The 126955-nt window shown below is 42.9% G+C and overlaps 4 protein-coding genes, 1 long non-coding RNA gene and 1 other non-coding gene across 9 annotated transcripts; 3 read left to right on the plus strand and 3 right to left on the minus strand.

Annotated features, from left to right (window-relative positions):
* Window positions 1-8845: 8845 nt before the first annotated feature.
* Window positions 8846-8917, plus strand: TRNAQ-UUG (transfer RNA glutamine (anticodon UUG)). The gene has a single exon. It is a non-coding gene; the product is annotated as a tRNA-Gln (tRNA).
* Window positions 8918-17800: 8883 nt separating this feature from the next.
* GNGT2 (G protein subunit gamma transducin 2) lies at window positions 17801-20656 on the minus strand. The gene is made up of 2 exons (XM_054995304.1): window positions 20573-20656; window positions 17801-17926 (listed from the first exon to the last, which is right to left on the minus strand). Exons 1-2 carry the CDS (start codon window positions 20654-20656, stop codon window positions 17801-17803), a joined length of 210 nt encoding a protein of 69 aa, XP_054851279.1.
* A 10011-nt stretch (window positions 20657-30667) lies between these two features.
* Window positions 30668-55026, plus strand: ABI3 (ABI family member 3). The gene is made up of 8 exons (XM_054993051.1): window positions 30668-31081; window positions 34069-34236; window positions 36384-36560; window positions 48816-48901; window positions 51132-51218; window positions 51752-51957; window positions 52330-52464; window positions 54144-55026. Exons 1-8 carry the CDS (start codon window positions 30965-30967, stop codon window positions 54305-54307), a joined length of 1140 nt encoding a protein of 379 aa, XP_054849026.1. The 5' UTR covers window positions 30668-30964; the 3' UTR covers window positions 54308-55026.
* An 831-nt stretch (window positions 55027-55857) lies between these two features.
* Window positions 55858-78610, minus strand: PHOSPHO1 (phosphoethanolamine/phosphocholine phosphatase 1). Of its 4 annotated transcripts, XM_054993052.1 has the most exons (4): window positions 71972-72320; window positions 61012-61118; window positions 60448-60563; window positions 55858-58661 (listed from the first exon to the last, which is right to left on the minus strand). In XM_054993052.1, exons 2-4 carry the CDS (start codon window positions 61061-61063, stop codon window positions 57900-57902), a joined length of 930 nt encoding a protein of 309 aa, XP_054849027.1. In that variant the 5' UTR covers window positions 61064-61118; window positions 71972-72320; the 3' UTR covers window positions 55858-57899. The 4 variants fall into 4 exon arrangements, with proteins under 4 accessions (XP_054849027.1, XP_054849028.1, XP_054849029.1 ...); XM_054993053.1 differs by lacking the exon at window positions 61012-61118; XM_054993054.1 differs by lacking the exons at window positions 60448-60563; window positions 61012-61118; window positions 71972-72320 and adding an exon at window positions 78281-78610.
* On the plus strand, window positions 72872-88816 carry LOC129338662 (uncharacterized). Its single transcript, XR_008597965.1, has 2 exons — window positions 72872-72962; window positions 87954-88816. It is a non-coding gene; the product is annotated as an uncharacterized LOC129338662 (long non-coding RNA).
* ZNF652 (zinc finger protein 652) lies at window positions 80456-115029 on the minus strand. The gene is made up of 6 exons (XM_054993050.1): window positions 114576-115029; window positions 92739-93861; window positions 87093-87240; window positions 85754-85869; window positions 84463-84607; window positions 80456-83214 (listed from the first exon to the last, which is right to left on the minus strand). The coding sequence occupies exons 2-6, from the start codon at window positions 93645-93647 to the stop codon at window positions 82700-82702; spliced, it is 1833 nt and encodes a 610-aa protein (XP_054849025.1). The 5' UTR covers window positions 93648-93861; window positions 114576-115029; the 3' UTR covers window positions 80456-82699.
* Between the last annotated feature and the right edge of the window lie 11926 nt (window positions 115030-126955).

Here is a 126955-nt window from a genome sequence, read left to right on the forward strand (position 1 = left end):
GATAGGCTTGTCCTGTGACACTGAGGGCTTGTTGGTGAATGTGAAATTCCTAGAGATTTAGGTCATGGAACCTGGAGAAGGCAGAGTTTGGGGAGGGGAAGTACCTTGGCAGGGTATAGTACAATAGAGATCACCCCCAAAGCAACTATTTTCTCCAGGGGAAGTGATCTCTGTTGCCTGTAGATCAGTTGTAATTCAGGGAGATCTCCAGCCACCACCAGGAGAATGGCAAGCCTACTCCCCTTCTGCACACGTAGAAGAAATTCTTCCTCTGCCACCTTTGAGTTTGAGCATCAGGGCATTTCTCTGAGCAATCTCTGTCCCCTTTTTTGCCTGCATAAAGCTGACACCTTTTGTTTAAATGTAAGTAAAATGCACCTTCAGTGGCTTGTTGCAAGCACAAAACTAGCTCTCCGTCTCTTCCTCATTCTCCCTCCTTTCCTTTCTTCTTCATAACAGGAAATCTCAGGATCTGCCTCACCAACGAACACCTCTGAATTTGGCTTGAGGAGGGTTGAACTGTAAGTTTAGCATTCTGAGAGAAGGAAGGCATGTGAAATTCTAAACAGACCCACTCTGCCTTGTGTCTCCTTCAGTGGCAATGGTGGATGGAGGGGGCTGGGGTGGGGGGAATAATCCCACGTGAGCAAGGCAAGGGGCCAAGGATAGCTTGGCTTCAAAACCCAGAAGTTGCATCATCCTTGGGCCCTTTGCTGTGGATCTTGGCTCCCTTCCCCTTTCCTTCTTGCTCCAATAAAGTTTGGATCCTATTCAGAGGCAGTATCTATTCTCTTCGACTTGCCCATATCCCCTCTTCCTTGACTCTGCTGCCAGGGAAGACATTTGTCCTGTATTTTATAATCTGGTCCTTTCACCCCTTTTTCAGTCCTGTTTGGCTTAGTACATTTTTCACATGAGTAGCTTTCCTCCCAGACTCCCCTCTGCTCCATAGTAAAGTGTCCAGTAGCACCTTTAAGACTAACCAACTTGATTGTAGCATAAGCTTTCGAGAGCCACAGCTCTCTTCATCAGATGCATCTGACAAAGAGAGCTGTGGCTCTCAAAAGCTTATACTACAATAAAGTTGGTTAGTCTTAAAGGTGCTACTGGACTCTACTATTTTGCTACTACAGATTAACACGGCTAACTCCTCTGGACCCTCTGCTCCAGCCTCCTTTGGCTCAATATCAATAAAATACCAGTATTTCAAGTTCTGGAAAACAGAGAAAGGAAGAAGAGAGAAGTTAAATTGAAAGACTCTGTAATGAAATGTGACTTGTTTTTACAGGTATAATGTATAAAACATTCTTTAAAAACATGCTTAAAATACAGTTTAAAAATTAATTCTCAGATATTTATAAGGTTGTGGTTATAAGCTTCTACAAACTGGTTTATGTGGTAGCCAAATGTTTGTATGTTTGTAGATTGCAATTTTTTTTCTAAAAAGGCGCTCTCAAAAATTTTATGCAAGTCAGCTCACAAAATAATTTTTTATGCAAGTTTCAGCTCACAAAATACATTTTTGGCTCACAGCACTTCACATCTTAGAGGGAACATTGGACATAGCATTAGCAAAGCATTTGATGAACAACAACTTTAATATTTAAGCTATTCTTTAAGTTAGGGTAGTATAATTTCATACTGGTTAGTTTTAGCAGGAGTAATTATATGTACATATTTTGTTTTGGATTTAATAGCAAATGTAATATCTCTTTGTACAGGTTTAAACTTCTTTTGTGTATATTGTTCACTTTTCAAGTTTCAATAAGAATTTGTAAAAAAGAAAAGAAAAAAAAGAAATGAAGCTGCCTTACGCTGAGTCAGACCATTGGTCTAAGAAAGTCATAGAATCATAGAGTTGGAAGGGGCCTTACAGATCATCTAGTCCATCTAGGTCAGTATTGCCTACAACAAGTGGCAATATAGCTCTCCAGGATCTCGGGTATGGGCCCTTCCTGTCACTTGCTATTTGATTTTTTTTTTTAAACTGGAGATGCCAGGGATTGAAGCTGGGATCTTCTGCATGCCAAGCAGGTGCTCTTCCACTGACACAACAACTTAACTCCCACTCAGAGCTGTTTACAAAGTATGCCATTATTATCCTCACAACAATCACCCTGTGAGGTGGGTGAGGCTGAGAGAGCTCCTAGAAGCTGTGACTGACCCGAGGTCACCCAGCTAGTTTCAAGTGGAGGAGTGAGGAATCAAACCTGGTTCTCCAGATTAGAGTCCTGTGCTCTTATCCACTACACCAAACTGGCTCTCGTGTCCTCCTGAACTATTGTGTTTTACAACATTCTTTTCCTTTTATCTTAACAACCTCGTGAGGTGGACTGGGCTGAGAGACAGAATCTGGCCCCAAGGCCACCCAATGAGCTTCACACAGCAGAGTGGGCATTCGAACCAGGGTCTCCCCAGACTAGATCTAGTCTCTAACCACTACGTCACACTGGCAGAGTAACCTCCTGTGAGTTCCCTTTGATGTTCCTTTGCTAAAGAATGGCTAATTTCATCCACAGAGTAGTCAGGTATGTTTGATTTTTAAATCGTAGATACTCATATTAATCATGCATGTTCTGAGGTAGTTCTCAGAACCACTGAGGAAGTTCACCAGATTCTTAGGCTGAAAGTCAACAGTTTTTTATGCTTGACAGTTCATTAGTGTAGCTGAAGAAGTAGTCTATTTATTGTCTTTTAATTGCAAGTAAGAGCCAAATTTAGCCTTTTAATCTTGCTTGAGAAATTAACGAGCAAAATCAAGATGTATTTTTGATGCATTTGTTTCCTTAGCTTATAACAACAACAACAACATTCGATTTATACACCGCCCTTCAGGACAACTTAATGCCCACTCAGAGTGGTTTACAAAGTATGTTATCATTATCCCCACAACAAACACCCTGTGAGGTGGGTGTGGCTGAGAGGTCTGAAAGAGCTGTGACTGACCGAAGGTCACCCAGCTGGCTTCAAGTGGAGGAGTGGAGAATCAAACCCTGCTCTCCAGATTAGAGTCCTGCATTCTTAATCATTACACCAAACTGGCTCTCAGTTGGGGGCGCCAATCACTTTGTCCAGAGGATGATTATATGTTAAAGTTCTAAAGATTTATCTCAATTTGTAACTGTCATTTTCACTATAAAAAGTGTCATGTAAAGGGCTAATTAGGCATATGTTGATAGGTCTGTCAGAGAAGATTTGGGTGAGATATTTCTCTGTGTGCATTGGGCTTCTATAAACTTCCATAGCATTTTGAGACAGTCAGCTAAATCTTGATTCACTTTAAGTTATGGTAGGAGATTTAACTTCATTACATGCATTATTTGAGCTGTTCTTGGATCAATTCACATTCATATTTACCTTTTAAGTTCTTGCCTAATTGAAGAGTTATGTATTATTTCAATAAAAATCATTAACTCACAAAAAGTTCTCTATTTGGTTTGCTGGGAAGAGGTCAAACACTCCAATCCCTAATTTTGTATTTATTTATAAATTATTATTTATTTACAAGATTTTTACCATGCCTTCTGCCCTCACAGGGCCAAAGACAGCTACCAAATGAAAGCATACAAATTAAAATCTCATCATAAAAGTGATTAAAAAAACACATAAATACAATTTAAAACCAGAACTTAAAATAAATACAAAAGTTTAAAACAACAGTTTAAACAACGGAGAGGGAAGAAGGTTCACTGAGTGACTGCCAATGCCATTGTACTATAAAGATAAAATCTCTCTCAGGGGGGTTTATCTGGCATTGATCCTCTGAGGTTTCTGTTGCTGCTTTGTTAAGAGAACAATTCTCACAGTCTTGGGTAGTACGGAGTCATAATTGGATATGAATTAGAAAATTTGTTACAGAGTGTCTGGGTTGAATAAAACGTGCTCCCTCTGGTTTCGCATGTTCCATTTTTATGTCAGATTTGTGATCCCAGTTTTTGTCTTCTCTTTGGGATATGAGAGAACGTGGCAAATATCACAATGGAGATGAGTAAGTGAATGACCGCCCCCCTCCCCGCCGCCCCAGAGGCTGATGTTATTTGGTCCTGGAATAGTGCTGCCTGATTGGTATGGGATAGAGCTGGAATCTGGGTTTCTTCTGGTATCTGGTTTTCTGCCTCTGTTGGCAGGGGTGGGGGAGGGGTCCCTTGTTGATAGTATGTAATTGTTTTAGGTAAGTAGGCTGCCTGCCAAGCAAGAAAAAGTTAACTATGCTTCACGCTTCTGACAAAATGAGCACTAGCCCATAAAAATGGTATGCCACCATAGATCTGTTACTCTGAGCTGCCACAAGACTCCTTTTTGATCTTGCTATGGTAGAGTGGTTAGTATAATTGTCTCTCCCCCCCCCCCCCCAGAAGTTGACCTGGGTTAGATTCCTAGAGAATGTGATGCGTGTTTGGCTGCAGTTGAGGGAATTCCTGGTTTAACTCCAGGTGTTTTTCCCTGGCTGCTACACCATTCATTAGTCCGCAGACCAACTTTGGAGCGGTGGGAGAGCAGAGCATAGAACTGTTGTGAATTTCATAGTCAGTCCTAATTGCTTCATGCCTGATGATGAAGTGAGTTTGCCTCACGAAACGGGTTAAATAGAAATATTGCTTGCTAAACCCCGTCGGCACCATAATGTGTTTATTTTGGGACTGTGAACCTTCATGAGAAGACACTCGGTTGGCTCTCCACCAAACAGCGCTTTTCCACCTCGCTGGAACTTTGCACTTTACTCCTATATTTCGGACTGTGAATTGTTGATTGCATTTATTGTATTTTGTATATAATGTAAGGACGCACCAAAAATTATAATTCTGGTGGGTTTTGTAGTTTTGACCTTTGGTCCACCGGATTTGCCCCCCTTTTGGTAGCACACCATTCATTATAGCAAAATGTAGAGATTTCTCCTTTGGGGAAAAAATGCCTCTCAGAAATTAATGGAGATTGAGTCCAGCAATTGCTATTGTGCTTGGTAGCTAAATAGAACCTCCATGTTCAGAGGCAATCTATTTCTGCATACCAACTGAGGGACTTACACACCTGGGGATAAGCCAGTATCTTCTTGCCTCGATTTTGAACTTTCAGAGAACATTGGATGACAGAGACTGCCTTAATCTAACAGATTAACTGCCTTAATCTTGCCTTGGGAAGAATAGCTACAATTAAAATGTCTTACCTAGAATGTTATTCCTATTTCAGACAATTTCTGTATTGACAACAGAGGCACCATTTAAGCAGTGGCAGAAGGATATATCGAGAGATTTATATGGCAAGGCAAAAAGCTAAGGGTTAAATGTAAGGTTCTACAGGATGCAAAAGAAAGAGGAGGTTTGGGCCTCGCAGATTTGAGATTATATTTTGCGGCTGTTTGGTTTGGATGAAGGAATGGATACTGTTAAAAAATAGACGATTACTGGACCTGGAAGGACATGATCTAAAATTTGGGTGGCATGGGTATCTATGGTATGACAAAGTTAAAGTCAACGCAGAGTTTAATAATCATTATGTAAGGCGTGCAATCCTGAATGGAATAAATACAAACGTAGGTTTTGTTCGAAAATACCTCTCTGGCTGTCATCACAAGAAGCTCATTTTAGAAGGGAAATGGTTAGTCCGCCTAAATGGTTAACTTATCAGGATTTATTGGAATTCTCTCAGTACCATGTTAAAATTAAATCAAGAGAGGATTTAGCAGCAGAAGGGCACACCTGTCAGTGGTTTTCATATATGCAAATTCTGGAGAGATTCAAATTAGACAAGAGTCATTATGACTTTGAGAAATCTAAAACTGAATTTGAAATAGCCCTTTGCACAAATGATGAACATGTTATTTCTAAAATGTATAAACTTTTGTTGAGGTTTGAGACAGAAGAAGAGCAAGTAAAAGAATGTATGATTAAATGGGCGAAAAATTGTGGACATGATATATTAATGGAGCAATGGGAAAATATGTGGACAAGAGGGCTGAAATTTACGTTAAGCTCCAGTATTAAAGAAATTTTTTACAAAATGATGTATCGTTGGTATATGACTCCTGAAAAATTGGCTAGAATGTGTAAGGGGGCGTCAAATGTATGTTGGAAATGTGCCAAACAAGAAGAGACATTTTTTCATATGTGGTGGACATGTAAAAAGTTTTTGATTGCAGATACAATCATTGATTCAGAAGATTTTGAAGATTAAACTTCAGCTGAAACCAGAGACTTTTCTGTTGGGAATAACAGACAGACAGTTGTAAAAGCTTTAGAACACTGTTTTTATACTTTCTTACAGCGGCAAGAGTACTTTATGCATGAAAGTGGAAAACTACAACATTGCCTAGAGTGGAGGAACGGTTGACAAAAGTTTTGGAGTTTGCGTCAATGGAAAAATTTACTGCATTTATTAAAGAAAGGACATTAGTTAACTTCTTGACTGAATGGAAACCGTTAATAGACTTTTTGCATGAAATGGATAACAAGAATTTGATAGCATCTGCATTTTGGTGTAGTGGTTAAGAGCACGGGACTCTAATCTGGAGAGCCGGGTTTGATTCCCCACTCCTCCACAAAGCCAGCTGGGTGACCTTGGGCGAGTCACAGTTCTCTTGAGCTCTCTTAGCCCCACCCACCTCACAGGATGATTGTTGTGGGGTAATAATAACACTTTGTAAACCGCTCTGAGTGGGCATTAAGTTGTCCTGAAGGGCGGTATTATAAATCGAATGTTATTATTATTATTATTTATGGATTAAGAAACATGAACAATAGAAAAAAGAGGGGGTTTGTGACTAACCTAGAATAAGTGTGACTCTAGAAATGATATATACTTGTTGCGGAGAAAATTGGAACTCAACCTGTAGTGTAATCTAGGTTTTGTTGGTTTGTTTGTTTGCTTTTCCCTTTTAATTATATAGATATACGTATTGTTAGCGTGTCATGTTTAGAATTGTGTTTTTTTTCTTATTCTCTGTGTTTATTGTTTATTATGTTATGGTGTATAGTTTATAGTTTAAATAAAGAATTTTTAAAAAAATCTAACAGATTAACTGCTTTAATCTTACACTTGCCTGGGAGCTGGTCCTGCTAATAGGCCCTGCCTTTCTAGTATGTGTGGAAGTGTGTGTAGTAAGAAAAATGTACTCTGCACACGCTCAAAGGCATCGGCTTCTTGATGTCACAAGGTCTAGGGCTCAGATCTGACAAAGATATTAGATTCTGGTTGCAAGTTCTGTGTTCCTCAAGGCCTATCTAGTACATTCTTATCCTGCCCTGCCTCCAAGGTTCCCAAAGCAGTCTTGGTGGTTCAATCTTCTTCCTTTGGCTTCTCCTCACAACAGCCCTGTGAGGTAGGTAAGCCTGAAAGAGGGTGTCAAAAGACACCCATCAAGTTTAATGGTAGAGTGGGAATTTGAACCGGAGGGGTTCTTGTAAATCCTAGTCTGACATGGCTGCTGCTACGTCTCATGGGCTGTGATCAGGCTACCATCCAACCACACTGGCTACGTAGGTGTGGCCATTCTGTGATGTGTTCGTCTGCGGTGCAGAGACCTGCCATATCTTCCATGGTTATTTGATAAAGAAATACCAGGGTTGAAATCCAACTGAAAGTCACAGCTAAGTAGTAGAACACATGGACCAAATCAACAGCTGCCTGTACATGTGCGTTCTTTGTGGCGGCCCCCACCTTATGGACTGGACTAGCTGAAGAGAGCAGGAAAGCTCCCACTCTCCCGGCTTTCCACAGATTATGCAAAATTGAGTTATTCAAGAGGTCTTTTTATTCAGATAGGAGGGCTGTATTGTAAGGAAGTAGTCTCAAAGAGGTTCATCAATAAAGATAGGAACTATAGACTTTACTATTATGTACTGTCTGTTGTTGTACATATGATCCAATCTGGTAGTTTTTATTTTATTTATTTCAAATTTCTATTCTGCCCTCCCCGTGATATATTGTTGTTTAATATATCAGTCTTAAAATTGCTTGTTTTCTGTATCAGCATTTCTTCAGCTCTGTATAGGATTTCTTCAGGCTTAAATCTTTGCAAATTTGCATGTACATACCCTATTACATTTTTTACTGAAATGGGTTTGAAATTTCAGTGGCTAACTCACACAGTGTAATCCCCCCTGAGCCTCAGTTAGAAAGGAGGACTATAAATAACATACATTAAAAATATTTTTTAAATGTGCATAATCTACCCGTAAATCCACCAGTGTATGCTTCGCTGAAATAACTGACGGTGGACAAAAGCAGCATGCGCAATGCCCAAGCATTCGGGCTTGGGCGCGAGAACTTCTGTGCCCCCAGGTGCGCGAAGGCTGCCTGTTCCCGCACGGTACTCCGCCTCCTGAGCAACTCTGGTTCATTCCAATCGGCAGGAGAGCTTGCTGGTGGAACGGGCTCTACCAATACGTAACTAGCAGGTCGAGGTGGCGCCTGCGGGGTTTCTGCGTCGGGCACCCAAATTACCGTGTGGCGCTTCTGTTGGTTAAAGCTGGGTGCTCAGAGCTGAAAGAGGTCGGAGGACTAGCTGCTAGGCATCGTTGTCGGCCACCAACCCCCCCCCCCCAAACTGGAGGCATCCGATACCCGCCCCCTGCATTTCGCTTAGCATAGCACCAAACACGGTGATTGTTGAAGCTCTCGTCTGTTTGTTGCATGCTGCTGGGGAAAGAAACCATTTCCCGGCTTGATTGTGCGAATGTCTACTCGGGTTTTTTTTTTTTAAAAAAAATATTAATTCCAAGCTTCTTCCGTGCAGCCCAACTGCGTTTGCCTCTAGTGCCTCTTACTACCTTGGCACAATGTTTAGAAAGTGCACACAAACGCAATTGCAGTGACTGAGGAAGGCTCCTGCTTAGTTAAGGCGCTAGCCGGTCCCATGGTGTAATGGTTAGCACTCTGGACTTTGAATCCAGCGATCCGAGTTCAAATCTCGGTGGGACCTCGTGGGAAATTTTTGGCTGAGAATGAGGACAAGAAATTTGAGGTGCTCGTCCGAAAGCCCTGGGGCAACAAAGAAACCCACAGGAGTAACTTTCTCCTGGGACAGGGGCATACAGCCGTCGCTTTTCCTTTCTCAAATACCACCGCTTTAGTCGCGCATGCGTGTCTTTGACAGGGGAGGATAGGCGGGAAGGAGTTTCACCCGAGAGCAGTTTGAGTAAGAGGAACGTTCTCTTGCCTCTCATTGGGTGGCGGCTATAGAACGTTTCCATGCTGCGGTTCCCTCATTGGTTAAGGTTGGCAAAAACGCAACAGGAAGCATTCACGATTGGTGTTTGAAGCGTTTCAGCCGCGCGTGTATACGGCAATTCTAAACTGGGACTGAGCTCCTGTGCAGCAAAGGGGAACTGAGGCGTGCAAACACTGCTTTCGTGTGAGATCTTGCGTGCTTCTGACTTTCTGTCCTTTCATTTGCATTTATTTTTACAAGGGCCAGTGTCGTCCCACCACGCTGGACTTTGGCTGAGCGATCTCAGTTCTTTTTACATTGCGGGGAAGACAATGCTAGCCTCTTGCAAATAAAGTTTCCCTTTTTCTCCTTTATGAGTAGCTGGTGCCCTCGGATTTAAGTGCAGTAGGGTCCTGGTCTTTCAAACATTGCTTGGTTCTTCTGGTTAGAGTTTTCAGAAAAGTGCAAATAAAAATTATTTTTGCAGTTTATGCGTGGCGTGTTGTGGTTAGAGAGGGCCGGACTAGGATCTGGAAGAGCTTGGAATGGATCCCCACTTTGCCGTGAAAGCTTGCTGGGTGACTTTGGGTCAGTCACACACGGTCAGACTAACTTGTCTCATGGGGTTGTGAAGACAAAATGGAGAATGATGTAAGCCGATTTGAGTGCCTACTGGGGAGAAAGATAGGGTAAACATGAAGTAAAATAAAAATGTGTGTGCGCGCGCGCGCGCAAGGCTGGCGAATACACAGTTGGTCTTTTGCATCCTGGAGACAAAACACAGATCCTTTTGCAGTGTTGGAACTGTATATGAAGTTGTTTTCCTCCAAGCATGGACAGAGTGCCTTTGTGTGTGGGGTGGGGTGGGGTGTGGGGTAGGGTTGATTTAGAGAGCCATCCTAAGCAGATCTACGCAGGTCTATTCATTAGTAGTTTCTCCCAGGAAAGTGTTCTTAAGACTGCACTGTTATCCTGTGGGATTGTGTGAATTTGCCAACACAGTCGGTGATCCTGTGGCATTATTACATGTGGTTAACAACAGGGTGGTACCTTTCTCAGTGTCTAGGCAGATGCTGAGTTTGTGTGTGTATTTACATTAAATCGGCATATGTTGATGAGGCCTGACATTCTGTTCCCAACCACCCCCAGAACCAATTGTAATGGCTCACTTGCCAAACACCTTGCAAATAAGTGAGAGATCAGACCTGGAAAGATCTCATGTATGTACACAGACAACACCGGCAACAAACAGATAATGAAACCTGGTGGATTAGCCCTTTGTTTTAAAGCAGTTCCAGTTTGCTGGCATAGTATTTAAGAGCCTTGATGGGTCAAAGTCCAGAGACAGTGCACTTCTAAGCCTATCTACCCAGAAGTAAACTCCATTGAATTCTCTAGGACGTGTGCTTAAGTTTGCAACCTTAGTCCAGACTCCAACATCTAGTTTCTCATAAGCAAGGTCACAAACACAGTGTGTACCTTCCTGTTGTGCCCTGTTGTTTGGTGTTGGAGGGTACACTGTTTCTGGACAAGGAAGTTCTATTAGTCATCGTGGCTAACTGCCACTGGTACAGCACGAAATCCTCAGTTCAATGCTTATCTCATTTGTGAACTAGTTGTGTCCTCAGGAAAGCCATTTCCCCTCAGCCTCAGCTCTCTCTCCCTTCCCCACAACCTGGTAATATTTACTTCTTTCATCTATTGTCCACCTTTCTTTCTGAGATTCAGGATAGATTATAGAGTTATAAAAACAATGTTTAAAAAATCAGTATAATATATACAAATTAATAATGCAATAAAACCAGATCACACAATTAAAGAACAAGGAAATAAAAATGATATAGTGCAGCCAATACACTGGCTTTCACAGTGAGAGAACAACTGTTAGAGATAGGGTAATACATCAAATGAACAATGCAGCATAAAGGGGAGGAAAAGAAAGCTACCTAAAATTTTCACAGGCAATCAAAATCACAACTCTTTTTCACCTTATAGAAAATGCGCTTCTGCCAAATTCAGTTTTACGCAATCCCAGATCCCTTTATAAAAATGCCCTCCAGAACAATTCTTTTTTTGCACATTCTGTGGAATGCCAAAAGGCCTTCCTCATCTTATCAGGAAGACTTTTTTTTCCAGATGGAGGCCACAGTGGGGAAGGGCAGCTGTTAACCTTACATAACACTGGTCTGCCTTGTGTGGCTGTAATGGTTTCTGTACAGGAAGCACTGAAAATAATACTATGCAAATACTAACTGGTTATTAGTGGCGTTACTATAATAAGGTAATTATATTTATTTTATTTATTTATTTATTCAATTTATATACCGCCCATCCCCAGGGGCTCTGGGCGGTGAACAGTTAAAATTGATAAAAACCAAAACTAAAATCCATATACAAATAATAAAACAAATTAACAAGGTGCAGTGGTGGGGAGAACCTTCCCCACCCCAAAGGTGGGAGGCCGACATGGCACCGCTCCCTTCAATCACCAAACGCCTGGTGGAACAGCTCTGTCTTACAGGCCCGGCAGAACGATAATATGTCCCGCTGGGCCCGGGTTTCCATTGACAGAGCGTTCCACCAGGCTGGGGCCAGGACTGAAAAGGCCCTGGCCCTGGTTGAAGCGAGGCGGGCTTCCTTAGGGCCGGGGACCACAAGTAAATATTTATTCGCTGATCGGAGCGATCTCCAGGGAATGTACAGGGAGAGGCGGTCCCGAAGATATGCCGGTCCCAACCCACTCAGGGCTTTAAAGGTAAGAACCAACACTTTGAACCTGATTCGGAATTCAACCGGAAGCCAGTGCAGCTGGCGTAGGACAGGTGTGATGTGTGACTGGTAAGGTATACCAGTCAGGACCTGTGCCGCCGCATTCTGGACCAGTTGTAGTTTCCAGATCAGGCCCAGGGGTAGCCCAGCGTAGAGTGAGTTACAGTAATCTAGCCTGGAGGTGACCGTTGCATGGATCACTGTAGCCAGGTCCTGGGGCGTCAGGTAGGGGGCAAGTTGCCTGATCTGACGAAGATGGAAAAATGCAGACTTGGCAACTGCCGTGACCTGGGCCTCCATCGATAGGGAGGCATCCAGGAACACACCCAGACTCTTTACCACTGGCAAAGTTGCCAGTGGTGTCCCATCCAGGGCAGGGAGCTGGATCCCAACATCTGGCAGCCCCCGTATATGATCTCCACGTGCTTGTACCATACTCATTTACAATTTAAGAGGCAGCTGGTCTGGGTATCATTGTAAAGGCTGTTTTGATTGGTCTATGTGATCCTTTGCCACTGCCCCTCTAGGAGATCCTAGATCCTTTTCAATGGGGTTGGGTGTTTGGCTAGTCAAAATGATTTTGGTTAATTAAAGGTCAAGTGTCTTGAAAGCATTCTCTTCAGAACAAAGAAGACTTTAATCATTAACAGGATTGATGTTCAAGCTAACAAAAAACAAATTAGTAGTTAACTGCTATTGTGAACCAATGACATTAAAGTTCAAAATGGCAATGTTTCAAAAGAATTTGGGAGGATCTCAAAGTTAGGCACACTTTCTATAAAGTTAGGTACAACGTTAGGTACAATTTCTATAAACGAGACAGCTTTGTATAGCAGTCAGTAGCAATATGTGTCTTTTGGGAAAATTGGAATTGGAATTTTGTCAACTTCAAATTAAAATCATTTCAATATTGAAATAATGTAACAAAAGTAGGCAAATACATCATGTATCAGCATTGAGTTTTGTCCATGCTCCCTATTTGCAGCAGAACAGCCTTGACAACTATAAATAAACAGAGGAAATTTTTCCATAGAAAAATATACCATTGGAAATCCACCTCACATCCCCAGTGGTTAGAGTGCCAGATGAGGATGGCTGGAGGTGTTTGGACACTGAACTCACTGGGTGACTTTGGGCCGGTTGTACTCTTTCAACCAAATAGCTTCGCAGGGTTGTTAAGATAAAAGAGAGGAGGAGCAAACTCTATTCTTGGCTGGGATGAAATGTAAAAGAGTTATCTTTGTAATGCATTGTACGAAGGTCTCCCTTCTAAGCTACCTTAAAGACTGCATTTGGTGCAGAATGCTGCGGCTCTGCTATTATCAGGAAGGAGGAGGAGAATGCATATTACATGAGATGCCTCACTGTGTGTTCTCAAGTGTAGGGAGATGCAATGTTAACTAGAAAGCGTAGTTTAAAAAGACAGCCAGCAGAGATCATTCTTCAGAGGGTTTGTTAATTTCATCTTTGCCTCCCCTAAGGCTCTGTCAATTTCACCTTTCCAGTCTGAAACTGTGTGGGATCACAACTAGAAGGCAGTGACGAATGGAAATGGGCTGGAACTACCTTCCAGAACTGGGCTTGGACCTGGAGAGGTTATAATGGGCTGAAGTTTTCCTTCTGGCATTTCACAGCCCCTTCACACAGCTCCAGTGCATAGCAAAGCCTTTGCCCTGCTGCTAGCTCTGTCTTTTTAAACTACCCTTCCCAGCTAACATTTCATCTCCTGACACATGTTCTTCACGTGTCAGATGTCTTGTGTAGAGAGACTCTATGTTAAGTTAGGTTCTTTAGCTACTGGGTCATTGGGAGGCCTGCAGTTAGGAATTGGATCTAAAGGATATCTGCTTTCTAGTTAATTTGCAGTGCAATCCTAAACAGGTCTACTCGGAATCCTACTGAAGGGACTTACTCCCCAGAAAGTGTTAGGGTTGCAGTGTTGGTTGCTTTAGGACAGCTATATGAGCTGGAGAGCATCTCAAATTTATGAGGGCATTAAAATGTTGATCATAACCTCCTTACTTCCTCCAGATTCAGGAAATCCTCTGAGAAAAATTCAAAGTCAAGCAGGAAAATGCTTAGCAGGTCAAAGTTAAGATTGGGGAGATCCACATCAACACTCCCCCCCCCCTTCCCACTAAACCATGAACCCATGAAGCTGACTGCGTTGCCTTGGGCCAGTCACCATTCCCGGCCCAACCTACCTCTCAGCATTATTCCTTGTGAGTATAAAGTAGGGAAAGCCACGTATGCCGCACCCTGGGATCCTTGGAAGGAAAGAGTGATAGATACGTCATAGTTTGAAGCTATATTTTGGGTGATGGTGGAGACCCCAATAAAGAACATTGCTGCTGTACAAAACATGTCTGTACTTCTAATCTCCCATATAGAGGCAGCTTTTTCACTCAGTCTCATGTAATTCTCCATCTTACTACAGCTACCACCCCATAAAGCTTTTGTGCACACTGATCCCATGATCCTTAACCCAGCCTCTTCTGGTGGCCAAAAGAACCCTTCCCTTCCTTCTTCACCAGTAGAAAAGCCGATTGGATCCCACCCATTTACCACTGGAATCTTTGTATGAATATTGCCTTGCACATTAATATAATATTAGAGTTGCCAGCTCTAGGTGAGGGAATTCCTGGAGATTTGAGGGTGGGATTTGAGGAGGCCAGGGACCTCAGTGGGGTATAATGCCATAGAGTCCACCCTCCAAAGCAGCTATTTTCGCCAGAAGAAATCATCTCTGTAGTCTGGAGATCAGCAGTAATTCTGAGAAATCTCTCCAGACCCCACCAGGAAGTTGGCACCCAGATTGCATATGGGGCCCATTGCAAAAATGAGCTGGGCCAGAGGTTGAGTTCGGAGTTTGTGGCTTACGGTGTCAAAGAAAATCAAGCTCTGTTTTTCTAAACCATGGTATTAAAACATTCCTTTAGCAGCTACACTTCTGAGATTAAATAAGTAGTTTTTAATTATGACAAAACTATTTTTGTCCTCTGTAAATTCCCCCTCCTCAGTTTCCCTCCCCCCTTCATTTGTGACTGAAATACATTTCTCCAGCATACTGGACTCCAAATAAATAAATGCCTCAATAATGATAAAAGCAGTATATTTCCAGTGCTATTCACACAAATCTGTATTTTTAATGTTATAACAACATTTCCATCATTGTATTTGTATGCATGCTACAATTAACAACTTAAAAAGCCATCTTTCCAACTAATGCTGCTTACAAAACAATTAGGTTTGGAGGATGCTGCTTAAAAACTGCATTACTTTTAGAAGAAGCAACATAACAATTTTTTCACAATAGCTACATGAAGATTCACCTGGATCTGAGAATATACTCTACACTGCTGCATCCTTTTCTAAACATCTCTATGACTAAATCACCTTTGCTCTAATCCAGAGAGTTATAAGAAGGTGGAAAGCTACAATGAAGCAAGGGAGACAGCAAAGAGGATGACTGATGGTGTTCAACTTTGACGCCTATTGAGTTGGATCCAGCCAACTTTTTAGCTCCATCTCAGCCGCTTTTCCTTGTTATAGCCCCCGTCCCTCATGGCTTTTGCCCATGCAGGTCTATGATCCCTCAGATAGCCTTTTGAGTAAGCAAATAAAAAAGCTGGTTAGATCCAACCGATCATGAATATTGTGAAGCCAAGAGGCTTTCTATGGAACTTGCCTGAGAGAGATTTGAGGATGTGATTTGGAGCGGGGCAGCAGTGATGGATGAAGAATGTTCTCTCTCCTCCAGCAGCTTCTCTTCTCCAAATGACCCTAGGAGAAACAGCTCTCGGGCTTCCTGATGCAGGCATTTGTGTCTAATGTGCAGGTAGGCCCCAAGAATAGTAGGTCTGCGAGACTCTGTAGGCCTGTAAGATCTCTTTGCCTTCCTCATTGGAATACAATGCCCAGAATATTTTAACAGTTAAATTGGTATGAGAACCTTTTCACACGATTGGGTTGTATGCAAGAAATCTGCATTTATTTCTAATTGTGGTGTCTCTGCATTGTGACTGTACTTTTGCTGTGGGCAGGGCTTTTTTTCTGGGAAAAGAGGTGGTGGAACTCAGTGGTGGAACTCAGGACCTCACAATGATGTCACTTTGGGTTAGCTGGAACAAGGGGGGAGTTTTTTAAAGTTTAAATCGCCCTCAGCGAAAATGGTCACATGGCTGGTGGCCCCGCCCCCTGATCTCCAGACAGAGGGGAGTTTAGATTGCCCTCCGCGCCACTGGAGGGCAATCTCAACTCCCCTCTGTCTGGAGATCAGGGGGTGGGGCTACCAGCCATGTGACCATTTTCAAGAGGTGCCGGAACTTTGTTCCACCGCGTTCCCGCTGAAAAAAAGGCCTGGCTGTGGGGATAGTTCAGTTTTTTCCCTGGACTCACATTTGGACATTTTATATCTAGATGTTTTTCCTTAGACAATTCTTATAGCTTTTAATGTTTCAAGTAGGATATGGCTTGTGATTTCTGCTCCTGTATTATTTGTAATTCTTTTAAATTATCTCTTCCTCTCCACTTTTATTCAATGAAGGCTGGACATCTATTTTTGTTTATCAGGAGGAACTATTAGGTTAGTTACTACAACAAAGCCTTGCATATTGAGAAGCTTAGTTGAGTATATTCTTTGTGCACTGAATGTTCCACTTGTCCTGTGGTGAAAAGCACATCTAGTACAGACATTTGGGAGGGGCAGTGGGAAGGGCACAGCATGGCTTTCTTCCCATCTCCCCAGCAAGGGCTCTTACTCTGAATGATCTAATACTGTTGACACTGGTGATGGGAGCAGCTCACAGAAAGCACCAGACCAAGACATTTGGATGCCCAAGGAGGAAACTTCAAAGAACAATCCCTCTTCTGCTAATTAACATGAAGAACAATCTGTAGTAGTACATTTCCTGTTCATTTAAATGGGTTGTGCACAAGAGAATTTCTCAGCAGATTGCGTCCCATGAGTCATCTTTCTCTCTCCCACTCTGCCGTTCCCTCATAGGCAGTCACTTCATTTTTGCTCCTTGGTAAAACATCTTCTGGATATAGCAAACACTGGTTCTTCAGAACCAAAATGTGGTAGATGCACATCTAGGAAAAGATTGCCTTAAGCAGGTCAATTGAGAGGCGGCAGTTACATTTTCTAAACAAATAAATATAAATAAACAAGTGCAGCCAGAAGCATTATTCAATCAATCAGGACAAGCCAGGCTACCTAAGATTTCAACATGGGGGGGGGGGTCACCCAGATTTTTTCCTCCTCCACAAGATATTGCTAGGTTTGCCAACCTGAAGGTGGGGCCTGAAGTTCTCTCAGAGTTACAATTGATCTCTAGACTACAGAGATTAGTTCCCCTGGAGGAAATGGCAGCTTCAGATGGTGGACTCTATGGTATACCATAGATTGTAGGAGAAAGGATGACATCATTTTCCTGCTGAACTCCCACCCCAGGCACTGTCCACAAATCTCCAGGAATTTCCCAAGCCAGGGTTGGCAATCCTTGGTGTTGCCCTTTTAAAAGGAAATACCCTATGCTGTTCAACTTATTTCAAGCTGGTATCTATTTTAAAAAACACCCATAAGTTTGCCAAACTCAAAAGCCTAAAGTTAAAAAAAACAGCAATTGATATCCAGGCTTCTTTGAGGAACTTGTAAATACAGCAGTATATTTACAACAAGGATATTGGACATGAAGTCTTTTAATAGAAGGTGTCTTCCTGTTTCTTTATCTCCCCGATTCCTTTGTTCTATGGGAGACTTAAATTCCAGAAAAGAAGTCCAGTAGTTTTGTTTCTCCTGCAGACGATCACTTAAGCTAGACAGGCAGAGTCCAGGTATTGTGTAAGGAGGGCAGCAAAGATCTTGTCTCGGCGGGGCCGGGGTCAGCTTATTATACAGCCTCCCTTTTCCTTAAATGGGTTCTTGTCTTCTGGGATGGGCTTTAAGAGTGGGTCTTCTGCAGCATTGGCCTCTATATACTCCTTGATTTCTTTTGCTGTCTTGGAGACCTATTTGAGTGGGGGGAAATAAGCATTATTCTGGCGTTTGCTGAGCTCTAGCCCACGACTTTGGTGTCTAAGATGGAAAATACATATGAGATATCTTTTCTAATGAATTTATATGTGGCATATTGTACCCTGACCTGGACAGCCAAGGCTAGCCTGATCTCATCAGATCTCAGATGCTAAGCAGCCTTGGCTAGCTTGGATGGGAGATCACCAGGGAAGTCCAGGGCCATTATACAGAGACAGGCAATGGCAAACTACTTCTGTTTGTCTCTTGCCTTGAAATCGTATGGGACCACTGTAAATCAGCTGCAACTCAATGGCAAAAAAGCCCTACCAAAATGTATCTATCTTGAAAAATGTCATTGAAACAGAGAGGAGCTGCTCTTGGAGAGTTCAATGGGGCTTGCACAGGAGAACATCCCCTTGGATTTGTACTCCATGGTCTGTCTCCCACTATGGCCATCCTTAATAATGCCCCGAATCCCTTACCATGAGAGCAGGCAGGGGGGGCTAAAATCTAGAACAAAATGCTTATGATGTACTCTAACAAAAGAATTGTTAGAAGACAAAAGAATTGTCTTCATGGGACCTAAATATTTGCCGCAGATAACTTGTGTCTTTGAAATGCTTAAAGATTTTGCCACTGGGGGAGCTTTCAGCTCAAAATAACCAAAAACCTTGGCTATAAAAAGTAGGATGCAATATAGTCCACCAGTAGGCGCTCCTGTGCAAGTCCTGTTTTAATGCTTGGGAGTTGCTGGACCACGTCATACACTTGCATAGCACCTGTTCATTTCAATTGACTTCAGGTTGGATCCAGCCAGCTTTTTTGTTAGTGCAAAAAGAAAGTTGGGTTTCTCTTTGACCACCAAGAAAGACTATGCTAGGGATCCTGGGACCTGCAGAGACAAAAAGCCTTGTGGGACAAAGGCCGTAATGAGGAGAATTGGGTGAGAAAACCTGAATGGAATGCTGGATCCAGCCCTTCATGCAAGAGAACTTCCTGGTGTTCTTTTTGTGTTCTATGCCTAAAAAAAGCCAAAAGGTGTTTAATGTTCAGTTTCCTTTCCCCATATCTTGTGAAACTTTTGATGCCTTTTGATATCTGATAAATAATGTAATCTTAAGAAACACTATATTTTTATTTATTTTTTATTTTACTTCATTTACACCCTGCCTTTCTCCCTGATGGGGACTCAAAGCAGCTTAAATAATTCTTCTCTCCTCCAAGTCAGTCACATTGGATTTTTTTTAACAAATAGGAGGGGGGGTGGTTGGATCCAGTAATCTGTTAGTGGAAAATGCCGACAGTCACAGCTCTTTTCCATATCCCCCTTCTCCTGGCAGTCTTCTGAAGAGGGGAATACAGGAAAGATCCATGATGAGATCTAACTTATTGCTATTTTTTTCCATATGAGTGGAAATGAGTTTTTTAAAAATTTTGATGAGTGTACCACTCATGCACACAGCTATCTTTTGTTCATATTTAAGATAATGTAATCTGTTATTATAGAAGGGAAGGTAGCATGGTATAACCTGATCTTGTCAGATCTCAGAAGCTAAGATGGGTCAGTACTCAGATAGGCAAGCACCAAGGAAGACTCTGCAGAGGAAGGCAATGGCACACCTCCTCTGCTTCTCACTTGCCTTGAAAGCCCCTTGCTGGGATTGCCATAAATCAGTTGTGACTTGACGGTGTGTCACGTGTGTGCATGTACACACACTAGGGTTGCCAGCCTCCAGGTAGTGGCTGGAGATCTCCCGGAATTACAACTGGTCTCCAGGCCACAGAGATCAGTTCACCTGGAGAAAATGGCTACTTTTGGGGGTGAACTCTATGGAATTATGCCATACCAAGGTCCTTTCCCTCCTCAAACCCCACTTTCTCCAGGTTTCACCCCCCAGATCTCCAGGAATTTCCTAACTTGGAGCTGGCAACCCTAACACACACTCTGATATTATAGATATATATTATGTGTATTTTTATAGATTTGCCTGAAGAAAAATCTCAAAAGCAGTGGAGATTCAATTTCTAACAGCAAAAGGGATGTTTAAAATATTAAATGTTTGCATCTTTTGACTATTTCTTTTGTACCCCGTCATCCCAACTATTTTGTCTATTTTATCTCAGCCTCCAAGGGGTTGTGTTTCTTATTTGGCCTTTGAGATTATTTCTAGATGAACTTGGATGGTTTCCGTATTTCTGTGGCAGAACGAAGAATTATGTGTACCGAATGCTGTAACTCAGCAATAAAAGTAAGCTAATTCCCTGCTTACATATCACAAAGGATGCATGCAAAATCAGATTTCAACATCATGGTCTGTGAAATCTACCTTCTAACTTTATAAATTTTGTAACTGATGAAGCCTGGTGAAGAAGTCTGATGAGCTTGAAAGCTTGCAGAATGTTATGTGTCAATTTGGTTGGTCCTAAAAAAGGCATTACCTGGATTTTGTTCTTGCTTTTGAATTCTACATAGACCAACATGGCTGTACAAGCCAGCCAAAGATGAGTTTACTATTCCGTTCTACTTGACATATGTTCTGTGTAACTCGTGAAACTTGCACATACTTGTACCAGCGGCTTGGCCTGGAAAATGGCAGTGATTTTTGTTAGTTTGTACTAGAGCATATGGAAATGGTTACCAATTGTCTTTCAGTTTTTGTTTCCTTTTTCAGCTGGTCTATTTGCATTTTTAAGATCTCTTTTTCGGTCATGTCCATCGCCATCTTGCCCTGCAATCCAAACATAAATCCACATTAGCCATCAACACACATCTTTTAAAAAGCACCTTGGTGATACAGAAACACACATACTCTCTTATCTTCGAGGATGCTGGAAATATGGTTGTTCCTTACGATGAAAGCTTGATTCTCTGGGTGGCATGATGTCTTTTACTGTAGCCCATCCTATTGGCATACAATTAGCTTTAATTGTTTTTTTCATTGTTATTTACATGTTATAATTTGGTTTTTAAACTGAAATTGTTGTAATATGCTAATTCTCCAATTCAGATAATTCCAGGAGCAGCTGAAAGCCCTGAGCACACTGCTTCTGGTGACCAAATTTGTGTCATATGGGATGTCCCTGTGGTTTAAAGTATGCCATAACTACAATACATGTTAACAAGTTGTCTGCCCATCACCACGTGAGCATGGTTCCATGTGGGTGTGAGTGGACTAGTGCAGAGTACCAGTAAGAAAGTGGCCAAATTAGTCCCAGTTCCTCCAAACTTCATCTTTGAGCTCCTTCCCCCCATCCCAAGAGATGTAGGGTGGATCCAGTGAGGCTTCATCAGAAAGAAAAATGTATTGAGCACCATTCCACTTGTGCAACTGATAAGCAACCAACACATAGTGCTTTAATATGATTTTAAATGAAATAACTGTGGGTTGGATCCTATGGTGCACGGGATCATAGATGGCAGGATCTTTCCTGCCCTCTACTTCCCCTAGGAGTCCTGTTTGACTTTGAGAAAGTTTATTTATTCCTGGGGTGGAGGGATGCAGGTGTACTATTAGCCCCAGAGTGGAGTGTCTATAAGGAGGTGAACGGGATGAAACCTTTCTTTCTCTTCCTTGAGGAGAATGCTGCTCATGCTTATTCCCTTCCCCCTTTCCACGGCAGGTTTTTGTACAGGTTTAGAACATGTGGATCCCTCTTCCCTAAACCTTTCCTCTGCCTGGAAAGGTCTCTGGGGGAGGGGAGATCCCAGACTGTTTTCCACTGGTGGTTTGCAGAATCCAAGCCAATATGCATGGGGAGCAATAAGATTGGACCCAGCTACCTTTTTTGCTGGTGAAAAAGGGAGACCTGGGGGGTGGGGAGAGGTCCCTTTCACCACTAAAAGAGGATCATGGGACCTGCATGCACAAAAGCCATGTGGGATATGTATTGTAGGAAAAGAAAGAGTTGGGGGAGATCAAACACCAAAGTGGCTCAATCCAACCTGTGGAATGTACAATGGATATCTTACATGATCTCATTTAGAGACCTTGGATCATATAATAGTTTTTTGCCCTAAGTGGAGTAAGGAAAGAGAGAGAGTTATTATTCCTATTATGTTAAAAGAAAAGCTTCCCTTCCTTCCTTGGGCAATCTCAGTGCTACTGTCTGATAACTTTCCTGACAATCAAACCTCTGCTATAGTGGCTTCCTTTTTAGCCACGGTGATAAAGAAACAAAATCTTCATGAGCTTAGATAGTTTAAAGTGATAATGACGAGTTATGTCTGTGTGAATTGGGTCTGTTCAAGTGTACAGTTCATATTTTGTTGGTGTTTGTATGGCTTATGGCTTCGGCCGGAAAAGCAATAAATAAACAAAACATGATCTCATTTAATTTGGTTTTGTAATTGTATCAGATGAAATACCTTGTGCTAAGTCTTGAGTAGGGGGGGGCAAGGGGACACAATTGCTTTCATTTAGTGCAAGTAGATAGTGATGAGTAATATTATGTTTCCACTTCTGCAAGGTCTGTTGCACTCATCGGAATCTTCAATGGGATCCATCCCAGAACTGGTAAGAAAATGGAAAATACTAGCAACCTTGCTTCAGTGATTAAATCTTGGCACTTCTAGAGGCCAACAATTGCAGAGCAGCAGCGTTCTAAGCCTTGAGGACTTGGCTCATGACACTATTACAAACAACTGGCTTCTTCTGCTTTTTATAATTTGGAAGCCGAGACTCTTGGGCATCTGCTAGAATTGGGCCATGTTGTGTGCTCAGTGAAGACTTCCACCATCTCTTAAGTGATATAAATCTTGGTTTAATCAATTACTTCTCTATTTAAGCCGCTTAGTCGAAGTCCTATTATCGTCATATGCTGTTTAGTAACTGTTATATAGTATGAGTGCAGAAGTCTTAATTATTTCATGACTCTAACCTTTTTTCAGCCTTTGAGGGTATTCAAATGTGGGTGCCTGGAGTGCATGCTCCCCACAGTCTCCCTGATAATGTGCAGTCACCATTTTTCTTCTGAAAAGGTTTTCCTGTAGCTTATTCTGAAGCTGAAAAATATGTGATGAAATAATGGCAGTGTGTATTACAAGGATGTGGTGTATGTTCCTATTGTAAAGGCTTAGAACATGGGGAATCAGTGCAAAAACTGATGACTAGTGATGGATAAAGCCACTGAAGCACCAAATGATACCTTCAGTCTTTTCTCTCCACTTTGTGCACCATACAAGTATCTACTGTTGGCTTCCAGTAGACACTTGAACCGGTTTAGCAGTATTTCCTTCTCTGCACTGGATTGTGGAAGCTGCTGTCACCTAAGAGGTTAGAGGATCTCTTTTAAAAAAATCAGAGCACCCTAATTAAACTACAATTACAGATCTTTGCAGTTAAACTGGTATGAACTTTATAGGATATATAGCCCTTTTAATCATCTCCCCCGACTTCTTTTCCTCCTCCCTTGCACTATTCAATCACTGGGACAGAATATTTTATCCAGCCTGCACTACTTAGATCAAATAAGCTGATACAACTTCTCTAAAAGCCAACGGAGTCCACATCTAAAGCAAATGATTTGGTAGGATCACTCTCATAATGGGGGTTCGTGTTTGTACAATGCAGACACTTTCTAAACTGTTCAAGGCAGAGGATGAGAATGTGGCTTCCTGGGTTGTTGGTTTTCATAACCCGCAACAAATCAATTTCCCAGCCTAGAAGCATCTGTAACACCAAGTGAGTTAAGATAAAACACTTCCTCATTTCTTCTCCTTTGGCTTGAGGTTTGCAGGCATAATGGGTTTATCAGCACGAGAACTTTCCATATGACTAGCATTTTAGCTTGAAGATGTGTCTGAAACAAGAGGAAAGAGCCAGAGTCCAGTAGCGCCTATAAGAGCCAAGCTACAAGTGACGCCTGACACAGGTTGGACACTTGTCAGCTTCCCTCAAGTTTTGATGGGAAATGTAGGCATCCTGGTCTTGCAGCTGTAATGGAGAGCCAAGCTGTAAAACCAGGATGCCTACATTTCCCATCAGAACTTGAGGGAAGCTGATAAGTGTCCAACCTGTGTAAGACGTCACTTGTAGCTTGGCTCTCAGACTAACAAAATTTGTGGTAGAGTATGAACTTTTGTGTGTCACTTCAGATGAAGAAGTGAGCTGTGACTCACGAAAGCTCATATCGTACCACAAATTTTGTTAGTCTTACAGGCGCTACTGAACTCTGGCTCTTTTCTACTGCTACAGACAGACAAACACTGCTACCTACCTTGATCTGAAACAAGGAGAGTTAATGTAAAAAATTACGCCATTTATAATCACTCCTGCTGTTTGACTTCTGCTCAAACATATCCAGGTCACATATCCAAGCCACGGAAAGAGTCTGTGCTGACATTCCAGTAGCATCAATTTATGAGCAAATTCTCCTGACACAAATTTGCTTTTAAAAAATTTGCCTCTCCTAATTGGAACCCCCCATATTAAGGATGCTATCAAACTGTTACAGGTTTCAGAAACTTCAGCCATGTTTCCATTTTTGAATTTAAAAGTATGAATATAAAGATTTAGTGTTTTAAAGAGTACCCCTCAAAGTCAGATTTCAAAAGTGCAAAGTAAAAATCTTTCAGAGCTAAAAGAGATTCTAAAAGGTTACTGAATTTTGAATTAGTTCAAAATTTCATTTCAGCCAAACCACACATGCCCAAAGGATAAGCTAGACATTACTTGTACATTTCTTTCCCAGCCTCTGATGGCTGAAGTTATAAGTGAAAGACTTTTGGGGAGAAACAAAGGACTACTTAACTCTTTCCCCTCTGGCCATTTTTAACCCTTTGCCATCTGGATGAGCCCTGAATTGTCCTTCACAGAGAATAGCAGAGAAGTTAATGTAGGAAGTAGACAAAAGACTTCTAAGCAATTCAATTACTAAAGCACAAGAAGGCTGTGGGCATGCCGCTGTGTCTGCAGATACAATGGCACTCATTTCTTAGGTACATGGAGCTTTGTCTTGGGTAAGTCATGAAGCTCTGTGTGTGCAACTGTGTTGCTTTATCTGACCTATTTTCCTTAGCACACCAAGGCTACAGACAGATGATAGCTTTGTTTACAGCATTAAGGTGTTGTGAGAAAGGTTGGGGCTCAGGGTATGCACCCCTACCCTACTGTCACTCTAGGTAAACAGGGTTGGCCGGATTCTTCCGTATTTCAAAAACCTGCAAAATCTCTTTGGCTGCTGGGGCAAAAGAAGTGTGTGTGTACTCATTATGCAACAATGTCTCTTTAATACTCCTTTCTGTTCTCTTTAAAACTACCACTTTTTGCCAGTTCAAATCTACTTATAGAAATCTGTTTTCTCTAGCTAATTGCAGCTGATCTAGGGTATAACCCTAAACACACCTATTTGTAAATAATTTCCTCTGAAACAAATGACATACTTTCTTCCATTTTTTTTAAAAAAGTAAAGGCATTCCAAGGAGATTTGTGTAGGGTACCCTACTGCATGCTTAACTAATATTCTCCAACACAGATGGTCCAACTTACCGCTTTTGATTAGTTTTCTTCTCCCAAATGCCAAAGTGTTCTAGAGAGAAATCTGCCTGTCCTGGTGAAATGAAGTTGTCTGCAGTGTTCCCTTCTCCGTCCAAAGATGTCTTTGGCTTTAGGTAAGGGCCTGCTTTTGGAACTGATTGTCTCCTGTCCTTAATCTGATAATTAACTTAGCAAGTTAAAACTAGTCAGGTGTTGGGAATTAACCTCAAAGCTAAGGGTAAGTAGAGGACAGAGAAAAGATAGCAGATGGCACAGTTGCAAAAAATGGATCGATCAGTCCATCAGAGCTGCTGACAGATGGCATTCAAAGACTGACAAGTTAGACCTCCAGAGTCAATCTTCTGCTTCCAAGACCTCAAAAGCCATCAAGTTGAGAAGTTCCAACTTTTCTTAGTTCACTATGCATTATGCATGCTATGTGCATGAAAAACATTCCTTCTTTACTTGGTTTATGATGGGTCAGTGGAGGTGTTGCAAAGTCAGCACTTGGTCCCCTCAGCCCCCAAACCTGTTTCCATTCCAGTGAATGGTCAACCTTGGGTAATAACAGGAGAGCGTTGTACTGCAATCTTAATGCAGAGTTACTCCAGTCTAAGCCCATTAACTTCAGACTGGAGTAACTCTGCCTAGGATTGCAAATTTACTACTTCTGAGCATAAGCAGAGTACATTTTCCTTGCTGCTAAATAACTACAAGGCAGTGTGTCCAGGTCAGAGAGTGTCGCTTGCAGGGAGGTCTGAATCCCAACCTTCTCATTTCAAGAAATTAAATGTGCAGGTGCCGGTTCGCCCACATCAAGGTCAAATTCAAGTGACATGCATGCGGTTTCTCCAGGCATTTTGTAAGATGTAAGGTTACTTGCAGAACCATCCTAAGCAGAGTTACACTCTTCTAAGCCCATTGACTTTAATGGATTTAGGGCCAAATGATGGTGTGATTTTTGATGTGTTGCACCTAGAATTACCAGTCCTATGTTGGGAATTCCTGGATATTTGAGGTGTGTGTGAAGCCTGGGGAAGGCAGGGTTTGGGGAAGGAAGGGACATAAGCAGGGTTATGTGTATAATGCCATAGAGTCCATCCTGCAAAGCAGCCATTTCCTCTAGAGGAACTGACATCTTGTCTGGAGATCATTTGAAATTCTGGGAGCTCTCCATGCTCCAGCTGGAGGTTGGCAACGCCACTTGGACCAGACCTGATATGACTTACCTGGGGGAGGGACTGTTTGCCCCATGAGGGTCAGAGGTAGAGGTCACTTCTTCCTGGTGCCATCATCTCAACTAGAATTGGGGCCCTGAGCACTTGGGAAACAAAATAAATAGCTGCCTTGCGTTCCATAAGATGGAAAGGTGGCTAGTACGTGTTTTAAATAAATAACGTAACTAAATAATTTTCAGTAGGAAACTTGCAGCTGACATATGAATGAGTCAATTCATGAAAATGTAACACACCGTCTGGCCTTTAGAAGGGGGTGATTGTTTAGGATTGCACTGCCAGTGGCATAATGTGCATGGTATTGGATGGAGGTGTGTGCCTTGCCATGCTCCAGTCAAGTACAGGGTCTCTTGCCTTGGCAGAGATTTACAGAGCAATCCTAAACAACTAGTCTCTTCTGTCGACTTACTTCAGTGAACTTAGAAGGGTTGAACTCTGCTTAGGATTGCACTCTTAGTATCCAGAGAGTTTCTATTTTGACTGACAAGGAATCTCTTCTTGGGCATTAATTTCTCTTTTAATGACAAGCAAGGAAATACATTGTCGGTGTACTAAATTTAAGGTGTTAAGTTCTGGAGCCCCAGAGATCCTGGTTGGCTTGACCTTTCCTGCCTTCAGATTGCAGCCCTGAAGGCACTTTTCTAGGAGTAAGTCCAACTGGGATGTATTTCGGAGTAGACCTTATGATTGCTTCCTTAGCCTGGGCTGACATCTAATAGCTGCTTCAATAATATAGTGAATAAATGGATGAATTATTGGGGATTTATGTTGTTTCTTAAAGGGCAGACAACCCACTCAAGAATAGAGGCAGGAGAAGCAAGGCTACTGTCCAAGCCAGCATAAAATTTGTTGTTCATGCATGCCTAGCATTTTAGAGGAAGAAAACGTTGGTCTGCGAGCAGCACTGGGAAAAATCCAGTCACGCTTTAGTGATCCATCCAATGCTGGCATACTCTTCTAGTTGCTTTCTTCACATTTACATGGTAGGGGCCGTAGTTTAGGGCCAGACTATAAGTGACAGTGGCCATGGGTCCATTCCATGGTTTCTGCCATTTTAGAAGTAGTTGTGGTTCTTTAAAAATTGCTGGGAGGCCCCAATTCGAATGATGCATCTGGCAAGACAGCCCCAGGAGGTCTTGTTCCCTTCATGCCTTTTCAGGTGCCAGAACTGCCCCTGCTGCTGTTTTGGTACTTGAAAAAGTGTGTGTGGGGAGGGGAGGATTGCTTCTGGGGCTGGTACACCACATGTGTGAACTGGGTTGTGGCAATTTTTAATGAACTACAACTTCTAAAATGGCATCGGTGACCATAAGATGGACTAGGGGGCACTGTCACTTGTAGTTTGGCCCTCAGTGGTCAAGCATCAGCTTGACATGCAGAAGATTCCAGGTTCAACCCTTATCTTCTCCAGTTAAAAGCATCAAATGATGAAAAACACCTCTGCCTGAGACCCTGGAGAGTTGCTGCTAGTTTGATTAGACAATACTGATCTTGATAACTCAGTTATCCAGTACAGTACAAGGCAGCTACATGTGTGGTCATTGGAACAGGAGTGGAATTAGGCACAAAATGTGGGTAAGTTCCAAGCCAAGCATCAGTTTATGACGGAGGCAGATGGCTGTGAATGAGTGTTCCCTGCAGAAGCAAAGGTGATGTTTTAGGGTTTCCAGGTGCCCACCAGTGGCGAGCAATTCCCTGGGGATTCCTGCCTCTGCCCTCTGATCACTGGCAATTGGTGGGAGGAGGCAGGCCACCTGGAGGTTGCCCACCATTGGCAGGCAAGCTGAGGAAACGGTTGCAAAGGAACCTGCATCCCCAGCTGATGACGTCACTTCTGGTGCAATGGATGATTGCTTTCTTTAGGAATCTGCCCAGGTGTGATGCTGTTACTTCCATGTCACACCAGAAGCAACATCATCAATTGGCACTACACAGTGCACATTCATGAAGGTAGGGAAATTATCCCCCCACTCCTAGCAGGCGCCAACCCTATGATGTCTTCTTGGCTCTACTGAAGCACCTCCTGTTTCAGGTTGACCTGAATTTACCTTTTTGCTTTTCTGAAGGGATATTGTTTAGTTTCAGTTTTGAAAGGAAAGGGGGTTGATCCCTGTGTGGCCACTTGAAGAGGCTTCAAGCAGCTTCTACTGAGCTGATGGTGCAAAACTGATGTGCCTGAATGAGATGACCGTAGCACTTTGTTGCTCAGTCTGCTGATAGGAAGGAAGTGACCTAAAGTTCCCTGGGTTTTGTGGTGGGCAGCTGTAATGGGCAGCTGTGTGTCTTTAGGCCATTGTGAATGTGTATGTATTGATGGAAGGTTTGTGTTGGTTTTATAGTGTTTGCAACCTGGTGTTCAAGGCTGGGCTTTTTGTCAGGAGCTAGTCAGCTAGAACATAGGGCATGAAAAGATGCCCTGTTTCAGAGTCTCTCCACTCGAGACATTTGACACATGAAGAACATGTGTCAGGAGATGCAATGGTAGCTGGAAAGGGTAGTTTAAAAAGACAGAGTCAGAGGCAGGGCAAAGGCTTTGCTATATACTGGAGTTGTGTGAAGGGGCTGTGAAATGCCAGAAGGAAAACTTCAGCCCATTATAACCTCTCCAGGTTCAACCCCGCCTCTGGAAGACAGCCTCGTTTCCATTCCTCGCTGCCCTCTGCTTGCAATCCCACACAGTTTTAGACTGGAAAGGTGAAATTGACAGAGCCTTTGGAGGGGAAGATGAAATTGACAAACCCTCTGAGGAGCAATCTCCACCAGCTCTGTCTTTTTAAACTATGTTTCCTGGCTAACATTGCCTCTCCCTACACTTGATGAACATGCGCCAAGGCATCTCATGTACAGAGACTCTCAAAGAGCCATGTTTGGAGGCTGATGGCATTAGATTTTGTGGCGGACAGCTGTAATGTATTTATTTGCTTCAGTTATACCCTACCTTTCTCCCCCATTGGGGACCTAAAGCAACTCACATCATTCTCCATTCCTTCATTTTAACCTCATAACAATCCTGTGAGGTAGGTTAGGATCTCTCTTTGCAACTGGCTTGAGTTGACCCAGTAAGCTTCCAGGGCACAGTGGGGATTCAAACCTGGGTTTCTCAGATCCCAATCCAACACTATAACAGTTATACCACAGCTGTTTCTCTATAGGCTGTTTGAGATGTGCTGTATGTGTTGGCAGAATGTTTATTTTGGTTTATAGTTACTGCAACCTGGTGTTATATTTGTAAGCAGCCATGAGGCTTTGAAGAAAGGTAGAATATATTTTTTCAAATTTTAAACTGCCCTAATGGTTCTCCCTCTCTCCTTTGCTCAAGTCTTTGTTGTCTCATCTTCCCCAGGGTGGTCATGATTATCAGAAGTCAGTTTGGTGTAGTGGTTAAGAGCGTAGGACTCTAATCTGGAGGACTGGGTTTGATTCCTCACTCCTCTGCTTGAATCCAGCTGGGTGACCTTGGGTCAGTCACAACTCTCCCAAGCTCTCTCAGCCCCACCCACCTCACAGGGTGATTGTTGTGAGGATAATAATAACACACTTTGTAAATTGCTCCGAGTAAGCATTAAGTTGTCCTGAAGGGTGGTATATAAATCGAATGTTGTTATTGTTATTGTGTCATGTTGTTATTATTATTGTGGTGGTGTTGGTAAACTCTCAGCTGCCTTGCACAAAACTCACAACCCCTTATAATGCCATACTAGGCATATATGAGAACTGGTGTGGTGTAGTGGACTGAATGTTGGACTAGGAGCCTGAGAGACCCAGGTCCAAATCCCCTTTTCTACCATGGAAAGTCACTGGGCACCAACTGCACAAAGAGAGGAGAAAGGGGAGGTGTAAATAAATACATGCAAATGCAAATTGCATCTGCCTAGCTTGCTGAGCAGTGAAAACCAGCTCTGCTCTTAACCCCCACTAGCAAGATTTGTGATCAGTAAAGCCTCTAAAAATACCGGTTTCCTCCCTAGACAGTTCCTTCCCCACCCTAACATTTCCTCTGTTAAATCTCATCCCTTTTGTCCTGGTGGAGCTAGACATTTTCCAGATTTTACACACAGCACACAGGTGTTCGTGGTCAGAGTGGAACCATCACCTAGGAGTTTCTTGAGCACAGTGGCAGGTGGAGGACAGCAAGACATTTTCTGAACAAGTTGAAGGGGAGGGAACAGCCCAGGCACGGAAGACAATTCAAGTATAAGAGTCCCCAGACAGCCCGTGCGTGCACTTGTGTTGCCAAGAGAACCATGGGGTTCAAAACCTCTCTGCTGAGACAGCGTGCCCTGAGGAGGAAGTGAAGAGACCAGAACAGCAACGCGGTAACATGTCTGAGTTCCAGCAGATGACGGAAAGCTCCATCCTTTGTGCAAGGGAGGTCCTGCGGGACAACTACAAGAACCTGCTCCAAGTGGCAGATTACTGCGAGAGCAACTATGAGGGGGTAAGTTGCAGCATGAGAGGATCAGGGCTGGATCTACTATACAGACACTCTAGGCAGCTTCCTAGGACAGCACGGTTCAGTGTGTGTGACCCCCCCCCCCTTGCTGAAATCCAGGCAAAAAGCCAGAATCTTTACTTATTAGATATTTATACCCTGCTTTTCTCACCAGTGAGGAGCCAAAGCAGTTTACAACATCATTCTGTCCTCCTCCATTTTATCCTCACAAAAACTACCCGCCTTGTGAGAGTGGCTGGCCTAAGGTCACCCAGACAGCTTCCATGGCAGAGTGGGGATTTGAGCCTGGGTCTCCCAAACACTCTACCCACTGCACCACTCCATCCATCTCTTTTATTTATTTGTTTATTGGTTTATAATATTTGTGTGCAGTCTTTCTGCCCAGTAAGGGCCAATGATTTGCTTCCAATGCCAATGGCAGAAGTGGTACCCAAATCTTCTGCAGAGTTGCAAGGGTTTCTAAGCGTCTGTCTGCACAAGATATCTTACACAGGGATGCTCAAGTGAAAGATCTTGCACTTGTTCTCCCATTGTGGATTCACATGCACTGCTAGGGAGGCGGAGTACACTTGAATATAAGACCATACAGAAAGTGAGTCACTTGAGCGTCACCATGTAAGATGTCTTGCGCAGAGAGACTGTCTTCAAACGGGGAGCTGGCCATCAGAAGAGTCTGACACAGCTTGCACCTTCTGCAAACTAAGCCTCTACTTTAGAAGTGATCGTGCAATTCATTCTAAAATTCGCACTCAATTCCCATAGAACTGTCATCACCTAGATTCACTTTGGAAGGCTGTGGACCCTTCACCCTGGAATCTCAGGAGTCTTGTGGCACCTTAAAGACTCATAACTTTCTTCTAGCTTTAACAGTAAAGAGCCCAGTAGCACCTTTAAGACTAACCATCTTTATTATAGCATAAGCTTTCGAGAACCACAGCTCTCTTCATCAGATGCAGGATGAAGCTTTAAGTTTTCTTGGAGCACAGTCCACTTCTTCAGATGCATCTGAAGAAGCAAGCTGTAGTCAATTGAGGTTTATGCTGGATTGACAACAATGACAACAACAGCAGTGGTTATATACCATTCTTTTACACAGATTCGTGCCCCACCCCAAGCAGTAAACAAAGTCAGTGTTATTGTTGTCCCTAAAATGTTACTATTTTTAATAAAGGTGGCACAAGACTTCTGTTTGTTTTTGCAGCAAGACTAAAACAGCTACCACTACACATTTATTATTCTGGAAGCAGAGGGGTCCTGAAGGGCCCTTAACGCAGCACTGCCTGCCCCTTCCATGTGAGGCTGACCCCTGTATCGCATCCCCAGGGACTTCTGCATTTTCCATGGAAATGTCACAAATGATACCTCTTGCATTTCAAAGTGTCTCACTTGACTTTCCACAATGCCCCTTCCATCCATGATGTCTGTATATTTCTGCTGATTGGGGTTTCACTTCTCTGTTAAGCTTGTCTTCAAGAAATCTGTTGATCTTTCAGGTGCCACAAGATTCCATTTTATCCCCCGAACAGGCACAGTTAGCTCCAGATGATTCAGGCTGCTAAGCCAAACTGCATGCTCTGGAGAAGAAGTCAGAAAAGGCTTCACAGACTAACTGGATTCAGGGAAACTGCCTTGATAGAGCAATTGGTCAGGTCATGTGCAGACCCTATTTGCCAAATTGCTACAAGGAATATACTGTATTCCCTGCCAGGGTTTCGTTACATGGACACTGCTGGGGAGCTAAACAAGATCATAGCTGCTGAATGACAATTGAAGCTCCTATCTTGGAACGGGGGGCTGGTGCAATAAGTTATATGACCCAGATTTTTTAATTTTTTTACATTATCATGACATTCTTTGTCTGCAGGAAACCTGGATCCAGAATTCTGATCTCCCCATTGTGCAGGGCTACAGGGTCTATTCTGTGCCTGCAATTAAAGTACACTGAAAGGGACGGGGAAGTGGGGGTTTGGCTATTTTGATCTCTGTGGACCTAAACATAGATGTACAAGTGCTAGAGAATAACTGCCCTAATAATTTTCAGGTCCTACTTCTCAAAGGGTTTTGTTACTAATTTGAACAATGCCCTACGTTCAAATCTTGGTCAGAATGCACCAGCCCTTCATTCCCTCATCAGTACATTGGGTCTTCCCACAAGATTTGCTTTATATAATAAAGAAAGAAACCTCACCAAACTAAAACAACTGTCCACATTTGGGAATTAGAAAGGACTAGTTGCAAAATTAAGGACACATGAACGCATGGGTGGGATTGGAGCAATGACATTTCAATACCCAGGCAAGTGTTTGTCTCCCACTCATTTATTTATTTTATATCCTGCTTTCCTCCCCAGTGTGGATCCAAAGTGGCTTTCATTTTATTATTCTCACTGCGAGTTAGGCTAGGCTGAGGGTATGTGATTGCCCCAAGGTCACCCCGCAAGCTTTCAGAGAAGAGTGTGATTCGAACCTGGGTCTCCCAGATCCTAACCCATCATTGTAACCACTACAGCTTGCATATGGGCTGTTTTTCAGTGAGTGGCTCAAGAATTAAGAGTAAGCTGCATCCCAATCAGATAGATAGTCCGTATGAGGACTATGCATTCCCTAAGGAGGACTGTACAAACTATTCACTGGCTTTTTGATACCACAGTAGAAATGAAGGACAGGTCCCTACCAAATAAAGGTCTGGTCCCCTAGATAGTGATGGGAAAGACATTACATGTCATACTTGAGAGGTAGCCACTGAAAACACCTCTGTATTAGAGGTGTGCATTTGGACATTTCCTATTAGAAATGGTGTCCAAAATTCTGCTTAGTTTTGGATTAAGAATACCTGAAACAAAACTAAATGGAATTGTGGGCACCATTTTGGATCAGAAATGTCTGCTAGCACCCCCACCCCCCGCTGCGTCTGTTCTAATTTGTTGCATGGTTATCACACCTTTAACACCCCCTCTTCCCCAAATCATTTAGGCACAAGACAAGCGGAAAGCCCTAGAGGAAACCATGGCCTTCACTACTCAATCTTTAGCCAGTGTGGCTTACCAAATCAGCACCCTGGCCAATGACATCCTCAAAATACTGGACTTGCAGGCTACTGAAGTACGGCAAGTGGAGGCCAGCATCTGCTCTGTCGCGCAGGTGAGCAATAAAACCATTTGAATGGTGTGCAAGAAAGGTGTGGAAGAGATGTGTGTTTGTATGTGTGCATGTAGGGGATGAGGTCAGGGCTTCTTCATTTTAGGCAGGATCATGCCCTAAAACCATTTTCCCTATTAGTAACCTTAACCATGCTGTTAGCATGTGCCAGGTTTCTTGGTACTCTGCTATTGTGTGATGTATGACAGGTTGACTCCTTCTGCCTGGGGGACACGGAAAACATATATTTTTAAAATGTTATGTCACTGGTATGAGGCCACAGCCTAGTGGATTGTTTGCAAAGTCCCAGCTTCCATCTTTGGCATCTCCAGTGACAAAAATTCCAAAAGGGCACTTTTTAAACCCAGAGGCATAAAGTGTGACTGGCCCAAGGTCACCCAACAGGCTTCCATGGCACAGTGGGGATTCAAACCTGCATCTCTCAGATCCTATCTAAATCTATTCCTGTTTTAAGTGCCAGAAGAACCTTTGCTGTTCCAGTTTTTAAAAACAGATCTAGACTGCAGGACTAGATGACTCTACTTCCAGACTTAGACTAAGTCGGAAAGTAAGTTTGTCTGATCCACTCAGGTCTGCCTGCTTCATCAGCAGCTCTCCAAGGTATCACCCAAAGGTCTTCCACCAAAGGGATATTCCAAGGTTTACATTGCAAAACATGTGTGCTACATGAATTTCCCTCATAGTCCCCCACATCCACCTCTACTGCAGATGATGGAGTCAATTGTGGGACCAGCTTGAGCCATGTAGATCAGCGATCTCCAAGTGAGGTGCCCAAGGGTACTACAGTGGCTACTCATAGGTTTCCTGATGCCCACTCACTTTTCCCCAAAAGACTTCCTCTACCTCATTGGAACAGGAGATGCTGCAGAAGCATACCTTTGTATCAACAAGTAGCACCCATTCAGAAACAGTTGCCTCCATGATAGGAGGATGCTTGGTTGGCAGGCTCCCTATCTTTTGTGATTGGCTCCAGCACCCCGGGCAGCCATTTTGTGGTACTGCCCACTCCCTATACTTAAAATTCCAAATGTCCACAGGCTTACCACAGGAACCCCTGATGTTGATGGACCTTTAGAATAGCAAAACCTAGGCAGGATTCTTCTGTGTTGTCCTGCTTTTCAGGGGCTCCCCTTCTTGTGCCTCTGTTTTCTTGCTAAAGCCCCAAATTAGGCACACCCTTGGACTGTGTGAGTCAGTCCAAAGGATTTCACTTCCATTTCCCCTCCCTCCCAAGTGGAATTTAGGGAGGCTCACACCATGTTCTTGGACACCAGAGCCTTCTTCCTGTTACTGGAGAGATGTGACTGATTGCTTTTCCTGTTTCCCTGAGAATAATACCCTTTTTTTAAAAAAAAGGATCGGGAAACATCAGTGGAATGGATTAATCACCTCTGTCATTCCACCAGTTCAGATCTCTCCTAACGATTCTAAAACCTATGTTAGTTCTTTTTCATGTGGCAGAGGAACTGGACTGAGGGAGTCTTAAGGAGGAATGGTTTACCTTTGTAACTAGTTTGAACATCCTGACCCTGAATGCCGGAAAATGCCCTGCTAATATTGTGCATTTGGTAGTTCCTTTATTTTCTGTGCCTGCAGCATAGCTGGAAGACTGAGTCCCTTGAGCATGTGCCAAGTAAAGCCATTGGTCAGACTCCTGCTGATGTGTTGTTCCCCAGGTGGTCTGTTTGTGGGGGCGGGTGGGGGAGAAGTATTTGTTTTTGCCTCAGTGGATGAATAAACTTGTATAGAGCTGAGGCCAAGCCTGGCTCCCCATATGCTCTGAGCCAATGTCTACCTCCTCAACACAAATGCAGAATCACATGTTTGACCATTAGTACTTGCCGATACAAGTTGTCCCTCCTTCTTGGACTGCATTAACCAGAATTCAGTTTACTACTCCCAACATGGTATTACCAATGAACAGATGACCTAATGCCTATGGGTTCCCAAGGCAGCCAACACATCCTGCATTTCCTGTTTTGGTAAAATGGTAAGAAAATGAAGAATTGACAGTTTGCTGGCCTCCATTTGGAAGGGGTGCCTCAGTGGAACAAGCCCCCCCCCCGCTGTAGTTCCTGCTGCAGTCCTCAGGTAAGGCCCTCCCTGCTCTCAAGGTCTCTTTTCTGTAGGTGGTAGAAATGCACAAGGAAAAAGTGGCTCGTAGACAGATCGGGATGCTTGCCGTTTGCAAGAGATTTCCGCACTACCAGAAAATCATCTATCCGGACCACCTTGAGCCCCTGGGAACGTATTACAGGAAACCGCTGAATTTTAGCAGTTTGGATGACATTGGACATGGGATGAAGGTAAGAGCAGGACACATCCCTCCCTCTCTTGAGCTGAAACAGGCCAGCAAAGGAGATCTAGGAGAGCAAATCAGATCTGGTAGGGCCCATACAGATGTTATCACTACAGTTTTTGGGGGAGTTACACACTTGAAAGCCTGCTGAGTGTAACTCTTCTTAGGATTGTAATGTATGCCATTATGGAGACAAAGGGCTTTGGAAACAAATGAGTTGCAGTTTTTGCAGCACTTTTGATGGAGGTCATTCTAGGAGGACTCCAGGCCCTACCTGAAGGTTAGAAACCCTGTCAGAGATCCTCAAGGATCTCCGGGGCATTTCAGGCTGCTGCTGGAAGGGGGAACTAAGAAAGTCATGCTGCATGCGTGGAAGTCCTTGAGCCCACGGACTACACTGGATCCAGCGCAGTATCTATGATACGAGTTATCCCCAGTACCCTGAAACCAAATGGGGAGGGCGTGCATGCATCGTGTGTCATTTTAAATGTAACAGCAAAAAGCTGTCCTTCTTCAGACCTGCTATAAAGCTGGGGAAATCCCTGAGGAATGGCCGATGCACCTAGATAGGAAGTGGCTTGGGACCTCAGATCTCCACCAGAATGGTCACTGGGAGTCCAAAACAGCCTTGTTGTCATTCTTAAATAAGGTTGGTTTCCCTAATGCTTGCAGCACTTTTTATAGTCAAGCTTAGGGATGTGCGTTTCGGCATTCAGAATGCCGAAAGAATGCCGAAACAAAAGTGTTTCGGCTTCTTTCGGGGAATGCCGAAACGTTTCGGGGAATGCCGAAACGTTTCGGGTAGCCGAAAGAAAAAAGCCGAAACGTTTCGGGATTCTTTCGGCTTTCCTATGGGAAAATGCCTCCGTCTTCCAGGACGCCTGGAGGAGGCATTTTCCCACCGAATAAGCCCAAAATTGGTAGGGACCTTCCTCTAACCCTTCTCTAACAACCACCCAAGTTTCAGACAGATTGGACTTTGGGGGGCCATGTTATGGCCCCCCAAAGCAGGTCCCCCCATCCTCCCATAAGAAAGCGAAGGAGCAGCATATTGTTAGCATGCTGCTGCTGATCTTTCTTCATTATTTCCTATGGGGAAAAAATGAAGAGGCAGGCTTCCTTTGCCAGGGGTGGCATTTTGCATGCAAAATGCCCCCCAGCCCTCAGGGGCCCTTCTCCCACCCCTCCTCCCACCCCCCACCAAGGCTCAGCCTGCTCCCACTTGGGGGGGGCATTTCATGGCCTCCCCAAGTAGGTGCTCTAATCTCTACCACTGACAGCTGGGGGAGGCTTGTGTTGCCAGGGGTGGCATTTTGCATGCAAAATGCCCCCCAACCCTCTGGGGCCCTTCTCCCACCCCTCCTCCCACCCCCCACCAAGGCTCAGCCTGCTCCCACTTGGGGGGGCATTTCATGGCCTCCCCAAGTAGGTGCTCTGCTCTCATCTCTACCACTGACAGCTGGGGGAGGCTTGTGTTGCCAGGGGTGGCATTTTGCATGCAAAATGCCCCCCAGCCCTCTGGGGCCCTTCTCCCACCCTTCCTCCCACCCCCCACCAAGGCTCAGACTGCTGCTCCCACTTGGGGGGGCCATTTCATGGCATCCCCAAGTAGGTCCTCTCAGCCCCTAAAGTCCACCCCTTACAGCCCCACACAAACCCAATTCCCCCCCAGCTGCCACACACAGACCCAAATCCCCACATTAGCCCCTCACAGACCCAAATCCACCCCCACCTGCCCCACACCCATAACCCCAGGAACAGGCTGGCAAAGGCCAGCCCTCTCCCTTTGTTCCCTATGCTGGGAACTTCTAAACTCTCTTTCCCTAGGCAATTCTGCACAGCCCAGGGGTGCCACAATGGTGGGCACACTTCTGAGTGCCAGCTGGTCCCTGTGAAAGAGCACCTGAACCACAGACACCCTCCCTCAAATTCCCCCACCACCTACAGAGATGGCTGGCCAGCCAGCCCCATTATTCCCTATGATGGGAACCAACTGCACAACAAAGAATAAAACAAGAACAACACAAAATAAAGTTTTAAATTTTTTTTTCTCCCTTCCAAAGTACAAGTAGGCAAAGCATTATGACACATTACACCAGCAGTCCCCCACACAGAAAAATAACACAACTCACTTAACATCAGAGAATCACAAAGCATGATTCCTGTCAAAAACACTTTATTTCTTGAACAGCTTTAGGTTACACAGCAGGGGGGAACACCAAAGGGCATGGCAGCACTATCTTACACAAAAATAACACAACTCACTTAACATCAGAGAATCACAAAGCATGATTCCTGTCAAAAACACTTTATTTCTTGAACAGCTTTAGGTTACACAGCAGGGGGGAACACCAAAGGGCATGGCAGCACTATCTTACACAAAAATAACACAACTCACTTAACATCAGAGAATCACAAAAGCACAATTCCTGTCAAAAACACTTTATTTCTTGAACAGCTTTAGGCTACACAGCAGGGGGGGGGCACCAAAGGGCATGGAAGCAGTATCTTACACAAAAATAACACAACTCACTTCACATTAAAGAATCACCCCAAAAAATAGCTGTCAAAAGCACTTTATTTCTGTAACTGCTTTAGGTTACACAGTAGGAAGGCACCGCAGAGCAGGAAAGCAGTGTACTACGCAAAAATAACACAACTCACTTCACATCAGAGAATCACACAAACACAATTGCTGTCAAAAACGGTGAAGTGGGTTGTATTATTTTTTGTAGTACATTGCTATCATGCCCTGTTGTGCCCTCCTACTGTGTAACCTAAAGCTGTTCAAGAAATAAAGTGTTTTTGCCAGGAATTGTGTTTTTGTGATTCTCTGATGTTAAGTGAGTTGTGTTATTTTTGTGTAAGATAGTGCTGCCATGCCCTTTGGGTTTCCCCCCTGCTGTGTAACCTAAAGCTGTTCAAGAAATAAAGTGTTTTTGACAGGAATTGTGTTTTGTGATTCTCTGATGTTAAGTGAGTTGTGTTATTTTTGTGTAAGATAGTGCTGCCATGCCCTTTGGTGTTCCCCCCTGCTGTGTAACCTAAAGCTGTTCAAGAAATAAAGTGTTTTTGACAGGAATCATGCTTTGTGATTCTCTGATGTTAAGTGAGTTTTGTTTTAATTTTTCTGTGTGGGGGACTGCTGGTGTAATGTGTCATAATGCTTTGCCTACTTGTACTTTGGAAGGGAGAAAATAATTTTTTTAAAACTTTATTTTGTGTTGTTCTTGTTTTATTCTTTGTTGTGCAGTTGGTTCCCATCATAGGGAACAATGGGGCTGGCTGGCCAGCCATCTCTGTAGGTGGTGGGGGAATTTGAGGGAGGGTGTCTGTGGTTCAGGTGCTCTTTCACAGGGACCAGCTGGCACTCAGAAGTGTGCCCACCATTGTGGCACCCCTGGGCTGTGCAGAATTGCCTAGGGAAAGAGAGTTTAGAAGTTCCCAGCATAGGGAACAAAGGGAGAGGGCTGGCCTTTGCCAGCCTGTTCCTGGGGTTATGGGTGTAGGGCAGGTGGGGGTGGATTTGGGTCTGTGAGGGGCTAATGTGGGGATTTGGGTCTGTGTGTGGCAGCTGGGGGGGAATTGGGTTTGTGTGGGGCTGTAAGGGGTGGACTTTAGGGGCTGAGAGGACCTACTTGGGGATGCCATGAAATGGCCCCCCCAAGTGGGAGCAGTCTGAGCCTTGGTGGGGGGTGGGAGGAAGGGTGGGAGAAGGGCCCCAGAGGGCTGGGGGGCATTTTGCATGCAAAATGCCACCCCTGGCAACACAAGCCTCCCCCAGCTGTCAGTGGTAGAGATGAGAGCAGAGCACCTACTTGGGGAGGCCATGAAATGCCCCCCCAAGTGGGAGCAGGCTGAGCCTTGGTGGGGGGTGGGAGGAGGGGTGGGAGAAGGGCCCCAGAGGGTTGGGGGGCATTTTGCATGCAAAATGCCACCCCTGGCAACACAAGCCTCCCCCAGCTGTCAGTGGTAGAGATTAGAGCACCTACTTGGGGAGGCCATGAAATGCCCCCCCCAAGTGGGAGCAGGCTGAGCCTTGGTGGGGGGTGGGAGGAGGGGTGGGAGAAGGGCCCCTGAGGGCTGGGGGGCATTTTGCATGCAAAATGCCACCCCTGGCAAAGGAAGCCTGCCTCTTCATTTTTTCCCCATAGGAAATAATGAAGAAAGATCAGCAGCAGCATGCTAACAATATGCTGCTCCTTCGCTTTCTTATGGGAGGATGGGGGGACCTGCTTTGGGGGGCCATAACATGGCCCCCCAAAGTCCAATCTGTCTGAAACTTGGGTGGTTGTTAGAGAAGGGTTAGAGGAAGGTCCCCACCAATTTTGGGCTTATTTGGTGGGAAAATGCCTCCTCCAGGCGTCCTGGAAGACGGAGGCATTTTCCCATAGAAAAAAGCCGAAAGAATGCCGAAATAATGCCGAAAGAATCCCGAAAGTCGAAAGCCGAAAGAGATTCTTGTTTCGGCTTTCGGCTTTAACGATAGAGAATCTTCTTTCGGCTTTCTACTTTCGGCTATAGCCGAAAATTTTTGGCTTGCACACCCCTAGTCAAGCTTAAACACGTGGCTTGCTTCACATGAGAAGATATGGGCTGCCCAGGAGATCTGATGATTTATTCAGAAACAGAAACTCAGCAATAGACAGCTAGTCTCCACACACTTCCTCTGTGGAAAAGCTGAGTCTGTTGATGAACACAGAGCTATTCTTTTCTTCCTTTTAAAAAAATCCTTTAAGAAACCAGATAATAATGTGTAGTTATATCCTTAGTCGTTCAGAGAAAAACAAAGGCTAAAGTCTTATGCTTGGTTTCCTTAAAAGGGAATTATAATACAAACAATTTTAAAGTTTCTGGCCCTCATGATGGTAGAGAAAACTTTGAAAGGAAAAAAAATATGGGTCATGGCTTTTGGAGATAAAAAAAAACCAAAAATTTTGAGAACGGTTTCCGTCAAGATGTTTGTAGAAGCTAGTCTTCTACTGACTCTTAGTCCTCTCCCACATTTTTAAAGTTAGGAGACCCTCCATCCTCAAGAGAACCAGTAACATGCTGCATATTTCACACTCCAGTAACAATTTGCAGAATTCTTACCGATAGTAAAGCTCTTGTAGGGGGCTGATCATAGTGACTATTAGCCACTTGGGACTCTTCCAGTAAGAAGTGGGGTAGGAACAAATAAATATGAAGAAAAACAATTGGAAATTTCACTCAGTACTAAATGCAGCAGCCTACCTCTTAATAGTGTTGGATACCACCAACAACTGGGAGAAGATTTTTTTTTATTGTTGGGTCCCCATTATTTTCTGGGCCCAGTTCAAGGAACTGGTTTTAACTACAGTTGGCTCAGGCCTTTGTAGTTTATACAACCCCTGTATTGATTATTTGGGTAGGGCTGTGGATCAGTGGAAGAGCATCTGCTTTCAGTGCAGAAAGTCCCACGTTCAGTCCCCGGTATCTCTAGTTAAAAGAATGAGTAGTAGAAGTGAAGGACCTCAAACCTAGACCTCAGATTGCTGCTGCCCATCAGAACAGATAAGATTGGCCTTGACAGATCAAGGGTCCGATTCAGTATTAAGCAGCTTCATCTGTTTATTAGTTTAGGGTTGGAGCAAAGGCTTAGCAGTAGAGAATCTGTATTGCATGGGGAAGGTCTGAGATTCAATCCCTGGCCTCAGACCCCGGAGAACCACTGCCAGACAAGATTGACCAGTGGTCTGGTTCAGCATAAGGTAGCTTCAAATTATCATTAGTTTAGCACTGGGCTGTGGCTCAGTGGCAGAGTGTCTGCTTTGCATGCGGAAGTTCCTTGGTTCAGTTCCCAACATCTCCAGTTAAAAGGATTAGGTAGTAGGCAATGGAAGAGATGTCCATCTGAGACTCTGGAGAACTGCTACTAGTCAGAGTAGATCCTGAGAAATCAACAGCAACTTCATGTGTTCATTTCTGTCCATAGCTGTGGCCATCACCGTTAATGGACTTAATCTGAATTGGGCCTCATTCAGGTTCAAGCCACAACATATATTCAATACCAAGTTCTGAAAGATCTGAAATTTAAAAAGGAATGAAAAGTGGCCTTTGAGCATGTGCTTAATGGTCTTCCTGACTATAAAGACACCACCACTTGCCCTCATACTTTCTGAATTAGGAGCAAAGCTTCTGATCAGAATAAGCCCCATTACTTTCTGTTTTAGTATGATGGTAGATGTCCTTTCCCTAGAGGACTGTCTACATTGCAACCTTCTTTCAGAAGGATATTTTTCTGATCAGGAATATGCTTTTTTCTGTAATGCATGTGAGATATTAACATGTTTTATTCAGCATTTTAACTTAAATGTACTCTCTGTGTTTTCATATGCATTCCTCATGGGAAGGGATGAACTAGAAGCCAACTAGGTAAGGACTGGGTTGCTACAGAATGTTTTTTCAAAGGTGCATATACTTTGAAACTAGTTTCTAGTCATCATGATTTGTGAGAAAAACCTAGGCTGAAGGCACACCATAGCTGGACATTCTTTTGCAAAAGTCTAGCTGAACGGGACTTGCTCATGCTGGATTGAGCCCTTGGGGTCGGAATTCCTCCCAGGTCCAGCACTACTCTAGGTTGTGGCCTGCTATAATCCCAGACATTTCATGGGTTGCCCTGGAGACATCAAATGCTAAATGTGGCATGTAGCAGGTGCAGAAGTTCTTGCAAGTTTGGGTTGACTAGAGAGACAAACTGGGCTTTCTTCCTCTTCGCTTTGCAAGCTCTCTTGAGAAGAAAAGGAGAATTGTGTTGTCAGCTGCGGCCAGCCATCACAGCCCATCTAGACCACAAGCATCTGCAACTGGTGAGGCAGAGGCGTTTCGAGCAGAGAGGAAGCTCTGTGGGAGATCTCTGTTCCCACGCTGGCGTCTGCTTTCCCAGCGGCTGTTCTCACCACAGCTAAGGCACGGACACAGCAGGGGGGCCTTGCAGGATTTGAGCTTGCCTTTGTTGGCGTGCAGCTTCAGCTCAGCTGAACCAAATGTCCAGAGGATGGGGTGAGGATGGTGGGGGGGGGGGGCAAAGACATGACCCAGTTTTGCTGAAGGTGTACCTAATCTGTAGGGTTCATATTTGACATTTTATTGCTCAACTGGAGAATGCAAAAGAGCTCTCCAAAGTCAAGTTTGGGGTGGGCGGTGATGGCATGTTTGGCATGATGTTTGCATGTTTGCATGTTTGGCATGATGGCATACAACCCAAAACACTGGGAGCCCCACTGTATGATGCACCCTGGCAAATCATAGCCTAGCATACAGGCTTGAATTGCACAAGGATCTCTATAGGGCTTTGGGTTGATAGGTCTGGGCTGGGGAATTCCTGGAGATTTGGGGAAGGGAAGGACATCAATAGAGTATAATGCCATAGAGTACACATTCCAAGGTAGTAGTGACTTTCTCCAAGGGAACTGGTCTCTGTTGCCTGGAGATCACTTGTAATTCTGGGTGATCTCCAGCCACCACCTGGAGGTTGGCAACCCTAGGTGTATTTCTCCTCTATGTACATTTTTTCTCACCCTTCTTCCAAGGAACAGAGAACAGCATACATTGGCTTGGATGCCACCTAAAAATTCCATTGTTGGAAGGATTTCTGTCTATGGAAGACTGACTTGTCCCCTGCCCCCCCCCGTAGGTCCCAATGTCCTCAGAAATGGTGTTCCTAGGGGATCCCCAGAAATAGCTTGGGGAGAGATTAAGAGTCTGCTGTGGGAAGGGAAAACTGGTGAACATAGCCCTCATCTGGTATTTGCAGAAATTTTAGGTGGAATGTAGGTAATTGATATCCCCTCCTGCAACTATCCTGAATGGTAGGTTAGTTTGAGAGAGAATGTGAGTGGCCCAAGGTAACTTTAGTGAGTGGGAGTCTGAATCTAATCTACTGTTGGCCTAGTCCTGTGTTCCAAGTGCCACCTCATACGTTCAATCACATTTCTTCTTCGTTTATCCTCATAACAATCCTGTGAGGTAGGTAAGGCTGTGAATAAGAGAGAGAGAGGGGAGAGAGAGAGAGAGAGACAAGGTCGCTCAAGCTTCATATCTGAGAGGAGATTTAAGCACAGGTCTTCTCAGTCCTACTCTATCCACTGCACATCACTGCCTACCTGTCTCTTTTTGCTTTTCTCTCTCTAGAATGAGTTTTAATACAATGGAAATAAGATTTTGCACAGATTCAAAAAAATGACAACTTTCCACACCCCCCGCACGGTTGTTGTGGATTTTACGGGCTATAGCCATGGTCTTGGCATTGTAGTTCCTGACGTTTTGCCAGCAGCTGTGGCTGGCATCTTCAGAGGTGTAGCACCAAAAGACAGAGATCTCTTAGTGTCACAGTTCCCCCCCCCCATGCTTAACTATTGCAGTGTTGAATACTTTGATTTTATACTCCTTAAATTAATGTTGGAGGGACGAGTTTAAAGATAAGCAGGTCCTGATGATTAAAATGTGTTGGTGGTCCTATTAAGGATCAGCTCCCAATGTCTAATATTGTTATGCTTGGACTTGGGCCATGGGTGTGAGCGGGAATTTTAGTGTGTGTGTGTTGGGGGGGGTGTACTTGGCAATAGACACACAGATGCAACTGCTTCTGCATTTGTTGCTGACTTTCCTCCCTGATCACAAAGCCATTGTGGTTATTACCAGATATTCTCCCACCGACTCTGTTCATACTGATATATTCTCCATGGGTGTGCATTTCTGTGCATGACCGTGTAGAAACAAAGCAAAGTTTCACCCATGCTTCCTTTTGCCCCAGAATCTAAGAAAATGAGGAAAGGTTAACAGAATGTCCATGCAGAGTGTTACGGCAGCTAGATCACTGGCTTTCCCAAGTGGTAGGTCCAGTCCCATGGAATGGCCCACCAGGATGGGTGCTGAGAGCACTTTCAATTGATTCGTTTAAGAAGGCTTGCAGGGCAATTTTATTTCAGAGGGCATTTGGAGGAGAGTTAACAGTTTAGGGAGATTTGGATGTAGTTTTAATCTGTGCAGTTTTTAATATCTCCCCTCTCTCTGTGATTAATCTTTGGTTTTATATTTGTGTTGGTTTTAATTTCAGTTTTTTACTTTGAGAATTTTTTTTTATTTTGGTAATATGTTTTTGTGTTCTTGGCAATCGTTGCTGTACTATTGTCTGCCTTGAGTCTCAGAGGAGAAGGAGGGATATGAATGTTTTTAAAATAAATGCAAGCAAATTAGAGCCTGAAGTTTCTTGACTTATCCCTATCTTTTCCAGTTTATTTACCTTTATGATCTGTAACTGTTCACAATGAGCATGGATTCAGACAACAGCATCCATTTTCCAATGCCCTTTTTAAATTAAACATTTACATGAATATAAAAACCCACTTTGGGAAGTTACAGTTACCCCCTTCTAAGTCCATTGGAGTCAATAGGTTTCAAAGGGCACAACTCTGCTTAGGACTGCACTGTTAAGCTGAAAGGAGATAATTCTATTTATTTAGATATTTATACCCCACTGTTTTCCCCAATGATGTTCCAAAGTGGCTTACAATGTTGTTCTCCCTCTTCCATTTGATCTTCGCAACAACCTTGTGAGGTAGGTTAGGCTGTGTGAGAGAGTGACTGGCCCAAGGGCACCTGGCAAGTTTCCATGGCAGAGTAGGGATTCGAACTGGATCCTTGTCTGACATTCAAACTACTATACCTTTCTGAGGGTGGAAATACACATTACTAAGTACCTAGGGATGCTCAAGTGAACCTCATTTCACATGTCCTTCCTCCAACTTTCCATGTACTCACTTGCACAGTCACTCTTCAGTTGGCTCTGTGTGAATACATTCATGCATTCGATTTCAGTTCCTCCTCAACTGCTAAAAGTATCCCAGTTTCTGCCACCTCCCACTTCAATTCATTGAAATGTAGATCTTGACATTTTCTCACAGCTTAAAGAAATGCAAATTGGCAAGTCAAAGGAGCCTACAGTACTTGTTCTCACAGCAAAAACAGAGCTGAGATGCAAGCACACAAAGGGCCCTCGTGAAAGTGGCATGCATGTGCACTGAGCAAGAACAGCCTGCATATGAATTCAGAACCACACTTGAGCGTTCCTAGGCACTTAGTAATGTGGCTCACACTGTGGCAAGCTGGGCTGCCTATAAACTCTTTGCATCGATTCTGTCTGTGGAGTCTGTTCATCTATGTAACATGATACAAAACGGAGTGTTGTGGCCCCTTAAAGAGTAAGGGTTTGATCTAATCTACTTTTCTGCTGGCAAAAGAGAGTGGAACTGCCCCCTCCCTTTGACTACTAAAAGGGATTGTGGGACCCCTATGGCCAAAGCTGTAGGGGATGAAGGGGCTGCAGTGAAGAGAACGGGGCAAGATCATGTGAAAATGCTGGTAAGATTCAACCCCAACACATATTGAACCATAAGCTTGCATGGCCGGGAGCCCACTTTGTCAGATGCTTGAAGTGGATTGATTCTTAGCCAGCAGAAATATAGTCACACAAAAAAGGATCCACAAGTTGCTTTTTTGTGATTTGCTGCAATAGAATGACGTTTGTAATTATGTGTGGAGGTGGCTTTTATTACCTTCTATATGGCCAAGGGATAGGAGAATCTATCCACACTAGGAAAAGAAACCCTCGGCATCTGGTCCCTGGTGCTGCTACAGGAAGGAATACACCTTCTGGTCATGTTTTTCTGGAGGAGATGAGCTTTGAAGAGCCAGAAGGGCTGACCACGAGACAAATACAGAAACAGCTCCCTGAAGCCCCAAACCCACAGAGTTAAGGGTGTGGGTATAGAGAGAATTCTGGGAATTGATTCATGTTTCCCCCCGGGAGGTGGTGGAGAAAAACGACTGTTTAGATTAGAGGGGATTGGACCAGCATGGGCATGGCTGGTGGGGAAAGTAGCATTCAATATAACCTGCCACGAACTATAAGGGGTTCTGCTGGGCCCGTGGATTGATACTGTCATCTGGTTGTGAGCCACAATTCACTCAGTCTGTCACTCAGAATCCTGGCGTTGACACTGTTGAGGTCATAATTATGGCTTCTCCCCTCTTCCTGTCATGTGATTCTGATAGCATATGATTTCCTGTCACAGCCTTGCAACTAAGGTTGCCAGCTCTGGGTTGGGAAATTCCTGGAGATTTGGTGGTGGAACCTGGAGAGGGCAGGTTTGGGGAGGGGAGCTCAGCAGGGATGTGATTCCACCCCCCACCCCCCGGTGATTCCTTTTAAAGGGTCTGAACCAAGCAGGTCAACTCTAGCTTAGGAAATTCCTGGAGATTTGGGGACAGTGTGTGGGATGCTGAGATTTGTGGAGGGGAGGGAGCTCAGCAAGGATGTGTCGCCACACTCTGGGGCTGCCATTTCCTCTGGGGAAACTGATCTCCATAGCCTGGAGATTAGGTGTAATTCTAGATCTCCAGGCCCACCGAGAGGTTGGCAACCCTACTTGCAACTAAGTGGGATCTGTGCTGCCCCCTGAAGTCCTGGGTCTGGAAACATGGAAGACTGTAGGGGGGTGAGCTACATACTGGAAATGACAATGAAGTATATCTGAAGCGTGCTGAAGTCTGAAGAACCCCCCAGTAATGAACTATGGAGCCATCCAAACACCTTGTCCTTCTCCTGAGGAGTGCCTCCCTGGTCTGTCCTTTGTAACCTGTGGTCTACTCTTAACCTCTCAGTGTCCTGATTGATTATTTAGTGCACCAAGGACCATTTCTTTACCCATTAGTACTGTTTCATTGTTACTATTTCTGTGCACTTCTATGCATTTCCATCCCAACCTTGGCCACAGTACTGTTGTCCTCAGCTTGTGCTCGAAAGACGGTCAGAAAAAATCTCACTTTGAGTGACAGGGCACTGATCCAACAAGGGCGAGCCACCTGCTAAAGTGAATCAACATGTGCCTACATTGTTAAGCTTCTCTGTCCCCTGTCCTCCATTCCCTGGGTTGAAGAGTCGGGTGTGATTTTTGGTGTGCATCCCCCTCTGATGCTAGTGGTCATTCCATATGAGCAGCTATGCACATCTATAACTTGATCAGCTCCAAAGAATTACTCAGAGGCCCTATCAGCCTTAGTCTGTCCCTGATTAATAGATAATAGACAAATCCCCCCCCATGCAACCTTTAAAATGATTGAGGTAGACTCTAATGAATGCCTCCATGGGAAACTACTGGTAACACATGAATCCTCTGAGAAATGACAGCCTAGATTTCCTTTCACCCATGCACCCCATTCCCTCTGTCTCTTTTAGGATCAAAGCACACAGCTGGCCAGAACGGGGACTCTAGGTAGGAGAGGAACCAAAACATCTGCTGGGCAGTCTCCTGGGAGCCTCAGGTGAGGTTGCAGCATCCAGAGGCAGTAGAGTCTCGTTTTGTGTGGTGGCACTGTCGATTGTTCCACCAAGGGCCCAGCTAAATAAAATAAGTGACACAAGTCAGATCCAGTCTCTCCTGACCTGACTCACAATCACATGTACATAGGGGACTAACCTTAGAAACCACCAGAAAGTAGCTGTTGGGGGGGGTGTTGCCCCTTTCTCGGGCTCCACAGGACACCTGGAGCACGAAAAAGGGGGCAACCAGAGCCTTCCCCCAGCAGCTGTTTCTGCAGGCAAAATGGTGTAGGAAGGAAGTATGAAGTCCCTCCCTCCACAGCACTCAGAGATGCACCAAACAGCAGAGCACTTTCTAAGGTGAGTCCCCCTATGAACATGTGACTGTGAGCCGGGGTGGAGGGAACCCCAACTTGACTCCAATCTCTTGTATCATTTAGCTGAGACCAGAGATTGTTCCTCCCACAAGATAAGTGGGAAATAAAACCCTTCTCAGTTGGAGCCGTTAGTGTAATTGATGGCAAAAGCTTTGATTACCTAAAAAAACCTTGTCCCTGATTTTTTTTTAAAAAAAACATTGCCTGATTTAATTTTTTTGGGATTGGTAGAAGGACTCCTCTTCCCCAGAAGGGGATGCCTCTTTTAAGGAGATGCCTACTGAGACAGATATAGGGTTGGGTCCGATGAGCCTTTCTGCTGAACACCAAGGAAGGGAGGGGTCCTTTTTGACCACCCAAAAACTCTTTTCCAGGAATCATGAAATATGCATGGCCCAAAGCCACGTGGAATAGTGGCTGTAATAAAGAGGGGAATTGGCTGAGACTGTGAAAAAACTGGCTGGATTCAACCCTTATCTAAAAATAAAGATTGCTTCCCCCTATAAAACTGGAGTTTTTCTTCATACACCAATTTATTCAAATTTAATTGACCCCTCCCCATTAAAATATACTTGTCAACTAAGGATGCAGACCTATGTACACCTACCTGGGAGTCAAATCAACCAAATGCAATGAGACTTAGAGTCTCTCTACACGAGATGCTTCCATATGTCCGTCAAGTGAACGGAGAAGCAATGTTAGCTGGAATGCGTAGTTTTAAAAGACAGCTGGTGGACATTGCTCCTCAGAAGGTTTGTTAATTTCATCTTTGCCTCCTCCAAGGCTGTGTCAATTTCACCTCTCCAGTTTAAAGCTGTGGGATTGAAACCAGAGGGCAGTGAGGAATGGAAATGAGCTGGAGCTGCCTTCCAGAGCTGGACTTGGACCTGGGGAGGTTATAATGGGCTGAAGTTTCCCTTCTGGCATTTCACAGCCCCTTCACACAGCTCCAGTGTATAGCAAAGCCTTTGCCCTGCTGCCGGCTCTGTCTTTTTAAACTATCCTTTCCCGCTAACATTGCATCTCTTGACACACATTTTTCATGTGTTAGATGTCTTATGTAGAGACTCTTAATAAATCCCATTCAGACAAGAGGGATTGTGACTAGAGTTAATTGCTGTGAGAAGCTCTGAATTTATGAATATCAACTGTTGGGCTGCACAGTTTTTTAAAAGCAGGGAATAGCCCTGCTTACAATCCTATCTGTTATCTGTACATGCATGCATCTTTCGAATTAGAGGACTTATAATGATGTGGGGTGGGGAAGGGCAAAGGTGCATGTAAGCTGCACTGGTTCTTCTACCTGATTCCTCTGTTGCCTTCCTGAACAGGCGTCCTCTGTCACCTTAAAGACGAATATTTTATTCCAGCATATATTTTCTAGACTATTTGGAATAAAAAAATTGTTAGTCTTTCAGGTTCCACAAGACTCCTATTTATTTTTTAATTTTATTTAAAAAAAATTTAAAATAAAAAGTGAATGTTTCATGGTTATCAGTTCTACTGGCAAACAGCATCTGTAAGATGGTAGATAATATACAGAATTTGTTGCATAGTTACATTTGTGACTTTGAAACCTTTTGTTAGAACTTTGACTGTGATTAGAAACCGTTCAATCAAAATGTAAACAATCCTATTTTATTACTATGCTTTATGGAAGTGAGAAATTCATATATACAAATATTTTGGAGTAAAGGGACATGGTTTTAAAATGAGGTTTGAGAGACTCCAACTATATTTATAAAACTACTGATATTCCTACTCCAGATGAAATTAAACCAGCTACCAAAAGAAATATTTAACTCTACCATCCCAGAAGCAAATCAGAACTCTAATCCATATCTCTTGGGTTTAGGAGAAGCCACCGGACCCTGGAGCCAATACAGACCCCCATTGTCCCGGATACCAAACAACCATCAGCTTCACTGGGGTCATCCCCGAGGTACCATATTTGGGATGTTAATGTCATAGAGAATGGAATTTTGGGAGCAAGAGAGGATTTGAAGGGAAATTCCTTAGCGTTAATCTTTACAGAACTGGTTACTCTCAATTGATGTAGCCTAAAACTGGTTTGGACTGGAGCAGAGGTAATTCCTGCATCCTAAGAAGCCTTCCTCCAGCCTAAGTGCTCTTCTGCTGACCGATGAGCCACTGAAGTTGGAGGAAAGCATCACACTTTGGTGGACTGGTAGGATATCAGTCATTCCTCTACGCCAGTTTGGTGTAGTGGTTAAGAGCAGCAGGACTCTAATCTGGAGAACCGGGTTTGATTCCTTACTCCTTCACTTGTAGCCAGCTGGGTGACCTTGGGTCAGTCACAGCTCTCTGGAGCTCTTTCAGCTCCACCCACCTCACAGGGTAATTGTCGCGAGGATAATAATAATACACTTTTGTGAGTGGGCATTAAGTTGTCCTGAAGGGCAGTATATAAATCAAATGTTATTATTATTGAATGTTATTGTTTGACACTTGCAGCAGTTCTACTGGAGCAATGGACAGCATCAGTTTGAGGGTGCCTACTGAACCGCCTCCTCCACCCCCTTCTTTGCTGTCACTATTTCCTCCCCCAATGGAAGCAGATGACATTCCTCTTCCTCCTCCTCCTCAAGCAGATATATTGCCACCGCCGCCGCCACCTCTAGCAATAGATGAGTTGCCTCCACTGGATCTCCCTGCACCAGGTAAGGCTCTTATTTTTTTAAAAATAGTTAAGACAAAACAGAATTCGAACTCAGGTCAGGCAAGTGGGAACTCGACTCAGCCCGTAAATATAGGAGTTGGTATTGGTAGCACCATTCATTTATCACGTTAAAAAGGGCGAGTAAGTTTTCTAGTTCTCATCATTCTAATGATGACTTCATATTCTGGTGGAATTTCAGAAGTCAGCAGGGGGCTGAGAAGGGCATGCAGTGGCTGATGGTTAGTTGGGAGCGTCAGTATCCTGCTCCACATCATCTGCCTCTTCCACAACTAGCAACAGAAAAGCACCTGCAGATACCTTTGATTTTCTCCTGTTTGTTGAAACAACAAACTGCATGTTGATTTGTTTGCAGAACCGGATTTCCCAGCATCCCTTCCACCACCACCTCTGGACGTTACGGATCTTGAACCATTGGGACCTCCAGTCTTGCCCCCTCCACCCCCTCCGGAAAAATTGCCATGGGCCCCGGATACTTATCTGGAAAAAGGTACCTTGCTAAAGACCTACCAGGGGCGTCTGACTCTTTCCACCTACTGGCAAAGGCCATAGGGATAATCCCAGGGATAATCCTAAAACAAGAGATGGTGGAGCTCAATGGCACATGTGAAGCCTACAGGGGTGGATTCAGGAACAAGCAAAGTAGGCCCTCACTGGGTTCTCTTAGCTTGGCCTGGCCTGTAGCAATGGGTAGAAGCTTGCCTGTTGGCATCACTGCTCACTGGGACTGAGTTGAGCACCTCTTGTGGCACTATGAGCACCATTAGGGCTCAACTAGGTTTGCTTCTGGGTGCCAGGTGCCTCCAGCTTCTCACCCTACCAGAATGCAGTAGCTAGATGGCCACCTGTCAGCAATCCTGATTCCATGATTGAATATGAACTTAGGTAGAAGGTGGGCAGGAAAGGGCGAGCCAGGGCTCGGTTCTCATGGCCCTTTCTTATGTGCCCAGGGTAATGCAGATTAATTGCCACTTTGGGGTTAGGAAGGAATTTTCCTCCAGGACAGACTGGCCAGGGATCCTGGAGCTTTGTTTACCTTTCCCTGGACATAGATTAGGGGTCACTGGGGCGGGGGGGGGGGGATAGCTGTAAATTTCATGCATTGTGCAGGAGGTCAAACCAGATGACTCTTGGGGTTCCTTCTGGCTCTGTATTTCTGTGATTCTTTGATTTTCTATGAACGTTCTCAGTAAATTACACGGCCGGTCTGCCACTAGAGACTTTCCTTCTGCTGTGGCAAGACTTGCACCCAACCCCAATTATTGGGGAATCAGTTGCAGTGCCCAATAGTGAAGGCAAGTCCTTCTGTACCTTCTGTAGAACACCCTCTTCTCTATTCGTATGTTCCAGATTTAAGCCTGGCTATTCAAAGCAAAGTGGGTTAAATCCAATCTATGACTGCACAACATAACCTTGCACTTTTGGTTACCAATGATAGATTTCTTCTCTGTGTATGCATCATAGTGGTTGGATCCAGCATGAAATTTCCACTTGGGCTAGAGCTCTTGCTCAAACAGAAATGCAAGAAAAAGAGTGAGGGAGGCACTTGCCCTAAATCAAACTTACTGTATCTCCACTTGTGGTTCAGTTTTGCCAAACCTTGTGTTACCAGTTTCAGAGAACTATAATATAAAGGGAGGAAAGTACTGGGTGTGTTATACAAGATCTTACACAAGTGGAACATCACAAAGTCCATTTATGTTTCTTCTTGCACTTTGCTGGATCCAAGCCTATATGTAACTTTAAAACAGTAGCACTTTAGCTATCCTTTAGCCGGGCTAGCTACCCTAAATCACATAGAGGTGCAGGGAACAATCTATTGGAACGTTCTCCTGCACAGGTTCCATTGAAAAGATTGGGAGCTCCATATGAGAAAGAGTGCCCTTGTTCCTTTCACTTCAGACCAACAAATCTGATCAACCCTCTTTCCACATCTGCAACCCATAACGGAACACAACTTTGGCTACCTCTGTTCTTTTATGCCATTCTTCTTCCCAAAACTCTGTGGCAATGAATTCCACAGGTTAAATATGAATCTGTTTGAATGAATGCTTGCCAAAGGGCAACCTCCCCCTCCCACATTTGTGATTGGATGTTGAGTTTTGAGATGGCCTTTTATTTCTTCTTCCCTTCCCCTTTCTTCCTTCCCGCTCTTTCTTGCATCTGTAGTGGTGACCCTCTACCCTTATGCACAGCAGAAAGAGAACGAGCTCTCATTTGAAGAAGGGGCCATTCTTTACATGACTCGAAGGTACTCTGATGGATGGTGCGAGGGGGTGAGCAGTGAAGCTGAGGGCTTGTTTCCAGGGAACTACGTGGAACCTTTGCAGTGACGGAGACGAATGAAAAGCAAGAGCTTCCACTGTCAAGCACTACAGAGAACAGCTCACCAAAAGTTGCATTTAATGCAGATGCCTTGCTCTGATGCTGAATTGAGCAGGCAGGAGAGATCCTGGGTGGGTGGAGTCAGGTTGACCCATCATCCTGTAAGCCAGGCTGATAATAAAGCAGGGTGTAGGGTTAAAGGTAGGTTGGATGTTTCTCTTGTTTATTGCAATTGAAGACGTGTGGCTTAGTTGTTACTTGGGCTTCCCACTACATTGCACTGTATTTAAGCAGTTATACAGTCACCAGCCATATCTCCATTTTCTCCAACTCTCTCATGATTAAACAGGCCTAAAGAGCATTGAAGGGCATTGTGTGGTCTTTTCCCTGGAACTCCCAGCAGGTAGTGCTATTGCACTGCCTAAAGGAACGACCAGTACAAGGAGGTTGGCGTTTAGGCAGGAAGACATAGGACTGGACAGATGCTTGAGGATGATCTAAGGTTGAACACTGCTTTTTTAGTAGCTCAGGAAGGTCTAAAGTTGACAAGTGGCCCATTCTTTTAGCACTGCACAAACACACAAGCAGGAACTTAGTCTCTGTGAGAGCAGCAGGATAAGTGGCAACAAAAGCTAAAAGAACAGAACAAAAATAGGGCGCTTTGGATTGCTCCTTACAAGCTAAGGATAAAACTGTGCATTACATGTAACTTCCAGCAGGGTGCCTGTTGCAAGTTCCCCATAGGAATTCAATTCTAAAACACTACAGGGTCAGATTGGGACTATGGCAGTGGGGGGAGAGGGGAGTTTCAGCCTTCCCTGGTACTATCTTCCTGCCTAGAACAGCCTCAGAGATGCATTATTTGCACCTTCAGAGGGGACCACATGTGCACTGAAGTTGCTTATTGATCCGCAGAACGCGACATGTTTCTGGTTGGAAAGAGGTGCGATCCCTATCCAAATTAGGCCCTTGTGGTGTTTCAACACTGAAGTCCCATGGGGAACTCTTTACTGCAGCCCCTTTCCAACTGGGGTGTTATCCTGGGGGGGGGGTCTCACAATCCCAAACCTAGCCTTTTGGGTGTTCTAAACAGGCCCGCTTCCTCTCTCTTTCTCCAGCAGAAAACCCAGAAGAACCCATCTGTTGCTTTTTAACTGATCACATGAAACTGCCTGTTCTGAGTCAGTTCCTTATTCTATCAAAGCCAGTATTGTCTTCTCTGACTGGCAGCAGCTGTCCCGTGTCTCATGTACAGGTATTTTTCATCACCTGTTATCTGACCCATTTAATTGGAGACGTTGAGGACTGAGCGTGGGCCTTCTGCACGCAGAGCAGAGGTGCTAGCCCTGAGCCACATTCAGCCTCCCAGTAATTAGGTCTGGTGTTGTGTATTCAGAACTCCTCTTCAGACATCCATCTTGTACTTTTCTTAAACCTTTCATAATGGTTTGGAGTGTGTGTGTGTGTGGGGGGGAACTTCCCAACTGCTTCAAGGAGCGTGAAGTGAAAGGGACTGAATTTCAAATTTGGTAAAGTCAAAACACCAACAAAATAAGAATTATTTGCTAGATATATAGATTTTGTTCTGAGTTTTTTTGCTTACAAAAGAAGTTTCCATGGCTTAAGTTCCAACAGGACTGGACAAACCAAAGGAGAGAGGAACTAGAACAATCAAGGAGACATTGAAAAGGAAGCAGAGGACAGAGTGGGTAAAGGCAAGGCTGGTCATGTCTCCTGCAAGAGGACCAAAGCAGATGCCAGGCCTGATTATGCAACTATAGAAAGAGCAACCAGTCTGTAGGCAAACACACTCAGATGGGAAGAAGGTGGAGACGGCAAAAATGTGAACTTGGCAGCAGGAGAGACAACTTTGGCAGGCACTACGGATTACCCATAGTCATTTCTTTGAGCACCATGTGCAAGGCCTGGTCTGCAAATGCAGCAAAATTAGGTGGCCATGAGGTGACCAAGTGCTCTAGTGGTAAAAGGGGCTGTACCACTTCAGCCTAAAAGGGAAGGATTATGTTGCACAAAAAGGGCTTACATTCATCATTCCCATGAAATGGAAAAACTAGCACATCATGCAAATGTGCTTTAGAAAGGGGGAGGGAGTCCCCTCCTAGGGTATGGAAACAGTACAGCCCATTTTGCCACTCTCCCCCCACTGCATTCTACCAGTTTATTTTACTGTCAAGGGGTGGCGGTGGACCAGGGTCAACTAATAACTGAACAAGTAGATCTTAGCGTATTGTGAGATCCACTCCCCACTGGTACAGATTGGCACATGTGTGTATTGAGAAATCATATTTCTTTCACCCTTTAAACTACACTTGGCTGAAACCTCCCTGCTCGGCTATTGGCAATTTAAAGGAGAAACATCCTTTCTCTTTTAAAATTCTAATAGCAGGGCAGGGGGAGCCAGTTTCAAACAACACGGGAGTGGGAGTTGAAGGATTAAATCTGCCCACCCCCTGTACCAGGCCCCTAGGCAAATCAAGGCTGCAATTTGCATCTTGCAGATAGACCAAATTACACATTTCTGCTTGAGGCTGATGCCCCTCCTTACCATGCTCCCGCCTCTAATTTACTGGGGGAAGGCATGGGGGCACACACACTTCACCAGACAAAAAGTCTGCAATGGCCAGAAGTGCAAACATGTGGGAAATGTGCAAAGATCAGGACCAGGAAAGGAAGGACGTGCAGCTAGAGTTCTAATCTGGACACATTCCAAAAGAAGTGGGGTGGCTTCACTGCTTGGGGTTCCCCCGCAGTCTAATTCTAAGTGGGCTCCTTCTTCAACCGGCTTCTTCTCAGCCACCCCTTTCTCAGAGAGCACCCTTCTTGCCTATGGACCTTCTCATATTAATTGCACCCTCCCAAGTATTTGACCCAGGTTTTGTTCGGAGCAGCAGCAACATGAGTCTGCAAAATTGTAGAAGGAAGGGAGCATTTCCCACCCACCAACAACTTCAGCAAAAGTGCTTTCCCTTCCAATATGCTCAGCTTTGGTAGTTTTTCATCTCAACAAGGCTGAGGAAGGTTGCCAAGGAGTATTCAGACTGAACAGCTGAACGGCTCCAGCCCCAAGCAGCGTGTGCTACAGTGGACCATCTTTCTATTCCAGAGGTTCAAGCCCTTCTCCTATTCAGAGCAGAAACAAAAGATTCTGTTCTCCTGTTGGTTGGAGCCAGGCCTGCAAATGCAAGGGGAGGGAGGGATAAAAGTTACTAATTTAAACACCTGCCCAGCTTAAGTGCTTTGGTGGCAACTGAAATATTCCCCACATCCCAAATCCATCTGAGAATGTGTTTGAGAGAGAATGGGCTAGTTGGTTTGGGGAACTCGGAAGCAAAAGTTTTCAAAAGACGAATACAAAGCTAAATGGCCAATCATCCACCCACCCTTCTTTGAATGGATTTCCTAACTGCATAGAGAACCCTCATCCCAAGACCAAAGGAAGGGAAGATCCAGAGATGGAGGCTTTGAGTGACAAGAGCGGGGGCGGGGGGGGCACCCAGAGTTGACACCACGCACAAGAGAGGTATGCTGCTTGTATGGGAGCTCAGAGCCGCTTGCTTGCTTCTTCCACCTCCTCTTCCCTCAACATTTCTTCTTAAGGATTTCTTGGAGATAGCTACAAACTTCTACAGCTGAGTCCCAAGGGACTACAGCAGCCTGGTATTTTCCAGGCTGGCTCTTCTCCATCTCCAGGATCAGTTGGTGCATTGGGTAGCCTTTTCTTGGGAACGCCACATCAGTGAACTTCATAGCCAACGACGGACAGAAGTCATTGGCTCCGTCACCAACGTAGAAGACCCTCTCAAACCTGGCTCCCTCTTGAGCCCTGTCAGCCAGGTATTCTGTCAGGATCTTGCGCTTGCACATATTAGCTGGGCATCTCGGGCAGTTGTGCGAGTGATAGGGGCCCAATGTGAAGTATCCCCTCTTGTCAAAGCCGGACGGGTTGCTGAAGATTTTCCGGAAGAGGGAGTATGTGCCAGCAGCCTTCAAGGCACATTCAATCCCAAACATGTTGGCATCTGACATGAGAATGATCTCGAAGTGGTCCTGCTGTTTGGAAAGGAACTGGAAGAGGCCGCTCATGCCAGGAGAGAGGGGGATGTTTTCATAGACAGCTTTGAAGTCTGCCATCTTCACACCTTGGTCTCCCATGTACTTCAAAACTCTCTGCATGTACTCATTGTAGAAACCCTCACGGTAGGTTTGACGGATCGACTCTGGAAGCTGCTTCCCAGGAAGGGCCCAGAGGACAGAGTCATCACTGTTCTCATTGATGATCGTCTCATCAAAATCAAAGATGAGGAGGTATTTGGGGGGCTGTGTGGCCACCACGTTCCCATTCTGCACCAACAACAGACACAAAAACCGTTAATAGAAGTGCTATGCAAGTGTCCTGTATTCACCATTGCTATTTATAATGCCTCCCCATCCTCAGCACAAGAGAGAGACAAGGTGGTTTTTCTCAAGGTGAAATAGGGGAGAAAAGATGCTACGAATTAAAGCATATACTTATCTCTTGATGTTCACAAACATAAGAAGCTGCCATATTGATTACTCTTATTCTTGAATACTCTAGCTCAGCGCCATATACAATCAGTGGCTCTCAGACTGAGAAATGGCTTGTCCTGCCCCTACCACCTGAACCTTTTAACTGCAGAGGTCAAGTATTGAACCTCAGACCTTCTGCATACAAAGAGTGTGCTCTACCACAGAACCATTGCCCCTGCAATCATGTTTCAAAATTCTTATTTGTTTATTATCTGGTCCTATTACAAGTGCACGAGGTAGACATTAGGGCTCATGGGAAAGGGAATGGTGGCAAGTTGGGGCATCTTATTGCCTCACTGCACATCCCTGTTTCAGATCACAGTGGTCCTCTGGTGGAGTAGATGCCCCTTCTACCTTTGCATCCGTAAGGACTAGCAACTTGGGTTCTTAACAATCCTTATCAGTGCTGGAGAAATAGCAACAGATCTTGCTCTTTTCAGGGCTGCTGCCACCAGGCAATGTTTTTCACACTGCTGAGTTTGGTTACCAGATGCCTTTGGATATTGCAGACTTGCCTTCCAAACTTTCCATGGAAACCCTAATGTGATAAAAGCCTAAAAACCTGAGTCTCTCTCTACACAAGACATCTTACACGAGGATGCTCAAGTAAAAGATCTTACACTTGTTCTGTCATTGTGGATACACATGGACTGCTAGGGAGACAAAATACACTTGAATATAAGACCGCACAGAAACTAAGTCACTTGACTCATCGTGTAAAGATGTCTTGTGTAGAGAGACTCTGAGTGGGGAGAAAATTTAGGTCTGCAACCATGCAAGTCAATTACTTGGAAGCGTTGACACTGCCTGACAGCCTCTTTGCACATCTTTCAAGCTTTGCTGGGACCTTAATCTTTTCCTCATATATCTTCAACTCTGACCATAAGATGCTTAGCCACCAGGAAAAGAGATTAGGCTTTGTGTCTCTCTTAAGCCAGGTCACACTCTTTTGCGAACAGGACTGTTACTGTTACCTTGAAACTTCTGTTTGTGTCCCAAAAAGGCAATGTGAAATGTGAGAATTTCAGAACACATTGAAAATTTGGTGGTGGTGGAGGAAGTGACTATAACATCTCACAGACTTTTATTTTAACCCCTGGGCAACTCTCTGCTTAAGCAGCCAGGTTGGCATTTTACTGCCTAAGATGTTCAGCTGTTCGCTAAAGGAAAAATAAGTTGTAGTACTCATTATTACAGAGTTATTAGCAGTGTCAGCAAAACCTATTCAGTAATGGGAGGAGGGGGGCAGAGCTTCTGAGCCCCACCAGACTGTCTCCCCCCCCCCACATTTTACCTGTTTTACATACCTGCATCTTGGCATGACATGACCTTATATATATTCAGCCCACCAATCAGAAATGAGAAATGCCAGCCAATGAAGAGAGGGAGGCGTGGCCAAGATGTTGTGTGTGGCAGACACAAAGTAACTAAGGAAGCCTCTAGCTGGTCACTACATTGAGGCAATTGGGGTTTGAACCTATGGAGATGCATGGTCGAACCCATCTGGAGGGCAGGCAGAGTCTCTCATTAAGAGACAACCCACTTTGCGATGACCCAGTTTGCCAAGAATTGCTCTCACCTTGAGAAGGCACTGCAGCCCAATGCCTTCGAAGCACCTTTTCATCTTCAACGCTTTAGTGGTCACCACGGTGCACTGGCCCGTGTGCGACACGCTGTCTGCATAAGGCCTCTTGGCTGCCAAACAAACCATAAGTCATCATTTTGGTGGACAACACTTTACTCAGCCTGGTCTGCCTTTCAAGTCTTTTTCCTGTGGTAGGAAAATACAAAAATTCCTCCCAAATGCCTGAGACTTGCTGCAGACTTTTGCCATCTGTGCCGTTGGATCAAAAGCTGCCTTGCCCTGTAGCACTTCCACATAACTTTTCAGAGTTGTTTCCTATCTCTCTTCAACAAGTCTCATGAACAGCGTAGCAGATCAGAGTTAAGGTTCCCAAGAGAACCTGTTTGGCATCTGGAGGATCTACCAGGTGCTGCTTCTCCATTACTGTGAAATTCCGGTGAAATATTTTCAGAGTCAATATATGGAATTGCCTTATACCATGGGACCATCTAGAACAATGGTGTCTACTCTGACTGGCAGTGGCTGTCCAGGATTTTGGTTAGAAGTCATTCACATCACCTGATCCTTTGAAATTGGAGGTGCTGAGGACTGAACATGGGACCCTCTGCATCAAAGCAGATGCTCTACCACCAAGACACAGCCCCTCTGGACTTGGCAAGCCTTAGCTACAAAGAGAAAGGAAGAGGCTTCTTTAACACAAATAGAGATGAGAACAAACCATTACCTCCCCCAATGTCCAAAGCCTCCCTGCCGTGAACATTCTCCTCAGAGAGATCTTTCCTTCCAGGACCTCCCTCCCGCTCCTGCCCACAATTGTCCTCCAGCCAGATTTTCCTCTCTCCCACCCTTCCCCCCATTTTAGGACATGACATAATCTTCTGTTACTGACATTCAGAAGAAAATGTAAACATCCTGAAAACTCAGGATTCAAATTCATACACAAAAGTTCACTGGGTAACTATGGGTCAGTCGCACGCTCTCTCTCTCTCTCAGCCTAGCATTCCTCACAGAATTGTTTGTGAGAAAAAAAAATGAGAGAGAAGCATTATATGCTGCCCTAGGCTTCTTGAATGAACTGCAAGATACAAATGTGATAGAACCACTGATAGCTGATTTAAGGGTTTTAATTCATTTTTCTCCTCAATGGAGAGCAAAAATGGCTTACAATATTCTCCATTTCATCCTCGCAATCCTGTGAGGTAAGTTAGACTGAGAGTGTGAGGCTGGCTCAAGTTAACACAGCAAGAAGTGGGGATTTGAACCAGTGTCTCTTCCAGGTCCCTAATCACTAAACCTCACACATACACAGATCTAAAAATCCTGAAGGCTGCATTCAATAGGAGTTGGAATGCTGCAGAAGTTCAGAATTATGCAGCCTCCAATCAAATCCAGGAGCTAGAATTAGATAAACCCCCATGCCTGACTGCTGATTTGATAAGGAAAGCTTGGTATCTGTGCAAAAATTTAGGCTTGGAAAGAAAGAAGAAAAAGTCTTCCTATGTTACACTGACCTCTTGTGGTCAGAAAGAGAAAGAACAAAATTCTGAAATGTTCAGATGCATTTATTTAGACACTTATTTCACAATTTCTCCCTCATGGGTCCCAAAGTGGCTTACAGCACAATTCTCTCCCATTTTATCCTCAAAACAAACACAGGAGCACTTAAGCATCACTTTATTTAAAACAAACAAGAAAACCAATTTTGAAAGTGTTGCCAAACTGCTCTACAATGGAAGTAGAATGTGAGTTAGTGGTAAAGGAATGGAGGGCCATCAGTCTGTTCTATGCACAGCTGGTTTCTGCTACAAATGGGTAGAAATGGACTTTCCAGAGATTTATCCTAAAAAGGCACAGGAATGTTGGAAAACAAACTTTTTAAAAACTTTTTGCTTTTATAAAAGCTTAGCAACTCCAATACTAGGCAGATGCACCCACCAAAATATTCACTCAGAGCAGTCAACCACTAGGTTTCTCATACCTGCAGAGAAGGGAACCTGCCTATTTACATGGCAGAGAGACATCACACAAGTACCACAGTCTAGCCCACACACAAAACAAAATAATGTGTGCATGTCAAACCCAATGTTAGCCTGTGGCTCCTCCTCTCTGTCTCACAGGACTGATACTGTACTGTATCAAGAGGATTTCAGTGAGTTTTTCAGTACCACTCAGCAATTTCTTTGGAAGTGTACAAAAGGCCTTAAAGATCAGGGCATGAAACACCTTTATATTCAACCTGATGAAGAGTTCTGGAGAACTCAGAACCTCGCAGTTTTGGGTTCATTTTGGATGGCCATAATTAAATGCGTGGCTTGCTATTTCACTTATAGCACGTTTCTCCCCAGTGGAGAACCAAGGTGGCTGACAATATTTCCCTCTCCTCCATTTCATCCTCACAACAACCCTATGAGGTAGGTTAGGCTGAGAGTGAGTGACTAGCCCAAAATCATCCTCCTACTTAAGGATCCTTCCTCCAACTTAAGTAGCTCTTGAAAGAGCAGCCACTTAATGTGGATGAAGGTTTCAAACCTGGGCCCAAAAGACAGGTGGGAGATAAATATTTAAATAAACAAACTTTGCTCAGTGGACTGGCAGGAGGGGGTTTGTATCCATGCCACCCTACCTTGCAGTTCAAGCTTGGTGATGTTCATGTGTCATGGGTCAAATTTGGATAAGACTGTTATTACAAAGGCACAGAGCAATAGCAGCTGGGCTCACGTTGGAAAGCAAAGATCTCTGACTTCAACCTAAAGGAAGTGTGAAGATCCAGGCATCCCCCAAAGCTGCATGGTTGTGTATGCAGACAGTGGAGGTTAAAGCCTGTGAGCTTGGCAGTTTCTCATCTGCCTTCCTTCCCTCCCCTCCAAATCAGGGAAGCAACTGCTGGCTTAAAACCCATAGCAGTGGCAGAGCAAACGCTTCCTCGCTCCAGCAGATGGCAAAGTTCTAAGACCAGGACGGGTGTTTTCCGTTTCACAGGATGTTCTCTGTCCTAGGCTGCCCCCAGCTTGGCAAGCAGTATGCAGAACATGTGGGATGTGTCGAGTCAGCAATGCCACATGCTGCCAATTCAACACAGCAATACGTGGCACTGACTTTTTACAATTTTATTTTTGGGGACAACCTGAGCTGGCCAGACTTTTAGGGTTAGCTAAGCCACAGCCAGCCGGCTATGTCTATCAATTACCTTCTTATGAAACAAGGGGAGGATTCAAAGATGGGTTAATTATCCCCAAACCCTGGCCAAGGAGAAAAGCCAGTCGGAGGGGACTTGGTTTGGATTCCACTCCCAGCCACCTTTGCCACAGATGTACTGAGCAGATATGGCCAAACCAGCCCTCCCCGTACTTAATTTAGCATCCTGCTGCCTTGGGCAACTACAAAGGGAAAACACAGTAAATACTTGGTAGGATGGCTCAATGCTGTACATTCACCCAGGCTGCATCCATAAGGCCAGAAACTACTAGCCAAATATAGTTAATATTCCTTGTAGTAGTTCCAGTGCTTCATGATGATGGGTGCATTGTGTGTGTGATCACAAACTCTCAGCCTAACATATCTTGCAAGATCCAGAGGAGTTAGCTATGTTAGTCTGTAGTTGCAAAACAGTAAAAATTCCAGTAGCACCTTTAAGACTAACCTACTTTATTGAGGCATAAGCTTTTGAGAACTACAGCTCTCTTCGTCAGATGCACCTGACGAAGAAAGTAGTTCCTGAAAGCTGATACCTTGCAAGGCGGCAGTTGTCAGGATGAAGTGGAAGTGCGGGGGGGGGGGGGGGATGTGACAAGACATTTTGGGTCCTGATCTGGGAGAAAAATGGGATGTAAAAATAAAACAAAAAAACCCGCAGCACTGTAACTTCCCTAACAGGAGTAAATACCACACAGTCATGCATAAAGGAGGAATAATTAAAGGCTGGTACAGTGTTGAGATGGGGACAGGACACTTGAAGAGCCACTTCCTCCGACCCCACCAGTTAAGATTCTCTTCTCTAACTTTGCCCTCTCCACTGCAGAGGTGAGTGGTGGCATCCCGAAATGGGTTCTCACCGTTGCTAGTCCTACAGACTTGGAACAGTCCAGACCTGGAACTCACAGAATTGCAAGCACGTGACATCAGAGCCACGTGAGAGGAAGAAGGGGAGCCAGAGTTATGACCTCATTAGTCCACACACAAGAGCATAACAAGTAAATCTGGAATACGATCACATCTTTGGCATGCTGCCAGCGCCACAGTCCTACTATGGCAAGTCAGGTTGTGGGCTGCCTACGCCAACAATTAAGCCTGGATTGCATGGAAAGACAGCTTATGCCTTCCTGCTCCTCCAGGCTTTCGCCCAACTAGCCTAGCCTACTGGGCACATATAGGCCAGCACCTCGAGCCGTTCCATTTCCTGGAAATTAGATACTTGGCCCAATCCCAGCCCTCAATTTGGTTTAAATACAGCCAGGATGTACACTTGGTATCACTTCCTCCTTCCAATTTCATAACACCTAAAAGGTTGAATCATATATCACATGCTTTCAATGGAAGGGTTCAAGTACACTGAATTTTGAAAATCAGAATTCTGTATTGCAGAGCTGGGAAATACATAAGCTCAGAGCTAGATGCATTATTTTAAAAAAATCACGCTCTTCAAGCAAGTAGTGTGGTACTGGGTTTGGAAGTTTGCATCCGAAGATTTGGTTTAAAGCAAAAATATTATAGTCCTTATGTCTGCACAAACAGGCATGAGAACATTTGGTCTGAATTTAATTAATGTAGAGAGGGGAATGTTGAAGAGGTTTTCCAATGGCCAGAAGGCAGATCTTCAGTACTCATCTGAGTAGAGTAAGAAAATATATGCCTAGATAACATAGGTTATATGCTTTGGGTGCAACATTTCAATTTTTTAAAAAGAACAATATATGTATTGAAAATATTCCACAATGTCCCAGTGGCACCTTATGTACTTACCTCATTTATACCCCACTTTTCTACCCAGTGGGGACCCAACATGTCTCTCCTTCTCCATTTTATTCTAACAACCACCTTGTGAGGTAGGCTAAGCTAAGCACGTATGACTGGCCCAAGGTCACCCAGCAAACTTCCATGGCAGAGTGGAGATTTGAACCTGGCTCTCCCAGATTCTAGTCTGACATTTTAACCACTACAGAACACCAGTGATCTGTAAAGACCCAATTGAGCAAATCAGTTCACCCAGATTGGCAGTAAGATAGCTCCATCTAGCAATGGCTGTTAATCTTTAAATGTACTGTTGGATTCCTGTGTAATTTTGCTACAACAACAGACTAACACCTCTGGAATTACTTAATATACATATATATATATATACATATATATATATCCCCACCTTTCCTTTTCCAAGAAACTGATCTCTAGGTGGCTTGCAATCTATTTAGCAAACACGCACATACAAAACCCACCACACAGCGAAATCAAACACAGGAAGCCATTCAATGATAACAGTCAAAACTTGAACTCCATTAAAAGTCTGAGCAAACTTAATAGATTCCCCCCCCTTTCCTAAGCCTCTGAAAAGAGGGAGCCCCACCCCAACCTCCTCCAGTGCAGCCCCATTCCACATGGATGTCCTATGCCCTAACTCTATCCCCAGCATGACTCAAAGTCTTTTCTGTCTAGACACACCGCTTTCTCCTTTCCTGGGAAAACAGCTTTTATGTAAGGCAGGCATTTCACAACTGGCTAGTCTAAACTCTTTGAGTTACGACTGCTGCCAACTTGCACTGCAGCTTTCTACTGCTCTCCTTTTAGGGGTGGGAGAGTGGTTCAGCGGTAGAGCATCTGCTTTGCATGCAGAAGATCCTAAGTTCCATCTCTTGTCTTTCCAGCTAAAAGGCTCAGGAGTAGTTGATGTAGAAGATCTCTGCCTAAGGCCTTGGAGAGCTGCTGTCAGTCAGAGTAGACAACATCGACCTCAAAAGACCCAGGGTCCAGTTCAGCTTCCTGTATTCACCTGGGTTGGCCTCCTTTGGCAACCAAAAGGAAACCTTGCCAGAATAAAAAGCAAGTTTATCCCGTAACATTATCCAGTGGCTAGAGGACTAAAAGGAGCGAGAGAACGTATTTCCCGGTTAGTTTCAGGCTCTACACGGTCTCAGGCAGGGATCTTCCACATCACCTACTACCCATTCCGTTTAACTGGAGATGCCAAGGATTGATCGTGGGACCTTTTTCATACAAAGACAGACATTCTTCCACTGAGCCACATCCCCACCTTTATTTACTTATAATACCGTAACAATACACAGATCTGTGGAGAGGTCAGAGAATTTCTAAACTTGCACAGAGAGGCTAATTAAAGGCAGCAATTTGTCATTCCAACTGCGAGATGGAAAAGATCCAGCCCATTCTTGAATCCTGGTTCACACATGCAGGGAAATCAGGCGGCAATGAAGACACAGAGGACTGAAATGGTTGCATAGACTGAACCTCTGAAGATTGCAAATGGTAGATTTGTTTTAAACTCCATGCAATCGGAAAGTTAGTGCAGCAGGGAGAAAGGTTCTCCCCCTGCCTCTCCTTACAGTGAGATTCATTTTCTACTTGCAGGGAGATGCAACCTTCCTCTACCTGCAAACTGAAAGGGCCCAGTCCATTTTACTACTTCATTCTCCTGCATCTGCGAACCAGGCCCCCAAACTTGGCACCAGCAAGAGATCTTCCGTTTAAAGCATCCTACAGATGTCTCCTTGTGATAGCATTTTTAAATACATCCAGTGTGGCATGAGCTCTATCATGCTCTTGCCAATAACCTAGGGAAGTAAGTAAACATTAGCCCCACTTTACAGATGCAGGAACTGAGGCAGTGTGCAAGACGCACCTGAGGTCATGCATCAAAATGGAGGCAAAAGTGGCATTTGAACTCAGGTCTCCCATGCATCCACTTTTTCCTGTCTGGCAGCTATAGAGGATAATTAACTTCTCAGCCAAAACTAAGGCTGCACAGGACAAAGAATTGCTGCATGACAGTAGCTTCATCTAGCACGAGAGGGTGAGGGGCATTTTTTGCTGGTGGAATGAGATTCATTTGCAAGGCTGTGGTCAGAGGCATGAGCCAAAGGAGTAGGGGTTAAAGAGTTCTTGTCTCTTGGCTGGTATCCCAAGATTCTGAAGCGGGTTGAAGAAGTGGATCTCAGACCTGCTCAAGATTTGGAGTATTCTTTGCTTGTTTCTATATTTAAATTGTATTTGGGTCCTCACTGGGGTAGAAAACCACACCAAAAAATTCTTCCCATCAAGCTGCTGATGGTTTGAGGAAGGAAAGAGGGGGGAAGGGAGTTATAACACCAAGTGTGCCAATTCAATTGGAGTTCCTTGGGTGTTGTACTTGAAGCACTTGAGATTTTGAAATGCCTTCCCATCAGAGCTGAAGCAGTTCCCTTTCTCAACTTCGAAGGCAAAATTGAGTCAATACGGAACAAGGTTCTCCATAAGATTTCCCATGTCCCCATTTAGCCTGTGATGAGCCACTTCTCTGGCTTGCAGGCCCGGCATACGCTAAACATTACTCAAACTGTTCTCTATTGCTGAGTCATGCACATCTTTGTCAATCATCACATCCAAACAAAAACAGAGTGGTGGGGGGGGGCAGGGAAGAAGCCATGCTAGCAGCACACACTTTTGAAAAACAAATGCAAAAAGGAGAAGCCGAATTGGTAGTTCTTTGGAAAGACTAGACACAGGAAGTGCAGGGGAGATCAGGGCCCTGACCAGCAAGGGATTGGCTGCTGACCCATCTAACTAGGCAATCCCACCCCCCAACCTTCCAGACATATCTTTATGCAATGGGATGCAGAAGGCCACATTCTGTGCTTTCTGTAGGCAAGAGTGGTTCATTGTCTATTGGTATAATACTTGTCATTATGGGGAGATGTGCATATGCGGGGGGTAGGGGGGTGTTGAGTTTGCATTTATTTCATATAGTTACTGTGTGCATAACTTTTCTTCCAACAAGCCTGTGAGGCAGGTTGAGTGACAGATTGACTGGCTCAAGGTCACAGCCAGTAAACTGAATGGCAGAGCAGGAATTTGAACTCATCTCTCTCTGCTCCTAGTCTGACCCTCACAGCGTGACAAACCAGCCTTCATGTTATATTGCAAGGACTTCTGGATCAACCACTTAGTACCAGGGCATGGGGGAAGGATTCCAATCTCAGCCAACCACTTTGCAAGGTAGTAGGAGAGGCAGCTCTTTTATTTATTTACACCTCACCTTTCTCCGCAATGGCAACCCAAAGTGGCTTACGACATTCTCACTTCTACGACATTCTCACTTCACGCCAACCCTGAGAGGCAGGTTAAGATGAGAAAAGGTGACTGGCTGAAGGTCACCCCAATGAGCTTCCATGGCAGAGTAAGGACACAAACTTGGCTCTTCCAGATACTAGTCAGACGCTCTAACTATTACACCATACTGCCATGGGCCATACTGTGGTAGGCTTTCGCTGCCACACTGACATTTGAACCTCCAGCTGGACAATGGCTACAAAATCAGATACAATAAGAGTAAATTTTAATGTGGAAATTTTGTCCCTGCCTGTGCTTGGCTTGGGAAGGGATGGGGTTGCTTCATTTTAAATCGAGTGGTTTCGGTCGAGAGGGAATTTTTCTTTAAAACATACTTAGCTTTGAAGGCGCTTCTATAGAGGCTGAAAGTCTTCCTTCCACTAATGAAAACATGACTCGGTGCTCAGTGGCAGCTGGTCTGTGGGAGTCCCCCAGAAGGGAAACACACCCAAAGACCTGATACAGAAAAAATAGCTTAAGAAAGAACAAACAAGCTAGAAGGAAAATTAAGAGGATGAAATAAAACTTTGTATGGAGAAGCCTGTATTTACACTGGCAGGTCTTTCGTCCAGAAGAAAACAGCTTACTTGTTTGGGGAGGATCTCGCTGATACTATATTTGAAGGTGTCTAAGCCACTATTTTAAACACAACATTCAATGATTCTCTCTTCTGCCACTGCACTCCAAGAGAATCCAAGTGTCACAACTTGGTTTGGCAGTTTGCTACTTGGACAGGCAGGACAGGAACAGGGAAATGCCAAGAATAACTGCATGAGGAACTAGAGAAGAAACTATTGATTAAGTTGAGTGGGGATACCAGGGAGATGAGTCAAATCATAGAAGTACCTGGGAGACAGGAGGGAGAAAGACAAATGATTAGGGTTGTGTGGGTGCAGAGATGTGGGTGGAAGCGTGCTTCGGACAATGGCTGCAAGCAAAACAGTATTTGGGGCGCAGTGAAGAAATCAGGGCTTCCAGCTTCCTTTGAGTAAAAGCAGACCTCCTCCTCCTCTCCAATTACAAAATTCACCACACTGGCATCATATCCAACTCACCGTCGAGGGGATGGCTTTAGCTCTGGCTATGTGTAGTTGCACAGCTGCATTACACAGGCACAGGATTTAGCATTTGGCAACTCACATTCTGAGAATCTCAACTTTCAGTATTTTGGATTTCAACGCTCTGGTACCTTGTCTAACTCTGTACCAAGTGATGCCAAAATAATCCAATACGTACACTCAGTTTCTATTGTGCATACACAATACAGAATCTCATGCTCTTGAGCACATAATCCTGATTTGGGAAGAGTCATGATCTTGCTTGTGATAGAAAAGAGAATCTGCTGTTTACAGCTGACATAGCACTAATGCAGTCTTTGAGATTCCACGCTTCTTCTCCAGGGCTCCTATTGTACTGATGTCAGGTCTTGTCTACCAATTCTGGGTCATGCCAAAGTAATCTTTATGCTACTGTTTTTGACACGATTACCCATACATACAAATACACATACAGTTGGCATGGTGGTTAGAGTGTCAGACTATGATCTGGGAGACCCAGGTTCAAATCCCCACTCTGAAGGAAGCTTGCTGGGTGCCCTTGGGGCAGTCACTCTCAGCTTAGCCTTGTATCATAGGGATGCTGTTGTAAGGATGAAATGTAAGAGGAGAGAACAATGCTCTAAACCAAAGTGGATCTCCATTGGGAAGAAAAGTAGGGTATAAGTATCTATATAAATGAGTCTCCATGGGGAGAAAAATGGGGTATAAAGTATCTAAATAAACAAATCAATTCCCCAGCCACTTGTTTCCAAGCACTGCTGCAATGCTTTTGCCTTGGCCCACCAAAAGTATCCCTGGAGGTGGGGGGGGGGGGAGAGCAGGGTTTGCTCTGGTACTCCAGACATAGACCTTCAGTCCAATCACTTTTCAGCCTTCTCTAATCCAGCCACTTCTTCGATTCCTTCAACCCAGCTTGTTTGGAATCTGTCTGGGATTTAAACTTCCTAGTTCAGCACCAGGTAGTGAACACGCAAAGTGAAGCTCATCTGGTACGAATGGACCAAATTTCTAGAGCTACAGCCCCATAACCTCTAAGCTACTGCCTGCATCAGTCACCCCGCTCTGGCTCACTGTCCCTAGTATTGCCTTGGCAAACTGATACAGTATCCCCAATACCAGGAACCTTTGCCCCAGAACATCCAAAGATGTTTACAGATCTAAGCACCTCGTTGGCAGACAGGCAGACATGCCCCCCCAATCTTTCTTCTACCACAGCTGGTATTTGTCTTTCGGGGGCTCTCGTCCTGTTTAGGAGCCCCCAGCAAACACACTGCCAGGTACAGGAGGGGGGGAAAGGGACAGCAGCGGGAGGAGCATGTCCACCTCTCTTTCACCCTCTCCCTCAGCTGCTCACGACTCAAGACAAGACGGGCAGAACAAGCAGCCTGCAAAATTAACTCTTGCCCAAGGAAATCAGAACAGAAAAAGGGGGGAATGGGAGTTTTATGACCCCACGTATTGTTTTTAAAGATGCTAGAGCAAAGAAAGCATAGTGGCAGTAAGGATACCCATTCCAGGCCTCCTAAAAGAACTTTGGAAATGGAACCAGGGAGAGAAGACCAATAGGTAGCTCCTTAAGGCATAACTATGCACTTCCAGAGCAATGCTTGGGCATTCTGAACACAGATGCATCCCCCAACCAAACAACAGCCTGATGGATCATGAATAGGACCCCCTCTATCCATTGCTCTTCTCTCTCCTTAAGAAGGAACCACTTCCCCTTCCCTGCCAGACTAGCCAAGGGGTTTGCAATGCCAAAGGTGTCTTAACATAGTTTTGCACTCCCTATTGAGTGGCCAGGTCGAGAGCCTGTCCAATGGTTGTGACTAAGCCTTGCATCTCAAGGTCGGACACTGATCCTTCACCCCCCAGGGACACTCAGAGCTCCCTGTTGTGGTCCATCTATGGCACCAAATCAGCATCGAGACTCCCCCTCCCAACTTTTTTGCTACAGCACCCAATCCTTCCCACCTTCCGTTGTTCCTAAAATCCCTCTTGCCACTCAAAAGCACTAGGAGTTAAAACCCCACTAACATCCTCCCCTCCCCCATGGTCCCGCTGCCCCCTGCGGTGTCCCTTTTGCCCTTGGGCCAATCTTGGAACTCTCCGCTGCCTCCCCCTCCCTCCCTGAAGTGTGGCAGACTCACGTGCGCTCTTGGATCGGATGCCGGTTTAAAAGGAGAGGGGAGTGGGAAAAGAAAAGATGCCTAGTTTCGGCTCAGACTTCAACTTTGCTCACTGCATGGTTCTTCTTTGGCTTCGGTCAATGCGGGAGCGCGGAGTGGGGGGGAATCTGGTCTCCCTCCCAGTCCAAGCCTCTTGACAGTGAGACCAACTATCCCCTTCTATAAGGGCGGGCAGGGAGGGGGCGCGGCCAGAGATGACTTGGGCCTTCCTCGCTTCTGCCCCTACCACCCCCTCCCCCTTGCTGCAGAGAAGACCCCCGCAGTTCCCCCGATCTCTGGAAAGAGACGGAAACTAAGCCCGGCGCTTCTGCTACAGGACAACCGCAGTCCCCTCGCGTCACAAGGGAACCAGCCAATAGGAACGGCTCCTGAGCCCAGATCAAAAGGGGAGAGACCGCAACAGAGAAAGAGCATCCATTAGCGCGCGGAGGGGGCGCCCCCCCAGGGGCATTTCAGGACAGAAGCGACCCCTGAAGCTTGCCCAGAGATACTGCCCGACTCGGTGAAATTTACAAGGCGTGGAAGCAAATTGACTGAGTCGCTTTGCAAACGACGCCTGCCTGGGGGGGCCCCGAAGCTGCAAAGAGGAGCCGCACTAAAGAGGCGATCCAGGGAGGAAATGAAGTGAAAGACCAACCTGTGCCATCGCTCCAAGAGGATGAAAATCAAAAAGCCACCTGCTAGGAAGAGCCAAGACCCAAATGTGCTCTAACTGGGTCACCTGCCCAGGCTCATCTGTTTCTCCCCAGAGCAGAAGGGCTCCGGACAAGGAAGAACTTCTTACGCCACCCCTATTGTTTGCAATGGTAGAGACACCCGTGCCCTGAAGGAAGATTCCCTCGATAAGGCTTATTATAACGCCTTGCCGATGCAGTCGGGTCAAAGATAAAAGCCCTCTCAGACTCCAGGAATGTTAATGAGGTGCCCATCAGCCGGCAGAGCCGTGATATGGGTAAGGCCGCGATTTCGTGGGAAGGAAAAGGAAAGCGTAGGACGGGGCACAGAAGGAAGCGTTCTAAGATTCTCTGTTTTTCAAAAAGTAAGCTTCTAGCCCTCATGGCCACAAAGATATTTTGGAAAGTCTGTAGAATAATGGTTGAGATGTCAGGTTAGGACCAAGAGTGACTTTGGCTGGTCTCGGCCTCTTCTACCTCCTAGGGCTGTTTTGAGAAGAAAATAGGGAGAGGGGACCGAGTATCACTAGCCTGATCTCCTTGGAAGTTGGGAAGGCTCAAAATGGATAGTTCTGCTTTAGCGATGGGAAAGACAGCAAATAAAAAGTCAAGTAAATACATACAGATAGAATGGAGAGGAGAGATAAATATGCACCACCCGAAGTTCCTTAGAGTAGAATAAAAATGTAATGAATCAATGGCTGCTGAAATCCCAAAATGTTAAGACGCCCCTCCCTAACTCCCAGAAGCTTAAACATCCTGCCTTGCTGCCTCATCTCCCCATGACTAGCAAAATTAGGCTGCAAAATGTCAGACATTAGGCTACGGAACGTAGATTTTTTGATACGGAATTTGGATTGTTTGGTCACACATTTTTTTTTAAAAAGAGTATCTAATGCTCTGCATGTTGATTTCCAGCTATAAAGATGGGATGAGAACGACTTTAGTGTAGTGGCACAGATCATACATTGCATGTTGAAGATCTGTGTCTCTGGAATCTCCAAGTAAAGTATCTCAGAAAAGAAGAACAGAGAAAGAAGTTGGTTTGCCAGAACCAACATTATTGGCACAAGCAAATGAAACGTGCCTGACTCAGTTTCCTTCTGAATGATTTCCAGTTGTTCCCTCCCCACCTCCCTCCAGTAAGTTGCGCCACTATTCAAGAATGGGAAGGATCCATTTCAAAAACCATGAACAAATCCTACTTTTATTCTCACTTAAGCAAATGATCAAGGAAACGTTATCTACACGAATAGCACAGATCAACCAGAATTGTACCTGGTTTGTAAAACGAGGTTCATAACATTTACTTAGGAAGACTTCAATGTCTTTCCAAGAGGCCATCCTGTAGAACACTGGAAATTGTGCATCATAGTAGTCTAATAATTCTCTTCAATTACATTTTCTTAACTTCAGAAACTTTACAAATATCAGCAGCCCCCCCCCCAGTACACTTTATACTCAATGAAGACTTGGAAACCAGAGTAACAAAAATACATCAATAAAAAAAAAGTTACCACAGCTGGAAAATGTCACTTTGTTAATGGCTAAGTATAGATCCCCAGGTCTGCCACACAGAACACTAGATTACAGGGTTCTAAGCACAAGATGGCATGTTAAACAAGCCTTAACCCTCTGCCTTATAATATTGCAGTCAGCTCATTGAAACAGTACCTAAACTATCTGTGGCTTTGTAGAGCCCTCTCATTTAGTACCGCATGCTCCAGAAAGATAAAGCAAACAGCATATTAAAGTGCAGGGTGTGGCCCTTGCAATCTGATAATTTTAGTCTCCTAGAAGACAGCTGGCTCTCTCTCTCTCTTTTTTAAACAGACTGGAATGCCTCCAGTCTGGCCAAAATTTAAGCCTCCAAGGTAGCTTGAAGTTATAAATCCTGACTGCACTAGACAAGGCCTATCAGAACTTATCATAGTTATTAAGCATCCTGCTTAGGCATATTTACAAAACCCGTTTCTTCTCTAAAATTCCTCAGATTTCAAGAAGCTGCATATTAGATTGGATCCAGCCAAGTTTTTCACTCAATCACCCCCAATTATTTTCATTACAACTTCCATCATACATGGCCTTTTCATCCAAGCATAATCAAAACATATGCTTGTGGGGAGCAGGCTATAAATAAAATAAAATAATTTTTGGTGGTTTATCCATGGAAAATTCTAACTGCTCTTATATACTGCAGTTCTAGTCAGATTGGTGCCCCACTTAGAGCACTGAACAAAGTCAGTGTTGTTATTATCCCCAAAATACAGCTGGAGAGCTGGGGCTAAGAGGAGTGGCTTAACCAAGGCCATCTACTGAACTCATGGTTGTGGTGGGATTCAGAGCAGCAGAGTACTGATTTGCATCCCAACCACATAACCACTATGTTACATCAGCTCTGATTGGATCCAGTCCATTGTAATTTTTCATCCCAATATTTGCACAAGTTCTGGTGAAATGATTTTTGGGAGAATGAAAAAATAATCTACACTGATTTTTGCAAGCTTTTCCAAAACCATGTCAAAGCCAGAAAATCAAATAGTGATGTGACTATTATTGATCCTAGAACCTTATTTGAAGGCTTCAACTGGATTTCTTGATGGTGCCTGGCATCATTTCCCCCTGTTAAAAGTGGCATAAGGGATAAAGGCTTGAGGTGCCATGTTTTGTATCACTGCTGGAGGTGGCCTCCTCCATACTAGCAAATATTTGTGCGCTGTATATGGCAGACCTGCATGCAAAACCAGTTTCTTCATGTGGGTTGCATTACTGTGAATCAGGCAACGGTTTGTGATCCAAATTGACACTTTTGCAAGCTCAAACAAATGTGCAAAATATTTTTTTAAACAATCTTCAGTAACGTAAGCTCATTCTTCTGCTCCATTATCCTTGAATAGCTAGCAAACAACCCCAAAGCAGCCGCTAAAGTTAATTTTAAAGATGGTATTCAGCCTGGGCTCATATTTATCTCATAGGATCTCTTAATTTAAAGCTTATCTTTGGTAACCGCATCTCAAAAGTTAGCTTTAAAATCAAAATATTTTTTTTCTGTCTCAGATTTGTTTCGATTTCTATTCTGCCCTCCCTGCAGAATTCAAATCGGTCACACACAAATATAGCTACAGAAAATAATGACACAACCTCCTCTCTACGTGGAGATAATTTCTGCCTAGGGAAAATATCACACATGAAGCCCTATCTCCCAATCATTCTGTGAAGATAAACTACAAAGCAGAGTCAACAAGAGGATGACTGAGGTGTTCTATTGGTATTGAATGTAAGCACTGTAACTGAGCAGTGCGAGCTATACAACTTCAGTTTCTGTAGATTCAACTCATTGAAGTTGTAGCAAAATTCACTGCTCTGAAAATCAATCCTTAATATTTTTAGAAGTTTCTAGACCTCATGGCTCTGACAACAGGTTTGAAAATGCAATGCTCCTTGCTTCGTTTGTTGCCCCTAAGTCCTAGCTAGCAGAATGAGACCCAGTGTAGTGTGGTGGTTAGTCATGAAGCTTGCTGGGTGATCTTAGGCTACTCACTTTAAACCTAACCTGTCTTTGCAGAGTTGCTGTAAGCAGACATAGCTGTTGCCTTGAGGTCCTTTGAGGAAGGGTAGGATAAAAAATGTAATGTTCATAATATTTAAAAAGCTAATTGTGCATTTTCTAAAAACAGATTACAGATTTCAGCCTTTTTAAGAAATGCACCCCTCACATAGCCTTTATCACACCACCTCACTAAGCAAACCCTTTATAAATCCCAGTGTTGTTCTTCCCAACCTCCTTTCCCCTTTAAGTTTCACCTCCTTTCCTGCCCCAAATCCCTTGAATAGGCCCACACCACTGCAACTTCTAAGAATCTTTTGCCTTGGGGTATTCCACATATCGCGTTTCACCTCTGCCTCCCACATCTCTAAGGAGCAGACTGTATCAAGTATGACAGTTGGCTCGCTGATGAACAGTGGATGAGTTCTTCCATAGGTCATTCTAGTCCTACTATGATCTGACTAATGACAGTTCAAATAACTGGAAGATGCCACAAACAGAACCTAGAATGTAGTATTTCCAAAGTACACATTCTACCAGTAGCAGTACCCCATTACCTGTCCAGTGAATGGCCACCATACTCTTGTGGTTGAGTTTCCCCTTTCCAAAGCTGGACTGTAGTTTAATGCTAGAGGTGTCCAGCTACGGCTCATGACAGATTTTTTGCTTTAAAAAAAGAAGCAAATCCTGTAATAATTTAAACTCCAGTATATTCATGGCAGAGTAAAAAGCAGGTGCCATGCTGTCTCCTCCCCCAGCAGTTCACCTCATTCTGTTTTGCAGAGATAAATGCACAAAGTTACTTGCGTCCAAGCCTACACACAGTCATAAAATCATTTCTTCAACATAGACACATGTCTCTCTGGCACACGTTTATAGTTCAAGGAACTGTACTGAGATATGAAATGCAATGTTGCTTTTATTTAGGAACCACCACTGTAAAAGTTTGTTTTTCTAAAACATTACCACAGTAAAGTTTATCTAATCTTAAAAAAACCACACTACTCTTCTGTTAAACAGTTTTAAACATGGACATCAAGAAAAAGATGACACTGGACTGGATTCAACCAACTTTTCTACTAGTGAAAAAAGGAGGGAATCTCCTGTGACCGCTCAAAAAAGCTATGTGGTATGGCGGGGGAGGGGGGAGGTTGTAATGAGGAGAAATAGGCAAAATTGAGAGAAAAGCTGACTCATAGTGTCATGCATTTCCTTTACTTTGTATAAAAAGATTGAGAATAGTAGACAACAGGGCAGAAATTGTTATTTCTGAAGTATCTGCTGCACTCAGAGCTTGCAGTTTAATATTTGAAAAGCCTGTTTCCACCAGACTAGTTTTGTGTTTCATGCGTTTTAAGAAAACAAAGAGAAAAAAAGAGCCTTTGTGAGGAAAGTCAGCTGTTCAACAAATATAACATCAACTTGCAACTTGTGTATGGCAAAGTCTGAGAACCTATTAAAAATGCTGGAATGTGTCTGTTTTAAATGTAAAGGTATATTGCTTCAGTAATTATTGTACAGACACAAAAGAGGGGATCTGGACCACGACAGTACTACCACTTCAGCCAAGTCAACTCAAGTTTAATCGGCGCCAGTTTAAGAAACTGGGCTGTAACTTGAGCATGTATATTTTTTTAAACTACACAAAGATCAAAAAGCTTAACATATCTGCAGCCTCATTACCCAACAGTCTCAAACTCTCTAAAACAAGCACGCCAGCTGTGCACCAACAAAACTAGGATCTCAATTCTGAATTGTGCTAAAAAGTTATGCATGCCATTAAAAAAAATTTAACAGTATCAAAATTATTATTCATTGCAACATCTGAGCTTTCACAACATTTGCTGTACGGTGACAAGAATATAAAAGGTCAAGGAAGCAGGAGAGACAAGAGAAAATAGAATGGGACACTTGGAGCAGATGGGAGTCAGAGGAGTTAGTGTAGACACAGCAGCTCATATGCTCTGATCCCAGAAAGGAATGCCCAAAGTTCTGTGTAGGGTTCAGGCTTTCAAACTTTGTGCCTCTGAGCTATTTTCTAAATCGTACCTGTAGAAGCATGCTCAGAGTTTCCTCTTGTTTCTTGTATTAGCAGTTTTGTTTTCATACCTCTTCACTCTTTGACCCCTTATCTTCTTTTTCCCTGCCTTCCGTGTTTGCTCTGCTGATACTTTCCTCAAAGCTAGATCTCGTTTTATCCCCATCTCTCTCTCACTACCACACTTTCCTTTGGAACCTACTGCTTCCCTGAACGTTGGTTTCCTTGAAAGGATTTAAACTAGAACCCAAAGAAAAGAGAAGTACAGGAAGGCAGGGAGCAATTTGGCAGCAAGACAGAAATGATGGGGTGATGAAACAGAAGAGTAGCCAAAGCTTTTGAACTTTTAATCGCTGCCTCTCCTCCCTTTGAGCTCTTTCCCAAAAATGTTTTTTTTCCCTACAGGTTTTTAAAGTTTTAATACAGAGCCTTGTATCTAAAAGTGGTTATAAAATAATATTACTATTCCACCATCTTCTGTGCCTTCAACTCACACATTTACTGGTAATGCACTGCAAGCTCAAGTGCTCAAGAGCATTCAATACTGTTGCACACATGCCCCTAAACTCTTAGTCATGGACTCAAAGAGATGGGACAGGGCGACACAGCGAAGCCTGACAAGAAGTGGCAGCAAGGATGTTTTACAGAGAATTTATTTTCCAGTAGTCCACCATGCCCTTTACCAGGTAGGATTTCTCCACTACATGAAAAAAGAAGTTAAATTAAAACACGCCCTTAAATAAAAAAGGAATGCCAATACATGTAATAGCAGCCTGTTTTGATGCCAAAATGTTCAATTGTACTGAACCACAGGATTTTGGGTAGACTGCTACACAAGAATCCAAAACTTTAATCCAGGGAGATTTCAAGGAGACATTCACACCCCAGCAGCTTGGGCATTTTCTCTTAAATTCAGTAGGTTGTACATAAAATTACCTTTCTGTAGGCAAAAATGGAAGCACTGGTTGGAAGGAAGTTTGTTAACAAAAGAAATTGCTTTTCATAGCACCACCACAAGTAAGGCTTTCTATATTTAATGGGTCTAAGGTTTTCTTGTTTTTTTTAAAAATGAAGCTATATAAAATACAAATGGCAGGACAGAACAGTGTTTTATTCAGCAGTCCACAGTGAAGTTGCCAAAGCATGGAAGTTTCTTGGGGGGGGGGGGGAGGACAGTGGAGTCTGCCATATTCAGCAACCTCACACATTTCTAATTTTAAAGTTGGCTTGGAGTGCTAGCTAGTGTGTGATCATTCTAGCATTAATGCCAAGATGTATACAAGCCTCTTCATATGCAATTAAGAAATCGCCATGGCGAAATTCGGATTTAAACATACACAAAAATCTGTTTACACAGAAATACTACAAAACAACATGCTGTTGACTTACCTCTCCAAACCATTCTTCAGCCGTAGTTGGTGCTACCTGCAGCCATCCTGAAAACTAAACTGTAAGAACAGACGGAACCCTTAATAATAATTCAATATAATTTAAAGAAATAGAATATAGACTTCAATTCAATACTGAAGTTCAAGGGAGAGCACATCCAACCATATCCTAACTAGCGTCTGCATCACTGTTCACTTAGTTACCTGTTACTTTTTGGTACCTATGTTCTACCTCTCTTGAGAACGGTAGCCCACGTTTTCTTTAAATAAGGGAGGGGAAAGGAGGAGAATATTCCGTTCAAGCCATCACAGTGTTTTAACTTCTGAGTTAAGCAAGGAAGCAAGGAAGAATGCCTTATCCAGCCACTTAAATCAAGGCACAATACAATTAAATTCCAGAACCCACAAATCAAGCCATTCTTGGCCTGGACATCGCCAACCTGAGAATTCCCTAATGCTGAAGACAGGCTAAACTTTATGCTTGCGAAGCTCAAACTGGAAGCACTGTATCAGAAAGCAAATGTTGAATAATGTTCTAGATCACTGGACTACTGTGTCTCTGTAGTAAGATGTGACATCTTCTCAATGAACCGGATTTGCAAAGAGTAGTTGCCCTCTGCCAGAAATGTCAGTCTTCTTGATAACGTTAAGAGTCATCTTGAACTGTACATGCCCATTTTTGTAGCCCAACTTCACTTTTTATATTGAGAAACACCTCTATGAAACATATTATACCATTTCCCGAGACTCAATATGCAGTATACAATTTCGAAAAAAAATTACACCCATTTCAAATAGTACAATTCATAAATAGCAGCCAAATACTGTAAATTTATTGAGAAAACCATTGTTGCAAAATTGGCTTACAACTGATTTACCAAGGTGGGTTATTTTTCCTTTAAATTTATAAAAGTAGATTTAACAGGCCTGGCTGTTGGCTTGTGGCATAGATATCTACACAGAACTGTGGGATTGCAAACATGACATGGAATGTACAGAACCATCCCGGGCAATAGAAGATGGCAAACTGTTAAGTATTAATGTTTCACTTTTATAGCTAGCTTTACTACCTACAAAAGAGAAGGAACAGATAAATGTTATCACAATATCTTTAAAAGACTTGTCTGTCAGAAAAAGGAAGGGTTTAAGAAATTGTCATTCAAATATGAGAACAAGTATCAAAAAACCTTAATCCTATATTTTAAAAATGCATAATCAAAGTTATTAGATGGCAGAAACACGTTATCAGGGTACAATGCTGGGAGCTGACCTTCTGCAATATCCTCCACATAATTAGATCTGAAGCCTAATTTTTAGAAAGTAAATGGCACACTGAGGATGAGCATAACATGGTCTTGGGATGATGGAGCTGAGCTTTGGGCAAATGGCTATAGGGAAATCTAGGCTCTATTAGTGATGGGTGTTTCTGTGCCTTCTCCTCCAAGGTGCCAATAAGCTATTTCAGCTGCTTACATGGTGCCACATTTCAGCTTCAATTAACTGAGTAAGAACCACGATTCTTTGCTTTCAAACTATTCGCCACAATTCAGTGCTGCTGGAGACTGAAAAAAAAATGCAACTAGCAACTCTCTTAACATTCATACATTTCCTTTCCATTTACCTGTGAAATCTGAAGTCAAAAACATGTAAGAAATCATCCTATATTGTATGCATCTGTTCTTTGTACAGGACACTGCTTTATCATGTGCACATATTGGTAAACTTTTTTTGACTAACTTGACAACCACGTTCTCACTGGATTCACCAATCCAGGTTTATTTTACACAAATCCAGCCACACAGCACTTTATTTGTGATTCCCCACTTATCTCCTAGTAAACTCAAGAATCTCTGAGGGGAACCCCCCCCCCAAGCAGCATCAAATGTTCCCTAAATCAGAAGTCATACCTTAAACACACATTTACATAATGAACTAGGTTCTAATGTATGTCCAAGAAACGATCGACTACTCCCCACATGACTGAGTCTCCCCCCACCTCTTGCGCAGCTTCATACCTCAATTTTGCCCCATGAGAGAGTCTACCTTTCTGAAACATTTCACACTTTAGCAGAGCTGAGTGAAAAACGTTTGTGGGTACACAGTAGTTTAATGTAATTGTCTTGCAACCCCAAGAGACACCGAAAGAAGATAATGCAAGGCTATGAAAAAAACCCTACAAATAAGTTATATAAAGTTCTAAAACCATCTCCACTTTCGAGTCAGCCTTCCCACAGACTTCTTAGATTTCTTTCCCTCCCTCTTCAGCACCTTTTTAGAGTAGTACAGATGTAAGAATAATTTTTACTATAGAAGCTATCTGCATCTTTTTTTTAAAGAAATCACATTTGAATGATTATAAAAATTATCTATTATAACAACATAGGTCCAGCTACACTGAAAAAAATTACACCGCTTATTCGAAATACATTTCATTTTAGAAACAGGCTACTAAATAGGTCTATACAAAAACTCTAAAATAATTTTTCCGTATTAAAATAAAGAGTGTGTTAGGAGAACTACTCAAATGAGATTAAGATTTGTTTACTGTCTTTTTTTTGCTATAATGCTTGATATTTTGCGATCATGTGGCTGGCTCACTTAACCAGCGCGCACGCATATGCGCACACGCACACCAAAAAAAAAAGCTAAAAAGAAATTAACAGTACACAGTGATCATTAATGCTCTGGGATTTAGTCTCACAGTCTTTCCGATTATTACAAAGGAAACCAGGCCCATCCCCTCTTTGAGGAGAAAGTCCAGGATATAAAAGCAAGCATACCTCATCAGCTGATATGAAATTGTAAAAAAATTCCACAAGTCTTAGTCATTGTGAACCTATAAAAGTCAACAGTAAAATGGGCAAGCCAAGTTGGGCTTCTGTCCTCCTGGGTTCCCCTGCATCTGATGACCACTTTGCTGAACAGCCAAGATCACTGCAAAGATCCTTCACTTGGTGCTATGGGTGACACCACAAGATTTCACAGGGGGGGCACACTTCCAGGTAAAAAAGACCAAAAGAATGGCAGGCTGAAGACAGGCAGTTAGTGATGCTGTACGGAGCTGTTTTTTTCTGCTAGGTGCCGCAGAAAACTGTCTTCACCTTGGCCCCTGTGATTTAAAGGCTCACTCTTAAACAGAGCTGGAGGTGGGGGTAAATGAGGGACAGGGGGGACTGGTAAGTGATGTGGATGGTGTGGATGAAGGTGCAGGTGAGAATACGGGTGGCCGACGGGGCGGGGGGGAAGTGTGCTCACTGGGTTCATATTAATTGGTGGAGTAGGAGGCGGGGCATTGGGCGTGTTCACAACAGAAGGTACAGTGTTAGCAGGAGAGGTCGTGGCAAGTGGGATCTGGGCAGCAGGCGGCACGTTGACTGGACTGGTAACACGGAAGCATTTCTCCTTATGTGCCTTAAGCATGTTGGAAAAGCGGAATCGCTGGCCACACACGTCGCATGGATACGGCTTCTCCCCTGTGTGTGTTCTGCGGTGTCTCTTCATGTTGGGCCGACTGGTGAAGCTTTTGCCACAGATTTCACAGATAAAGGGCTTCTCTCCTGTTAAAAATTAAACATGGAACTCATCTGACAACTGGATGCCAATCTTGATGTGCTAAGATTACATCACTCGAATTCAAGCTTTTCAGCCAGCATAACTGTAATGCTAAAGGTAATATCCAGATCAACGGTCAAGAAAATTCCAGACAGAAGAATTCTGTATCACAATCAAGGTTTTCACTGTGGAAGAAAGTACTTCTCTGCAATCAACTTTGCCATGGCATGCTACCACATCACATCTTAGCAATCCTTGGTACTTCTTACCTTGGATGCTCTAAAAGCATACTCCCCCACCTCTTTTATGATATCCACAGGGATCTCTTTTGCAAACCCCTTTCCTGAAACCATGCATCCTTTAATCCTTTCTCCTTCTCCCCACCCCAGTTTTGTTTGGCAAGACAACCACTCTATTGCCCTTATTTAATATCTTATATGCTGCCCCCCTTTTCCTCCTAATTGCTGGCTGCTTCTCCCACGACTCATTTGGCTCCTTTGGTTACTCTCCAATTTCCCATTCAGATTTTGCCTCCTTTTTATCCAGCCCAGCATGGTATATTCTGGCTGGCAGCACCTCTCCAAGATTCCAAACAAAGCGTTTTCCAGTCCCGCTAGGAGTGGTTTTGGTGAATGCTCTGAGAATCTCTTGCCCACTAGTACAATCCTTCTTTGTTCTGGCTTTCCCTCATGTCAGCTGCAGCATCCCACCTCTACCTAGAACTCAGCCATTCATATTGTTCACTTCTTTCATCAAACCATGAGACGCTTCCTCCCCAAATCCTTTCTTCTCTTTTGTTGCAACCTCCCCAACTTAGGCTCCTGCTCTCATATCCCAGATACATCACTGATGCTGTTCCTTATGCCTGGAACCTCCTCCTAGAACACATGCGCTGTCTCACCCAAATCTCTCCTCAAAACCTCCCTTCCCCCCATAAGCCCTCTTTCAACTGCTTAGCTCTCATTTCCAAATGAAACCACACCTACGTGTAATTGCACTTACTCACACTGATCTTTTTTATCCTGATTCCTCTTTTCTTCCCTCCCAGGGAAAAACTTAAATACTGTGGCATCCTTGAAGCAGGATCCTGCCTTCTCCTGTTATTACTTTATAAAGTCATAACCGTTCTAATAATCAGATGGAGGAGCAGGTTAAGTGCTAAGGAATTGTCTGATCCCTGCACTATGGATAACACTCCCTTAGAAGGTCTGCAAAGCAAAAAAAGTATATATATAAAAAAATTATATCCTTACCAGTGTGGGTTTTCATGTGCTCATCGAAGTATTGTTTCATGTTGAAGTCTTTACCACACCACTGGCACATGAACTGTTTATGCCCAATGTGGATGCTCATGTGGGAACGAAGCTGGTACTTGTACTGAAACCTTTCGTCACAGTTCTATAAACAAACAAATGGGATACTTCACTTGCCTGAATTGCAATAATGTAGTAAGCAGCAGCATTTGCAGCAGGAGAGAACCCGAAAAGACTGTGAGCATGAAATTTTGGTCAATGCGACTTAATTCTAGGGATAGTTGTCATACTGTACAGTTTCAAAACAAAAGTCACTTAGTAGGCTAAGATTTTACTGAGCAATCAATATTTGAAGAAACGAAAAAAGCAACTTCTCAAATGTGTAGACTATTACTTTAGGTAAGATGGAAAAAACTAAGTGACTTCACAGGAGAGCAGGTAAAAGGGAAGGATTGTGCTCCATTTCATTTCAAAGCCCAGACACTCATGATGTTAGAAAAACTTAGGAGTCAAAGTAATTAGTAATACTTTTGCACAAAAAAAACCCTTGTGTCCTATGAAATGACAATGAAATTGCAGATTCCTTCCACATTAATCCCTTCCCCTGCAGTCCCTTTCAACCCCCTCATCCCCCGCCCTGGATTATTATCCATGTGGAACAATAACTCTGCAGGCTACAGTAAGGAGATGGTGAAATGTTTGCTTCCCTCCTTTCTTTTCCATCATCTGGTGCTCTGCTGATGGAAAAGGCAGGAGGGGCAGTTTCAGCCATCCTCCTCCTATTCACTGCAGCTGCCCTCCCCCAATTCATGTGGCTGCTTGTTCTACGGGTCCTGTGGACCCCTCCCCCGAATAATCTGCGGGGGGGGGGGGTTTGCAGGGTAGAAGAATGTGGGAAAAATCAGCACTTTGTTGGCACCTTGTAGAATACAAGCCCCTGCATATATAAAGCAAAATTCAGGGCTGTTTGCTGCCTCATGGCTTCTTATGACTGTGGCACATTGCAACCGCATGGTCATTGGTCAGTTGCAGTACCTGATCACACAGTGAGGAACATTTTACCATGAGCTTGCTGTTTCACTCTTTTCATCAGTTGCAAGGATGTGGTAAAATACCTCTCTCTAGGAGGTTAGATGCTACAGCTGGCAAAAGCCACCACACAGTTGCTTTAAGCAGCCACCATGAGGTAACTAAGTCACTTATATACAATCTCAGCCTCTGTTCATCACTGTGTGCATGCTGTTAAAATTATTCCAACTCTCTTTCTGCCCTGAATAAGCAGGGTCCATACCTCACATCGGAAAGGCTTCTCTCCAGAATGCTGCAGGGAATGAACCTTGAGTGACATGCTGCGTTTGAAGGATTTTCCACAGGTTTCACATGTGAATGGCATGTCCTTGGTATGTGCTGAAATGTCAAATTAGGGCAGTTAAGTTCACATGTTAACACAGATAGCTTAATTTAAACAATAACTTAATTTTGTTTAAGATTCTAAAGAAATATGGATATTCAACAAAAGAGATTGGAAGGGATCCCAAAACCACTTAGCCCAATCTCATATTCTTAGGCAGAGTCTTCCACAAGCACTTATAACAGTGAGCGATGTTACTGTGCCTTACAGGTTGAGAGCAGCAAATGCCCAATAAACATTGAACAGGAGGGATCCGTAAGACAATCATTTACTTACTGAAACAAGTCAATTAGGGAAAGTTTTCTTCAGATAGTAAATGATAATGATTTTCAGTTAAGATCCTGAATATAAAAGCAAAAGTCCACCTGCTTAGACCTCTTATGAACAGGCAAAATATCCTTTTACTACCAGTCCACTTTGCCCAACACTGTACCTTTAAGCTCAAACTTCCCAGTAATCTTACTGGGCTTTACAAACAGTCTCAATGCCAAAACCATATTTATAATAAAATGAAAAGACTTAAACAGAGTAAGGCAATGATCAAGTCCACCTTCAGCTCTAATTTAGATCCACTTATCCAAGCAGAAATGGTCAAAGTGATGACCTCTTTCCCTCCACCTACCCCCCCCCCCAAAATTACACTGCTCACATTCCACTAAACTGCAATCTGTGGTGCAACTCTGTTAAATTCTCTTTGGACACTTGGCCCAGAGGCATCAGAAGAGCCACTCACCCTCAGCTGAGATAAGATACATGTTCTGGCAATAGAATTAATTATACAACTAGGAAAGGAAGGGTGATTTCAGCAACTGAGTCAAGGCACAATGTCCCTGGGCTACACATAGATCAAAGCATGACATGCCTCTCTCTCAGATGCACTGGCAATTTTCTTATCACACAGCCAGCTCCAGCAGCTCTTGTTGTTCGAAGTTTTTATAAGGTAATTGAACAAGGTCAGTATGGCTTTTAAAATAGTGTTAGATTTAGATAACAGGGTCTAATTCTCTATTCTTTCCTCACATGGAGATTCCGTGGAGGACAATCCGCCCCCCTCCCAATTTTGGCAATGGTTGTCAAAATGATCAAGGATTCAGTAATGGACAAGGGGCTTGGTAGCATATTTAAAACACAGGAAGCCCTTTGAATAGCTGCTCAGAGTAAAAAAGCTGAAAAGCAACAGGCACAATGTTGGGCAAAAATATAAGTGGCGAACACTCACCAACCATGTGCTTGCGCACATGAGCCATGGTGTAGAACTTCTTTTCGCATATCTCACAGGAGAATTTTTTCTCTGCGTATCCATGGACAATCTTGATATGCTCATGAAGGGACCACAGCTTCTTGAATGATTTATTACAGGAAACGCACTGAATGAACGGATGGGGACAAAGAAGGGTAATTCAGAGAGAGATCATTTTTGAGTTTCAAACCCCGTGAAGTACATTATTTATTAATTTTTGTTCCTCTTCAATTACTTCAATTATACCCCGCTTTTCTCCTCAATGGGGACTCAAGGCGGCTTATATCATTATCCTCCTCTCCATTTTATCTTCACAATAACCGTGTAAGGTAGCTTAGGTTGAGAGTGTGTGACTGGCCCAGTGTCACCCAGTGAGCTTCCATGATAGAGTGGGGATTTGAACCTGGGTGTCCCAGATCCCAGTCCAACACTTTAACCACTACACTGGCTCTTCATACACAAAGAGCATTTCACAATGGCTAGGAATACATTTATAAGACAGTTACTAAAATGCCACACATTTAAGCATAGAGCTCTACTTGCTTTAGTAGTAGTTAAAAGCTACAAGTTCAGGGAAGGATGAAAATTCTGGGCACAGGGCGCCACCTGCTGTTGCTTCAAGAGCAAAGCAATAGCTACATTCAAATTTCAAGAGCCTGGTATAGGTACGCACCGCCTCAACCTTGAGAGTCCAAGAGAGGAAAGAAGAATGTTTAGCACTGAAGACAGGCAGGTGCTAGGAGTGAATGGCAATAAACTGACACTTACTCTTCATTTTACCTTGCACCTGCAAATTTAATAATCTAGCCTACTTCTTTTTTATTTGGGAAATAACTGCAGGCAAGCTACAGGTTCCAAGTCAACAGGGGAAAAAAAGAGCTTTAAGGACAAAGACACACTACAACTACATCAAAAAGAAACCAAGCCAACCCTTCAGGAATGAGAAAACTACATTTCTACACATTGTTGTCAGCAGTTTTAATTTGTATTACACAATTAGTGTGGATTCAGATATGAGAAATCGTATTTGTGAAGTTAAGACAACCAAATATTATGTCATTAGAATGAACTGTTCAAAGTGACTATTTTTGCATTTCTTACCAAAGTTGCCAAAATGTAGGCATTTTTGCAGAACTTTATTTGACATGAAATGGGTGGTGGAGGAAGAGGAACAAGATGCACCTTCTAGCCAAGATTCAGCCAAATGTATAGTACAGTTCAGTACCAAATATGACTCCTTAAAGAAGAAAATGTAATCCTGAAGTGGTGGTATATTGGAGGGGTCGGTGGGGTGCTAGTGGATGATAGGAATGGCAGGCAAAAGATTCTTTTATGGGACTAAAGGGCTTCTTAAGAGATGCTTTACATAAAGGGGTTCTGGCAATTCAAGGATGAACCATAAATTGGATTCAGATTAATGTTTCCACCCACAGGATGTGATTGCCTCACCTCCTCCCTCCTGTGGCAGGCACTTCAAAATGCCCTCCAACTCCTGTTTCTATGAGTCTCTTATTCTCCAAGAAACAGGATTTCTGTGGGCATTTGGGGATGCTGTAGAACACGGGAAGCGAGACCATGTTCCACGGGTGGCAATCCTTGAACCTGCTGAAATGTCTAGTCTGGAGCCAATCTCAGAGCACTAAATCAATCATGCTCTTGTGTGTATAAGAACTCATTTCCTAATAAAAGTCTTGCAACATCCACTGTTTGGGCTGTGGAAACATTATGCATTATAAATCAACAATGTCACACATCTCCTTATGTCAGGCTATATAGTTTGTTATTCAAACTGACGTTCTTATATGGGCTCTTTGTTGATCTCATTCTCTGAATTTTGACATAGTCTGGCTTTTTAGATGTCTGAAGTTACAGACTCCTATCATACAGTAATGAGGGTGACCCTTGCATTGTATTAATTGGATCTGTTTTTCACGTGGGTGAAGACATACCAGAAATTGTATAATCCATGAACTAATTTCAACACAACCGTTCATAACCTGGCTATATGCATAGCTGGGAATACTCTGCCCTCAAAATTTACAATGTGTCAAAAGGAGATCAGTTCACAATCTGTTGTAAATTATTCAATATATGTCAACAACTGCAGTCAGTACAGAAATACTTTAAAAAGAAAAAAATATGTGGGGCTGCACAGAAGGACGAAGATGAACACAAGGATCTTGGCAATAATGGAGTCCCAAGATGAGACAGGGTAGGCAGAGAGTTGGAACCAGTGATGTGAAACCACAGTAGTACCTAATAGGTAGAACTCTTGTACCTCAACCCATTGTTGAGTCAGAAATGTCACATTCAGTTCATTGTCCAAATGGGAGCAAAACCAAAGAGCGGATATGAAGAAGCTTCCATGGGGGAACTAAGAGACAAGCAGCCCCATAAGTTTGGATCCCATCAGACAGCTCAGCTAAGTATGGAGTCTTCTGCTGTGCTGAATGGATTGGTAGGAACCTATCCAGTTTGGTCTGTGGACTGCCACTTTGCTACAGGAAACAACTAAAGAACACATGAGGGCTTTAACTGTAGTTCTACATCCTCCAACACAGATTACTCCTAACACTAAGGTGATTTGATGAATACAAGTTCCAGGAAGCAGAGAATGTTGAGAGCAGCAGAACATCAGTTAAAGGGGAATGGATGGGGGATTAGCCTGCTCAAGATCCTGAGAACTGAAAGAATACTACAGGAAGGCATTTGAAGGAAAGGAAAATGGGATTCCCAAATTGCCATCCCCAACTCCTCAAGGTCTGCCAGTTTGTTATTAGCAGAACCAGGATAGCTGGCTCCACAGTAGAGAAATTCTCAGGCACAACACTGGCCATTGCCAATGAAGAAGTCTTGCTGATCACCTCTTCGAGTATCTACTCTTGCACTGATCTTCTGGTTTTACTCCCATCCAAGACTGTTGCTTGGGCTCTTTAGTTCAACCCACCCATGCCTGGCCACTCTAGAAGGGAATGGACATCATTTCTTGCTAGACTTCAGCTTCCTTCTTCTTAAAGCTCTGCTGTGCTCTTCGTATTGCCACCTCTGACTTGTTAATCCTTCAAAGGCTCCAGATTAAAAGTCATTACAATATCATTTATACAACTATATTTTAAAACTTATGTACATAAATTCAAAGGAAAGTTCAAAACATATTACCTGGATTGGATCAACTGTAAGAGTCCATGAAAGGTGCTAGATGAGCAGATTTTCCCTGCTTTCCTTACCTTGTGGCCTACTGTTTGTCCCAAACCTCCTCTCTGAGGATAGGGAGAGGCTATCAAACAAAATGCACCACAGAAGGAAGGGGTAAGTGGTAACAAGGAAGAGTCAAGTAAATGTACCATTTGGGCTCTTTTCTGCTGATGCAAGTGTGAGTCAAAAAAGGGGAAAGAGGTGATTTTACTGGATTCCCTCTCATCACTGCAGCCTCCCATCCTGTGGCACCTTTGGTTTGTGAGGCTGTCTCAATCTTTAGAGAGGAATTTTGGGGCGAACAACAGGCCACTTTAGGACAGGAAACTCCACCAACACCTTCAGCAAACTCTTGGTGTGGTCATTCCTCTGCTGCTTCTTTCCAATGTGGCTTGCAAAAATTTCAAAATACAATTCCAATACAATGATAGTCTTTATCCAAAAGATTCTGCTTGTTTTATAACATGAATGTATTTCAGAATCCAGGGGTACTCAAACTCTGCAATGTGCTGGGCATCTCAGGGAAGAACTTCACATTTACATCCCATTGCTATTTGCGTTTACCTAGAGTAACGTTTGAGTTGAACAAGACTCACTGTGCATTAACCACCCCATTTTAGCAAAGCAATCTATAAAGTGAAATCTTGCCAAGAACACTTGACCAACTGAAAAATGTCATTTGCGGCTCTACTACCTTGTACACATACCAAACTGAAGCAGCTCTATACATAATCAGTGGGTTTAATTTTACTGCTAATGAAATGCTGTTTAGTGCCATTTGCAATACGAAACAATCATTTGCATGCACAATTTTCATATAAGCGTATACGCTTGATGGAAAGCATAAGACGACTTTAAAAACTGATTCCTTCCCAGCAAATCTTTCCATGTTATGTACAAGAACTGTACCATCTCAAAACTGCAATTTTGACTCTAAAGCCTAAATTCTGTGAAGCCAGGTGCATCCTGGTAATGAAACAACTGTGTGGTTTTACAACTGTTAATCTTGTTCAAGCTGAAAAAGCTGTATTAGGATGAGGGGATGTGGGAGAACTAAACTTTGATATGGAATATAATAGATGCCAGCTGATATTGTGATGGGCAGCCTAAGGATGAATTGAGGAGCCTTCAAGGCAGAAAGAGTAGATCACGTAGTTCTTTGGACTTGCAAAAAAAACAACAACAACAACAACTGCAGGCAGGTTTGCCACCACAGAACAGCAGCGTCCGGAAACCTATGGTTTGTGTGTACAAGTTTTTTTTTAAAGGAAAAATCTCCAGGCAATGAGTAGCCCAGAGATGATTACTGAATATTCAACTGCATTTCCTGTCAGCATTTCAGATGAGCAGAGTGACAGAATGGTTCCACAAGCTTTCATGAGTGCAGGCACCAAGTGAAAGTAACTTGATATGACTCTTCTTAGTGAGACCAGAGAAGAGAAAACTTCCTTTAAAATGGTAAATGTTTATTTTTATTTTACTTCATTTATACCCCCCTTTTCTCCCCAATCGGGACCCAAAATTGCTAACATTGTTATGGAAAAGAAAGAAAAGAAGGGAATCTTTGGCGAGGTTTAAGATTGTAGATAACTTCCATAGGATTTTTCAGTGTGTCTAGAGCTTTATAATCCCTGCCTTATCTTACAGTGGACGGGAGCCAGGGGACAAAGCATAGCGTTCTAAACGGCACAACAGCCCATTCTTCCCTTATGATAGAACAGTTTCACAAAAGATGATTTCCAACATGACTGCATGTAGGAAAAATCAGTCATATGCCTGCACTGTAATGCACGACAAACACAAATTTGTGTATTTTGCAGCATATAAGCACAAGCAGGAAGCTACCACTGGCTCCTTGTATCATGTAGTGTAGACATCCGTTTGACATAAATTATGGTGTGTGCGGCGTTTCTTACAGTGACAACCATGAAAGAAATCACTCTGGCCAAAATAGCAATTGGTCTCATATCTCTCATCCCTAGCTGTCCAACTCAAATTTTTCTTTATCAAAACATGTTACGCTTTTTAACGCCCATATTCTTCAATTAAAATTATTCAAAGAAACAGGAGCGTTAGTTTAACCTGCTCTTTGAATTGCCTTGGAACACAACACACTCAGCTTTACTACTGAGGTATTATGTTCTCTGGAAATCAGTTCCTGCCTACATTAACACAAAGTAGGCACACATTACCTCTCTTAAAAGCTGACATTCCATTTCCCCTAAGGTGCTGTGTAAAGAAATCCCAACCAACCAGCCATCATGTCCCCCACATTAATACAGATTAGTTTCCATGGGTGTGCAATAAGAAATGATGGCAGGTGCAGAGAGGCTTGGGCCCTTGTTCTTCTCAAAGGATTTCCGCCCCTTCCGAGGTGTCCAGGGGACAGCAGAAGGTAGGGAAATCTGGTGAGCAGGCAAGAAAACCTACCTGGATGTTTTTTTCACAGTCTGTTTGCTGGTGAAGGGAGAGCTCACTTTCTAGAACAAATTTCTTTCCACACTTGTCGCAGATCTGCATGCGCCTGTGAGTGACGTTCATATGCTTCTCCAGATACCAGCGTGTGTTAAACACCCTGGGGCACTTCTCACAGGTCAAAGTCTCCTTTTCTTCACACTTTGATTTCTGCACAGGTGCCTTGGGCTCCTTTGCAGCTTTCTTCTTACGCTTGGGGGGTTCAACGCTCTTTCTACGCCCCCGTGTAGTTCTGGAAGTAGGGGAAGTTGTGGTGGCTGCAGCAGATGCAGCTCTCCGCGTCCTCCTTTGTGCAACACTATCTTTCGCCTCTCTTTGCTCTTTTTTCTTCTGCCTCTCATTTTCCTCATAATCATTACTGTCTTCAGTGGCCTCTTCCTCCCCACTGTCACCCTCCTCTTCCTCACTGCTGGTCTTAAGAACAGCAGTTTCTTTGGATTGGGAGGTGACCCCTTTCTCCCCTTTTGATACATTTAAGGTTTGGTTGTTAAGGTTTACCTCGACTATTATCTGCTCCCTTTTGTAAGTCACTTCATCTTCCTCCTCCTCCTCCTGCAAGTCGTCAGAGTTCTCCCTGTCTTCTTTCACGGCTCGGGCCTCTCCTACTGTTCTGTCTTCCCTGAAATATGGCTGCTCCTCTCTTTCGTGGAGATGTGGCTTACTTGTTTTTGGGTCCACCAACACAGAATAAGGGCTCCCAGACTCCCTTTTGTACACTTTGGTGGACAAATCAAGTTCCTGACTGCCTTCATGATAGAAAGGGGGTGGCACCTGAGCCCGGTGGCTGTCCTCTTGTGCCATCCCCGTTACATGCGAGGTGCAGTTTTTAGCCATCTGCTGGCAAGAACTGGTTGTTTCATTCATGGGGGCTCCCGATTCATTGAGCACCTTGTATTCCAGAAAACCAAAGTAACTCCTCTGGAACAAGATGAAGCATCGGAAAAAACTAATACACAACTGCTTTTGGGGAGCAGAGCACCAAAGCACGTGTAGGTCATGGAACTCTGGTTTTACAGCACGAAGGTGTCAGCAGCAGTTCACTGGAAGAAAGCTGCCAACCAACAGCTGAACACTTTGTCTAGAAAAGAAGAAGAAAATTAAGTCAGTGGTTTAAGAATAACTGAAGGAACTTATCCCTGAAATCAGTTGTTGCTTAATCCAAGCACAGCACAGGATTTGCTATATGGCTGCTAGCTACTCTTATTCATAACAGCCCATTCATCTCCTTGCCTGGAACGTTGGGGGCAGGGGCGCCTTTATTTTTCTGCTAGTACCTCTCTCCTTCAGAGAAATAAAAGGGCTCTAAAATACCATCCTACAGGTATGGCCCCATCTAATTTAAACATAGGAAACAAAAATTCACACGGGGATGCTTTATAATGAATTAAACCATTGGTTTCTCAGTTAGTACTGTCAGCTCTGAATGGCAGCACCTCTTCAGGCTCTCAGGCAGAGGTCTTTCAAATCTACTGCCTGACCCATTTAATTAGAGGTGTCTGGAGATTGAACCAGGGACCTTCTGCATGAAAAGCAGGTGCTGTTTTGCTGAGCCATGTTCTCAGAGCGTTTATCTTAGGATGCCATCCTAAATCCTGCCCTACTCTGGTACATCGTGAAGATATACTGGCCCCAAGTAGTGCTGATGCCAGTGTCAAGCCAAAGTAAATCCTCCATGGATACAGACTAGGGTGGCATCTGTGAGGAGCAGGGTTTAGTCAGTAACCTAATCTTCTCCTGGCCTGGTCATGTTTTTGACATGTTATGCTAGCAAAATAAATGCCCCCCCCCCTCAGTCTCCTGCCTCCCTCCTTGCCCTGGCACAATTTGGATACCAATTAAGTCTGTAGGCAATCACAGCCCTCCTAGGCACTATATAAACTGCTGCCAGGACACCCATAGCTCAGATAATACGGTGTAAAACAAGGGGATGTGTCTTTTTGGCCCCTTGCTGCACATACTTAGAACATACATAGGAAGGAGGAATGGGGTGATAAAAGCACCACAGAATTGGCACTTGGCAGACACAGGCAAGAACAAACATTTTTATAGCATAATGCTAACAGTGTTCTTGTCAGAACCATTATTTAATTTAATTTAATTTAATTTATTATATTTATATTCCGCCCTCCCTGCTTTCGCAGGCTCAGGGCGGATAACAAATACAAACATGTTTAAAAACATTTAAAAACATTAAATAATACATTTAAAAACATTTAAAAACATTAAATATAACAATTCATGCTGCGTGGTTCATACATGCCTCTGTGTTTGCATAGGGGTGATGGTTTAACCCCCCCTTCACGGGGGGGGCGGGCACTGCCCGGCGTTAGCCATATGCCTGGCGGAATAGCTCTGTCTTACAGGCCCGGCGAAATGCAAGCAAATCTTGCCGGGCCCTTGTCTCGCAAGACAGAGCATTCCACCAGGTCGGGGCCAGGACTGAAAAGGCCCTGGCCCTGGTCGACGCCAGGCGGGCCTCCCTAGGGCCAGGGACACTTAAAAGATGTTTTCCGCCAGAGCGGAGAGTCCTCCGGGGCTCATATGGTGAGAGATAAACTACCTCACAGATATAGATAAACTACCTCACAGTGCAGACACCAAAGATAAACCTCAACCCTCTAACAGGTAGGTGTGCGTGTATGCATGCATGCACACAAGAATAATGCATGCATGCACACAAGAATAATGCACCTTACACCCATGTAAGCTAAGGTGGGAGAATCCCTGTCACAGCTGTTTCTACATGCTCCCAGACATATCAACTTTGCGCATTTCCTCAACCATTCTGCTTCATCAAACAGCTGATAACGGTAAGTATGACCAGTGTGTGCGAGCGCGCAGAAGTGCATTACCATACTGTCAGCATGATGTCATACTAATGGGGTATAGAGAGCACAACTACAGCCCCAGGTGACTGCCAGCCACGGCACTCTAACCTATGCTACTACTGGCAAAACACCCATAATGGCTATTGCCTTGTAAGATCAGAGTTGCACAAAGCAACCCAAGCAGACAGTGCAGGCGGCCCTAATGCAACTCCTTACAAAGGATGTGTAAATATTCACTCAATAGTTCCATATTCTTCAACAGGTGTATACCACCATGTGAGTACTTCTGAGGAGGAGCAACAGAATCTTCAAGAGCAGAGCTTTGCATGTGCAGAGCTTTGGCACACACTCTTTGCTGCTACTAGAAAACATGACTAATTGCAGCATCCAATAGACCAGGATGGACTCCATTCACAGTGCAAACCACTTGCAGAGCCTATAACAGGATCAGTGGTCACAATGACCAGGGCTGCTCCACTATTATGGTGTTGCCAAATATCTTGTTTTAGCCCACTTCTGCACCACAACAGATGGTTCAACAGACCACTGTATAACAAGCAGAGTTATTCCTCTCATGGCCATACAGTGATAGGGAGAGTTCTACTTGTGGTCCTCTGACTTGCTGCCAGTATACCTGATGCTGTTCAATAAACTTTACAGCTGTGGCTGTGTGAGATTTGGTAGACAGGGCATGATTCTCATGTCCTGCTTTTCATTGAATGCAGCCTTCTTCAGCATAAAACTTTCTGGGGAGGACTGAGGTAGTGATTTAATTTTATATATTTATACTCATGCAAAGGATTGCATACTCCACAGCTTCCACTGTTAGCCATGCAGCCTGCATTACTAAGGGTGGGCAATGATGGAAAGTGAAGTTTGTTGGGATGAACAGGGAGTGGATTGAGGTAGCATGGTGATGGTGTACAGGGGAGTCCTGACCAAAATGACTGGCTTATGGGCAGCCAGACAGCATGAGTGACCCATCCTAAATTGATGTGTTTAATGGGGCAAATTCTCCACTCTGCAAGAGCCACCTTTCTGAGTTTATTAGCCACATGTGAAGTTTGAACCAGGGACAGTGGGCATGCTTTGCCTCTGCCTCCTCATAGAACTGTGGTTTTCTCTATAGTATTTCACTGGAGAAAGGCAACCATGTGTCAATCTTAGGCCAACAGCACAAATCAGAACCCACTTTTATTTCGGAGCAGTCCTTTAACCATACAACCAACTAGGCAGGGCATCAGAAAGCATTCAGCTGCCCGAACATCAACCCCAGCCATATACCCCCCCTTTTGTCTCCCCACCCTGGGACAGCCAAAATGTAGTGCTGAGATGAGCTGCATTTTGGGGGGCATCTAATAAATAAAGAGGTTATCTAGCCATCACAAGGCAAAACTGCACCTAATTCAGTAATAGTGGCTGAAGATCAATGTGCATCCTGGAAATGCACCTGTAGAAAGCTTGACTCTGATCATTAATCAAGGCAATTAAGTATTTTACCGTTAGCCATTAGCAGACCTCACTATTAACATACATTTCTATTCCCTAACAACAGGATCAACACCAATATTTGGGCAAGCCTCACTTTAATTTCCTGCCTTGAACTAGTTGCCCAAAGAGCTGTAACGTGTATAATTTGAATTGCCTGTCGAATATTGCCTCTTGTTCAGAATAAATCTGCCTCTGAATACTACCCATTCGCACATGCAACCTTCTTCTTTTACACCTGATTCTGAATAATTCCTAGGACTGCAAACACCACTCCTCCCAACTAATCAGGATGTATACACCTGTTTCCTGTTTCCCCTCTCCCACATTTCCAAACCTGAAAAGAAAATAACCTTTTGATTTGGAGCTCAGATGCTTGTTCGATGCCTGGGGCAGAAACCTTCCTGCATGCCCCCAAACTATCACCATCTTGTGAACTGCTTGAGCTCCCACCTGACCGTGGTGACAAATGGCCTTGCATTTCCATCTCTTAGATTACTTGTTGCCTACATGCCTGAATCCATCGCTCAATATTGGATCCCACTGGATTTCATGCTCTATAGCTATACGTAATCTCTCTCTCATCCTTTGTTCTTTCCTCTCACACATCTTTCTTCTCACTTCTGCTCTTGAGAGGGGTAACTTTCAGAGCACTGGGAAGATGCAACTATTTTGTGGATAGCGACTGCTAGTGGGCAAGTCAAACATACTCAAGTCTATCTATCCTCCCAGGGTGGTTGTTGTGAGGATAAAAGGGAGGAGAGGACAATATAAGCCTCTTTGGGTCTTGATTGGGAAGAAAGTCAGGATATAAATGAACTAAATAAAAATTTCAAACTGCATACTTAGTGTTTGGTTTTATTTGAACACTTGAACACTTTCTGCTTTCTCTGTGCAGATATTTGCATTCCTCCTGGCAGTAAACTTTATTTCTGCTTTTCAGTTAATCTGCATTCTCAGTATTTCTTCCAAATTTCTAACAGCATGTTGCTACTTAATCCCAGATCCCTTATTACTTTTATGTGTGTCATTGCCTAAATGCAAGGATTCAAGCTTGGTATAAAACTGAAGCCAGAGGTTCTCCAGGCATGTAGTAAGAGGTGGTAGAAGGAAGGTAGTTTCCTCATACTAGAGCTAGTTTAGCACAGATTTGGGCGCCAATCTGACAAAGGCCATATCCACACAGATAAGCTTCCTTGTACTCACTTGAATTCTGATCAGTCAGACTGATCAGAAATTTTAATAAATAATTTATTTAAATAAAGTTAGTAAAATTCAAATAAAGTTAGCAACAGATGACGAATGCATGATATATAAACTTAGACTATGTACAAGCACTGGAGTTTGTGCATGTTTTATATCCCACATTTAGCCCATCTAACACTGATGAGTCAAACTATATTTTATCATTATTTATATCACTATATTTTATCACATTATATCACTGATTCTGATTACACAGAGTACATTTAAAAGTTCCAAAGATAAGCTAAATAATTTCTTTATTTAGACCTTGCTGGTCTCCTGAATGGGGACCCAGTGCAGGTTTTTACAAGGGGGGAGGGAGAATGATGCATATGAGGGAGGGAGCATGCAAACGCAAATGTTAACTTAGTCCCTGATGACTGAATGTAGCCAGCCAAAATAAAATATTTTATATTAACCTTTCTTACCCACAGAATAAATGAGTCTATCATTTTACCTGGATTTTAACTCTGTTTGCACCACTGATTCTGCTTATATTTCTATCTAGCTTCTCTAATAAAAGTTCCCAAAGCAGCTGCAAGTATTGAAAATTAAATTCACAAAAACTTAAAGCTACAGTTACAGCTGGTGTACTGTTACATCAAACTGATAACACCATAAACAAGTCAATGAGATCAAAACCTGAAACCAGTGCCCCAATTACATTTTGTAAAATAGTATCCACAGCCAGTGTTAAACCAATCAGGGCAAAAGCCATTCTAAAAAGAAAGGTTTTAATTTCCTAAATGTTTGACAGGTCTGATTTCCCTTGTGATGGAGTTCCCACTGAAAATAGACCAAATTGGCATTTGCTGAATGTCAATTGACAGAAGCAGTTGCAATGGAAAGTCTTCTGAGGGACTCAAGGCATTGGAAAGAGGAAGGGCACATAAGATGTTACCTAGCCACCGATGTCACCTGAACACTGCAAGACAGTCAGATCCAAGATTATCCCCAAGCTATAGACATTTTAGGGACAGTGTGACCCCTTCCATAACAGACCAATCACATATGTTGAGATCACCTGATTTACATAACAGCAGCAATGCTGTCTTATCTGGATTGAACTTTAGTCTCTTGATTCTTATCTAGCCCACTACTGAGTCTCAATATCAGTTGAGACCAGGGTTCAAGAAGAAGGAGATGTGTGTCAGTATATTGATTTCACTAGAGTAATCAACATTTTCTGATCCAGGACTTACCCTTTTAATCTCAACCTTTAATAGTGTCATGGACTGCCCTGCTATGGAGTCAGAAGATGAGTCCTCATCAGAAGAGGGCAACCTGTCACCAAGCCCCACCTTGGCAAGACCCCTATTGTGAGGCAGGTTCCTCAGGAACCCTGAACCAGCACAGCAACCACCCCCTGAGCCAGCAAGGGTTTCAGCCAGGAGGCCACAGAATGGACTTGCCTGCTGCCAGACCTCCCAGAGTCTCCTGAAGGACCCCAGAAACAGAAAAGGCGAAGGGTCTAGGGTAGAGGCCTGGACCAGGTGCAGAAGTGCATGCCTAGCAGCTCTAGACCATCCCCCTGCTGAGAAAGTGCCAGGAGAGACCTGAGTCATTACAGGATCTGGGTCCCAGTACTATGCATGAGTAGTGGAGATGGCGCAGCTTGGACAAAGGAGCTTAACGAGGGAACCAGCCTCACCTGTAGGGGAAACTCCTTATATAAGACTACAGTGAAGCTGGAGCTATTGTGAGATCAACTTGTCTGCAGTCTTGTTGGGTAGTCAGTTTTGGTGATTCTGGGAACCTTGTTACCTGACCCTTGGACTGCTTTTTGAATTGTGTTACCTGACCCTGGATTGTGACTTTGGACTGCCTTTGGGTTACATTACCTGATCTGGGAATGCGATTCTAGAATCACAGCTATTGGAGACCCTGTAAGTTTCTAGGACTTGTATCCCACCTGGGGAGCAGAACAAACATGGAGTCTAATTTTCATGTATATGCCTCTTTCTCCTCCTAACTTTCCCAAAACATAAGTTCATTAGAGTCATACTGGTTTGTTTATTTTTTATTTCATTTATATCCCAACTTTATTTCTTCACTACATGAAGCCTGGTGTGTTATGCCAAACCCCTATTCTTCACACAACCTTTTCTTAGTAGCTCCATGCACATGTGAAACACTGGACAGAAGAGAAAGTCTAACAGCACACAACTGGATGGAGTGGCACAGCAGAATTCTAACACCATGTTATGAGATATACCTGCCTAGAAATTCATAACTATGCCAGGTAGTCCAGAGGAGTACCACAAACAATTTCATCAAATGCCATAAGCTAGTCCAGAAGAATCAACAGGGACAAACACCCCTCTGTTTCCCAGCATAGGCTATCCACCAATACAGCCAAGGTTAGCCTTAAAGCCTTGCCTGATCAAAAGTATCCAGACAATGAGTTTTATCCAAGAGAACATGGCACGGCCTGCTTCACTGGCATGTTCACAAAGTGGATATTTAAGGCTACCCTATAATTTCCCAGGTCTGTTGAATCTAAATGAGACTTAGCAGAGCTAAGTCCATGGACCCCAGTCTCTCTCCATCTCAAGGAGGCATCTACCAACGCTGTAATAAAACTGGCCAGTTTCTCCCTGCATGTTGAAACTTGCTTGGTTGGGCAAGGATACAGACCACAAATAATAAAGCTGCAAGAACCTGAGCTAGATGGATTACAGCTTTTGTAATAGATTGATAGCATCTTATATGTTTCATTTCCATGTCCAAAAAGATTTTAAGTACTTATCATGAAATCAAAATTCTCCTTGGCAATCTCAGCAGTTGCTAATATTAAAACAAACAAACACTGTTTGGCAAAAGGCTACTCTAACATACTTTGTTCCAGTTTGCTGTCTGGAATGCTCTGAACTCCATCTGGTTCTTTTAGGTGGTGGTGGTAGCTCAAGAGTGTTTTTCACTAATCTTATCTAATAAAAGAGCCATTATTCATGTATAACCATCAGGATAGACATTGATGCCATGCTCTGTTGGTCTAACACTGAAGATGGTTTAGATGATGAAGTTGCTGACATACTGCATCATTCTCTTAAGCCTGCACTGGCATTCAATTACTGATTTTTGACCTATAAAGCTTCAAGTGGCTGGAAAAATCTCAGATACTATTGATACCCTGGCACCTAGGAATTAAAATATCTTCTGGCCCTGGTTTGGACCTTATATTTATTATTTATTTATTGGGCTCCCCCCCTCTGAGAGCAGGCTCAGGGTGTGTTACAGCAGTAAAACACATAATTTACATTAAAATTCACAATAACAATGCAGAATTTCCATAAAACACTACCCCAAGACAGCGATCTTACAACCCATCTCTGCCACGGAGACCTTCTCCAAGTTCCAACACAGTCCCTGCAAACTTCCAAGGGTTTCTGTTCTAACAGTGGAATACCAAGCGCACAAACATACTGAAGATCGATATTAAGGTAGTCTCCATGGCGGCTTCTAAAAATTTGTCACTCAGGAAATTTGGCAAAATCCAAGCATAAGTATTTCAAGTTCAAGTTCACTATTACGATCCAGGATCAGAACCCAAGTCAGCACATACAACAATATACAAGCATATGTACTTCTTAGAAGCATGACACAGAATTGTTATTTAAGCAGGTTTTCTGTAGTAATGTAAACATATATTTAATAGGCATATGTTAGCACCACATGTGTCTAATGAATGTCTTTAGCTGAGAAACATTTTATAGCTGCTGGTAGATGCCTCAATCTAAGACAAAATGGAGGAGAAATTAAAAGGGATTGTACCACTCCTGTGTTGAAAGAGCTGCACAAGTTCAATTCACTGTGCTTGTTCTTACATGGTATACCCTAAATGGCTTGGGACCAAGGTGCTTGAAGGACTGCTTCTTCCCAGACTACCCATCCCAACAGCTAAGACCTTCCTCACAAGCCCTGCTCTTGGAGGTGAGGCAGGTGACAAAGACCAGGCTTTCACAGCAGAGGCACCTCACCTGTGGAACACCCTTCCCTTTGAGGCTCATCTGGTGCCTACTCTACTATCTTTTAGGCCCCAGGCCAAAACACTGCTTTTTACCCAGGCTTTTAACAAGGGGTTGCTCTTTTAACATAACTTCTATAGTCTGTTTCTAGACTGTTTTATAAGCCCTGTTTACACCAAGCTGGCTATCCAGAAAGACAAAAAATACACACAATTTTATCTAAATGGTTTACAGATTTTCAAAAATATGTATATATTCAATATAGATTATAGAAATGTTATTCAGTAGCACTACACCAACACAAGGCAGAAACAAGGCTCCAATTTAGCAAATCCAACCTGCACATTAAAACAAGTTTTTGTAGGTGAATATTGTAGCAAGTACAGAAAGCCTCCTGTCTGTGGAAAAATACTATATCCAGCAAACTGAGAGCCTTCTCAATAAGTAGCCTTTATATTACAGAACAGTCTCTGGGAAGCCTGCCAAGTTTCTGTTCTTCTCTTGTGCTATTAAAACATTTTTGTATACCAAAGCTTTTATTTTAGTATTTTATTTCCCTCTTCACTTGTTGTTATTTATACTACTTACATGGCTTTATTCTTCGGTTTTGAGATCTGATCGCAAGGGCTAACATTTGCTTTGTGGGCTGCTTTGGGCAACTTATTGGAAAGGTAGCAAAAGAAATTAAATAGCAAGATCCAATGAAGAAGGACTTGTATCACGGATTTTCTACTTTTTCCTTTGAGCAGTTGTCCCCCACCATTATAAACTTACTTTGAAATTTCATTCAGCTTCAAATGCCATTTGAAAAGGCGGGTTGGTTGAGAAATATACCCAAAGCCTTCTTGAGAGCAGAGGCTTAACTGCACAGGGGTTTTCTTACCCTGCCCCCCAACACTATGCAGCCTTCTGCATTAATCCAGAGATCACCAGATAGCCCACAAAGCTTGTGCCTTAGGGACAGTGTCACTAGACACAGCAGCATACATTGTCCACATAGCCTGTTTTGTGTCCACAATGCTCTGATCTCAGACTATTATTTTGCATCATTCACATCTGAGAACACACACAAGATATATCCCCATCTCACATGAAGAGTTCAAAGAAGTCAGTAAAGGGATATCTGAGAGTACTCTTGGCTTTGTTTACAACAATTCAAGTTGTCCTATTCTGTGACACAGAAAGGTGACCCCCCCCCCCGCCCAAGAAAGACAAAAGTGCAGCCTACTATCATTGCCAAGGTAAACGTTAAGGTGTAACTCTTCTTTAACGATAAATCCTTAATCAAGTTCCAAGAACTCCACTTAGTCGACAATTTGTTGGTGAAACTACAAATCTTATAAAAACCATTCTGTGGTCCCAAACCACTAATTGTTCTATCTGCATTTTCCAGATTAGTTTTATTACAAAAACATAACTTAAATAAAATGGAGACGTTATTAACATGTTTCCTGATATCAGCCAAGTTTTACTTGAAGCAAGTTCTGCTCATGAACACTTGTAACAAAATAAAATAGTTAGTTTTTAGAATACCACAAAATTCACTTATTTTTACTTCTCAGCTGTGAATTTAATAATATTTAAGTAGACTTTTAGGCTTACTCAGACTAGATGCAACCCCCGTCTCATTTTATGGCTTGATCGTAATCATGTTAACTCAAAAGGAAATTCCATTGAGCTCAACAGTATCTATCCTTCACAGCTGCAATCTTATGTGTACTTACTTGAGAATAAGTCCCAATGAATCCAGCAAGTCTCACTTTCCAAGTAAACATACATAAGATCTTGCCATGCTTGTGTTCAAGATTGCAACCGTATAACAAAAATCCTATGCATGTTTGACTATTGTACCGAATTCAGCAAGATTCCCAGAAGCTGGAAGCTTTAATTGTGGTACAGTATGATACAGTGGGCTGGATCCTGCCAGATCCTGCCAATTTTCCTACTTGTTCCTGCTCAATTCCCCTCCCCGCTGCAACCTCTGTATAGCATAATTATCTAACAATGCTTAGGATAGCCTTTCAGTGGTCAAAAGTTGCTGTTGCCCCCTCCTCCTTTCAACCACAGAAAAGCTGGCAAGATCCAATCCAGTAACTTATTTGGTAACAAGTGAGAGTCTTGTTCCCTAGTGGGGACAGACCGCTGATTAGAATGGAGGCAAAGTATTAAGTGGGTTTAAGAAAAAGGAAAACTCACTTCAATTAAAACTTTACATGCAATTAGAAATGGGGTATGACCATTATTTCACAAGTGAGCAGGGGAACGTACTGGGTAGTAGCAGAGGACGTGTTTCTTGGCTGGTGATTTGCAAAGCAAACTCTGCTTGGAATCAGAAGGCTGATTGGTTCATTTGTCCCTTCAAATGAGTGTTCCTGTGTCTAAAGGAGTGTTTCCTACTGCTGCAGGGAGATTTTAGAAAGTAAAGGCACCACTGATTGAAGGGAGAATTTTTTAAAAATTATTTTAACAGAAGACTTACTGCATTGGTAAGGAGGATTTAGGCTAAACAACAGTTTCCTGCTTTTCTAAAAAGCAAAAAGAAAACTTTTTTGTCTCTCAAGCAGGACACTAACTAGACATAATGTAAGATTTCATGGTGGATTACTTTGATCCGATAGCATTTTCCAAACAGAATTAGGTTCCCTTTCCCCCCTTATAGCCCACACCTATGCATATTTACTTATAAGTTGGCCTAGCTGTGTTAATAGGCTTCTTTTCAGGGAGGTAGTCATGTTAGTGAGTTAACAACCCCCTCCCTAAAGTCTTGTGGCACCCTGAAAATATTTAGCATGGCATAAGCTTCTGTGGGCCATGCATTATATGTAGGAAAGTGTGGTCTCAACTTGCAAATATAAATGGATGTAGGAAGAGGTTGAAACAATTAACCTCTTTATTCCAGATATGTTAAGTTTGTTGTAATGAAATTATATAGGAATTATACAAGAAAAATTATTTTTGCATCTGAGGAAAGTGAGCTCTGACTCTCAAAAGCTTATGATGAAATCAATTTTGTTAGTCTTTAAGGTGGTTCGAGACTCCTGTGCAATTAACTTTTTATTATTTATTTATTATATTTCTATTCCGCTCTCCCTGCAAAGGAGGCTCAGACCACATCACAACAGGGTATAAAACAAGGTAGCACAATAAAACAATTCCAATTAATAAAAACCAGTGGCATTCACATTGCACCATCCCTCCACAACCAAAACCCATGGGGTGGGTGGCAAACTGTTAGACGTTATACACACCAGGGGTGCAATGTCCCCTTCTTGGGAGGAGGCCAGTTGAAGACTACAACCTCAACCACCGTACCCTTAGCAGAACATCTCTGTCTTACAGGCCTGGCGAAATGATAGTAAATCTTGCTGGGCCCGTATTTCCACAGACAGAGAGTTCCATCAGGTCGGTGCCAGGGCTGAAAAGGTCCTGGCCTTGGTTGAGGTGAGATGGACCTCCCTGGGGCCAGGAACCACCAGCAGATGTTGGTCTGCTGAACGAAGGGCCCTCTGAGGAACGTATGATGAGAAGTGGTCCTGCAGGTATGCTGGTCCTAGTCTGCTAAGGGCTTTAAAGGTTAAAACCAAAACCTTGAACCTAATCCGGAACTGCACTGGGAGCCAATGCAGCTTCAATAGTATCAGTGTTATATGTGACTGGAACAGAGTCCTGGTCACGACATGCACTGCTACGTTCTGGTCTAGTTGCAAGTTCCAGAGCAGGCCCAAGGGCAGCCCGGCATAGAGCAAGTTGCAGTAATCTAGACTGGAGGTGACTGTTTTATGGATCAGAGTGGCAAGGTTGGAGGCTGAAAGGTAGGGGACGAGCTGCCTGATCTGACGGAGATGGAAAAATGCAGAGCTGGCAACTGCTGCAAGCTGGGCCTCCACTGACAAGCAGGCATCCAAGGCCAAGGCCAGACTCCTCACCACCTGAGCTGGTGCAAGTGGCGCCCCATCAAGGGCTGAGAGTCAAATCCCAGAGCTTAACATCCCATGGCCCAGGTACAGGACCTCTGTCTTTGTGGTATTCAACTTCAGTCAGCTCTGTTTCAACCATTCAGTCATGGACTCCAAATCCTTTAAAACCCTTTGAATAACTTTTGAGGGGTGTCCATAAAGTAAGCTATACTTGGAAGGTTTTGTAATAAACCCAACACAAATATTTCAAATTGAAGACACTATCCATTATGCTATGCCAGCTATGTCACCAAAATATTAAGCGCAAACTCTGCTTAACATGTAACTAAAGATCACTCTAAATCAGAGGTCCCATTTCTCAGCTGCACATCTGTGGTGACCACTGCAATATATCCAGGGTGATACATGTTGGTAAAACAATTAAATGCAACATTATAGTTGCAACTGGTTCAGGATCCTTGTTGTACATTTACCACTTTTTCAGACATGTGTTTCTCCTCCATAGATTCTGACGGCTGTTAAGGAAGGCCAGAGAACTAATAGTAACTTTCCTATAATATGAGAGAAGACCATAAGAAACATGTTGTGAGTAAGCCAAGTACACAGGCTTTGTGCAGCTTGAAAATTTTTCACCCTACATTACCAACAGATTCAGACAAATTAAAATGATTGTCTAAACTCTTTAGGCAACTTATGTGTATAATCTACATAAACAATCTCTGTAACTGATACTGATGTAGTTTAGGTATTCTTTGATCAGCATTTATGGTGGATATCTAGTCAGCTGCTCTTAATATAAGGTATTTTCACAAAAGGAAGTCCCAAATTTTTACTGTTGTTTTAGGTATAATGGCTTAAGAGCCTGTAATTTCAGAAGTATATTACAGTGGCATACCTTTTCCATTTAAAAACAGAGGTAAACCAACTTTTGAAATCTGGGTAAAATTTATAGGGATTAATATTTTTGTTTCTAATAGCCTCAGCCAGAAAGCAGCACTCTGTAATATGTTTAAAATTAGATAGGTTAATCAATTTACAGTTAGAATTTTATGTGTAGCATATTATATGCAGTCCACAAAGGTTTTTAGCAAACAAAGATTTTTTTTAACTATTCATCTGCCCACACACACTTATGGTAGTCATTATCCCTGATATCCCCCACCCCCCGTTTATAAAATCTTCCCAGCGGGATAACCTGGAAGCAATTCATACCAGAGGCAACTAGGCAAGTAGCAGTCTGCATTGACAAATATAGTACTGCTCAGCTTGTAGTAACATACTCAGTCTACATTATAATGTTGGCCACTCAATAGCTCTATTCATTTTGGAGATGATTTTTCAAACACACAAGAATCTATTAATTTATATACTATTTCTGACCTTCCATTAGCCTATGAATGCAATGTTTGTGTGTTAAGTTGCAGAGATGTGGTGAGTATGCACTAGTGGAACATGTATACCCGGAAGATGTACAAGGAAGTATTTTCACTTGGTCCAGAACTTAAAAAGATAATTTGTATAGTTGAGCTATTTTGGTGCCCTATTGCCTCACCCCTGCATCTGGACTGGCTCCTTAGTGGAGTGGAGCCAAAGAACCCATCTATACTGCCAAAACTGCTCAGCAAGTGTTAGGGTCATCTCCAAATTGGGACAGCCATGGAAATTTGGACCCAGAAACCAGAGTTTAGGTTTCACGGGTCAAGCTTACAGTGCTTTTCTGGCTAAATTTAATTTTCTCCCGTAGTATTTGTTATTTCCTCACAATTATAGCAACAAGGTACACACTTCCCACAAGTCGCTGGGAATTGTCTTCATTAGTGAAGGGCACTAGTCATAGACTTGCCAGGAAATATGTAATTAAATAGAAACTTTAGGCTTCCCTATCCCTTCCAAATGTTAGCAGATAGGCCCAGCTGAGTAGTTTTCAACTGCTCTTAGCTGACATAGGTAAAGGGAGAGGGTATACTTTAGCAGCAAAAGAATATGTTCAATTAATTTAACCCAATGATCCAAATCAAAGCATCCTTCATGACTGCTTTGGGGACAGAGGTCAGCTGACTTTCTTTCCCCTTAAAGTGACTGGTCAAAGGTAAGAAGATTCCTCTTCCTTTATTCTGAATGTGATATTCAAAAGTACATCACATGCATACACATGTAAGGGAGCACTGAAACAGAGGGTTGTAGGTGTGAGGGGACAGTACGGAGGCCAGGCAAGGCAAGAGAACATTGGAGGTTGAAAGGGAAAGAAATAAGGAGACATTCTTCCCAATGTATTCTGTTAGAGATCAAGTATTAACTGATTTAAATAAAAGTTTCCATTTTGCAATGCACATATTTCCTGAATAAGAATGCATACTTGCTAGATAGTTGCTATAACACTTAAAACATTTATTTACAATTCAATAGAGCTTTTGTAAAACCAGGAGCACAATCCAAATTCCTTGATCATGCAGATCACAAAAACCATAGAATTATATCTACTTAGGGACAAGAGATTTCTATTTGGTGCTCTCTGCACACATGTAATCCTAAACAATGCTATTCATAATTTAGAAGAAAATACCATAGAGTGTAATGGGACTTATTTTCAAGTAAGCATAGGATCAGGCTGCACGTATCCAGAACTTCCATAAGCAAGAGTTTCCAAATGGCATGGAAAATAAATGTTCAAGCTATTCTGTCAGCAGGGTAATAAATATACATGCTCTGAGCACTGGACACTGCAAAACTGAGTAAGTTTTTTAGGGGAGGGGGAGGAATATCACTAGGATCTCTTGTGAAGTCCATGGTTTGGATCTAGTAATGTGCAAGTGGAAATGTAAACAAACCTAGTGCAGCTCTGCTTGCACAAGATCTTGTGCAACATCTAGTGTTTCCTTCCCTATGTAAGATATTCCCCACAGAGAAACACAAGTGGGAATATAACAAGTATGACAATCCAAGCAGTTGCTAGTCTTTTTTCATGAATTTCTATTTGTGCAATGGCTCTAGCACAAACAGAAATTTTGAATTGGATACAACCACATATATTTGCCCCTGTACTGATCAACTATATAAGCTTCACATTGATCCTAGTGAAATATAGATGGACATCTCCTGGATCCTGACACCATTAAGTACTTGTTTCTTCCTGGACCTAGTAGCAAGACAATGACAATATATACACATGTCATTTATAAATTTCTGAAGTCAGATATTTTTTCTTGAGTTCTGTTTTAAAAATATAGAAAAAAGCGTTTTACTCAATTTTGTTTTGAGAGTTATGATTCCATGAACTATAAGTAGTAAAATGTTTATATTAAATGTAAGCAACTTTTAAAGTGATTCTTAAAAAATCAGTATGTAAACCGAACAAATTCAATTTTCTTTTAAAATAACCACTTTTAATTGATCCTGGTGCTTTATATGCGAATGTCTATGAGTGAACATACATGTGTGTAAGGGAGTGTGACAAGGAAGAAAGATACAGATGTACATATGCAAAATGGAGAGATCAGGGTTAAGGGGAAGAAATTTTTCTTCCCTATTCTGACCACCCCCACTATGCCATTTATTTCCTAAAGCATAAATACATCACTAACCTACTACATGTAGCAACATTTAAATTACACAAATTAAGCCTGTTGGTACAGGAATGTGGAGCACAAAAACACTTTGAAAAGGGATCTAGCACAAAGAAGCAACCTTCAGGTGCTTCTGTATGTCAGGCCCACAGGATGCAATATAATGCAACCAAAATCAATAAAACTTGGGTGCATATAATTGTAGGCCAGGTTGCAGTGACTGCTCATATGTGTATTTATCTACTACAATCCAGCCTATACTACATACAAGATGAGCTCATCATAATGCAGTGCATGTTCATTTCACAGGAGAGATTTACAAACATTAATATAATGTTGGGCATAAATAGGTAAACCAGAGCAACAGCAGAGGATGTCAAATGATAGATCAGTAATAAATCAATTCTACCAAGCATACACTACTGCCAGCCCTAGAACAGTGCACACACCTTTTGGACTAGTGGGATGACAAATAAATTGTCCCACAACACATTGTAGTCACTCTCCCCACTTCTTAAATTGATATTCCACTCTATAATCACACAAAAGTAACAGTGCAGAAAAAAATCTGTATGGGTGGGAATCAGGGGAAAACCCCTTTTTTCTTCCAGTGAAAACCTGGAAATTTGGGGGATGTCTGAAAAAACTCTCATGAAATACTTTACTGGAATGAATGGAATGCTTTTAAGACAAAGTGTTATTCAAAACATGTACTATGAAGACTTGTATGTAAGACTCTACACCATTAGATAAGGATTATTCCTATGCATACTATAGACATATGCAACATTTCCAAACATATGTTCATTGTTTAAATGTAACTAATTTTGTCTATAACATTCTGTAAGACAATAATATACTATTGAAGAACTCCATGTATTTAATGGGCCCAAATCTTGCTTTCAACATGCTAAAGTGTAGCTAGTTTTATTGTGAGAGTGAGATTGTATCTGTGCAAATTATACACTTTACAGCAATCTCTTTCAATCACTGATATTCAGTTCTGTTCACAGAAAACCAGATATTTAAACTTAATTCCATAAATATACCGAAGAGTACAATATATTATGCTAAGTTAAAATACACAGTTTATTATGTCGAAGTAGTAAAATCAGCTCTGGCTTGATACAAATTATACTTCCTTATTTCATTCCACACACACCCCAACAGATTCCCCCCACGGCATCAATATTTCTGGAAATTTTACATCTTTACCCAAGCAGTTTACAATCAAAGACATAATACAACCATTAATCCCGAACTGACATGCCATCCTCTGCTCCCTCTCATAAACCACTGTTGTTTCATATAATGCATAAACTTCAACTGAAAGCAGAAGTGCAAAAACAATGCTGCAATAGATTAAAGAGAAACATTATCATCTCAAAGCATAATCACTACCATCTCAATGCAGGTGCCGCCAAAACATTCCTAGGACTGAGAGCTGCACGCTGTTCCGTCCCAAACAATCCCAGGCATGCACACTATACTATTCCTCGCCTTAAGAGAATCTACATAAATAATAATAATAAAATGCATATAATCTTCCAGCATTTCTCTCCTGTGCTACAACCCTGCCCCCCAACACTCCAGATCAAGAAACAGCACAACAGAAAGTAATACTGAATCCCATCCTAAGTTAAATTCCTAAGGATGTAGGAGTGGAATGCATATCTCCAATGCATTTTTATTCTGTCCTAGAGTGCCACAGTGGATACAGCTGGAGAGAGATGTAACCACTTTGGCACTCTAGGACAAAATTATTAACTGCTACAGCTCGTCCTTAAAGAGCCAACAATCCCCCCAAAACTTCCTATGCTCACGCTTTGCCCATTGTAGTGAATTTCCCCATCTGTCCCCTCAAACTGATACAACTCATGTCCATCCTAACCTTCTTTATTGGCAAACAATCACTAATTGCAGCAGACAGAAGATCCAGCAAATCCTGGCCAAGGTCCAGAAACCAGCACTTTTTGTGTGCGTGTGTGCTAAACCTAAGGTGGGTACTTACACTTTCTCCAGCACATCTATTGCAAACACTGAGCCATGGCACAAAAGCGGATGGCCAAGTCATGGCCTCCCACTTCTTCTACAAACTTTTCATTTTTCATCTCTCCTTGCACAATGCAGAAACAACCACATATACCTTCCATATGGTAGATACATCTGTCCACCTACTGCACTTCTGTTGTTTCACAAGATGTTCAGAAGAGAATTGTTTAGGAAGTCTTCTTGAAGGAGCAAAGCTCCAGTATAATGCTTCAACTCAGGTGGTGACTTTTACTAGGGATAAAGTCTTTCCTACACTGAAATTCTTACTGTCTTAAACACATATGCTTCCATGCATTGTTTGGGTCATCCCCCTCTTCTACAGACAGCCAGTTTGGTGTACTGGTTAAGAGCGCGGGACTCTAATCTGGAAAGCCGGGTCTGATTCCCCACTCCTCCACTTGAAGCCAGCTAGGTGACCTTGGGCTAGTCATAGCTCTCTGGAGCTCTCTCAGCCCCACCCACCTCACTGGGTGTTTTGTTGTGGGGATAATAATGGCATACTTTGCAAACTGCTCTGAGTGGGCATTAAGTTGTCCTGAAGGGCGGTATATAAAGCGAATGTCATTATTATTATTATTACAATCCCACCCTGAATAACTTTTTTCTGTCTTACTTGGAATCACTGCTGTTAGATTCAAATGTTGCCCTATCTTGAAATTCACTTACTGACTGAAAAGTTTGTAAAATCGTATTTATAATCCACCTTGTGTCCCCTGAGGAAAATGGACAATAAATACAGTATTTGAGTTTACACAACTTCTCTCAGCAAGAGAAACACTACACATGCACACGTCATGAACACATTTTTCAGCTGCCATGTGCATTCCTGTCAGCACAATCCATCTGTAGTGTGCATTTCTACCATTTCATGCAAACTTAAATGCTATTATCACAACATAATAATTGTTTTGTTCCATGCAGTTGTTTATTTAGAACTACTGCAAATCCTTCTGGGATATGGCTGATGGATAAGCATTGGACTAAAGCATACAGTGCTCCCTGTGAGCAGTCACTGTTAACATGCATACCTGCATCTCCTACACCCTTTAGCATTGCCCTTCCTTTCTCATCTTGTCATCACCACAACCACTAGCAATTTAGTGACAGACTGGATACTATCAACTCCTTATACACATACCACAACTATGCACAACATCCCTCTCCTCCTCGTTTTAACTAGTACAACATTACCTACAAGACCCTAAAGAAATTATATTCCTCATCCCAAAGGTATTATAACCATTTCAAATCCCATTCATTGTGTAAACAGACAATTTCCTAGTTGCATATACTCTTCCCTGGTGGAGAGTCCACTCCAAGCTCTGTTCACCATCAATCACTGATACCCTAACAACCAACTCACCTGGCAATAGCCTCTTCGCCCCTCTCCTTCATGTTATCCTGATAAATGTTCACTTGAAACAACACTGGTCAAAGCGTCTATAATTTTTTGCACTCTTTTTCAACCAGGTGAAGCAATCCCTTCTCTCCAAAACCAGAAATCATCATCATCTTCTCCAATGGAAACTTCCAGAGGTGCCCATATACCACAGAGCTTAGACAGAGATAGTGTTGCTCCATCTGTCTCATGAGGGAAATACACTAAACTTTACTGAGGATAATATCCTAACAATTAGCCAACCTATATTCACTAGAGCAGCCTTTTCAAGATAATGTGTTTGAAACAAAGGTACCATTTTTCCTATGAAAGCAAGGATTAAAAAATTAACAATGGTTTTTCAAATTTTTTTTTTTAATTTCCAAAGGCATGCTGCTGCAAGGTCATTTTTATTCACTACATATGATCAAGTGCCAGGTTCCAATTGTGATCCCTACAGCTGAAAATGTCTTTAGGCACCTACAGCAAATTTTGCAGACCTGAATCACCATTTGAAATATTTTGATAGAAATGACTTTGAACTGCAACAAATATTAATTAATTAATTTCAGCTGATGTCAGTGAAACTATTTGGAAATGAGTGGGGACACTTCACACATTATCTATTCTTCTAGCACTGCAAATATGAGGACACTTTGTAATTTGTTCTCCTAATGGTTCAAAGCTATACCACCTTTTACAGTACATCTGTTCTGGTTGCTATATTCTGAAGATAGGCAAGAATGCAGGGCACAGATGATGTTCCATTCTGAGGAATACATTAAATGAAATCAAGAAACACCACCACCTCAAAGATGTCTGCAAACAGCATCCTTCCTCCATACCTTTCATTTTTTTCCAAAGCATGGAACAAGATGTTTATCTCTGTTCCTAATGTCCATCTCTAAAGTCCCAGATCCACACACACTTTTTCAATTTCAGTTCTTGTAACACTTTAGCCTCCACCCCTCTCAGCTGGACATACAAATCCTTGCCCTCAAAGAGACATCTTGAGTTTCTTCCTCTTTTCTCTCCTCTCTGCCCCCGACCTAACTCCACAGCAGTCTGAAAGAGAACTGGGATCGCAGGGTCCCAAACCTTCTCGACAATGATGCCCTCTGACCGGGAACCCTTGCTAACTTTATTCCAAGCGCATCAAGGCGAGCTGCAGCCACCTAAAGGAGGGGGTGAAGAAAGCACTTTGTTAATGCTCAGAGGCACTCTTCCCTATTGTTTCTGGATGCTCCGGGACTGTGAAACGGAATACCTCAGATATCTTATCAAGAGATTCGGGTGCTCGTGTGATCAAAGCAGGCTTTACCAGCCTCCCCGACTCTTCTCTGCAGCACTCACCCTGGCCAGGACCCTCCAGTGCCGCCGTTCCCACTCCACTGTCGCTGCCGTTGCCGCCTCCTCCTCCGCCGCCGCCTCCTCCACTACCAGCGCCGCCGCCGCCTCCTCCTTCACCCCCACCGCGGTCCATGCCTGGGGAGGGGAGGGGGGAAGGCGGGGGGCGGCCGGGGCCCCTCCTTCCTTCCTGCCCTCCCCTCGCGCGAGCCCCCCTCGGCCGCCCTCACGACCAGGCCTAGGCCCTTCAGCCCCAGCAGATGCCCCTCTCTCGCGCTCCCTGGCCGCGGATCTCGCTGGCGCTCGCGCCCTCCCCTCAGCCGCCGCCGCAGCGCTACGTGGCCGCCGCCGCAGCCAACCCAGTCAGCCCGTCAGTCAATCAGCCTTGCGACGACACCTCCTTCCTTCCTTCCCCCACCCCCCTTCCTTGAGCGTCGCTCGTTGACTCGTCGTAAGACCGCCAATGCGCTTGCGCAAAACCTCGCGCGAGAGCTGTTTTCCCCCTCGTTTTGCTTCCTTTCCCTCTCTTCTCCCCCTCCCATCCATCTCTGCGCACCTTCACGCACATCCGTTTACTGCGCGCGCAACAGGCGCGAGACTCCCCTAACGTGCGCGCCAGATATAAAGCGCAGCCTTTGGGCTTCGGTTTGTTTGTTTTCCCCAAGTGTTCTTTCCGAATGCGCGCGCTCGCCTGAGGAGAACAATTGATTGATTGGTTAGTGAGAGGGAGGGGAGCTGGCGGGCGCATGCGTGGAAGAATTTAAGGCTCCCGCGCCAGTCTTTGCAGCCGCCGGTGAGAAGGAAGATAAGGGTTGTTTGGGGTTTGTTTTTTTTTAAATCTCCCGTTAACAGTTTTATTCAACTGAAAGTTTAAAGAAATTATTTATGAACATTTTTTAGTACTATACATTTTTAAGTTTATTAAGGAAAAAGCCAGAGAAAACTTCGCACACACGCGTTGTCTCTGGACTAGAGATAATTTTGCGTTACTTTTGTTGTTGAAAAACGAGAGAGTTCTGGCACTTTAGTAATTTACCGAATTTTATTCCAACATAAACATTCGTAACGAAATGGGCTGCGCCCCCCCCAAATTATACTGGAATAAAATATTAGTTTTGAGGTAGGTTGCCAACCTCCAGGCGGTAGCTGGAGATCTTCCAGACTTAAAACTGTCTACTCCAGGCAACACATATCTGTTCCCCTGGAGAAAATGGCTGCCTTGGAAATGGATGCTATGGCATTGTACCAAGCTAAAGTACCTCCTCTTCCGAAACTACTCCCCAGGCTCCACCCTCAAAATCTCTAGGAGCTCTATGACAAGTGTTTTTGTTGCAAAGATATGGCTGCCTGTCTGGATTTAAAAAAAAATATTGACAGAGCTTTTACATAGTTGTAATTTTCTTATATTTCATTTGCATACGTGTTTCCTTATACATGCATACTTCATCTGTTCAGTAACACTAGTTGGCAGAAGTTCATGGGAATGTTTTAATAAAGGGTGGATAAAAACTGTTGCTTGTTGGAGATGCTGGACCAGGAGCCATGTACAGATTGGGAACGAATGCCCGAAGGTTGTTATTTTCTGTGTAAAAAGGGTAAAACAAAGGTATTAACACTATCATTGGAATATGTGCGAGAAGTGCTTTCCGAGTATACTAATATACTTTAATAAATGTTTGGGGCCATTAAAATTGTCACCTAACTTTATAAAATGCTTTATAAGGCATTTAAAAGGAAATGCTTTAAAATGCTTTAAAAGGAACAAATTCCAACCTGAAACTTTGCTCCAGAACATGAACAGTAACCACTTTTCAATAGTCATAGATCCAGAGGAGTTAGCCGTGTTAGTCTGTAGTAGCAAAATCAAAAAGAGTCCAGTAGCACCTTTAAGACTAACCAATTTTATTATAGCATAAGCTTTCGAGAATCAAGTTCTCTTCATCAGATGATCAGGCATCTGATGAAGAGAACTTGATTCTCGAAAGCTTATGCTATAATAAAATTGGTTAGTCTTAAAGGTGCTACTGGACACTTTTCAATAAGGTTATTTATATAACTTTTGAGTTTTAACCTGACAATTTATGTAATATGCTTGTGTCTTTAGAGCCCCTTTCCATTTCAAGCCATTCTGAAATAGATGGATTTTTCCCCAGCTGCTTGCTGTGCACAACTGATAACTAATTTTAGATCTCATTCATCTGCTTAGTCCATCATGTAATATAACAGGATTACCTTGTATTACAATAACATCAAGAAACTTGTCACACCTTTAAGGTGTTCACATTTGGATATGTTCCAACGATTTGGGAAAGATGAAGCAACAGATTGCAATTAGAAAAAGTAGCAGTTATTAGCTGCTTAACATTAGAATTAATGAATTTAGTAGTCAAGAGGAAGTCTCACATAAAAATTAAGACAAGGAACGGATCCGAAGAAAGATGAGACATATTTGTGAAAATATGCACAGTGAGAAACAAAGGTTTTTTTGAAGATCATCTGGTTTTTTTTTTAGTTTTTTCCTTACTATTTGTATATCTCATTGTTTTGTCAGGAGAAAGTTTTCATTGGATGTTTGAATTTTCAAGAACTTTGATCAGAAGGGGTAGGTTAAGAAATTAAGGAGAGATTTTTTAATCTATTATCAGTGGTGGCATTAAACTACCTGCAGCTTCTTAATATTTTTTTTTAGCATTTAGATAGCAGAGAAGTACACTTCTCTGCCTAAGAAAATATCCATGGCTAATGGGTTGGCTGATTCTTCTTGTTCCAGCAGAGGGGAAGTGATTAAAGCTATTAAAAGGCAATTACAGATGTGGATGTTGTCCACAATTCCAGAAGCAGTGTCAGATCTAGATGCATCCACAGATTTGCCATCTGATCCTTCAAGAAGAGTTTAATCATTTCCAGAAAAGGCTTTTCTCCAGCCAGGCAGTCCACAGAATCTCACAGTCATCAAATTAATCTTGTCTGGATTGAGCCTCATTTTAGTCAATCTCATCCTATTCATTATAACATATAAACTCTGATTCAAGGAAGTTCAGCTGGGTAAGATGAAAAGAAATTTGTCGAATGTCATCGGCCTGCTGATACCACAAAGCATTTAATTGTATAAATTAATTCTAATATGTTTTTAAATGGTTGTAATCTGCCCTGAGCCCTTCGTGGGGAGGATGGAATAGAAATCCAAAGTAAAAAAAAAAAAAGCAGTACTTTACCCTTTTCAACCCAGTCTGGTACAGGGGAATTTTGTCCCCCTAGTTCTTTCTCTTGTTGGCTCTGATTTCCAAGGGAATCAGCTGTCAGAAATACAGCCACACCCATTCTCTCTTACTTTTGCCTCTCCTCGTCCCTTAACTCATGTCTGGTGTCTCCCTCACTGTCAGCACTGGGGACTGTAAGATAATTGGACCAGGAACACAAGAAAAGCTTGTTAGATCAGACCAGAAGGTCTATATATAGCCCAGCTTCAAACAGTGGTGACCTAGATGATTCCAGGAAGTTTATAATATTGATGTCGGCTGTTGATCTTGCCAGCTGTGATAAAGTGTCAAGAACGTCCCACATTTTGATGTTTGTAAATATTTTGTGTGCTTAAGTGCCTTGTAACTGTAGAATAACAACTATAGTATTTTATGCTGCAAAATTACACACACACGTGTGTGTGTAATTTTGCAGCATAAAATACTATAGATGTTATTCTATATATATATTTGACCAGCAGTCTTGATTTTGGATGTTGCCATTCCCACTGATGATCAGACCTGCAGAAAACGTCCCACCAAACTTTATTTTATTAATAATTTAAGTATTTGGTTTACTTTATGTTCTGTTTAGCGCACAAACAGTGTCATCCTAATCAGAGTTATACCTCAGGGTATAATTCTGATCAGGATGGCACTGTAGATTTTGGCTGGGATGTTACTTCAATGAGCAGCAGTGCCTCCTTCAGATTAGATATGTGAAGGGAAGAACAAATGGTGTTTTCACTGATACCTTCTCACTGTTTGCCACTCCTGTGGATCATTGAATTGGGCCATAACAGTATTTAAATCAGCTGGATTTACTTCAAGGCTGCGGCTTTTTACTTTGATTCATATTCCGTCCTATGCTGTTAGTTGAGTTTAGAAGAGATTAAAAGTAACAAAGCAAGTTTACTGAGTGCAAAGCTATTAATCCTGCATTATATATTCTAAAGCAGTGCACTGACTGGACTAATTTGAAATATATTTGCAAAAGGTAACCATGTCATTATCGAAAAAGAGAAAAATAGGTTCAGAATTTCATGTGGTCCAAGGAAAATGAAGAATTTGCATTTTTCTGCAGAACTGAATGGAAAACTGGCTTGTCTGATTTGTATGCAACAGGCAGCTGGACCAACCTTGGGTCCTGAGATGCTCAGGAGAAAGGCAGGCATATAGATATTTTAAATAAATAAACTTTTAAATAAGCTGTTCATGAAGAATACAAGGTATTGTCGAAGGCTTTCACAGCCGGAGAACGATGGTTGTTGTGGGTTTTCCAGGCTGTATTGCCGTGGTCTTGCCAAGACCACGGCAATACAGCCCGGAAAACCCACAACAACCAAGAATACAAGGCTTGGCAGCACTATGAAACTTAACCATGGTTGGAAGTATGACAAATATACTGGAAAATTACATGATTATAAAATTTCTGAACTGGAAAAATTGAAAAAAAAGCAATTACTTTTTAAAAAAGGTTTACCAAATGAGTGAATCTGCTGTTAAGACAAGCTGCATGTTTGCCCATGAACTAGCTGTATCATCAAAATCTTTTTCAGAGGTTAATCGGTGAAGAAGGCTGCACAATTAGTTTGCCCTGATCAACAGTAGTCTTTTGCAAGTATATGTCTTTCAAGAAATACAGTTGCAGAAAGAATTGGTGATTTAGCTAAGAATCGTAACAGTTAACTCACAGAAAAAGTGAAGCCTTTTTAAAATTTTTGGTTACAATCCATGAAAACATGGATGCAACTGATACAGCAGATTAAAATTTTCATTTGTGGAGTTGAAAATAAGCACACTACAGAAGAGAATGTAGAAAGTGTTGCAATAAAAGATGCAACAGGTGATGACATCTTCAAGAGTATGATGGGAGCTCTGGCTAAATTAGGTGTTGACTGTGAGCCCAGCCATAGACAGAGCACCATAAATACCGTGCAGAAAAGCTAGAGTTGCTGCAAAACTTTTAAAAATTGATGTATGCACCAAATGTCATTGTATTATCTCAGTATCCAAAGCATATTTTCATTGTAGCCAATGATGGTGGGTACATTACTCTGTTTGAAGTGCTATTAGATCATAAATTACAAACACCAGTCTCAAACATTTTTTTCCAAGATTACATATTAGGTATCACTAGTGCACTTTGGAGATCATTTCCATGCTTTTCCTGGCAATCCCCCCACCCCCCGTAAAAAAAACTTTGTAAAGCATTTCCCATGATTCCTCAGCTTGAGAAAAATGACCTGAGAAGAGACATTGCTTGTTGGGTTTTGAAGTGCACCTTCTAAAATGAATTTCCAATATTATTAAGATAACGAGTAATCGTTTTTCTCTTGATAATCCACTGGTTTTTATATTTGTAATTGGAGACAGTTATTATTTCTCCTTTCCTCATAGAAGGCCAAAGGAACAAATTGGTACCACCTTCACCTAGCATCGCTATATGTTAGGGTCTGAATATTTCCCCCCCCCTTTCCTCTTGTCCTTTGTTTTTTCACATAGTTGAAGTGTTCTGGGGAACACAAAAACTTATATACTGTTCTCTGTTGTTTTAATCCATCTTAATAAAATGGAGAATTGTGCCCCAAACATGTGTTCCAAATGTTATTCTAACATCTATATGTAAGGGAGATCCTGAGTTAGAAATCTGCACACCTCAAACCGAATAATGCAGAATAGAATAATGTCTGCCAGATTTTGCTTATATGGGTGTTTGCTGAAACGAATTCTATATTATATGTGAGTGTTGAAACCAATTCTAAGTTGGGTGAGGTATGACTTCTCTTGGCAGAAACCTTGCTGATTCTTCCTCAGTAAGGTGTATATGTTTAATAATTGTAGATTTAATAATTCAATAAGGCTTTCCACCAGTTTATGTTGGACAGAAGCTAAGATAATAGGCTGAAATGTTCTGGTTCTTCCCTGGATCCCATAAAAATAGATGATTACGTATGAGTCCTCTGTGAAAAGGCCAGTTTTAGTGAGGTGGATTTATGTTAGAAGATCAACAATTTCAAATTTGAGTGCTATAGGAAATACTGTTGTATAGTGTCCAGATCTGGTGGTATTAATGTGTCAAATTAGCCCTTGAAACTCACCTCTATTGGATTTAATTTCTCAGATGCCTTCTCCTCCTGCAACATGGTTCAGACATCTAGAACTTTCTCCAATGAAGATAAATGCAAAGAATCCATTATTGCGCCTGTTTTCTGCCCATCCTCCTTCAATAACCCTTTCACACTTTTGTCACTTAGTAGTCCAACCACTTCTGTGCATGAGGATGCAGATGAGGATTTAGCCAGTGGGGAGAGGATAGGAGACTTGGGCTAGGAGATCACCTCAGCAATAGGAAAAGGAAGGATTCTGTTTCTTTTTTACTTTATGTTATAAGTTGCTGAACCCTGCTCCTTACAATATGACAATGAGACTATAGCTGCAGGAACTGTGCTCAAGCCAGTTGAACCTGAAATCTACTCCAAACCAGCATAAGCATTAGAGCCAACCCCACAATGCAAGTATCATTTGGTAATCCTAGGGACTGAACCTGTGACCTTCTGTATACCAAACAGATGCCTACCACTGAGCCCTTCCCCATGTACAACTGTCCCAAGGTCAACCAGCAAGCTTCTATGGCAGAGTGAAGATTCCAACGTGATTCCTCCCAGATCCTAGTCCAGCACTCTAACCAGGACACCACACTGGCTTTCACTCCACTTAAATTCTTAATGCTCTTTAATTCCTGTTGTGTTTATGCAGAGGGCTAGTCAATTTAACCAAGCTCAGTGTGGCTTTTTGAAATGGCTGCTTGTATCAGCTCCTTGCCCATGGCCTTGCCATGCTTGCACAGGATTGTATCCTTGGATTTGTGTATGTCACCTGTGATGGAAGAGCACTTTTTAAAAATACGGTGCATAAACTCAGCTCAATAAAGATCAACATAAATAATAGTCTTATACAAGCAGAGGAGTTAGCCGTGTTAGTCTGTGGTAGCAAAATCAAAAAGAGTCCAGTAGCACCTTTAAGACTAACCAATTTTATTGTAGCATAAGCTTTCGAGAATCAAGTTCTCTTCATCAGATACAGATACAGTCTCTGTATCATGCATCTGACGAAGAGAACTTGATTCTCGAAAGCTTATGCTACAATAAAATTGGTTAGTCTTATACAAGTCCCTGTTCAAGGATCTCCCTCCTCTCCACCCCCCACCCCCCTGCAAGAAATGCATATTTCAAAGGGATTGTCAAGCACCCTTTGTGATGGAAATTACCTGACTGAGGGGCTAGTCAACTGCAATAGGCCAGAATGTTATCTTGATGGTCCATCTGTACCTTTGAAATGGTAAATTCAACACATCTGGACTCTAATCCTAAAAAGAACCATGAATGAAAAATCTTTTTAGCTTATTAAGCAAGGCCTAGCCTCAAAGCAAATGCTTTCAATATACCTGACAGTGGGAATCTTAACACTGGGTAAGGGTAAGTTTACAAATTGGTTTAGCCCCCTTGAAGTTGTTTGGACCAGTGCTCCAGACATTCACCCTTCCCCTTGCATCTAGACAGATGGAGCTACTTTGTCCAAGGACAGTCTCCTCAATTACCCTTCCACAGGTGGTTCTACTTTTGATCAGGTTAGTATGATACTTTTAACTTTTTACTTTACTTTATACTTTCACTATACTTTATACTTTTTACTTTATAGTTATTTTATCAAGGCATGTTATTTTGTAATTGTTAAGGCAAATATTTTAAATCTCATTTAGCATTTATGTAGCACTTTTCAGTGTGCTATTATCCTTTTTTCCTTGTGTACGTTATCTAAATACAGCTAACAAAATGGGATTATGGTGGGATTAAAATTACTGGTCTTTAAGGTGCCAAAAAACTCTGTTTAACTTGGTATTAAATTCTACTCTCTTTCTGGAATTATCTTGTAATTCTTAACCATCAGGCCTGTAAGGTCATCCAATATTATTCCCCCCTCTAGTTTCAAATGGTGGGGGCACTGAGAGAGAGTGGCCTGCTAATTAGCAAGTTCATAGCAGAGCAAAATTTGAGTCGGGGATCATATTAGAAGGCTGAAGTTGGTTCCCAGCTCCATATTTGCAGTTTCTTATTTATCACTCCAACTGCAAATATAGATGACATTTAACCTATGGCAGTTTTCAGGGCACAGTTTTCAGTGTCATGTCCCGTTTGTTGAGGTCCAACACTGCCCTCAGCCTTCAATTTTTATTCTTCAGTGTCTTAGGAGTGCTAACCTATGGGATTCCAGGGGGCATCTTGCTTTAGAGAATCTTACGCCAAAAAAGAAAGAAGAAAGGAAAGGAAATAGATTCGGACTAGGCACCCTTGTATGGCAGGTTTCAGGGAATCATCACCAACATCTGTGGATGTATGATGTTTGTTTTAAGTCTTATTTGGGGATTCAGAGCTGTTCAAATAGTGAATTGGTAATCGACTTGGCCTCATATCTCATGACATGTTTCCATGGCACCAGCCCTGTTGGCCATTTGGCAACTACTGAAGATGGAAGGGACTTCAGTTTGCAGGCAGTTTGGGGCGGTCTGTTATTTCTGTTTTATGATGGCAAATGCTTTAATGTATTGGAGACAATTGACTATAAGGGCTGATGATGCTTTAATTGATTTGTTGAATTGCTGCTGTTTTGAAGATCCCTGCCTTAGAGATTTGCTAGTAGGGCAAGGTAAGCCAGAATGGTTTGAAATAATGTCCTCTTCCTAGGGACATGTCAGAATCAGACCAAAATAGGTATGTACTACACAAGCTTCAAGCTTCCTTCCTGCTCTCAGTGTAACAGTCTTCCCACTGACTGGACCAGTCCTGAGCATTACTGCCCACAATTTAAATTTCAAAACGATGAATTCTAGAACCTTGCTTACTTGTTTAAATAAAAGCTGACATTCTCTGGGAGCTAAGTTTTGAGTCTGAACCAAGATTCCTTGCTTTCATGTTATGTAGGTGTACACATTGAAACATAAGCCATGTGATAAAACTGTCTTGTTCCTATCAAACATTGCACATAGATTAAATTTTTAAAAATTACAGATAACAATCAGAATTTTGAAAATGCAAAGTCAGTATACATTCATATAGTCCTGTAAACATATTTATATGAGCAATGTTCTTTAAGCTATAAATAGTAACTGAAATTGCCCTCTACAAATGATGAGCATGTTATTTCTAAAATGTACAAACATTTGTTAAGGTTTGAGACAGAAGAAGAGCAAATAAAAATGTATGATTAAATGGGCAAACAATCGTGGACATGACATATTAATGGAGCAGTGGGAAAATAGGTGGACAAGGGGGTTGAAATTTACATTAAGCGCTAGTATTAAGGACATTTTTTATAAGATGATGTATCATTGTATATGACTCCTGAAAAATTGGCTAGAATGTTCAAGGATGCTTCAAATCTGTGTTGGAAATGTGCTAAACAAGAAGGGATGTTTTATTATATGTGGTGGACATGTAAGAAAGCAAAGAGTTTCTGGTTGCAGATACAATCATTGATCCAGAAGATTTTGAAGATTAAAATTCAGTTGAGAATGATGGACAGCCAGTTGGAAAGAAGTTTTGGAACTTTGTTTTTATATTTGATCACGGCAGCAAGAGTATTCTGTGCACAAAAACGGAAAACTCCAACATTGTCTACAATGGAGGAATGGTGGATAAAAGTTTTGGAGTTTGCATCAATGGCAAAACTTACTTCACTTGATTAAAGGCATTAGTTATATTTTTGAATGAATGGAAACCATTTATAGACTTTCTACATAAAATAGATAATGATATCTGGATTTATGAATAAAGAATCATGAACAATAGAAAAGAGAGGGCTCTTATGTTTAACATAGAATAAGTGAGACTTTGAAAATGATGTATATTTGTTGTGGAGAAAATCGGAACTCAATTTGTAGTTTAGTTTTAGTTTTTTTTCTTTTTGTTTCTTATTTTATGTTTACATGTATTGTGTTTTTTTAGAATGTTTTGTTTATCTTTTATGTTTATTTATAGCTTTTATGTTACTGTAAACATATTTTTAATGTACAAAAATTTGGTACTGAATGTGTTTTGACTAGCGGCCTTCCTCAGCAGTTTATTTTCCAAGGAGACTGGTCTTTTTAAAATTAATATCCAGGTCCTAGTTTTAAAAGATACATAATACTTTTTTATTAGGACTTACCCAAATGACACAAAACTGTGCAAGTTTTTAAGTTCTGTAGAACTTACCATCAGGCTGGAGATCTTGAAAGATTGCACGCTTTTGCATCACGGAGGTTGATCCTAATAAAAAAGGCATTACATAGTTTTGGGGGTTGGATTTTGTTTTGGACAAATGTGGCTACCTGAAATCTCTTTCCAGGTCCCAGTTAGTTCATTTCAACAGTTGGTCATTCTTCCGGCCATAGAGAGGGTGTTCCAAAAATATCGCTTGTCTCTCCTCATGTGCCCTTCAGAACATCATTCAAATACAATATTTTACATATTACCCATTATAAAAGTTTGTGAGGTGTTCTGAAGAATGAGTAGCGATTCATCAGTTCTCACGCTTCCAGAAAAAGCTGGTCTGGTTTGGATATTTTCATTTTGGTTTTGATATGATGCAACAGAAAGAGAAACGTTCTAATTAAATGGGTCCTACATGTTCAAAGGCAGTGTACTTTTCAGCACCAATGGTTTGAGGGCAACAAGAGAGGAAAGCTCTGGACTTTATTCCCTTATGGTAGGTCTTCCCAGAACAGCTGATTGATTGGCCACTGTGGGAAACATGATTAAATGGATCATTATTCTGTTCCAGCAGGGCTGATTTTATGACAATAAACCCGCCCCCCCTTAATCCTTTGTACAAGAACATTTGGTATTTTAAATACTATCATTTCCCCAAAGAGTTCGTGGTAATGTACATAATCCTCTCCCCAACCCTATGCAGATTTTGCTGAGATAAAGTATCACAATCAACCAGTGAGTTTTATGGGAGGGTGAGGATTTCGATATTGGTCACCCTGTACTTTGTTTGACCCTCTAATTACTCCACTATCTTGGCTCTGTAACATAAGCAGTTGGAGTTAGGTGGTGTTCGCTGTAAGCCAAAATGCCATCATGGACATATTCAAAGCTTTCAATAGGCAATTCCTGCTCTCTTGTTCTCACATGACTGGTTTGGTGGTTTGCATTTTTTCTTCCTTTGATCTCCCTTTTGACATGAAAGGACATGTCACTCGGGCACAGAAAGTACATAACAAACCCACACCTTTCCTTGCACTACAGCTATTTGCCAACATACAGGGTGACACACCTGCCTCAGAGCTGCTGATTTTATCTGCTCCATGATTTCTTTTTAGTCTCTGGAGGCTGCAAGTGGCTAATCTGCCCTGCCCCTTTTTCACAGGGATGCACTGTGGCCCTTGAATATTTCTCATGGCACCTTTCCCTCCAGGCATCCTGGCTAAAATCCCAACAGATATTCTTCCCTCTTCCATATCCTCCCTGTGGTTTCACTTGGCAAGAGTTTTTAAACTTCCTTAAAGAGTTGCCTGTCAAGAAACAGCTGTCCTGTTCTCACTAGATGTCAGGTGACAAAGTTTCTGCTCCTGCAAATTTAGAAACTCTGGGAAGTTTAGCATGTGATTTGACCAGGGGAAAAGGGGCATTTGTATTCTTCCAACCAGACACTAATTTATCCTGTCCCCTAACAGAAGCACTAAAGATATAAAGTAGTTCCCTTTTGAACTGAAATGACTAATCTCTTTTGTAGTGGAAATATTGGCAGTCAGATTTGTGAGATGAGGAGAAAAGGCATCTACCCATCTAAGAAGGGTTCACACTGCAGTTAGCTCAGGATTGTAATCAAAGTGGTGCCATTGACTCTCCCCCACTGCTAGGAGTATTTCTTCCCAGCTTTAGCTGGGGAACCAGCAGCCATCTACCCACTCCAAGATCTGGTCTCTGTCATCCACGCTTTACCAATCTCCAATATGGAATATTGCAGCACACACTGCCTGAGAAGACGGCCTAGATACGACACCTTGTTCAGAACAGACCAGCATACCTCCTCACCAGATCACAGGATTCCAATGTTAGGTCAGTAGCAATTCTGGACCTATTGTAAGGTGTCAGTACTTTT

The sequence above is a fragment of the Eublepharis macularius genome, chromosome 12 (genome assembly GCF_028583425.1).
Source record: "Eublepharis macularius isolate TG4126 chromosome 12, MPM_Emac_v1.0, whole genome shotgun sequence".
Taxonomy (NCBI): domain Eukaryota; kingdom Metazoa; phylum Chordata; class Lepidosauria; order Squamata; family Eublepharidae; genus Eublepharis; species Eublepharis macularius.

Bases quoted from the DNA above. Each gene is read 5' to 3' on its own strand.
- GNGT2 (XM_054995304.1), bottom strand. From the start codon at position 20,656: ATGGCGATGGACATGACCGAAAAAGAGATCTTAAAAATGCAAATAGAC. The intron at 17,927-20,572 runs GTAACCATTTCC...CCACTCAAATAG, and splicing joins CAAAAACTGAAAGACAATTG to GTCTCCAAGACAGCAAAAGA.
- ABI3 (XM_054993051.1), top strand. From the start codon at position 30,965: ATGTCTGAGTTCCAGCAGATGACGGAAAGCTCCATCCTTTGTGCAAGG. The intron at 48,902-51,131 runs GTGAGGTTGCAG...TCTTGGGTTTAG, and splicing joins CAGTCTCCTGGGAGCCTCAG to GAGAAGCCACCGGACCCTGG. The intron at 52,465-54,143 runs GTACCTTGCTAA...TTGCATCTGTAG, and splicing joins GGATACTTATCTGGAAAAAG to TGGTGACCCTCTACCCTTAT.
- PHOSPHO1 (XM_054993052.1), bottom strand. From the start codon at position 61,063: ATGCAGAGGGTCCCATGTTCAGTCCTCAGCACCTCCAATTTCAAAGGA. The intron at 60,564-61,011 runs GTGATGTGAATG...TTTGTTTGGCAG, and splicing joins CTCCAATTTCAAAGGATCAG to CCAAGAGGCCTTATGCAGAC. The intron at 58,662-60,447 runs GTGAGAGCAATT...TTGTTGGTGCAG, and splicing joins GGCTGCAGTGCCTTCTCAAG to AATGGGAACGTGGTGGCCAC.
- ZNF652 (XM_054993050.1), bottom strand. From the start codon at position 93,647: ATGAATGAAACAACCAGTTCTTGCCAGCAGATGGCTAAAAACTGCACC. The intron at 87,241-92,738 runs GTAGGTTTTCTT...CCGTTCATTCAG, and splicing joins ACTGTGAAAAAAACATCCAG to TGCGTTTCCTGTAATAAATC. The intron at 84,608-85,753 runs GTATGGACCCTG...GTTTGTTTATAG, and splicing joins AGAAGCCTTTCCGATGTGAG to AACTGTGACGAAAGGTTTCA.